Below are 127,024 nucleotides of genomic sequence, written 5' to 3'. Positions count from 1 at the left end.
ATGTGTATGTAATGCATAGATTGATAGTATTTTCGTTTTCTTGTGCAGTTTCACAATATAAACAGGCAACTTCGCTGCACACCTGAAGTCTGTGGAGTTTGTTTGTGAATGTTTAGCTGTTTGGATAAACTGGCTCCCTCGACTAGCAAGGCCTAACAGTCAAATTGTCTTTTTATTAGTGTTGTTCCGATACCGATTCCGCTTCCTGGCTGTGCAGTATCGGCCAATGGCGAAACTGGCCGATGCCGATACTGCTTTGCCATTTGAAAAATCAAAATATAAGCACTATTTTTTCTTGTAATTCTAAAGTATTGCATACTCACTTTAATGTAAAATAATTCATATTTAAATCATCACTTGTGAAAGTATCTGTTGTAATAGGGCTGCTCGATTATGGAAAAAATATTAATCACGATTATTTTGGTAATAATTGAAATCACGATTATTCAAACGATTATTTTTTGCTACAAAACAAGAACAGGTTTAAACATGTAAAACATATTAAGACAAAATTCTTTGAAACACTACAATAATTTAAGTTCGTTTTGGACCTAACAATATTTATTAAATCATTTTTAAAAATTGAAGTGCAAATGTATAAATTAAAGTATGGTTTCTTTGAATAAACAAACAGAGCATTGGAGTTAACTTGCTATGCACTTATAAACTGCCAAAGTAGTGAACTGCTTGGAGTAAAATTCTAATTATGACAGAATAACAGATATGCTATTCATCCATACATTTAGACCTTTGTCTGGACCCTTTTTTGTTTTGTTTTTAAAGTAATATTTAAGTAATTTTCTTCTGATAAATTATACATTTAATATGCTGATTGGGTCAAACTAATCTAAATGTTGACTGTTACATACTAGTAATCTATGCAATACTTCTAAGTTAAAGTAGGCCATTTATAAACTGTATTACAATATAATGACCAATAATATGTTTGCAAATTGCATTTGAAGCAATTTGAAACAAAAATAAACACAAAAATGTTGACTTCATATTATAGACTACACAAGAAATGTAACTTAAGTCACAATAATAATGTTTAGCATGGTTTCTATTTTTGTGCTAGTAAAGGTAGTGTATATTTGCATATTTGCATAGGTCTGTTACTCTGTTAAAATGTTGAGTAGGAGCGTGTGCAGTGTGACTTGCCGGGTGCGGGGTACGGGCTGGATGGCTGGCTAGCTCGCTAGCTAGCTATCTTGGAGAAGGAGGTGCGGCGGAGTAACTCGTGAGCGCGTGCTTCAAAACAACTCAAAATTAGTATTAATAATTGTTTTTTACGATTATGCCAATTTTGTAATCGTCAAGTGTAATAATCGAAAATGTAATTGAATTTCGATTAATTGCACAGCCCTATGTTGTAACATATAAACACACAGAATACGTGTGTTGAATAAACAGCCTATTTCCATAGCTCTTCGTGCTGGTGAGATTGCGACATGGGCTAGATATTAACATGCATGTGCATTTGGCTCTTCTGTTTCCCTCCTGTGTGCAGCTCTCAAATTTGCGCGCTGCATTCAAAGAATGATACCAGTATCAATAACCAGCATCGGCGTTTCATTTGTTCGTACTCGACGATGCTGATACCAGCATTTTAATCGGGATACTTGCCAATACAAGTATCAGTATCAGAACAACACTACTTTTTATCATAGCATTTTAATTACTTATTTAACAAAACATTAGACTTTAACCGTTTGAATTATTCATGCATTTTAATAGCTTTTAGGATCTATCCTATGTTTCTTTATGTGGGTTACAATAACGTGAAATAATATGTGCGGCACCTGCGTGTGACGTGTAGATTACGTTCTCGACGCCAATTGGCTGTCGCCGACGAGAGACGGACTAGGACCACGTGGGTCATTTAAATATGCAAACAGGAACTCAGTGACGGTTAAGCAATGCCCAGCTCTGGTAATCACCTTGGAAGCTCAGCTCTGGCTGATTACAGTGTTCCGCAAATTTTCCAGTGAAATGAAACAAACAAATCAATGAGGAAAGGTAACATAGAGTTAATGTTATTAATGTTAAAAGCTTATTATTATGGTTCATATTAAAAATGTATAAAAAAAATAACATCTTAGACAGAAATCTGTCAACCACCAGAGAGTGCAACGTAGTCAGTACACTTCAGTATAACTCAGGGATGGGCAACTGGTGGCCCATGACCACTCTCTCCCTTGAAAAATTGCGAAAGTTGCATTGTGGGGAAAAAAAATATTCGTTGACAAGGTTCAAAGATTCAATTTATTGTGCCTGACAAGAATTTTCATAAAGTTTTCAAAAGACTACAGACTCTAGGTTTTTGTGATCTTAAAAGAGAGAAAGAGAGACCCAGATAAACCATTTAAAAAAACATTTCCACCATTAATGTTAACTGTAAACTAATCTGTACAACTCAATTGAAAAAAGCAAATTAATATTTTCGAAAGTGGAAGTAAAAATAAGAACTGATGCTACCTGATCATCTGATACTAGGGGTGGGAATCCCTGCAGAGTGAGACAAGACATCATAAATACAAGTCAGCACTAACAAGCCATGACATTAATAATGTGTTAATAATTTCACACGTAAGTCGCTCCAGAGTCGCACCCCCGGCCAAACTATGAAAAAAAACACGACTTATAGTCCGAAAATACGGTACCTAAAAAAATATATATTTAAAAGCATGCGCAAGCGATTACGAGCGTTTGTACGTCAGATGTCTGTGCTAGTCTAAGCTAATATGAGACAAGATGGCTGAAGAAGCAAAACCTCATACGGCGCGAAGTCAAAGTGTGTAATATAAACCTTTGCTCTTCCTTGAGTTTTTTGTTTTAAAAAAGGTACCAGTGTTTTACATGGACTATAAAATGTAAGCCAATGGAGTGATGCATCGGAATCGCAATCGAATAGAATCATAAGCCTTTGAATCTGAATTAAATCAAATTTAGATCAAATCGTGGGACTGTCAGGCACAATAAATTGAATCTTTGAACCTTGTCAACGAATATTTTTTTTCCCCACAATGCAACTTTTGCAATTTGTCAAGGGAGAGAGTGGTCATGGGCCACCAGTTGCCCATCCCTGAGTTATACTGATGTGTACTGACTACGTTGCACTCTGGTCGTTGACAGATTTCTGTCTAAGATGTTATTTTTTTTATACATTTTTAATATGAACCATAATAATAAGCTTTTAACATTAATAACATTAACTCTATGTTACCTTTCCTCATTGATTTGTTTGTTTCATTTCACTGGAAAATTTGCAGAACACTGTAATCAGCCAGAGCTGAGCTTCCAAGGTGATTACCAGAGCTGGGCATTGCTTAACCCGTCACTGAGTTCCTGTCTGCATATTTAAATGACCCACGTGGTCCTAGTCTGTCTCTTGTCGGCGACAGCCAATTGGCGTCGAGAACGTAATCTACACGTCACACGCAGGTGCCGCACAGGCAGACGCCGCCAAACGAAGAAAAAATCCATCCATCCATCCATCCTTGTCCTCACAAGGGTCGCGGGGCGTGGTGGAGCCTATCCCAGCTGTCTTCGAGCAGTAGGCGGGGGACACCCAGAATTGGTTGCCAGCCAATCGCAGGGCACAGAGACAAACATCCGCACTCACTAGGGGCAATGTAGAGAGTCCAATCAACTTACCATGCATGTTTTTGGAATGTGGGAGGAAACCGGAGTACCTGGAGAAAACCCACACAGGCACGGGGAGAACATGCAAACTCCACACAGGGAGGCTGGAGTCGGATCGAACCCACGACCTCTGAACTGTGAGGCGGACGTGCTAACCAGTCAACCACCGTGCCGCCCCAAAGAAAAAATATTAAACAAAAACAAATGACACACACGCACAGCGTGGTGATCGGTGAAATAAAAACAATATGGGGCACATGTCATTGCATCTGTGAAATTGTGAGGTACACAACACTGTTTTATTTTTCCCTTACTCGGCCATGTGTCAGGAGTGCGGCACTTGCGTGTGACGTGGTACAGGTTAAGTCCTTTATTGACGTTTGGCTGACTTGGACCGACTGGGACCACGTGGGACGTTTAAATATGCAGATAGGAACTCAGTGACGGTTAAGCAATGCCCAGCTCTGGTAATCACCTTGGAAATGATTGAGTGGCTTTGTTTGGTCTGACAGTATGTGAAAAGGTCCGTCAGAGATGTCCTTCTAGCACATGGCACCAAAAAAAGTCAAGAATAAAGTACTGTGGGAAAGGTAAGCTTATAATTGTCAAACAACAGTCAAGTTGCAAGATTCAAACTGAAACCACTGTTAATGTTCAAGAACAAGAAAGACCACTTTTGCTAGAAGCAATAAAAAAACAAAACAAAAAAAACAAACAAAAAAAACTGTTTTGAATCAGATTCCTTGGACAAATGAAACAAAGGCCCGTGGCGTGGCATGTGTGTATGGCTGTTTATGGTATGGGCTTATGGCTGTGTACCCGTCTCTCAGCCAGCTAGAATTGGCGCCGGATATTCCATTAAATGTGTCAGTTCATGGCGACTGAAAATGACATCAGAGTTGCTCAGGATTCAGGTAATGACCAATCACGGATCATCTGTTTTCTGAAGCTGAGCCATGATTGGTCATTATCTGAGCCATGAGCAACTGTGATGTCATTTTCAGTGGTAAGTGGTAAAATGGTTGGCCCTGAGATGGACAAAAACAGGGGGATTTTATTGCTTAACTCATATTCATAACATAAATGCGATATTAATCACAATGCTGTGTTTCAACTAGTAGCCCTGTATAGAACATATTCTTGGCGGGTTGATTTACCCGTTAAAGCTGTACTCACTCCCAAAACATTTTTTATTTATTTTTTACTGTATAAACGGGTGTCTACTAACGCTGACATTTTAGTGCATGATTATTGAAATCTTGAATTTGGGGCAAAAACCATTTGTGTGCAGCTATTTTCAGGTTAAACACTGTACTGCTTGTGAATTTAGCTTTTTATTGTCTGATTGGACTAGTAGGGAATCCTGACGTCACTTCCAGAATCTTGACAGAGTCATTCTGTCATTGTGGGGTATGCAAGAGGCTCAGTCTCGGACCTGCCTATGTAGAGAGTTGGATGTGAACATCTTTATATCAATTTTCAGGTTAGTGATTTATTAGCATAGCATTTGGTTCGTTTATCCAGCATCATTTGTCATTGTATAGAAATTATTCAGCAGAGCTGGGCAGTCCAACCCGGGGCCGGATGCCCATTTATGGGGCGGGGGGTGGGGAATGACAAATTTTTAAAAAGCGCTGGACTAAGCATGGCCGAAGTGGATTTTAATCCGGCCCACTAATCGGTCCTCATGCATGTGCCAAATTTAATCTCAGCCTACTCGGTGAAAGGCTTCTTTTTAGGCTTCTTTCTACTCCCGCATCGGCGCGAGCGACAACTGCCGCGTTGATTCACATGACCTACGCATTGTGCTGTTGGGGACAGGTCTTCAACACATGCCACACACACATCAGGAATTGTTGCTGCTCTGATCGGTCCATTATGTCACATGTTGCGATGACATACAGTTTGCCACAGAGGAGAGGATGCACCACGCAGCTCGTTGCTGCTGCAAAGCAAACTAGTTTGGCAGCGGCGTGGGTGCTATGTAACGTATGTGTGTGTAAAGAAGGTAGAAGCTGCCACCTTCCAGATCATTTTCGCAATAAAATTAAATGCATTTAGTCTACTCATCTTGGTCCCTTTATGGTTGTAGCAGGCATGATATCCATTATTGTCGCTGTCTTTTTGAAGTGACGCCCCCCGATTTTGAATGTAACTGTTTCAAAACAACTAGTATGTCACGTTCCAGTGACAACTGGAATAGGATGGATACCACAAACGTAGACAGAGGGAACACAAAAACTTGATTTAACGAGTGGCAATTAATTTACAATTATGATATCTACCGATAAAGTTCAACTGAAGTCACTGGCGAAACACTGCCAGGGAAAAAACATGAACAACAAAAGACGCTCGCTAAAATGCGAGGAAAATGAGAAAATGCGAAATCACTTGTTAACCACGGAACAAGGAAAAAGCCAATTAAAAATAAACCAAAACCCGTCAGCATAAATGAAACAAAACAGCTATACACGAACAAATACACGAGAATCAAACTCACCAAATATACAAACTATGATGTCTAGAAAATCGTATCACTTGAGGCATGAACTGCGAGCAAGGGGGAATAATCCGACGAAGATCTGTCTCGGTGGCAGTCTTTTTAAAGTTACTGATTGCAAATGCACACCAGGTGTGGCAACTAGAACACGCCCCCAAGTTCCCAGCCGAGGGAGACAGGCAAAAACATGACAGTCACCCGTTCAGTCTGACCATTTGTCTGAGGGTGGTATCCAGAGGATTAGCTGGCCGTGGCTCCAAGTGCCTTGCAAAACCTCTTCCAGACCTTCAAGATGAACTGGGGTCCCGGGTCGGAGACGAGGTCCGCTGGGATGGCATGGAGTCTGAAGACGTGCTGGATTAGCAGTTGCGCTGTCTCTAGAGATGTGGGAAGCTTGGATAGTGCCACAAAGTGGGCCATCTTCGAGAATTGGTCAACAATGGTAAGAATGACGAAGTTACCTCTGGACACGGGGAGCCCCGTGATGAAATCCAACGAGACATGAGACCATGGACGAGGCGGAACTGACAATGGGCGAAGTAAGCCAGCCGGGGGGTGATGAGTGGGTTTGCCATAGGTACAGGACGAACAGGCCCCCACAAAGTCGGTGATGTCTTTACTGGGCCTTCTCCAGCTTCTCAATTTCCCACTGCCAGGCCCCCACTATACAATGGTCAGGAAGAATGGGTTCTGTTTTAGTGGCATCTTCTGCTGGCTCATGGAGGCGTGAAAGAGCGTCGGGTTTAAGTTTTCTCGAACCTTTACGGTAAGTCAGTATGAAATTGTATCTGGTGAACAACAAGGCCCAACGTGCTTGTCGAGAATTTAATCTTTTGGCTGATTGGATTGTAGTCTAAATTCCGGTGGTCCGTCCATCCATCCATTATCGATACCGCTTATCCTCACAAGGGTCGCGGGGCATGCTGGAGCCTATCCCAGCTGTCTTTGGGCAGTAGGCGGGGGACACGCTGAATTGGTTGCCAGCCAATCGCAGGGCACACAGAGACAAACATCCGCACTCACAATCCGGTGATCCGTGTTCACAGTAAATTGTTCTTTGGCTCCTTCCAGTCAATGTCTCCATTCAAGTAGGGCAAGCACGATGGCTAGCAGTTCACGGTTCCCTACATCATAATTTGCCTCGGCGGTGCTGAGTTGACGGGAAAAGAAGCCGCAGGGGCGGTGCCTCTGGTCAACTGGGGAACGCTGGGATAAGACGGCCCCCACTCCTGAATCTGATTTATCAACCTCGACCACAAAAGGAAAATCAGGGTTAGGATGGGTCAGTACAGGTGGATTCATAAATAAGGCTTTCAGGCTGCTAAATGCTGCGGCCGCACTCTCAGTCCTCTGTGAATATTGTGGCGGTCTGTAATGGGGTGAATGCAGTGTGCAAAAGAGGAAGCGGGTACTTATTATTTACTGTGATTTCATTGCTGCACACGGGGGGTGATCATTTTTATGAATAAGGGCGGGGGCTCGAGGCCGGAAGGGTACCCGGGTCAAGGGTGGAGGGTCGCGGCTGGACCGGCAAAATAGGGTCACGTGCCCAGCTCTGTTATTCAGGTTGTAGCTTGTCACTGCTGCTGTTAATCACAGCCAAACCACGCCCAATGGTCTTCCAGGCAACACCCCTTTAGGCGCCGTTTTCAAATATTTGTGAGGGGTGGAGCAAGACAGAGGTAGGGGAGTGAATACCCCTTTAATCCTCTACTAAAGAAAAATACATATTTTTGCTGACTTGACATCAAAAGCCCCAGATGCTTATCCTATGAAGATCCAAGAATAGAGGTTATAACAACATGTACAATTATCCAAACTATAGCAGTACTCCTGATACTCACTTCAACGATGTTGTATTCCTTGATGTCTCAAGCACAGACCAATGTATTTACATTGCAACAAATACCATACATACATACATACAAATACAATAGTAATAGTGAAAAGCACCTTAATCTGCACTGTATGCTTCTGAAGAGGATTCCTGCTCAACTGACACTTTACTGATAGATAGACCACCTGTCAAATCATGATACATGACACCCACATTTTAATTTACACCAGATACTGTGACAAACATAAGTGTTGGTTTGGATGAAGCAATAGCCGGATATGTTCCTAGCCTGTAAATAACTAGACAACAAATATCAAGCATTAACAAGGACAGTATCACTGCAAGGCCTAGACACATCATCATTGATCAGTGAAAGATTTCAGACTAATTTTATGAAAAGTGTTGACCGATGACTGTTAGTATGGCATGCATTTTTGACTAGAGATGACATCTTTACATAGAGTCAAAGTCACAGAATTGTGTATCACAGGATTCACAGTAACACTAAAAATCAATTTAAAAATTGTTAATTGATGTAATGGCTAAACAATAAATCACTTATGATGAAACTGCAATTTTATCTGCAATGCCAATAACCCACAAAAGCTTATTTTAACATTTGTGTATGAACTCAAGCATAAACAAGAAATTTACATAAATAAAATAAATATGTAAAATGTACATGAAATTTACATTTTAGATCACAAAAGTAGTATTATTAGGATTTCTTACAGTGCATATAGCATAACAATTGTCTTATTTTACATTTAGCTTGATTCAGGTTGGAGAAAATGCACTTTTTTATTTCTGTCTCAATTTTTTGCTATTGTTTTGTATTGTATTTGCTTTTGCTATACTTAACACTACAGAACAATTACTGTAGTACCGTAATGTTAGTTAAATCGTAAAGTACATATTCTTACATATAGTAATTGTACAGGATTCAAGCCAATGTGTGGCATATGCTAAATAGTCAAAATGATACAATGTTGATGACTTTTGTGAAGGTATCAAGTACAGTTTAGTACAGTACATTACAGTCCTTTAGCTACAGACCATGTCTTTATGTGTTAATCTGTTAATTGTATCTAGCATTCTAGCTAAAAGGTAAATTACACTTGATATCTCAAGGGGGGGTCTTAAAACCATTTGTTGCCTGCAACTGCTTTCAAGACTTAGGTCTAATGATGATGCATGCACAGTGAAACCTCAACTTGCACCGTAACTGCAATAACATTTTGTGTCTGACCAAAATTATTTGGAAAAATATGTCTTAGGCACAAACATTTGGACATTAAATTGTCAGAATGTATGACGTTAACAGAAAACAGTTGTCGGCAAAATACAGAAAAAAAAATCTAGGGTAATTTAGTACATCTTGAATTGGCCTGCAATAAATCTTGTTTCTTTTTTCTTTTCTTCGCAAGAGACCAAGGTGGTTTACTTTCTTACTTGATAGTCAAAGACACAGCTGGTATTAACCAGATTTTGTGAAAAAAGTACTTTAATTTGGATGTCTGTGACTATTGTTGGGTATTTTAGTCCAAGAGTCCAATCTCTTTGTGATGTTTGACAAGAAGGAGCACCGAGTAAAGCTCACAACTGCTAACATTAGCTGCTTATGCTACTTCTGAGCTATTGCCTCTGACTGGAGAGATTCCATATGCTTGTTATCAAAGGGGAGGTTATGTACTAAGTACATTTTACATTTGTGTGAGTTGAAATATATTAAATTACTTCTAGTAAGTAAAAAGTTCCAAAATTATATGTTAGGTCCATCTGCAACTTTCGTTTCCTTTTGCATGTGTATTGTTTTAACAAATTAAGAGTAGAGTTCACCCTGGACAATTTGCTGACACAGGCTGTGCAGGAAGCCATCGCCGTGCTTCTCCCAGGTTCACATGATATGCTTCAAATATTTGCCTTTATTATCCAAGCTTGTAGACACTTGATTTCATCAAACAAAGTAATAATGAGAAAACAACCCAAACACATTTTTTTCAAGAATATGTTCCCAGCAGGCCCACGAGTTGAAACACGGCATTGTGATTAATATTGCGTTTGTGGAATATGAATTAAGGAGCAAAGTCCACCCCTTTTTAGTCATCTCAGGGGGCTTCCATTTTGTCACGTCGACTGAAAATGCTCAGGGCTCAGGTAACGACCAATCACGACTCAGCTTCAGAAAACAGGTCAGCCGTGATTGGTCGTTACCTGACCAATGTAACACCTGACAGAAGTGACAAAATGTGTGTCCCCTGAGATGGCTAAAGACAGGTGGATTAAATCTTATTCCACAAACACAATATTTATCCGAATGCTTTGTTTCAACTTAGTGGGCTTGCATAGAACATATTCTTGAAAAAAAATGTTTGGGTTGACTTCCGCTTTAAGTCTGCTTGTACATTGATGACAGCTGATGAAGTAACATGTTGCTTAAATCATTGCCTGCACAGTTTACATACAGCACACAGGTTTTATGATGGAAGCAGTTTCATGCTGGAATGGACTATTTTAATATACATTGATTATTATTAATTCATAAAAAAAATAAAAATAAAACAAATTGGAACTCGGCCAGCATGGAACTGATTGTGTTCTCTGAATATTATTTTACCATTATGGACATCGAGTTGGGTCAAAAACTGAAAACACATGCAAACAAAATAATAGATCAGTCAAAGATTACTTTTTTTTTTTTAATATCTTGATCATTTCTCACTAACTAACTAACTAACTAACTAACTAACTAACTAACTAACTAACTAACTAACTAACTAACTATGACAATAGTTGCAAGGGATAAAATCCACACTACTGTACTGTATATACATTTGCTCTTGAAACAAGTCCACTTATACAGGCTCTAACATCAATCTTAACTAGAATATTGGATATTTTTTTTAATGATGTACCAATTAGCCTTGTCCAGGACTCAAAACACGAAAGTGTGCTGGCAGCAGACTATGTACGAAAACAGATATTAACTTAACAGTTGGGTGATAATGGTTACCCAAAAAAAAGTGACTCCCAAAAATGACTAACAGTAATGTACTAATGAAGTGAGCCATACTGTACGTTTTCAGACCTCTTTGCAAGCAGGTGCTGTTGAAACAGGCCCCTCCTCTTTCTTATTTCAGTCTTCCTTTTAACTGCAGTACATAAAAATGGACACAATGAGTCTATAGTTCTTGCTACAAATAACTACAGACTGTAAATGAAACCGTGTCATCGCCCTTGTCAGTTCCCTTTTTCAAATCATTCATCTTCTTATTTCACTCCTCTTCGATTTATTCTGTCATTGTTAGGATAAGAATACTAGTGTTGATTATTGATTAATCATTTCAGGTCGATTGCATGAGTTGGGGACTCCGCTTTCTCCTTTGCCTAAAAACACACATACCATGCATTGGTCAACATCGTGATTCATGAATAACATTTGTATGCAGAATTTGATAAATATGCAGGAACTTACCCTGAGTGAAGGCCGGGGAGGTCTTACTGGTCTGACTGGCCGCACTGGCTCTGCTACAATGTTAATCTGTCTCTGGTAAATAGGTTCTAGATCATCAGCTACATCAGGACAGCCAATGTAGCCACCAGTCCTGAACACAGAACCAAGATCACCCTCTAGCATGTTGTGACTGGAAGGATCATTACACATGCTGCAAGTCTGGTTGGTGGACATGATGCTGCAGCCCACGAGGGTATCTCCAACAGTGATATTACCGGGTTCTAATCCGAGCAGTTCTTCTGATGCCACATCACTGTCTGAGCTGTTATTGGTGGGACTGGTGTTAAACTCCGGTTTGAGGGTGCAATGATTGTTGTTGCTTTCAGCATAAACCTCATCTTTTACCGAGTCCAGCACTTCCTGGTTATTATGACCATCCAAATCTAGCAATTTCTCATATTTATTGTTACTGGGATTCAGTATTCCCTGGTTTTCGTGGCTACCTAAAACTAGCACTTCCGGATTTTCACTTACTTCTTGATGGCTGTCTAAATCCAACACTTCCTTATTCTCTGTACAGGAGAAATCAAATTGTTCCAGATTACCATGGCTACAAAATCCGAGCACTTCTTGGTTACCATATTCACACTGTTCAACTTCTTTGTCACTTAAAAAGTAATAGTGTTCAACCACTTCTTGGTTGTTGGGACTACAAATATTCAAGACTTCTTCATTTTCTTTGCTTTTGAACCATACATTTCCACTGTAGACCAGAGATGATGGTTCCAGTCCTTCTTGGTTTCTGCTTTTAAACACACCCAGCAGTTCTTGGTTATTGTTGCTACAAGGGTCAAACACTTCTTGATTTTCATGCGGAAGAGGTTGTAGCACTTTTTGATTGCTACAGTTAACTTTGTCCTTATCCTCAAATGTACTGCGGGCCATGTTTTCCATGTTATCATTACAACAAGGTTCTGGGACCTCCTGATTCTCTTTTTCAACACTGAGCTTAAAGCCATAGGGATCAGAGTCCTGTACCATCTGGGAAGTGGGGATTTCATAATCATAGGAATAAAAGCTCAAGGGTTCTGGTTGAGACGAGGAGTGTTCTGGGTCAAAAGCCAGATCTTGAACACTGGGTACTGGGCTCAGCTCAGCTTCATCGGGGTCTAAAAGGGTGAGACTAGAATGTTCTGGACTGAGCTTGAAGCCATATGGATCAAAGGAAGACTGACTTGTTAGTTCACAGTCAAAGTTCAGATAGGTTCCTTGTGACTCCGGTTCAGTGTAGAGTTTATGAGAGTCTACAGAGTTATGAAGAGTTGAAGGGTTTCCTGGTCCCGCTTTGATGTTACTTGTCCAATCTGTTACTTCTCCAGGTTCACTATCAAGAGACTGAGTGTTGTCTTTCCTGCCTGTTTTGTCCGGCACCATCACCACTTCATCATCAAGCTCAGTGACAGTGTTAGCTGAAAAGAAATAAAAAGACAGGGTTACTGTTGTGAAAACCATCAGTGGTAAAACATGCACACACTTTTTAGGATTCAACTAAATTTACTGTCATGCCGGCACATAATTACGCATGCGATGGCACAAAATGTAGTAACCAAGGTCCCAGATAATCAATATAATGGTGGGCGAATCAATAGTATCGATACCAATTCAGTATCAGTATCGGATTGATACTAGCGTGATGAGCAGTTTCGATGTTCGTCTTGTATGCACTGCTGCAGTTTCGTCAAGCAGGCGGCAGCCAGATTGCCGGACTCGCTTCTTCTGCCTCAGCACAGAGCAGGCACACTCTGCTCCTCCTACCCGCTTTTGTTTTATGCTAATGTGCCGTCACATGACTTAGCAGCACAAATAAACAAGCAAGCCACCGACTGGGTCTGCCAGAGATACGGAGGAGCTCGCTGGACTTGCGCACAACAAACTGTAACAAAACCTTTGTTCTGCACGGATTGATTTAAATTGGACCTCACTATTATAAAATGTCAAGTGGTGTGCCATGTCAGGAGAAGCGATGGTACGATTAAATTGATGATATAAGCCCCAGGGAGTAAAAAAAATCCTTTAAGTGCACTTCCAAATTCGTACACTAATGTCGACATCGCTAATTGGATACTACAAACTTGCCAGCTCAAGTAATCCCTGAAAGTTTAACATACACATACCAAAGTCAATGCTCACACTTGATCTTGCGTTTACAATACCTTTCCAAATGCCTTACAAAGATTATGCTGATCACAATAAAACATATTATTCTCAGAATAAAACCCACAGTTAGGGTTTGATCACACAGTATTGTAAAAGTAATTACTGTATTAACAGTACAACTGTTACTTTTTATTTTAAACGATTATTGCTTTCATTTCCTTTTGAATGTTGTAATGTAACAACAACGTGGTGAATGAAAGAATAATCATTTTGCCTTTTATGCTACAGTAGACAATGCTTTGAAACTGCTTTGTGTATTACCTGTGACCCGTGTACATTTGTTGCTCTCATGAATGTCGTATGCGATGTGAAGACAAAACAAGACTAAGACCTGTTGCTTAAAGAGAGTAAATGTAGCAATTTGATTGTGTATACATGTTATCCATTATATTACGCTGCTTAGATATATAATATTAAGCCTTACAATGTTTTAATAACATGATTACTTTTACTTAGTATTGTGTTAATTTAAAACATGCAATGTTTGCTTTGAGCCCAGTATCATGTTTGTTTTAATATTATGTTTGTTTCAAACAATCATAATATTGCTTGCAATCCAAAAACTTGGTGAGCCGAAGGGACTTGTTTACATAAGATCAGCTAACGCCCAAACTGAAAAAGATGAGGTAATGGAATTTTACAAAGCGCCTGACCCAGTGGAATTGTACTGAGACATGCGCAGTTGTTGTAGAAGCTTCTGGAAAAATAGAGGCTGTATAAGGCCCTGGTCATAGAAGCCCCGTGCCCTTTTTCCAGCGGATTTCATGGACACTTTTACGGAGGATTAATTTAGCATATTTTCCTACTTTGGATTTTTCAATCTTGGAGAGATGGATTAATCATCATCCTTTTGGACATAGCCAAATTATCACTTTGTTAAGGTAATTAAAATAAATAACCTGTTATCGCGTGTATAAAGATAAAGGCCAGTCGAGTGTCTATATTTCTTTTCTTCGCAAAAATACCTCATCACTAATTAGATTTTGGGGCATTTTAAGAATTGATCACCCTTAAAAAGCTTAGCCAAATTAGACTGTTATTTACTCTCATTTAACCCTTTCTCATCATTTTACTATTATTTATTTTTGTTATTATTTTACATGTTATTACTATGGTTTTAACATTTTATTCTTATTTCTCTTTTCTCCTGTGTATTATTAATTTTATTTCGTTTCCGGCGCTGCGCGAATGGCAGCCCGCTAAAGTAGCTCCGGCTCATCGGTGAGCCTTTTCATGTGTTTTTGTTCTTTAATATTACTCTACCTCATACCTTTTTCATATAGTTGATAGTCGTAACTTGCGTAGCAATGGACACCCAAACTGCGGTATTCTTGCTGCTGCTGATGGCTATTTTTTGCGCGATCGTGTCCGGCGACTTGGCTCGGAGCCGAGCCCCCATTGTTTACAGCCGGAATCAGCTGTTAGCACTCCGTGCTAACCATGCGCCGGCTCCCGGGGCGAGACCCGATATCCCACGTGAGCTGAGGAGGAAGAGACGGGGATCTCGTGCGGGGGTTAAACGCCGGGAAAGGAGGAGACGATACCATCCTGTCCTCCCGTCTGTTATCATGGGGAATGTTAGATCGCTCCCCAACAAGATGGACGAGCTAGCGGGAGAGGGACTTCCGGGAGGCTAGCCTGATGCTATTCACGGAGTCGTGGCTAACAGCGCTAACGCCGAACGCGGTCGTAGAATTGGACGGCTTCCAAATCATACGCGCGGACATGACGCTGGAGAGTGGAAAGAGGAAAGGAGGAGGGCTGGCTGTGTTTGTGAACGATAGATGGTGTAATCCTGGGCACATCACGATTAAGGAGCAGCTTTGCAGCAGGGATATTGAGCTGCTAGCTGTTGGCATGAGGCCATTCTACATCCCGCGAGAGTTTAGTCATGTGATCGCGGTGACCGTCTACGTCCCACCAGCTGCCAGCAGCGACAGAGCCTGTGATGTCTTGACTGCAGCAGTGAGCAGGCTACAAACACAGCACCCAAATGCCCTGGTACTCATCTCTGGTGACTTCAATCATGACTCCCCTGCCTTTATTCACACAGTATGTCACCTGCCACACCAGAGACAATAAAACACTGGGCCTTTTCTATGCCAACACCAAGGAGGCACACACATCACTGCCCCTCCCCCCGCTGGGCAAAGCTGATCACAACCTGGTGGCTCTCCAGTCTGTGTACAAACCTCTGGTCCGCAGGCAGCCAGCTGTGACCCGCACGGTTCAGAGATGGTCTGGAGAGGCCTTAAAGGACTGCTTCAGCACAACTGTGTGGGAAGTATTCAGCGATGCTCACGGGGAAGACATTAATAGTCTAACGGACACTGTTACAGACTATATAAATTTCTGCATGGAGAACACCATACCCACCAGGACAGTAAGGTGTTTCTCCAACAACAAACCCTGGATAACACCAGACATAAAAGCTCTCCTGAAGGAGAAGAGGAGGGCTTTTGCGTCAGACAACATAGAGGAGCGGAGGACTGTGCAGCGCCAGCTGAGGAGGAGGATCAGAGAGGGGAAAAGGTCCTACAGGAAGAGGATGGAGGAGCAGCTGCTGCAGAATAACGCCAGGGGAGTCTGGAGGGGCCTGAAGACCATCTCAGGCCACGGACAACCCAAGACCCGGACTGGGGGGGACCTGCAGTGGGCAAATGAGCTGAATCTCTTTTTCAATAGGTTCGATCAGATGCCTGCCTCCACTCAGTCTCTCCTGCTGCAGCCTCCACCTACTCCTCCTGCTGGGCGTGTCACCCCCTCCCCTCTTTTCTCCACAGTCTCCAGCTCCCAGCTACACCAGATAGCCACCACTCCCTCCTGTCCAGCCTTGGCCTTCACAACATCTCAGGTGAGGAACCAGCTGAAGAAGATGAAGGCGAGGAAGGCAGCGGGTCCAGATGGCATCAGCCCCCAGCTCCTCAAATCCTGCGCAGACCAGCTGTGTGGAATTGTCCAGCACATGTTCAACCTGAGCCTGAAGCTGGGCAGGGTCCCCCAGCTATGGAAAACATCCTGCCTGGTCCCGGTGCCAAAGACCCCCCACCCGAAGGAGCTCAACAGCTTCAGACCAGTGGCGCTGACGTCTCACCTGATGAAGACCCTGGAGAGACTAGTCCTTGTCCACCTGCGCCCCCTGGTGAGCTCCTCAATGGACCCACTCCAGTTCGCATATCAGCCTGGCATCAGTGTGGATGATGCCATCATCTACCTCCTCCACACTTCACTCTCCCACCTGGAGAAGGCGGGGAGCACTGTGAGGATCATGTTCTTTGATTTCTCCAGTGCTTTCAACACCATCCAGCCCACCCTACTGGGAGACAAGCTGGAGCGGGCGGGGGTGGCGCACCACCTCACCACATGGATCCAGGACTACCTCACAAACCGGCCACAGTATGTGAGGACACAGGACTGTGTGTCTGACGTGCTCCTCTGCAGCACGGGGGCCCCACAGGGAACTGTCTTGGCTCCCTTCCTGTTCACCCTCTACACCTCGGACTTCAACTACAACACCCCTACCTGTCACCTGCAGAGGTTCTCTGACGACTCTGCGATTGTCGGCCTCATCACAGGCGGAGGTGATTGGGAGTACAGAGAACTTACTCAGGGTTTTGTGGACTGGTGCCAGCAGAACCGCCTCCTGATCAATGCGGGGAAATCCAAAGAAATGGTGGTGGATTTCGGTAGGTGCCAGCACTCTTCACCTGCACCAGTGAATATCCGGGGAACAGATGTTGAGAGAGTCTCAACTTACAAGTACCTGGGTGTTCATCTGAACAACAAACTGGACTGGTGCGACAACACAGACGCCCTCTATAGGAAGAGTCAGAGCAGACTCTTCCTACTCAGGAGACTGAGGTCTTTTGGGGTTCAGGGGACACTCCTCAGGAACTTTTATGACTCGGTGGTTGTATCGGTCATCTTCCAGGGAGTGGTCACCTGGGCAGGCGGCGTCTCGGCCCGGGACAAGAAGCGGCTGGACAGGGCCGCTCCCTGGACTCTGTGGACTCGGTGGGGGACAGGAGGATGTTGGCCAAGCTGTTATCAATGCTGGGCAACCCGGACCACCCCCTCCAGGGCACCCTAACAGCACTCCACAGCACCTTCAGTGACAGACCTCGCTGTGCAAAGGAGAGATTCCGCCGTTCCTTCTTGCCTGCTGCTGTCAGACTCTTTAACAAGAACGTTGTGTAGTCTCTACAAACTGGCGGACATTAGTGCAATTGTGCAGTCCTGCACCTGAGCTCATATCGTGCAATACCCAATATTCCCCACTACTGTAATTCCGTGCAATACTCAACATTCCCCACTACTGTTAGTCTAGTTTTATTTTTATCCAATGCTGTTCCTTACATTTCACTACAGCACTGCGGCACTGTCACTTACTTAGAGTATTTTTTCCTCTGTACTATGTACAGGCCGAAATGAGTGTTCCTCATATTGTTTATGTAGATGTAGGTTGGTGTGTATATACATGTGTATATACACATGTTACTGCGTATATTTACATAGGTTTGATCCTAAATGTTTGCCTTCAATGTTATACATTAATGGCCACATTATGCCGCCGCCCCTGTGTGACCTATATCTTTGCTGCTGTAACAAAATTTCCCCACTGTGGGATCAATAAAGGCATTCTTATCTTAATAAAGGATTTATTATTATTACTTTTATTATTAATACAAATCTGGTTTTATGCCATACAAAAAGCACTGGCTCTGTTATTTTCATGATTACTGTTTGAACTTCGCGTCTGGCGGATTCGACTGTTGATCAATGTTTATTATTTGAATCCTTGTTGTCAAAATAAATCCTTTAAATTTATTTAAATCTATCTTTGTCATTGTTACAATTTAATTCATTTTTACCTCTCAACCTCTATATTGAATGTACGGCTACGACCTTACAGATAAAAGGTCGTGTTATCTTTTGTAAAATTAATTAAATAATTTACTCCGGCTAAATATAAACAAATCCTTACAGTCTTAATAAAGACTGTTAAATTTCAAATGCAAACGATTCATAGAGACAAAGCTGCTGTAAAAATGTAGTAGTCGTATTATTCATTCTTGATTATGGATGGTTACTCATTAAGGACAAATAAACAGCGGCGGATCGGGTTGGCTACGTAAATGTAAAGGCAGTTAATAAACCTAGGCGAATTCATTTCGACACCAGCTTAAAGGGCTCCCGTCCCCTTGCGTGACCCTTTAAGAACTGGCAAGGGTTAAGGGGAGACTTAACCCATTGAACGGAGTAGTCGGTCAGGATTTTCCGTACAGTCCTGCGGGTAAGCAGAATTTGACAATAAGTTAATCAGCAACGGTCCATGGGGCGGCTGTCACGTGGTTCGACCGGCCTGGAAATAGACAGGCCATTTCGGGAAAATCAATCCTCAGCATGTCCCTGCTATCAATAGATGGCCATCCACCAAAACTGACTAAGGAGGGCATCGTTCAGAGAAGCATCCAAAAGGCCCATGGTAACTGCAGAGGAGCAGCAGAAATCCAAATCTTAGGTAGAAAAGTCTGTCTACAAGAAAACTATTAATTGTTCAGTCCACCAATCAGGCCTTCATGGAAATGTGGAAAGAAAGGCATAGCTGAAAAAAAAGTCAAAACTGTTGTTGGGGGCACAACAAAAGTGGAAGAATGTGCACTGCTGAGACTTAAGTTCACCTTCAAACAAAACAGTGACCCTAAACCAGGTAATTCCAGTCCTCGAGGGCCTGCCGGTTTTATATGTCACCCTGCTGCGACCAACCTGATTCAAATGATCATATAATCAGCAAGGTCTGCAGAAGCTGGATAACGATCCCCAGGTGTGTTGCAGAAGGAAGACGTTGAAAACATGCAGGATACCGTCCCTCGAGGGCCGGAATTGACCACCCCTGCCCTAAATCTTCAGCAAGAGCTACAATGGAATGGCTTGGATCAAAACATGTAGAATAGTGTGTAGAAAGCTTAGTCAAAGCCAGCACTAAATCACATTGACAATTGGTAGCAAGACTTCAAAATTGCTGTTCACAGACACTCTCCATCATAATCTGATTTAGCTTCAGCTATTTTGCAAAGACAAACGGGCAAAAATTACAGTCTGGAGATATCCAAAGCTATTAGGGTCATACCGCATCAAATGCTTTTTTGACAATGTATTAACTTAGGGTGTTGAATATATATTTTTTTTTTTTACAAAAAACATTTGTAAAACCATGTATCATTTTCCTTCCAATTTGCAATGATGTGCCACTTTTCATTTCTTTATCACATGAAATCCATCCATCCATCCATTCATTATCTATACAGCTTGTCCTCACAAGGGTCGCGGGCGTGCTGGAGCATATCCCAGCTGTCTTCGGGCAGTAGGCGGGGGACACCCTGAATTTGTTGCCAGCCAATCGCAGGGCACATAGAAACAAATATCCTCACTCACAATCACACCTAGGGGCAATTTAGAGTGTCCAATCCACTTACCAAGCATGTTTTTGGAATGTGGGAGGAAACCGGAGTACCCGGGGAAAACCCACGCAGGCACGGGGAGAACATGCAAACTCCACACAGGGAGGCCGGAGCCGGGATCGAACCCACGACCTCTGAACTGTGAGGCAGACGAGCTAACCAGTCGACCACCGTGCCGCCCACATGAAATTCCAATAAAATTATTTATGTTTGTGATTGTAATACTAATTAATTCAATTGTGTTCAGGGTGTTGTTGCGTGCTCCGGAAATAACAAAGTGACGTCACACGCCAAGTTTGACATATCTGTCTGCCTGGGCACCGTGCATGAGAGGGATCGTCAGGTAGCGAGGAAGTTATGGGCAGGTAAAGGAAAGGCACAATGTAAGTGCACACAATTAGTCCATTGCCGTGTTTTATTTTTTGTACCTGATTTTCGGGGTATGTGTTGATTGGTAACCGCAGTTGTTTCGGCGTCGGCTGGTTGAGAGCAGGACGAAGGGAGGTTCGCACCCTTGGTTAGGCGAAGCGAGGTATGTGACGGCTGCTGGCGTATTGTTTGTAAAATCGATTAACAATCGAATGTACGTAAATGTGTGTTTTATATGGTAAATGTAATATGAATTGTATTTTGTATGTTTTAGTTGTGAAAAAGTTCAAGGGTTCTAAATACTTTAGTAAAACACTGATACCTACAAAAATTACCTTCCTCCACTTGCGCAGTTGCCTCATTGGTAAATTGTCCAGCTAGAGATCCAAGACTGTGCTCTTCTATGTCAGAGGGTGGGGAGACAGTACTGAGGTCCAGTTCATACCCATTGGGATCCGATTGTACAGAATACTGGCCCTGAGAATGCCAACTTCGCGTGGGCTCTGGGCCTAGCTCCTCAGATGAACTCTGGATTGGTTTAAAGCCGTGGTTATCTGCCCCAGGGATAGTGTCAGGATCCTCTTGACTATAGCTCATCTCAATGTCACTGTCTCCATCCGGAAACTCAGACTCAAAACACTGCGTCCCCGTTGAAGCTTTATTTTCAGCACAAGATAGACTAGTGTCGGTCTCATCACAGATAATTACTGCTCCTTCATCACAACCTTTTTTTGCCTCTGGAAAAAAACTGTCCGCTGCAAAGGGGTCACTGCCTTTGAAAGGATCTGATGCAAAGCCATCTGAAAAAAAAGATAATTTGAGAATCAGAACATCATAAAATCAATCATCAGAATATCTTATTAGAGAGCATACAGTATAGTGTCAGTGTGCCACAGTACAACGTACATTGGTTGATTTTGTTTAAAGATAATCATGGAAATCAGTGGTCCCCGACATTTTAACGGACCAGTTTAGACAAGGCAAGGGGAACGGGGGGGGGGGGGCGGGGCGGGCGATGTGTGTGTGTGTGTGTGGGGGGGGGGGGGGGGGGGCTTGATGGGCATGGTTTGGGGGCGGGTGGTGGATGCGATATAAAAATAGAATTTTCATTGCTTTGAAATTGATCATTATGGCGTAATTCAACATTTTATCAACATGCAACATGTCATGTCATGTCATCTTCCAAACCGCTTATCCTTTATAGGGTCGCGGGGAGTTGCTGGAGCCTATCCCAGCCGTCAATGGGCGAAGGCAGACTGCACCCCGAACTGGTCGCCAGCCAGTCGCAGGGCACACATAGACACTGTCACTGAGCGGGAATCGATCCCACGCTGCCCGCACACAACTCAGGCGACATGCAACATTATTTTCATTTATTTCAAACATTTTTATTCAACAGTACAACAAATGTATAACAATATGAAAAAACACAGTGAACTACTAAAAATGGTCATTGTTGCTGTTACTTTCTGTTTACTGCTACTTCTTTCATTTATTGGCGGATTCAATTTACTTCAGCTTGCAAACCAAAGTTTGAAGGAAATACTGGAGTCTGATTGGCTGCAGTTGTGTACATTTCTTGAGCACCTGATGGAGTAAATATGCTCAAAGCTTGCACTGGTCACGTAATATCATAATTCTCAATGATGTAATCATCCAGCCCTACTCACAGTGTACATTGGTCCCTCGTTTATTGCGGTGGTTACGTTCCAAAAAAAAAACGCAATAGGTGAAATCCGCGAAGAAAGAAACGTTTTTGTTTTACAATTATTAACATTAACATTTTCTCACATTTCTCTCATGTTTAATTCACACATTAAGAAAAACTCGCTGTTTCTCGCTTAATTTAGATGGCTGAAATATATAAACATGGTGAACCGTTGCTGTGTTAGTGGGTGCAGCGCAAAGGAAGAACATTTAACAACGGACTGAGTTTTTATAGGTTTCCGGCTGGGCGAAAGATCGAAGTTCGTTAAAGTTAGCAACAGATTGGCACATTTGGAGTTGTCCGTAACTCCAAAATGAAGTTATTGCAACGCAAACGATAGCTTTGTCCACTCTCTCTAAGGTAGCCAAAGAGCTACCACTTGAATTTCAGCAACACAATTTGTGGTCTGACCACTAATGTTTGTGCTTTTTCAACAGGCTCCGCTGAGATAGAGATGCGTGCCCAGGGACCGTCAACAAATAGCAAGCACCCACATGAAAACGAACTATTAAAAAAACAAAACACGTTTTTTATTATTCATCGTCGTGTTTCTTCAATTTTTACACAAAGATCTCCAGCTAGTTACAATACAACCCTCATTTTGGGGAAAAAATAAGAAATTAGATTTTAGAAGGGATTTTGTATCAATGAGTGTTCACCATTAGGTCTCAAAAGTCACATCACATATTGATAGGGACTACCTGGTTATACTACAATTCATCCAAAAACGGGGGTAGTACTGTAACCACCTGATGATATTTATGTGTGTAATTAAAGAAGAAACACGAAAATGAATAACGATTAAGTTTTTTATTTTTAATTGTTAGTTTTTTTGTTGGTGGTTATTATTTGTTGACGGTGCCTCAGCACTGCCTCCGCGTCGCTCTTAATAAGAAACAATGGCATATTGCTCACTTCGATGACAAGCAGATGTGTTAAAAATCAACTCATGAGCTTGTATCTCGTTGGCTACGTCACTGTGGTTGTAAAGCCCAGCCATTTTCCTGCATTTTAACATGTTTTTGAATCGACAAATACACAGCCTTTAACATGCACTCATTCACCGCCCCAAACATGGCGGATGATGACGTCGTGATGACGCAGTGCACGGGCCCTATATGAGCCTGCCGAGGGTTGGTCATGGCTCCGCCTCCAGTGAAGTTGACCGTAACAAAGGCACTTTGGGCAACATAAACTTTATTGCACGCTTCCAAGCCTGCTGAGTATAAGTGGTTCAGAAAATGGATGGATGGATAGCAAACGTGTCGTTACTATCATAATTTATACTTGTTGGAATACAAACGGCCATGGCTTGTTGAAGTACAGCTATGGTAAGTGATATTTTTAATCATCAGTTTTATTTGGTCACATGAAACTGACCATTACCACAAATGTAAATACTGTACACTTGTACGCAGTGTGGTCGGATGTATGGCCCGCTGCAGCTACACACAGACGAAAATGAAATATCTATTATAATGCTGGTCGGCTTCTCTTCCACCACACTAAGCAAATGGGGGAAACATTGCAGTATAGCTGATCTTTCCACAGTAGTTTCCTATATATTTTACTCAAACTGTGTATTTGCAGTTTGCAGTCATCACATTTTTTCTTTATACAGTACACTTGAGTTTGTTGCGTGGCTGGTCGTGTCAGTGTGGAATAGCGAATTATCAAGCTGATGGCTATTTATTGCGAGCATGCAAATTTACAATAGCTAACATTAGCATTAGCATTTTGATTTGAGCACGGAAAGCTACTTATTCGTACAGCAGGAACAGAGCCAATGCAGCGTAAGATGTCCCTCCTAGTTTTTGAGGTCACGCCAGTGAGTGAAAGCTGGGCCAAGTTGATCCTTGAATGTTCTTTTATGCGGGTGGACTCCCTTTTTTAAAAAAAAATTTTGGTCTCTTCAGACAAAACTTTTTGTTTCTTTGGTTGTTTTGCAGCTTCTGCCATGACACCAGTAATATTCCGTAGATGTGAGAATCGACTACATTCTTTGTAACCAATGGAGAAAGAGGGTAAGTGGCGTATGCCGTAAAGCAAGTCAGCACATTTGTAGTTTTCTTGTTGGCCAGGGTTCTGGTTTCCTCCTCAAGGTTGCCTGGTGACAGTGAAATCGATACAGACCCCCGCAAGCCGTGACAAATGTACCATTCAACCAATTGTAAATCGATATTATTTTACAAGAATTATGAACAACCTGCATAGTGTTGTTTTAATTTTTAATATTGTTATTACTATTATCAGATTAATTATTCATATTTTTAATATTATTTTATACCGAAACAAAGGTCAAAACCTTTTTGAACCCTCCTGTTATGTTGTGAATTGAAATTGACCCGTTTAGAAAATCAAGTGAGGAAAAAAAGGATTTAACTTTGTCTGATGGCTGTTTTTTTTTTTTTTTTCATTTCTTAGTATTGAAAACATTGCGTTATGTGATTATTTTTTATGATTAAACATTAGAGCAGGTCACATTCACCACATTAACTTTGTTAATAAATGATCATAACAGGAAAATAGTCCAAACATCTGTTTAATAAATAAAAATGTAAACATTTTTATTAGGGCTGTCAATTTAGCGCGTTATTTCTCGGCGTTAATGCAACCCCTGATTAATAAATAAAAATGTAAACATTTTTATTAGGGCTGTCAATTTAGCGTGTTATTTTCGGCGTAAATCCATCCCCTTTTTGACACCGTCAATTGTTTTGATCGCGTGTTTAAGCTTTCCATAGCAACCAACGGCTGCATTGATAAAGGCTGGTGGTCACCATGATCTATACATGTATATTTTAAACAAAGCTTTAGAGAAGAGGAGGCATTACATCTGCTTCAAAATATTGACGATGAGGATGAATTGCTCGGCTGAGTCCCCCTGCCCTGTGGTGATAGCGACGCACGTGTTGGTAATGTCCCCCTTAAACGTTGTTCTTCCTTATCTTCGGAGGCCGTGGTATGGTGGGTTACATTATAGGTTTGACTTTATGTATTTATTCTGGCATCTTCCTTGGTAAAGACAACCGACACGGCAGGACAGTGTTTTGTTGCGTCTTCGTATTAAGACATGAACAGCCCTGCTTTAATTCACCTCTCTCTCTCCTTTCTTCTCCGCCCAGGAAATGTGTGATACCAAACCAAATAAAAATGTTTTAAGAAGGAATAAATACTTAAGCACAGTATAAATAAATATATACTCACAAAACAATATTGCAGCATTTTAGAAAAATAATAAATAGAAAATAATATGCCGTTTGCTTGCCCTGCGACTGGCTGGCGACCAGTTCGGGGTGTAGTCTGCCTTCGCCCATTGACGGCTGGGATAGGCTCCAGCAACTCCCCGCGACCCTATATAGGATAAGCGGTTTGGAAGATGACATGACATGACATGCCGTTTGCTCCAAAGCAGCTGTAACAGCACGACACACGTGGCGCGACCGAGAGCCGCACGGGACGATCTCAGCGGTCCACCAACTGTTTATCATTGATTTATCTGACACAATTTACATTAGAATATCCCCACTACAGAATTTTGATGAACAAAATACCTTTATTAGACACTCGAGCAGCGAGTAATCATCTTTTTTGTCGATGAAGTCATAGCCATGAGCGCAATAAAAGTGACGTGCGTAAAAATGAATGCTCTCGTAATCCAAGCGGCGCTTGAGCAACAACTCGCCCTCAAGAAGAAATAACTATATCTGTCAGGTCAACACCAATGTAAATGATTGGGTGTTTGGCTGCGGACACGCGTGCGTGCGTGTGCGTGTGTGGGTGTGTGTGTGTGTTTGAAAGGGCTGAGAGGCTGTTTGTGTGAATTGAATCCAATGCTTGTTTTTTTCAATTGAAGTGGAAGTCAACCCAAACATTTTTTTTCAAGAATATGTTCTATGCAGGCCCCCTAAATGAAACAAGGCATTCTGATTAATATTGTGTTTGTGGAATATGAGTCAAGCAGCAAAATCTAGCCATCTCTGGGGACGACCATTTTATCACTTCTGTCAACTGAAAATGACATCACAGATGCCCTGAGGGCTCAAATAACGACCAATCATGGTTCAGGTTCAGAAAACAGGTGAGCTGTGATTGGTCGGTACCTGAGCCCTGAGCATCTGTGATGTGATTTTCAGTCGACATTGATGGCTTAAAACAGGTAGATTGACTCTTATTCCACAAACGCAATATTTATCAGAATGCCTTGTTTCAACTAGTGGGCTTGCATAGAGCATGTTCTTGAAAAATAATATGTTTAGGTTCACTTCTCTTTAATAAAGTATTTGCATAAGAAAATCAATCCTCTTATTCATGTTAAGGGTATTAAAATTCAAGAAAATAATGGGACAGAAAAATCAAGGGATTTTTTTTGCAATAAATAAAATGTGCAATTAAATATTTTAATTGTTTGACAGCACAATTTTTTATACAAATAATGATGACGCGTTTTTGAACTAACGAAATTAATTTTAATGAACAACATATAAGGTCGGAAACAAGAAATTATCAATTGTGACCCGGACGTATCTGAATGACCACAACATGATCTTAAAGTCACAAAAAAATATATATATTAATAAAATGTATACATTTTCATACAAATAACGATGACAAACTTTTGAGCTAAAGAATTTAATTTTAATGAACAATATATGAGGTCGGAAACATAAAGAAATCATCAACTGTGACTCGCCCGTAACACTTCCTCTGACTGTCCTCCCTCTGTCCTGACGCAACACCGCTGTAGTGTTTTTTTCTACTCTCCTTTCTCTTATAGCCGCTAGCTTTGTTGCCTTGTTACTCTCTCGGGCGAGATGATGAGAAGAAACCCACATGTCACCTTCAATTAAGTTTGAACATGAAAGGGTCCCATTGTTACTTGCACAGCTCGCTGAAGTTGTGGGCATTCTCAGAGTTGCCAAGCGACAAAGTAAATTCATCCCAGGGTCAGAGCCATGGGTGGGCCTGGGTGTGCACAGGGTGTGCACAGGCCCACCCAGATTGACAGACTGCCCACCCAGTGAAATTCATGAAAAAATATATACTTTTACATTTTTAGTAAATTGTGAATTTATTTATGTTTTTTTTAATTGAATATTAAGAATGGCATAATTGTGGTTGTCTAAGGAAGATCTGAACTTCATTTTATTCGGTTTGTCATTTTATTTGAATATACAATGTGTATAGGAGGATCGTGCGAAGTGAGAGAATTATTCAGGCCAGCCCTGATTTTTCCAGGCCCACCCATTAGCCACGTTCTGGCTCCGCCCCTGGTTCATCCTCCTAACTTTATTAATAAAGTGCGAAGTTGCCCTATATGTTGAAAAGCCTGACTTTCAACACTTTTCCAGAGTCGAGGGTTACCCGACAAATGTGACCAGGGGAGATGCATGCGAGTGGATCGCCCGGCCGAGCAGTTAGCATACCTTGCTTGAGCTCCAACCTTTGCAAAATTTTCTAAGTTCACCTCTATTGTGTTGGTGCAAGATGAAACACTAGTATTTAGTCCGTCTCGTTCTTTACTCTCTCATTTTCCCTCTACAACAAAACAACCTTCTTTCCTTCCTTTTTTTTAATTCTCTCCCGCATAGTTCCAGCCCCTAGCGAATGGAGGTCACGTGCATTTTTATACATTTATAGGCACATCTTCCCCCCTTTCAATAAAGCCATCAACTTCCATAACCATTCGCATAACCAAATTAATCAACAGCATGCATAGTATAAACAGTAACAACATTTTTTTAATATAAACCTGCCAGTCCTCAGGATCTCAGGATGGATCCATGGATCCAGGATCCTGCCCGTCAATGTTAAATTCTATATGCCATGTCGGCGATGCAGTCAGTTGTGATGCATTCCAGGTCCTACCATCATCCAGCAGGTAAGTGTGGGAACCTTTTTGCCTCACCACCATCCGTGGTTGAGTGAAGTTTGGTTTCCCTTTCCTTACTTTCCATGGCTTCCTGACTCTAACATGCTCTCCAGGGTGCAAGTGCTGGTGTTTTGCACCTCTCTTCACATCTGTGTACTGCATGACCTTCTCCTGTTTATGTTCCATTCTTTCTCTCAAAACACTGCTATCCACTGTGACAGGAATGCCATCCAAGATCTAAAGTTTCGTTCGCATGTGTCTTCCATGAAGTAGATGGATGGGCTGACCCAAGTAGCTGCATGAGGGGTCGCTCAGTAGTCCATGAGGAAGGATCGTAAAAATGATTCTCAAGGCATACCTTGTATTGAAGCGGTCTGCAGACAGTCTTTTACCAACCTGTTGAACCGTTCAACTTCCCCATTAGCACGGGGATAGTACACCAATGTTCTCAGCCGTACAATTTTTCTCTGTTTGAGGAAGATCTTGAACTCAGCAGTGGTCAATTGTGGGCCATTGTCACTCACAATTTCGCTCACATTCCGCTCTCATGAAAAAAATGCAGTCAGGAACTGGATAATTGCTGCAGCATCAATGCATGTAGCATTGTCCAGCACATGTTCAACCTGAGCCTGAAGCTGGGCAGGGTCCCCCAGCTATGGAAAACATCCTGCCTGGTCCCGGTGCCAAAGACCTCCCACCCAAAGGAGCTTAACAGCTTCAGACCAGTGGCGCTGACGTCTCACCTGATGAAGACCCTGGAGAGACTGGTCCTTGTCCACCTGCGCCCCCTGGTGAGCTCCTCAATGGACCCACTCCAGTTCGCATATCAACCTGGCATCAGTGTGGATGATGCCATCATCTACCTCCTCCACACTTCACTCTCCCACCTGGAGAAGGCGGGGAGCACTGTGAGGATCATGTTCTTTGATTTCTCCAGTGCTTTCAACACCATCCAGCCCATCCTACTGGGAGACAAGCTGGAGCGGGCGGGGGTGGCCCACCACCTCACCACATGGATCCAGGAATACCTCACAAACCGGCCACAGTATGTGAGGACACAGGACTGTGTGTCTGATGTGCTCCTCTGTAGCACGGGGGCCCCACAGGGAACTGTCTTGGCTCCCTTCCTGTTCACCCTCTACACCTCGGACTTCAACTACAACACCCCTACCTGTCACCTGCAGAAGTTCTCTGACGACTCTGCGATTGTCGTTCTCATCACAGGCGGAGATGATCGGGAGTACAGAGAACTTACTCAGGGTTTTGTGGACTGGTGCCAGCAGAACAGCCTCCTGATCAATGCGGGGAAATCCAAAGAAATGGTGGTGGATTTCGGTAGGTGCCAGCACTTTTCACCTGCACCAGTGAATATCCGGGGAACAGATGTTGAGAGAGTCTCAACTTACAAGTACCTGGGTGTTCATCTGAACAATAAACTGGACTGGTGCGACAACACAGATGCCCTCTATAGGAAGAGTCAGAGCAGACTCTTCCTACTCAGGAGACTGAGGTCTTTTGGGGTTCAGGGGACACTCCTCAGGAACTTTTATGACTCGGTGGTTGCATCGGTCATCTTCCAGGGAGTGGTCACCTGGGCAGGCGGCGTCTCGGCCCGGGACAAGAAGCGGCTGGACAAACTGGTCAGGAGGGCCGGCTCTGTCCTGGGCTGCTCCCTGGACTCTGTGGACTCGGTGGGGGACAGGAGGATGTTGGCCAAGCTGTCATCAATGCTGGGCAACCCGGACCACCCCCTCCAGGGCACCCTAACAGCACTCCACAGCACCTTCAGTGACAGACTGTTACACCCTCGCTGTGCAAAGGAGAGATTCCGCCGTTCCTTCTTGCCTGCTGCTGTCAGACTCTTTAACAAGAACATTGTGTAGTCTCTACAATCTGGCGGACATTAGTGCAATCGTGCAGTCCTGCACCTGAGCTCATATCGTGCAATACCCAATATTCACCACTACTGTAATACCGTGCAATACTCAACATTCCCCACTACTGTTAGTCTAGTTTTATTTTTATCCAATGCTGTTCCTTACATTTCACTACAGCACTGCAGCACTGTCACTTACTTAGAGTATTTTTCCTCTGTACTATGTACAGGCCAAAATGAGTGTTCCTCAAACTTTTTATGTAGATGTATGTTGGTGTGTATATACATGTGTATATACATATGTTACTGCTTATATTTACATAGGTTTGATCCCGAATGTTTGCCGTCAATGTTATACATTAATGGCTACATTATGCCGCCGTCCCTGTGTGACCTATATCTTTGCTGCTGTAACAATGAAAATTTCCCCACTGTGGGATCAATAAAGGCATTCTTATCTTATCTTATCTTAAAAGCGACCTCTGGCCATTTACTGTAGTAATCCACCAGTGTAATCGCAAATCTGCAGTCTCTTATTACCTTTTCAAAGGGACCAACGATGTCAATGGCAACCTTTTCCCAGGCAGCCGACGGCAATTGAACAGGGCTCAGGGGGGCATCGCGGGTCACAGCCGACTTATCATTCTGACGACATGTGGCACACTCCTTGATGAAAGCTTCCACTTGTCCGTCCATTTTAGCCCACCAGTACAGCTCCCTCAATCATTGTTTCGTGTGGAAAATGTCCTGGTGAGTCCCGTGAGCTATGAGAATCAGTTGCTTCTGCAGAGCTTATGACACAAGGAGGCAGTAAGAACCCCTGAAGACGCAGTCATTCACTACTGACAATTCATTGCGTATCAAGTAATAGGGCCGCAAATCGGGGTCAACAGCACTCATTCGTCCCAGCCATGGCCTTTGAATTTGCGGCCCTAGCTTGGCGAGTCCAGGGCAACAGCGGCATGCAGCTTTGAAGTCCTCCATAGAAATTGCCTCAGCCGCTGCCATTATTGCTACAATTGTCTCTACTTTCTCTGTGTGGTCCATGCCAGTTCCAGGGAGTGGCAGCCTAGATCAGCAACCAGCAAAATCATTCTGTGAGCCAGGCCTATACTGGACATCATAATCAAATTCCATGAGATGAGCAGAACACCTGGCTATGTGCAGGCCAGCCCGGTTCTTCCCTTTTGTTGTCAGGAGCGTAGTCAGTGCTTGATGATCTGTGCGCAGCAGGAACCTCCTCCCCCAGTGCCACTTTCCACTTCTCAGCAGCCCACACACACGCTAGGGCCTCCTTTTCCGACTATTTCTTTTCAGCATCATTCAGGCTGTGAGAGGCAAAAGCAACAGTTCCTTCCTCACCATCATCATTTATTTGCATCAGGACAGCTCCAAGGCCATAGTCAGAGACTGCGCGTTTGTTTGTTAGGGTCGAATAGTGTCGGCGCTGGTCCGTTAGCAATCAAGCTCTTTACGTGTTCAAAACTCTCATGAGCTGTCCAGTTAAATTCTGTGTTTTTTCACAGTAAGGCCCTCATTGGCTCAACCACACTAGCATAATTAGGCACAAACTTGCTATACCCCGCACTTAGGCCCAGGAATGAACACAAAGAAGCAGCCTCAGTAGGTGCGGGGGCATTCAGTAATGCTGTGACATGGGAGTCATTAGGCTCCAAACCATCAGGCGACAGTCTGAACCCCAGAAAGTCCAGTTGGTCAGCCGGAACAGGCATTTTTCCATATAGAGTTTCAAACCTGTCTCCTGAATGCGGAGTAGAATGGCTTGCAGGTTGGCGTCATGGACGGCCTGTGACAATCCACAGACAATGACGTCATCCAAGTGTAGCATTGCACGCCTTATAGGCCACAAATACTTTTTTTCATTATTTTCTGAAATGCAGAAGGAGCAGAACTCAGCCCATGTGGCACCGTGCAGTATTGGTACAGGCCCTTGTGTATAATGAAAGAAGTCAGCCCACTACTGTCTGTGTGCAGTTCAAGCTGATGGTAGGCACTTTTCAGATCCAGGGTGGAATACATCTTAGAACCATGCAGCTCTGACAGCAGGTCTTCAATCAGTGGTAAGGAGTGGCTATCAGGCATCACCGCCCTGTTAGGTTCTCTCATGTCCACACACATGCGGATTCTCCCATTTCTCCTACTAGTAAAACCAATGGGGGACACCCAATCAGATGAGTCAATTTTCTCAATGATCCCTTGCTCCTCCTGTTCGTTCAGTTCTTTGGTGGCAGCCTCACGTACTGAAAGAGGCAGACGGCAAAGCTTTTGTTATACTGGCTTCACCTCAGAGCGTATTCGCACTTTATGTCACATCCACGTCATGCTAGTGACTGTTCAAGTGACAGCGGTCACGTCAGAGCTTGAACATAACGGTAACGATTGCACATATGTGCTTTGTCCTTTGAGTCTACCTCACCTGCGCATTGCATTTTTACTTTTTTGGAGACTATTTTTATCTTACTTTTAATTTTTTAATTTTCTTGAAACAGTGAATCGCTTGATTTCACGGACTAGCATACAGCTAGCTTATGCCGGAAACAGGCTAGCTTGTGCTAGCGTATTAAAAAGCCTTCAAATGACAGCGACGAACACAATAGCCTGCTGGAGAAGGCAAATAAAACAATTTCTGACCTCAGAAGGGATATTTGTCATCTGTTAGAGGAGCTCCAGGAGAAAGAATCAGTCATCTCTTGCTTCGCGACCTGTTTCCCCGAACTCTCCGCCATGGTTATGAGCAGGCACGTTCGTGAGATCCTGTCGGCAACAATGACGGCTGGGCCTCTCGGACACGGCGAGAAGGGATCCGATTGCCTGCCCGGGGCCATCCTGCTCGACACCACTGCAGAGGGACACCTGGGTCGAGGTAGTGTCCTGCGGCCGGAGGGTTGGGGAGCCACCCCACTGCCCCCAACTGGTCCTGGGGAATCGGTTCGCTGCCCAATGAGTCCCCTGCTCCCATCGCTGCACTCCAGCAGTCGGATACACCGGCTGCTGCGTCCGACGCTGGGGCTGTGCTCCCAGGGGCTCCCTCGGATTCCCCGCCGCCCATGGCGACGACCTCGACTGGGAACCCCATGATGGGCGGGTCCGCTGGTGGCCCGGCCGTCCACTCACGCGGTGTCCCGGTACACGAGTGGCCGACATCACCGGCATCATCGGTGACACTCCGTCATCCTCCGTCATTACTCGGCGGAGCCATGCTGGACAGCGGGGCTGCTGGCGGTGAGTCCCTTGGTGTTTCCTCCTGACGTCACCCACCAACCACCGTTATAAGTGGCGACAGCACCATGAGACGCACTCACTATCCGTCACCCGCTGCTTTCCCGGAGCAAAAGTAATGGACATAGTTAACATCCTGCCAGGTGTTCTTGACTCTGCCATCATCCATAACCCAGCTCATCGTTCACGTGGGGACGAACGAGACAAGTCGACAGTCTGAGCAGACGAAGAGAGACTTTCACACCCTCCTTGCCTTGCTAGGAACTGCGGTCTGTCGCGGTCTGTGAGTGGCATTTTGCCAGAGTCGAGCGCTTCAGACGTCTTTTAAGCTTGAACACGTGGCGCCTACGCACTTGTGGCCACCTTGACTTTGCTTTTATTGACAATTTTAACCTATTCTGGAATCGCACGTCTTTTTACCAGCCGGATGGTGTTCATCCGAATTCTCTTGTCGTTACCAATTCCACTCCCATCTGACTCTTGTTTACCAATCACATTTCTTCTTCTACTCATAAACACTACAATGACAATGTCACTACATTCACCTACAGGCCAATACCAGCTGCTCACAGTACCACCACCCTCACTAGCGCCCCCTGCAAGCCCCCATTATCATTACCACCATCGGACAGCTTTCCCATTGAAACCATCACCGGCAGACGCTTCCCTCGCACACACAAACAACGTGGTTTTAAAAGTGGTAATCTGGTATATACTGCTCATCCATACCGCCATGAGCGCACGTCCAGCACAATAATTAATCTGGCCGTGCTGATTGTGCACTCCCTTTTAAACAAAACTTTTATCAAAAACGACCTGATTTTAGACAATAATTTACATGGTATTCTTTTATCTGAGACATGGCTTGGTACAGATGCTCCAGTTGCTCTCATCGAGGCTTCCCCACCAAATTTTACTTTTTATTTTCTACCAGGGATGGGAAAGAGGAGACGGGACTGCATCAATTTTTATTAATACTCTTTTCTCAAAGGAGATCATTTTTAGCAGCTATTTATCGTTTGAACATCATGCCTATGTTTTTAGCAGTCCCCCTATTCTCTGTATTACCGTTTATAGACCTCCCCATCATTCCACTTCTTTTATTACAGAATTTGCAGAATTCTTATCCATTTTATATTCCAGTTATAACAGGATTTTAATAACTGACGATTTTAATATACACGTGGACAACATCTCGGACCCACTATCCAGAGAATTTTTAAACTTTTTAAACTGCTTGGATTTTAATCAGTACGTGTACTGAAGGGTTTGCAATTTATGTGGGAGTTTATTATAATTTCCCATATTTCATATTGTGTTCGTATAAATAGGTTCTAGTTTGTTACGCCTGTTAGTATACTAGGTTCTAGTTTGTTCTGCGGATGGTTAAGTGAAGTGTTACGTCATGCGACTGTCCTGTACAGCACTAGTACGCCCGCGGCGAGCGCGATAAAAGTTAGACATTTTTTCCCCACCGTACGGAGCATGTTCGAGAAGCCGAGTGAGACCAAAGAGAAGTAACGGTCAGCGAGGTTACGAGCTGCAGAGTGCCTCCACCTTTAGCTAAAGAACTTGAGGAGTTGTTCACCACAGTGGAGAGTAAGCATTCGCCGTTCGAAGCGCTTTCTCAGCCCGGCGGCCACCAGACATGATCGCGAGCTAGCTAGAAGCAGCTAGCTCACCACACGGACACCAAAAAGACACCCGCAGCCGTTCGTGGCGCGCACGTTCTGCAAGGGCAGGCTGTGAGCCTCGGCTGTACTGGGCAGCGTCTTCGGAGTCCCTCGTCGTCACAACGGTCGGCCACCCTCAACAGTGGAGCTCCTTCCCTACGTTCGGCAGCAGGTGCACTCGCTCACTTGCCGGCGGAGAAAAGTTCCCCACCTCTCTCCTCCATTAACCGCGGCAACGTTGGCCAGAACATTTATTAGTATTAATTTGGGCGCCCCACTAAATTTTTTTGTCATTAATCACTTGTTAATAAATTCTGATTGTTGATCTGGTTCCCTCTCGCTCTCTCTACACCTCATTTTAATTTGGTACAAGTAATTAAGTAGTTAAGGCATCCGCCAAACCCTAAAGCGAAATTCCTCTAAGCTACAGCACAGCACGTCTTGCAGCCAACTCACAACGGAGGACACACCCTGGATTTGGTCATAACCTATGTCTGGTCTGCTGGTGTGTCCTCTGTTGTTGACTTGGCAGTGTCAGACCACTACTGTGTCTGTTTTAACATCGCCAATTTTAACCATCTAGCAGCCCTGGTGAGAACAGTGAAGAAACGCTACCTATCTTCTGAGGTGGCTGTAAATTTTATTGAAAAGCACTCCTGCTGACATTTTACCTGCACCCTGTGATCTCATTGTTGACACTTTTAACCTAAATCTTAAATCATCATTAGATTCAGTAGCTCCACTTTTAATTAAAACAATAAAAACAAAGACTGTACCCCCGTGGAGAAACAATGCAATCAAAACATCAAAGAGACAATGCAGGAGTGCAGAGAGGAGGTGGAGAAAAAGTAAACTTACAGTACACTGAAATATTATGTGAACAACTGAAATCCTACAGTAAAACAGTCAAACTGGCAAGATCTTGCTATTTCTCAAACCTCATTACAGTCAATAAAAACAACCCCAGAGTTCTTTTCTCCACCTTTGAACTTTTAACTAGTTCTGATTTTAATAAGTCCCCACAGAGACCAAAAGATGCTCTCTGTGAGGACTTTGCAGACCACTTCAGAAGTAAAATCAATGACATAAGATCCAGTTTTAATAAACCTCAACAATCATACAAACATGAGGAAACACTGGCAAGTTTTGCCCTGGTTAATACAAGGACACTTGGTCGAGTTTTCTCCCAGGTAAACCCACAACCTGCCTTTTGGATCCAATTCCCACATTTCTTTTTAAGACATTTTATAGATTTTTTGAGGAACAAATATTAAATATAGTCAATTGCTCTCTTCAGACGGGTGTCTTCCCCGCTGCCTTTAAAACGGCGGTGGTGAAGCCCCTTCTGAAGAAGAGCAATTCTGACAATTACAGACCTGTATCCAACTTACCGTTTTTAAGTAAGATTTTAGAAAAACTGGTTTTCGTCCAGTTAAATCATTTTTTAAATACAAATAATATTTTGGAGAAATATCAATCTGGTTTTAGGATGAACCACAGTACGGAGACTGATACAGTATATCACCAAATTTTATTAAATAACTTAAAAATCTAGTGGGCATCTCCAGTACTATTTTTAACTGGTTTTATTCCTATCTCACAGACCAATGTCTCTTTGTAAGTATGGATACGTGTTCCTCCAAAACCCATGAAATTAAATGTGGGGTTCCCCAAGGTTCGATTTAGGCCCCCTACTTTTTAATCTTTATATGCTTCCCCTTGGGGATGTAATCAGGAGGCACGGCATCAGCTTTCACAGCTATGCTGATGACACACAGCAGTATATTGCCGTGTCTCCTGATGACACAGGACCCATTGATACCCTTTTGCATTGCATTTTAGATATCAAGTCATGGATGGCAGATAATTTCCTACAGCTCAATCAGGACAAAATTGAGGTTTCAGTTATCGGTCCTGAAGGTCAGAGAGAGAAACTTTTACCAAAACTACGTTTTTTATCCCTCACATTGTGTGAAGAACCTTGGCGTCATTTTTGACTCAGTTTTATTCCTCATATTAAAAATGTAACCAAGATTGGATTTTATCACCTTAAGAATATCGCCAGAGTCCGCCCGTTTCTCTCTCAGGCTAACACAGAAGTGCTGATGCATGCTTTTATTTCCTGTCGTTTAGATTACTGTAATGGCCTGCACTCTGGCCTCCCGAAAAAGAGCATTTCACCTACTGCAAAATTCAGCCGCTCGGGTGCTGACGAGAACCAGACGGCGGGAGCACATTACACCAGTTTTGAAATTGCTGCATTGGCTCCCCGTGTGTTTCAGGATCGATTTTAAGCTACTTTTATTAGTTTGTAAATGTGTTAATGGTCTAGGGCCATCTTATTTATCTGATTTGCTTTCATCATACCAACCCTCGTGGATCCTGAGGTCCACTGGCGCCGGCCTTTTAATTATTCCAAGGGTGAGGACCAAAATGCATGGCGAGGCTGCATTCAGCCATTTTGGTCCTCACCTTTGGAATAGCCTGCCAGAGAACGTCAGGTCTACAGAGACTGTTGATATTTTTAAGAGGAAGCTCAAGACACACCTTTTTAGCTTGGCTTTAAACGACTTTTAAATAATTTATCTTTTCTTTTTATTGAAGATTATTTTAATCTTATTTTATTGATTTTAGTTCTTAGACTATACTACTGTTCTGTCTTTTAGTTTTGTTGCTCTCTGCTGTAATCGCAGGGACTCCTTGGGTCCGGGTGGCCGGTGGCCTGTACACTTTGTGTGGGGTCCGCCTGTCTAATCCGGGCAGGGGGTGTCTGTGGTGGTGGCGCCCCTGTGGCCGTGGGCTGTCATTGCCCTCAGCGCGGATGAGCTCCCCTAGGGTACGCTTTCCTCATATGGTTTCTCTGTGCCTTGTCATGTCTTTGTAACACATTTTATCAGGTTGTGTACTTTGTGTGGATGTGTGTGAGTGAGTGTTGATGTACTAGTGGATATCTGTCTTGGGTTTGTTGGGAGGGAGGGCGTGAACGGATCTTTTTATGTTTTGCTTCGGATATTTTACAGCACTTTGAGTTGCATTTTTATGTATGAAAAGTGCTATATAAATAAAATGTGATTGATTGATTATGTACAAAATTCTTAGCATGTCCAAGTCTTTTGTCCACTTTATGACCCAAGGAAAACAGAGGGTCTGATTGAGAGATCTCTCTTTAGGCAGTGAGTCGACCAATCCCTCCCCTTTTATTACAATGTCAAGTGCTTTACACAAGTCCAGTCCAATCAGAGGTGAATCCTGTGGCACTCCTATTTCGGTAAGAAACTGTATAGCCTCAAAACGGCCAAGCAGTGGTATCCTATGTTTTGAGCACGTCAGTAACCACACCGTAGGCTAGAGCCTGCTCTTCTTGAAGTTCTCCATGTACACTGAGTAGCTCCACTATGCCTCTCCTCCCTCTGTCTCCTGGAGACTTGAGTGCTGGGCGCTCTAGTTCCTTGTTTGTACAATGCATTAACATGGCTCATTTCAGGTTCCATAAAAGATTTTGCATCAGCCATAGCTGTCTCCAAAGTCCTGACCACGGACACAGTCTTATCAAGGGTTAACTAAAGTTCGGACAGCAGTTTTTCACAGATACGGGCCATGCATGTCTTCTCGACTATTTGATCACGTAACGTTTCGTTTTCAAAAGCACCAAAATCACAAGTTTTTGCAAGCTCTTGTAGCGCTGCCAAATAGGGGTCAGTTGACTCACCCACAGCCTGAGCACGCTGCCAAAAACAGTACCTCCCTGCGACAACATTTACTTTAGGCGTGAAGAAGGTCCGTAAAGCCAGGACGGACCCGACCCATCGTAGGTGTCAGCAGAAAGGTATTGTATATCCTCTGGCCTTCTCAACCAGAACAATGAATTAGGAGGGCTCTATTCCTGTCCGCTGAAAAATCCGATCCTCCTTTCGCAGGCAAGTAGTTATGTAACAACTTTTTCCATGGGTCGGATGTAACTACCGGTACACCCGGGCACTCCGGGAAGGCGGGAGGCGGTTGTAATCCAAGCAGAGCCATGTCCAGCGTTTGTTTTATGTCTTTTATCCTCGTCGCCACTTATTGTGTTCGTGCAAGATGAAAAACTAGAAAGCTAGTATTTAGTCTGTCTCATTCTTTACTCTCTCGTCTTCCCTCTACAACAACATATCCTTCTTCCCCTTCCTTTATTTTAATTCTCTCCTGCACAATACAACCCCCTAGCGAATGCAGGTCGCACGCACAGACTAGAACTGACCCTGGAGTATATGCTAAATCTGACCCCAATCAACGACTTAAGGACTGTGGGTTGGCTGATGTCAATGTTGAAGACTGTGAGGTGTCAGAAATATGGAAACAGTGGCTGGCTGAACTTATGCTCACTTACCAAGATGTCTTCTCCAGAGGCAAGCTAGACTGTTGGGAAGCAAAGGAGTTGGTCCACCAAATTCACCTCACTGATGAACATCCCTTCAGGATGGCCTATCGACGTATCCTTCCAGCACACTACCATAAGCTAAGAGAAGTATTGTCTGAGATGGAGTTCAAAGGCATCATCAGTAAGTCAGTCAGTGAATATGCCTCGCCGTTGGTCCTCGTTTGGAAGAAATCAGGCGAATTGAGGTTTTGCACGGATTTCTGATAGCTTAATGCCAAGACTGTGAAGGATGCTCACCCACTTTCTCAACAGGCTTACTATCTTGCTGCCCTTGTTAGAAATGCCTTTTTCAGCACCATGGATCTCACATCTGGGTTTTACAACATTCCCCTTCATAAGCCTGATAGGGGGTACACAGCTTTTACGACGCCATTGGGTCTTTATGACTACAACAGACTCCCACAGGGCCTGTGCAACAGCACCGCATTCTTATGCGAATGATGATGAGTATCTTCGGTGATTTGAACTCCAGCCTTCTCTGTTATTTGGATGGCTTTCTCGTCTTCGCGCCATCTGAAGAAGAAGCCCTGAAGCAGTTAGAGACTGTCTTTTCACGTCTCAGAGCCAACAATTTAAAGCTAGCACAGAAAAAGTGCTACTTGTTGCGCAGGTCTGTGAGGTTTCTTTGGCCATAAAGTGGACAGCAGTGGTGTTTCAGTTGATCAGGAAAAAGTGAAGGACATCTTAGCTTTCAGAGAGGAGGACCTCATGTAAGATAATGGCAGCACCCCATCACCTTTCTTGGAATGGCATTGTACTATCAGCATTTCATTCCTGGCTGTTCATCCATTGCAAATCCACGCTACAGCTTAACTGCCAGGCAGAAGAGGAAAGACAAGGGCTCCTTTAGGCAAGAGAAGAGGAGGTCTTTCAGGGAACGGAACGGACTCTGGATTGGCACTCATGCATCCCATGATAGGGTGCAGTCCTATTACAAATACCTGCTGGTGAGGAGAAAGCAACACCCATTGCTTTTGCATGCAAAACAATCAGTCGCTGTCAAGCCAGCTATCCTGCCCACAGACTGGAGTTCTTGGCCCTGAAATGGTCAGTTTGCGAAATATTTAGCCACTGGCTTAAGGGTCATGATTTCACTGTCTCTAACTTATATCTTAACTAAGCCAAAACTAGATGCCTGTGAGCAGCGTTGGGTCTCCAAACTGTCCCCTTATTCTTTTTATATCAAGCACATTCGTGTGACCAGTACAACAAACAGATTAAAGGTCAGTCCCTTACGGTCAGTGACCAGGTGTTGCTGGCAAACAAAGGCGCGAAGGGGAAACGTAAGCTTTTGGATAAGTGGTTGCCTGTTATAGACACTGTGGTGGCTTCAAAACCTGCCGTGCACATCTATCAGATCAGGGATCCAGAATGAAATGCATGCATGTCCATCGCAACCTGTTGCTCCAGGTCGATTTCCTACCACTTGAAGGGGGTTTGGATGATGAGGCTGATCCTGTGGTCATGCCTGCTTCTGAAATGACTGCTATTCCTCCTGAATCTGAATGGGGTGGTTCAGTGATGTCTCACTTGAATACTGCAGCTGCAACAATTGGGCCAAACCCTGCTGGTTCCGTTTTGGATGTCAATGCCTGGGATTCAGGTCACCTACCACCCTCCTTGGCAATAGTAGATCTTCCTGCGGCTAACCCAGACCCCATACCTCAACCAGTAGCTGCCAATCTGCCCCAGGCATAATTGCTGATGACAAATCCACTTTGCGATTAGCCAGACTCATTAGACCAGTACACCGCTTGATTGAATCCATGGCTTAACTGGAGTGCGTCGTTGGGCCAGGTCCAGGCCCCCGCCCTGCACTATACGTTTTTTTTTTTTTTTTTCGTCAAGATGGTGTACAGTGCACCGGTGTGTTCAGCGATCCTCTTGACAATTCGCCTCATTTTACTGTTTTGGCTGATTGGTGCTTCATTCAAAAGTGCTCTGCTGGTGTATGATCGCCAAACTTTGCTGGACTTGCGGTGCGGTGTTGGAAGTTCGGGTGCATTTGAGCACAGCTGGAAGAAGACGTTGCCCGCTGAAATGTGGTGGCCAGCTAGCGAGGCTGAAAAAGGAACTGGCGCACACTTCTTCTCCTGCTCGCTCCCGGACGCACGGATATACTCCGCTGTGGCTCGCTCGGGACCCCGTTGCTTGCTCCTGCGCCGAGGAGTTTTGGCTGTGCCGCCGCCTACCATGCGCCCTTGGATGCGGTGTGAATGGCCAAATTCTCAAGGAGCTTCCCAGTGCCCACCAATTGGAGGTGACAAGCGCACCTGCTGCTGCTCCCACAAGGATAGCGTTGTAGCACACCCGGTCGTTGAGGAACAAATCGTTTATCCTGAGGGAGCTATTTCTTTCCAATGACTTGCATTTCCTCTGCCTGACGGAGACTTGGACTGGTGCCGATGAGTGCAGTGCGATGCTTGAACTATTACCACCTTGCATGTTCTTACTTGGATGCTCCGAGAACTTCAGGCCTTAGTGGAGGAACGGCAACTGTTTTTAAAAACAAATTTAAATGTAAACAGTGTATATTCGCCACATTGTTCAGCAGCTTTGAGGGCACTTTCTTTGAAGTTGTCAGTGCCGTCCCTGTGCTCTGCGCTGTCACCTACTGTCCCCCCAAATACAACCAGGAGTTTCTAAATGACTTTTCAAATCTTCTTGCTGAGATGCTATATGATCGCATCCTGTTCATGGGGGACTTTAATATTCATGTGTGCTGTCCTGAAAAAACACTGGCAAAGGATTTCTTAAGACTCATTGACTCTTTTCAATTTGGTGCAATTTGTCTACACACAAGCAAGGACATACGTTAGACCTTGTCCTTACTTTTGGTCTATCGGTCTCAAATTTGAATGTTTTGGACAATGTGCTTTCTGGTCATATGACTGTGCTCTTTGATGTAATGTTTTCCATTGCTGTCAGAGCCACGGCTATTGAGTTTTTACCCCCCTGGTTTATGAGAGCACTCACGCAGTTAAACAGGAATGCCACAGAGCTGAACGCATGTGGAAAAGTGACAGGATGCAGGTCCCTAATCAAATCCTAAAGGACTGCTGGTATCTGAAGCCCCGTCAACTGACTTGCACGGAATCGTCCCCTGAAATGTGCGATAAATTCTTGCAGTTTTTCATTGACAAGGTTGCTACAGCTAGGGCTCTTGTTTCGGAAGCATCATTTGACCCCTCTGTCCAAGCTCCTTGTTCAGCACTATTCGACTCCTTTGAGCCGGTTTCTTTGACATTTTTGGAGGAAGTGGTTTGCCATATGAAACCATCGGGCTCCCCTGCTGACTCCATTCCTCCACACTTCTTTAAGGAGATTGTCCCAACAATTGGTAAATCAGTTTTGGCCATTATTAGACTTTTTTAGACCCATTTCCAAGCTGCCTTTTATTCATAAAATTATGGAAAAAGTGGTGCACTCATAGTTAAGATCTTTCTTGGATGAACATAATGTTATGGAGGTTTTCCACTCAGGCTTCAAGTCAAAGCCAAGTCAAATTTATTTATATAGCCCTTTATCACAGGAAAGTCTCAAAGGGCTTCACATATGCACCAGATCATATACACGACATCCCCTGATCTTAACCACCAGGAGAGCAAGGAAAAACTAAAAAAAACCTTGAGAAGAGACCACAGGATGATCAGGCCGCAATGGATGCCGAGTGGGCAACATTGAACACACATTATAGTACTATACAGTGTTTGTTAAACCGATGTGAAGGTTAATCAAATGAATTGCTGCAGGAAGATGACATCGGTGAGGTGAGCAGGGGCTCATTGGTCAATGTAGAAATCTCCATAGCAGCGCCTCCGAGGATGTGGTCAGCCTCCAATCTTGTAGCAGTCAGTTGCTGTTGGATCAAAACAGCAACCACCAATTCGGTCGTCATCACCAAGCCTGGGAAAAGGGGGCAGAAAAAGAATAGAAGCGGCAGTAAAGAGGCCAAAACAGACAGTTCAACTAAATGCAGAATCGTACAAATAAGTCTTAAGTCGTGTTTTAAACATATCTACTGAGGTAGTGCCTCTAATATCTGCGGGTAGGGCATTCTAAAGCATCGATGCCCGAAAACGCTCTAGAGCCTGCGAACTTCTTCTTGGCTGTCGGGATCACTAAAAGGCCGGCATTTTGTGACCTATGGTTATGGATCGGAACATATGGTATGACTAAGTCGACGAGATAGAAAGGCGCTAAGCCATGCAGTATTTTGTAGGTAAGTAGCAAAACCTTGAAATCGCATCTCAAGTGGACTGGGAGCCAAAGCAAATTGGCTAATATCGGAGTAATAATGTCAAACTTTCTCGTCCTTGTTAAGAGTCTTGCTGCGGCATTTTGGACTAACTGCAGACTTTTAATACTAGTCATGGGAAGACCAGAGAGCAAAACGTTACAATAATTGAGGCGAGACGTAACAAACGCGTGGATTAAAATTTCTGCATCATTATTCGACAGAATTGGACGAATTTTAGCAATATTACGGAGATGGAATATGCGGTTCTAGTAATATTCTTAATGTGCATTTGAGAAGACAAGAGTTGGGCCGAATATAACACCAAGGTTTTTTGTTGAGTCACTTTGGGTAATAGTACATTTATCGAGCCTCATAGTGGTGTTCTTCTCAACAAGGTCTGGGAACTCATTGTCCGTGGGTGAAGCTAGTGAAAGACGAGTCAGATAAAGCTTTCTGTGAACTTTGTGGCTGCTGTTGCTGTTATGGGGAAAACGGAAAGACTTGAGTTGTGATGGCCATAACCTAAAGTGTTTCATCAGTGGTTTCCTTGCTTCTGGAAGTGCATAGTGGTGCTATGGTGGACACGTTTGTTTACAAGTGAATTGATTGTAGTTACAGTATTGTTATCTCATGACTATTTTTGATATACTTCTTTTTTTTTATTTTTCATTTATGCTGTGGCTGCTTAATTTGAAAAGAATTTGAATTGTAGTAGTTGTAGTAGCCTGTCTTCGTTTGGATTGTCTTTGTTACTGTAGTAAATTGTTACTGCACTTCATGCTCTATATGTTGACTTGAGATTTGACAAGGTTTTATTGTGTGTGCCTATTGTTAAAGTGCATCTACCTCTAGATATGATGAGACTGACTAATTTCAGTGTTTATTGTGAGCTCCTATTGCAAGGGCAGAGCTATGGGTGGGCCTGGGTGTGCACAGGCCCACCCAAATTGACAGACTGCCCACCCAGTGATAGTTATGAAAAAAATTATACTTTTCAATTTTTTGTAAATCATTATGAAATTATTTTTGAATTTGTGTTTCATTGGGTTTTTTGTTTTATTGTATTGAATATTAAGAATGGCATAATTTTGATTGTCTAAGGAAAATCTGAACTTCATATTATTCAGTTCGTCATTTTGTTTGAATATACGATGTGTCGGGATAGGAGGTTTGTGCTCAGTGAGAGGGGTGGCACGGTGGTCGACTGGATAGCACGTCCGCCTCACAGTTCAGAGGACGTGGGTTCGATCCCGGCCCCGGCCTCCCTGTGTGGAGTTTGCATGTTCTCCCCGTGCCTGCGTGGGTTTTCTCCGGGTACTCCGGTTTCCTCCCACATTCCAAAAACATGCATGGTAAGTTGATTGGACACTCTAAATTGCCCCTAGGTGTGATTGTGAGTGCGGATGTTTGTCTCTGTGTGCCCTGCAATTGGCTGGCAATCAATTCAGTGTGTCCCCCGCCTACTGCCCAAAGACAGCTGGGGTAGGCTCCAGCACGCCCCGCGACCCTTGTGAGGATAAGCGGTATAGATAATGGATGGATGGATGGATGCTCAGTGAGAGAAATATTCAGGCCCACCCTGATTTTTCCAAGCCCACCCATTAGCCACGTTCTGGCTCCACCCCTCACCTATTTATATTAATGTATCAGAGATTGAGCTTTTTACTAGCAGTTTGTGTTGTATTTTTGTAACTGCAGATAATTTCAACAGCAATTCAGTGTTCTGTGTTTTGTATTTGTAGACCTATTAATTTGTTACAGTTTATTACTAAACTGTTTGTTACTAAACAGTTGACAAACTGTACCATATGCATTTTTGGTGTCCGTCGCAAGCGTCAGCTGCGTCCCACATTGTCCCCCACAAGCATACTCCCTGTCCCACATCTGGTGAGTTTGGATCTGGTCACTCTAATGTAGATGCTATCATGTGCAGGACTCCACATGTAACTTTACAAAACTCAGAAGTTGCATTGCCATGAATTACACGGTGCATCCTTTCTGAGAGGTAAGAATTAAACCAAGAAAGTGCTGAACCTGAGATACCAACACATCCTTCAAGGCGTTCTAATAGTATGTTATGATCGACGGTGTCAAAAGCAGCACTAAGGTCAAGTAAGAGTAGTATTGTTGAGGTGTCGGAGTCCAGAGCTAAGAAAAGATAATTAGTCACTTTAGCAAAACCCGTCTCAGTAGAGTGATGGGCTTTAAATCCTGGCTGAAGAATTTCAAATCGATTATTAGCGGCCATATAGTCACTACGATGTTGCGCTACAATTTCTTCAAGAATTTTCGCAATAAACTGGCCTATAATTACTGAGATTCTCTGGATCAAGGATTGGCCGCTTCAAGAAGATGCGTAGCACAGAATCAGCATGTGTTTTTAATTATATCCTTCTGGCTAAGATTCAGACAACAGGTCAGCTGTGATTGGTCGTTGTGAGCAGTTGCGATGTCATTTTCAGTCGACAGAAGACAAAATGGCCGCCCCCAGAGATGTCTAAAATCTAGTGCATTTTGCTGCTTAACTTATATTCCACGGACGCAAAATCAATCAGAATGCAGTGTTTCAACTAGTGAGCCTGCTCGGAACGTATTCTTGAAAAAAATGTTTGGGTTGACCTCAGCTTAAGTAATTAAAGAATTACTCAAAATAATTTTAAGGTAAATTCAAGTACTTTAATAAACAATAAGATAATAATAGTATAAATAGTATAAATAAATTAAGCACAAGTAGCACAAAATTTCAGCCAATGTACTTTTTTTTTAACAGGCTCCGCAGGCAGAACAACAAAGTAGCCCATGAACTCGTATCAACTGTGTGTGTGTGTGTGTGTGTCTGTGTGTGTGTGTTTCAGTCTGTGTGTATGTGACAAAACATGCAAAAACAAACATTTTTCCCGAAGAACTTCCTCTTCTGTGTCTGCATAGTCGGCATTGCTGCGTGACATTTTCGATCCGTTTCATCCGAAAACAACTTTCCCGCAGCTGAAATTGAATATGATCACGTGACGAGACCGCAGGGCTATATGCCATATGGCTACGTTTGAGTAGTCACATAGTAGAGCCTGGCGCAGGTCTCTGACAAAGTAAATGCGCCTTTCTACGTGGAGGGGATTTTACGTAACGGGTTCAATGTAGCCTAATGTAGCGAAGTAAGAGTACAGTTTCTTGTTCACAAATCTACTCAAGTAAAAGTAAAAAGAATAGTGATTTGCAACTACTAGAAGTACAAAATTTCCCAAAACTTACTCAAGTTAATGTAACAGAGTAAATGTAACTTGTTACTACCTACCTCTGATAGTAGGTATCTTTTTGACGGGCAGAAGGGTTGCACTTGAAACACTCTGCAGTCGTGTGGGAGACCTCCCACGTTGCTGTTCGACTTGCATTGGCAGCAGGGTGCATTCCGACCCTGGATGTACTGGTGAACTGCAGCTGCCCCATCTGGACTCTGAGTTGACCGAGTTCATTTGCCATTTGTGCTTTCTTATCCTTATCCTAATTTCACTTCACATCGCCAGGACTTCCTGTTGCAATGGTTGGACCGCTGGTGAGGTTTCCATGACTTCCGAATGGTCACTCTTTTTCTTCGGATCTTCCCTCTTCCTTCTGTATCCCAACCCAGAGTCGCCCTATAGTTGTATTCATGGGCTGCCACGAGCTTTTGAACGAACTTCATAGGCATGATTTACGAGTCCCTTCAGAAATGCATCAGCTGCCAACTGATCCTGCATCATTAGATCAACCCGGGGTAGGCCAGAGTGACAAGTCTGCGGACCTCTGCGGCAAATTCAACTGCGGATTCCTTTTGCAGTTCACTGAGACGGCGGCGGATAGCGGAGGCGGGTCAGATCGCCCATAGCATTGTTTTAGTTGTTCTGTGAGGAGCACATAGCCTTCTCTTTGATGTTCCGGGAGTGAACAAATGAAGCTGATGACAGGGCCCCTAAGTCGCTCATTGAGCTTATCCAACCTCTCCATATGGTTCCACCCGTGTCTCTGAGCCATTCTTTCAAAGGGCATAAAGAATGGGCTCCAGTCCTCAGTACCATCAAAGGTACCATCATCTGCTGCATTTCCTGCTGCATCTGTTGCAAGACGTCAAGCCAAGCTGGGGCCTGTTCTTGGCCGGCACCTGCCCCATCATCACCTTTTGATGACATCTCCTCTTCTTTGTTTTTCACTTCAAGACTTTTATTTTTCTTCATCGACCTATCCTTGCAGAGATTACTGATTTTGGGAGAACCTGGCAACCAGAATTCCCCCCCCCCCTTTTTGGGGGGGAGAACTAGCAACCAGAATACTAAATGCTGACTTTGGGAGAACCTGGCAACCAGTGCAACACGATCCCGTCAGCTCAAGCAATGAATTTAATTAGGCTACTTGCCGGCGGGAATTATAACGTCTATGAGTAGCGATAGAAGACACGGCAGCTAGTTGCCACAATTAGCATGCAGAGTACAGTCTGGTCTGCAACCCACTTCTTCCTTCTTTGTTTCTTCTTCACATTATCCCACTACTGGCACCATTTGTCGTGGGCTTATTTGTACTTGTGCGGTGTTGGAGGCGAGTGGGAGGGCAATAATGCCATGAAGCATTTACTGGCAGAACAGCAAACAGTTCCAAACAGAACAGTTCCAAAGACGGCTCGGTAGTTCTGACAGAACTTGACAACAGCATACGCGTAGTCCCGTTTATAGCTCACTCAGTAACGAAACTGCAGTCGGTAGTTGTCGATCTCTGGTCCCTGGTATAGGCAGATATTCACTCGACGTTCATACACTGTGGGATCTGGAAGACAACTAACTTGTCGTGGGAGGGGCTGAACAAAGTCACAACAGAACCCGCATAGCCCGAGAACCAATAAGAGCATGCTCACCGAGTAGTCACACACAACATAGACTGACAGTTATTTTGGTGGGACTAGGCGGATGTTTACGCCATGTTACAATATATATATATATATATATATATATATATATATATATATATATATATATATATATATATATATATATATATATATATATATATATATATATATATATATATCCCACCAAACGTACCACCAAATGGGCTGTGGCACAGTACCGGTGGTTGGGGACAACTGATATAAATAAAAGTAAAGGGATATTTTTTTACTTATACATTTTTTAAAAAGCATTTTTATAGATAAAAGGTTTCTTTATTACCTGTTTTCGGGAATAGGTCTGCATTAAATAGGTCATCTGCAAATAGAGCAGATGAACAAAAATTAAGAAACAAAGAAATGTGATCTAATTGATGATATTGGAGACAATGAACATGCAGTGCACCCCTAACTTTGGCACATATAGTACAGTGAAGTAATTCTGCAGTTGTGATTCAAAATCACCAAAGAAAAGTGATATGCACATGCAAACGTGATGCAGTCTATTTATTTAATAACATATAACATGTTTACAATGTAATGTTTCTGCAGAAAAAGGAAACTACGAAATGAGACTGAATGTTTAAAATCACACAACATGTTTAACATACGGCCTGTCTGGCAATGTGCAAAAGGGTCAGCTTGATAGAAGTCCAGTTTATTTAGAATGGAGTCTTCCTTCTCTCCCCCTTGTTCCACACTGATGTCACCCTCCTCTGGATCATCCTCGAGGTTAGATCTGTCCATCTAGAGAAAAATGACAGCTTTCTTCTTTAGCAACATAATATTTAAACTTTTAATTATTGGCATTATCATGCAGATTAGTATTCCCTCAACAGCATTTCTTGTTGAAGAATAGTGTAATGTGTGTTAACTAAACTAACCTTTGGTGAGCTGCTGCTACTGTCATCTACCTCTTCTCTGGTATCTGCTAAATTATTGCAGAAGGGTGCGCTGTTGGCGACCTGGTCACACAAACAAACACATACCTGTAGGTAATTTACATACAGTGCTGTCAGAAAGTATTTGCTGTCGCCTTTCGCTCGTTCTCTTTCTCTTTCTCTCTGTCTCTCTCTCTCTTCTCTCTCTCTCTCCTTCTCTTCCTCCATGTTTCCACATGCTTAAGATCATCAAACAAATGTAAAGGCCAGACAAGGATTTTTTAAAATGGTGATTTTTATTGATTTGGTGACATTCTAAAGCTTTGGGACTCCACCACACGACGGTGAATTCACAAACTGAAGCAACATGGAACAGCGGTGATTGGTGAACCTTTCCAGGAGTTAATTGATGATGAAATGATACCAAGAGAAAAGCAACCACTTATCCAGGAGGTCACGAAAGAATCCAGGACAACATCTAAAGAACTGCAGGCCTCCCTCGCCTCAGTTAAAGTCAGTCATAATGACAAAAATAATGAACAAAAATGAAGCGAAAATGGAAAATTACGTTCATAGTCAAAACCACTGCTGACCAAAAAAACATAAAGGCTCGTCTTACTTTTGCAAAAAAACAAAACAAAAAAACAACAACAAAAAATTAGATGAAACTTGACATTTTTGGAAGGTGTGTGACATCAGGCGTAAATGTAACAGCGTTTCCGAAAAAGAACATCAAAGCAACGGTCAAACATGGTGATGACAGTGTGATGGTCTGGTGCTGCTTTTCTGCTTCAGGATCGAAACGAATTGCTGTGATTGATTGAACCATGAATTTTACTCTTTTCAGAACATCCTGAGGAAGAATGTCCGGCAATCGGTTTGTGACCTTAAAGGGACACTTGGATGAGCTTAACATTGGCACTTATACAATAAGTTTGCATGTAAAAATGACATCAGTAATAAAATGCCTCCCTCAAAAGACTCTAGTGATTTAAGAGCTTTTTTTGTGATTAGATTTGTGACAAATTGCCCCGCCCCTTTTTGGGGCTGGGCTTGTTATTTTTTCAGTCTCAGTGGTCTACGTCACGGGAGGGAGCCAAGCGTGGTAATATTGCTCGCTTTGTCAGTTGTTGTCTAAGACGGCAACCGATCGCCACCAAAATTCAAATGCACACTACTATTTTTGTACACTCCAACATGTGAAAGTATAAAAGTGTTTTGCACAATAGTTTGGATTTATTGACATAAAACGTGATCTCATCATGATTACCTCCACAAAATCAAAAATACCGTGGCGATCGCTTCTCCACTTACACAGGCTGAAGCGGACAAGAGCATGAATGCGCACACGAAGTAATGTCCCCTCTAAATAATACAATACAGTACATCTTTATTTGTGTAGTGCTTAGGTGCAACCATCAAGCACTGATTTTTCTCCTTTAACGAATGTCACAGCCAAAATGATGAAAACAATCCACATGTAGGATAACAAACACCATAAGACAAAATAAATGACCAAAACAACAATAACAACAAAATAGCAGAGCCCCTCAAGATGACTGCAAACTCTCTAATCTTGAATCCACACCATTAATTATACAATAACATAAAATACAATACAAGTATACAATTAGATACTGTTAGTGATATATAATATAATCAGATTACATAGGTAATAAAATTAGGTGGGCGACTGGTTAGCAAGTCCACCTCACAGCGCAGAGGTCATGGGTTCTAATCCAGTCCCGGCCTTCCGTGTGGAGTTTGCATGTTCTCCCCGTGCCTGCGTGGGTTTTCTCTGGGTACTCCAGTTTCCTCCCACATTCCAAAAACATGCATGTTAGGTTAATTGGACACTCTAAATTGCCCCTAGGTGTGATTGTGAATGTGAATGTTTGTTTGTTTGTTTGTTTGTTTGTTTGTTTGTTTGTTTGTCTCTGTGTGCCCTGCGATTGGCTGGCAACCAGTTCAGGGTGTACCCTGCCTACTGCCCGAAGACAGCTGGGATAGGCTCCAGCATGCCTGCGACCCTTGTGAAGATAAGCGGATTGGATAATGTATGGATGGGTGATACAATTAGAGTACATAATTTGGAATTGCATGGTGACTTTTCCAAATTGATAATGTAAAATAATATAGGATTGCTTTATTATGCACATCCTGAAAACAACATGGCACTCAACAACTTTACAATGATGTTTCCATAAAGAACTTGATAAACTCTGTAATATTAAAGAAATTTACCATTATTAGGTCAGCGTATGCAGGCAGTGATTGGCTCCTTCCCCATGGTCTCATTGGAAGTGGTTCATCCTCAGTGGTGTCTGCAGGAGATGTTGAGCCTTCTAGCTGGCTCTCCGGGGTAACAGCACCACCTGACACAGAACAAAGTGTGTGCTCTTCCTGTATGGATGACACCAGTGACTGTTTTTGGTGTTGAACATTATTAAGTAATCAAAACAACAACAAAAACTGGTGTCAAACACAATGTCACAAACTACATGCCTGTCTCTCCTTTTCCACAATTTTAAAAATTCTGGGAATATAGTCAATAACAGATTCATTCATTCATAGATATAGTACTTGAAAAAACATACATTACTCACTGATAGTCATGGATTAAAAACAAAAACGGTCAATTGCACTAGCTTTTACAGAATGGAGAAATGACTGACTCATCTCATAAAAAGAAACTTGCAGTTGGGCTGATCACTGATCTCCAAAAAGCATTCAATAACAAAAATGCATGCATGTTCTCATATTATTGACTTATAGTGCCTTGATAAAGTATTCACACCCCTTGAATTGTTTTACGTTTACGTTGACAGCAGTAATAAAATGCCTCCCTCAAAAGACTCAGTGGTCTACGTCACTCCTTTTCCACATACAATCATGAAACTTGAATGTTTTTGTTGAGGATTTCTATGACAGACCAATGGAAAATAGCACACAATTGTGATGTGGAACCAAAATGATATAGACCTACGATTTTTCAAATCAGTATCAGTACTATATCGACTTATCACGTGATCAATAAAATGGAACATAACAGTTTTTTTTCCAGATTTGATCAATCATAATTTACATGCGTGTTTGTTTACATATGCCATCAGCAGTCAGTTACATTGATTCATGTTCTAATCTGTCGGTCACCTTGCTCGCGTTGTGCGAGTTGGCACACACATATGCACTAACCCATTAAGGCCTAAAGCGTCTGGTGAAACATCCCTCTAAAACCTAAGGGCAACTTCAGAATCACCCTCTAAAACCTGAAGTTTTCCCAGAAATTGAACACTTACAAAATAATTGAAATCTCAGCCCATGTAGCAGATTGAAACATAACTCCAAAAGAATTTGAAAGTTTAGATTTGTGGCTTTCACACTGGCCTGAGTTTATTATTATTTACTGTTTCAATCAAAAATGTAAAAATAAAGTGTCAGTGCAATAGAAGCACTATTTTCAATTTTAAAAAAAAATCAAGTGGTAATTGCCATCCTCTATTCTGTTTCAAAGCCGTTGTAGCAGCAACTTACTGTCTTTTTGTCACTACGTCAGCAGGGCATGAAAATCCCGAGTTGTGCATTCCATCTACTAGCCTTTCAGTCCACCAACAACAACACCAAAAAAATGACACTGTTGTAGTTGGAAAAAAAAAGGCTTTGCTTTAATTACACTTGTGTCCTCTTTAACACAAATTATGAAGGCGTTCAAACGACAAACATAAATGCTAGTGTAAGCACCAGAACTGGGTACTTTTGACCCTTTTTTGCTGGTCCGGCCGCGACCCTCCACCCTTGACCTGGGTACCCTAACGGCCTCGACCCCCCGCCCCCGATTCAAAAAAATTATAACCCTCCTAACTACCTCGGTTACTTCAACCCCAGAGATGGGAGAGCCCACCTCAGAGTCTCCAGGCTCTGCTTCCTCAGTGGGAGGCGTGTCGGTGGAATTGAGGAGGTCTTCGAAGTACTCTCCCCACCGACCCACAACGTCCCGAGTTGAGGTCAGCAGCACCCCATCTCCACTGTAAAAAGTGTTAATGGTGCACTGCTTCCCTCTCCTGAGACGTCGGATGATGTACCAGAATTTCCTCGAAGCCGTCCGGAAGTCATTTTCCATGGCCTCCCCAAACTCCTCCCACACCTGAGTTTTTGCCTCAGCAACCGCCAGAGCTGCATTCCGCTTGGCCAGCCGGTACCTGTCAGCTGCCTCCGGGGTGAGCAGGCCAAAAAGACCCGATAGGATTCCTTCTTCAGCTGGACAGCATCCCTTACCGCTGGTGTCCACCAGCGGGTTCGGGGATTGCCGCCACGACAGGCACCGACCACCTTGCGGCCACAGCTCCGATCGGCCGCCTCAACAAAGGAGGCACGAAACATGGTCCACTCGGACTCGATGTCCCCCGCCTCCCCCGGGACGTGGGAAAAGTTCTGCCGGAGGTGGGAGTTGAAACTCTTTCTGACACGGGATTCTGCCAGACGTTCCCAGCAAACCCTCACAATACGTTTTGGTCTGCCAGGTCGGACCGGCATCTTCCCCCACCATCGGAACCAACTCACCACCAGACGGTGATCAGTTGACAGCTCCGCCCCTCTCTTTACCCGAGTGTCCAAAACATGCGGCCGCAAGTCCGATGATACGACTACAAAGTCGATCATCGAACTGCGGCCTAGGGTATCCTGGTGCCAAGTGCACATATGGACACCCTTATGCTGAACATGGCGTTCGTTATGGACAATCCGTGATAGGCACAGAAGTCCAGTAACCGAACACCGCCTGGGTTCAGATCGGGGGGGCCGTTCCTCCCAATCACACCTCTCCAGGTCTCACTGTCATTGCCCACGTGAGCATTGAAGTCCCCCAGCAGAACGATGGAGTCCCAAGGTGGAGCGCCCTCCAGCACACCCTCCAAGGACTCCAAAAAGGGTGGGTACTCTGCACTGCTGTTTGGTGTATAAGCACAAACAACAGTCAGGACCCGTCCCCCCACCCTCAGGCGGAGGGAAGCTTACCCTCTCGTCCACCGGGGTAAACCCCAATGTAAATGTAATATCATTTAAGTAAATTATAAACAATTTAGGTCCAAATACCGATCCCTGTGGAATACCACATGTTACTCTTCTCAGGTGTGATTCAGTATTATTGATTTTTACATATTGAAACCTATTACTTAAATAACTGCATAACCATTTAAATGCTACACCTCTTATGCCATATTGTGCACATTTCTGCAGAAGTAATGAGTGATCAATAGTATTAAATGCTTTGCGTAAATCAATAAATACACCGACAGCATATTGTTTTTTATCAATTGCAGTAGCTATATTTTCTGCAAATTCCATCACTGCTAGAGATTTTGATCGATTGTTTCTGAAGCCATACTGGTGGTCATTTAGTAACTCATATTTTTCAACAAAGGCATCTAGTCTTTCTACAAAAAGTTTTTCAAGTATTTTAGAAAACTGAGGTAACAAAGAAACAGGTCTATAATTTGACACAATATGCTTATCACCATTTTTATAAATTGGAATCACTTTTGCTATTTTTATTTTATCAGGAAAAATACCTGTTGAAAAAGGTTTGTTACAAATGAAGGTAAATGGTTCAAGCAATTAGTCACTTCTTTTATAAGTGTCATATCAACATTATTAGTATAAGTTGATTTTTTGTTCTTAAACTTTCTAACAACTTTGAGCACATCACTAAAACAGACTCCTCCAACAAACATAGAATTACAATTATTAAAAACACAATCAAACTTTGTAACTTCATCCTTCGGCAAGTCAATCGAACTTGCCAAACTTGGACCTATATTGACAAAAAAAATCATTAAATTCATGAACAATCTCCACTTTATCATCAATGATAGAATTGTCTTTTTTAACAATGTTAGTTGGACAATTTATATTATGGCGATTTTTAATTATCTCATTAAGAACACTCCAAGGAGCCTTGAGGTTTTTTTTTATACCTTTGCAGTAACTGGTCATAATAATCTTTCTTTTGTTGTCTCAAAATATATATTAATCTATTTTTATATTTCTTATACTTGTCTTCCTTTTCCTTTCTTCGATATTTCATAAATTCCTTTTATAGCCTATTTTGGTTTTTACAAGCTTTTTTCAAACCTTTTGTTAACCATGGTTTCCCCTTTTTCATATACCTTTTTCTACATTCTTTGAAAGGACAGTGTCTGTCATAAATTGTAACAAATGTTTCCAAAAATGCATTGTATGAATCATTAGTGTCTTCTACATAAACCTCTTGCCAATCATGATTCATAAGTTCCACTTTTAAAGCCATAATTGCTTCTGGTGATTTTACTCTGATTAACTTATAAGTCTGTTTTTCCATTTTTTACATTAATTTATCATCCATAACAAAGCAAAACTGGTAAATGGTCGCTTACATCAGTCACTAATAATCCACTTTGTATCTTCCCATCAGTTACATTTACAAAAATATGATCAATCAAAGTTGCACTCTCCTTAGTTATTATAGGTTTTAAAACTAATGGATAAAAACTTAAACTGAACATAGTATTAATAAATTCTGCAGTCTTCGTATGACTATTAGATTTCAACAAATCAATTTTGAAATCGCCACAAACAAAAATCACCTTGTCGTTGTGTTTTTCATATAATTCAGAAATCTTCTAATTAAATTGGTCAATGCAGGACCCAGGTGTTCTATGAACACAACTAATTATCATATTTCATGCTCTTTTTGTCATAATTTCAATCGTAACATATTCCATTAAATTGTCAAAAACAGTTGCCATACCACCAATAATCCTGCATTTAAACTCAGACACAAAGCAACACCCCCACCCCTTTTGTTAATCCTGTTTTGCACAAATATTTCATAGCCATCTAATCCATCCTGCAACTGCTGCTGTCAAACTCTTTAACAAGAACATTGTGTAGTCTCTACAAACTGGCGGACATTAGTGCAAATTGTGCAGTCCTGCACCTGAGCTCATATCGTGCAATACCCAATATTCCCCACTACTGTAATACCGTGCAATACTCAACATTCCCCACTACTGTTAGTCTAGTTTTATTTTTATCCAATGCTGTCCCTTACATTTCACTACAGCACTGCATCACTGTCACTTACTTAGAGTATTTTTTCCTCTGTACTATGTACAGGCCGAAATGAGTGTTCCTCATACTTTTTATGTAGATGTAGGTTGGTGTGTATATACATGTGTATATACACATGTTACTGCGTATATTTACATAGGTTTGATCCTAAATGTTTGCCATCAATGTTATACATTAATGGCCACATTATGCCGCCGTCCCTGTGTGACCCATATCTTTGCTGCTGTAACAATGAAAATTTCCCCACTGTGGGATCAATAAAGGCATTCTTGTCTTATCTTATCTTAACTCTTTATCATCACTCAGCCAAGTCTCTGAAACTGCAATTACATTAAATGTTTGCTGAAATTGCTGAAAATAATCTTTTATTCTTGAAAAGTTATCATAAAGACTCCTACTGTTAATATAAATAATTGAAAACCCCTTTGTTTCAAAACTGACATTTTCCTCAGAATAATACCCACAATTCATATTAATATTCTGGTAGAAGTGGGTCTCTGGATCAATGTCATTTTCTACTTCGTATAACCTATGTTCTTGAATACCAAAAGATGTGAAATCTGTATGTTCAAACATTTTCTTTCTAGCTAATTCAAAAATAAATTTTCCACCAAGAAATTATTTTATCTAATCATCTAAACAGGAAAAGAAACTCAACATTTCCATACAACTCTTTTTCAACATAATCTTTCATTTCAGTTATATCGATCCAGATCCGTAATGTCTCTAATAGCCTGTTCTGGTGTTCCATTCAGTCTTATCATTACTTAGCAGTTTCTTGTCCAAGTGTCTTGAATGTGTTTCTCCTTCTTCAGAATTCTTGCTTGTCGTGCAACTTAAGCATTTCTCCTTGTGAGATTTTCATTGACATAAACTCCTGTGCGGATGTTTGTCTCTGTGTGCCCTGCGATTGGCTGGCAACCAGTTCAGGGTGTCCCCCGCCTACTGCCCAAAGACAGCTGGGATAGGCTCCAGCACGCCCCGCGACCCTTGTGAGGAGAAGCGGTACAGATAATGGATGGATGTATATATATATATATATATATATATATATATATATATATATATATATATATATATATATATATATATATATATATATATATATATATATATATATATATATATATATGGATATTCTGTAGTATGCATTTAGGGCATATATATATATATATATTAAATATGTCTGTCAACTGGTGTTTGCAGACCATTGTAGAAGGTGGCCATGCCCCAGTAGAGCTTTAATGCCTATAGAAAGCCCCTGCCTGAAACACAGCATTTTTCAATCGAATAACAACCTGTGTACCGAGATATGTAATCAAATCGGCCTCATGCCAGAATTCCCATCCTTACTGTTCATACATGTGACAAACACTTTCTACGAACCTGCAAGATTTCTTCATAGGACTGTCTAATAGAGTCTTGGAGAGGACAGTTCCTCTCTCCAGCCTCCTCCATCTTTCTCTTGGCCTGTTTCACCTCCTCTTTGAGCTTCCTCAGTCTCCATCTGGCTCTGGTAAGCTCTCGCTCATACTCCTCAACCTGGCTCTCCCTCTTAACCTCTTCAGCTTGCAAAGACAGGATCTGGAAGGTACGGAAATGGACAGTCAGGTGTTTACTCATTAAGCGGTACAGAGAATAGATGGATGGGTGGATGGAGTTATGCCAATCGGACTCAATAATGCTTCCGCACTGTTTCAATGTCTCATCAATGTTCTCCGTGACATGATAAACCTTTTTTGTTTTATCTTGACAATATATTGATTTTTTTTCCAGTAATATACAAGAACATTGAGCCTCATTCACTAATAAATGCATATAAATATTTGTACTCTGTGCACAAGTTGAGTGTTTGCGCAAAATCACCATCAGATTTTTCTTCTGCCAATTTTCTTGGCACACTGTGTGTATGTTGATGAATCAGATACATCATTCTAATTCACAGCGCATGCCTATGGCTCCCTAATTTGCATAACCCACGCCCATTTTCCCTCCGAAAAAGAGCATTTGTTCAACGCATTTTATCCAATGTGCAGAGGTTAAGATTTGAGAGGAATTAGTTATGATAGATGGCCTTCAAACATCCATAACTGTGTCATTCCTTATCCTGCTTTCAAAACATTTGTATTTTCAGAGGGCGTCACAGTGCTCGACTGGTTAGCCTCACAGTGCAGAGGTTGTGGGTTCGAATCTGGCACTGGCCTTCCTGTGTGGAGTTTGCATGTTCTCCCCGTGCCTCCCACATTCCAAAAACATGTGTGGTAGGTTAATTGGACACTCTAAATTGTCCTTAGGTGTGACTGTAAGTGTGAATGGTTGTTTGTAGGGGTGGGTGATATGACAATGTTAGATCCTCCACATCCACAGTGTCGATTTGGTTTGGCTTTTCCTCGGAAGAGAAAGCGCAAACCAGTTATTTGCAAAGTTTGCAGGGACTCGGTTTGGACGTCAGATGGCAACACGACAAACCTGTTTAATCAGCAAAAAAAAAACGCAGACAGCCAAAGCAAAGGAAAATCACACACATGGTAGCCAGAGGCAGCCACTAGCTCCAAGCTAACACAACCCACGGTAACACAGTCATTTAACAAGGGCACACCATATGAAAAAAACAAGCAAGCGGTGTAAAGAAGTAACTGAGGCAGTGACATATTACCTTGCTGAAGACATGATTCGCATTAAAACAGTGGAAAACGAGGGGTTTAAAAGACTCTTCAAAGTACTAGACCCGCGTTACGAGCTGTGTTTTTCTGTTTTACATTATGTTAACTTTTATGTTTACATTCACTGCAAATTTTGATAAAAAATGGCCCTATTAAAATTAAAACCTGTTCAGAAATTTAGCTGGCTTAAAATGTCATTTTTGTCTTTTAGGGTTTTGTCTACATTTTAAATATGTTTTATGTGTTAAACATGAAGGCAATTGTAAAAAATGTGCAAATTAGTCTTAAAAAATGATGTAAAAAAAGAATCATGATAAAATTATGATTTTATTTTTTAAAAATTGTGATATATTTTTGCCATATCGCCCACCATTTTATTACATTGTGCATCTTGGGTAAAAGATTACATTTTTGGGGGAGGCTGATCCACCCTTATTTGTGTGCACGCACGGTCTAAAGATGTTGTTCATAGAATACACACAAATTCAAGTATGAACTTATGAGGAATCACATTTGTGAGTCAAATGAGCAAACCTATGGTTAGTGAATAGAGGCCCTTTTTACAGAAAATGATGGCATATTTTGGAGTTCGAATTGGGATTAATTACGATCAATTATTTTTTTGATGTGATTAACTCGATTAAAATTATATATATATATATATATATATATATATATATATATATATATATATATATATATATATATATATATATATATATATATATATATATATATATATATATATACACACACAGAGCTGGGTGCGTGTGACATGCTCGCGAGTCAGCCAAAAGTTCATCTCAACCTACTTGGCAAAATAGGCAAATGACAAAAATTGCCTCCGAACACGTCAAATGCGCCACTACCAACTTTGTGTACCACTTGCATTGGGCACGTTCGGTCTGCAAAAAAGTTTTTAAAAAAAACACGTTCTCGGTCTGCACAAAGAGGAGAAGAAAAGGAAGATGAGAAGAAGTAGAGGAATGAGACAAATAAGGAAACAAAGAAGAAGGAGGGGCGAAGAAGAAAGGGGAGTGAGGAGAAGGACACAAACAAAGAGAACGGATTGGAAGCTCACAACAAATGTAATCATTTTTCAATGAAATGGAGATACAGCGCAAGTTCTACAAGTGGTGGTGATAATGACGAGAGACCCATTGTGCTCAAACACACCGGCGAGTGACGTCAGCAACATGTCGAGGTGGAGGAGATTGACGCTGGGATTGGGGACCAGGGAGAAGTCATTAGGGTGCTAAAGGCCTACCTGGAGAACTGCCAAAAGTAAGATAATACATTTTTAATAATATGCAAGTAAGCTACAGTTTTTTTCGCCGTAACTCATGACGCCGTTTTAGAAAAACAAACAAACGCTGTAGCAGGTAAAAACCTTTTTCACTTTTCCCCATCCATTTTTAGATATGTTACAGGACTGTATACTGGAATCCCCTTGTTGCCTCGTTTTAGATATGATGATTTTTATGCAGTATTTCGATTGTTTATCGCAGGCAAAATCCATTAATATCCCTCCTGCGGCATCATGCACGCTTTTTTTGAAGGGGGGGGTGAAATGCCGAAACCTAAGGAAAGTGATAGGTTTCGCAGACTACAACGTGACAACGTGAAGGAAACGATCCTGCAGCAAGCATGGAAACAGCGTACAGTGAAGATGGACGAGAGGCAGATCTATTTTGATAATGACTACTCCCCGGAGCTGCAAAGGAAACGCGCCCAGGTCAGGCCAACCCGAACAGGTGTAGCTCCTTAAGCCACTTGATTAAAGCTGGTGTGGCTGGATGTCAGGGGGGAGATATAAAAACCAAGGAGCAGAGACAATGGGGGAGGAAGAACAGAGAAAGAACTGGACAGAAGCACGAGGGAGCAACTTGAGAACAGACTTTAGTTGGAACTATTTGTAATTTTTGAAAACCTAAGTTGATACCTTTCCAAACTTCACTTTTTCCACATACTGGCATGTGACAAAGTTAACAAACATTGATTTTGTTGAAAATCTGGCGTAATAAGACTCCTCTTGCCCTGGTGGACCCTTCGTGCTGTCACATATGGTGAAGGATGCGGGCACTGGGGTATAGAGGTGGATGGTGAAGACTGAAGACCATGATGAACTGATCCAGCAGCTTTCTAAGCTCCACATAAGTCATTCCAGCCATCAAATGGAACGCTTAATGCATGTGCTGTTGGTGACCCAGAAGGCACAGCAGGAAACCAATGCGGCCCTGCCCTAGCAACAAATAAAGGCCTACCAACCCGAAGAAGAGGAGCTGCACCACTTGGCAAGGGCTGCACCCAAGGCAAGTGATTTCATCCCGGAAAGGGGGGCGACTGATTATGTGGATGCGTATCTCCATGCCTTCGAAGCAACAGCAACACAACAAGGGTGGGCAAAAGCACAGTGGGTTGGTCTCTTGGCGCCATTTCTCTCAGCAGAGGCCCTCAAGGCCTATCAGGACTTAGAAACTGACATAGCGCAAGATTATGAGCAAATAAAGGCAGAGATCTTGAGCCGACATGGCCTTACAAAATTCAGCATGGCACAGCGCTTTCATGGTTGTATAAAAATGATGCTCCTCCTCGCTCCCAGATGCATGAACTCATTAGAATAACCAGACAGTGGTTAGAATCAGAGAAGAAGAACCCTGTAGAAATAATAGAGATGTTAGTAATGGATATTTACGAACTCTCCCCTATGAGGCCAAAAGCATAATAAGGCAGCAGAAATTAACAACGGCCAGGGAACTAATAGATGCAGTTGAACAGTTCCAAGCCACATGTTAAGGCTGCCTCAAAAAGGGTCTGGAGCAACAGTGTGTCCCTGCCCCAGAGTGCATCCTCCAAGTGGCCCCAAAACAAATCAGATCCCTACTTTCAACCAAGAAGAGGGTGGCAGCCATCTGTGCAGCAACAAGGAAGAGTCATAGAGTCACGGCAATGCTATCGTTGTGGGGAAGTAGGACATATCTCCTGGCAGTATGGAAAGTCAGACGCATCTATCCCCACAGCAGCGACGGCTAGTAGCACACACACCCACTTCGCCACCCTACTGGGGGAAAGTGGGAGCCCCCGACCCACATGTCCTGTCAAGGTAAATCATCGCGTTGTTCAAGCCCTGCTCAATTCCGGAAGCGCCAGAACCCTGGTCTTCCTTTTCTGAAGGAGAACAAGTACCTGTTGTCTGTGTTCATGGAGATATCCGCGAATACCCTACAACCATGGTGAAACTCACCACCACTTAAGAATAAGAATAAGAATAAGAATGCCTTTATTGATCCCACAGTGGGGAAATTTTGATGTACATGTGGGAGTGATAAAGACCCTTCCTGTTCCGGTACTGATTGGCAGAGATTGCCCGGCTTTTCAGATGCTGTGGCTTGAAGCACAGAAGCGTAGAAAACCCTGAAAACAGTGCACCAAAGTATTAGCGGCTGAAGTAATTGGAACAGGGGGACTCGGCAGGCTACGGACCCCAATCTGCATCCAGCGAAGACAACGCGGTCTACCCAACAGCCGAAGTGCCCCTTAAAGGTCAATATGGAACAGCACAATTACAGGACCCCACACTTTGCAATGCTTTGAAAAACCTTCAGATAATAAAGGGTACTTTGGTACGATCCCGGACCACTCTGACCTACCCCCACTTTTCAGTGAAAAACGGTCTATTGTATCAAGTAGTTAAAAGTAATGAAAAAATAAATGAAGTTACTCGTGCCTCAAATACACCGGCCCACAGTTTTACAGTTGGCCCACACACACTTAATGGGGGCTCATCTGGCTTCACCAGAAAACTAAGAAGAGTACTACAGAGGGGTACACAAAGAAATAGAAAACTACTGTCGCAGTTGCCCAGATTGTCAATCGAATGCTCCAAAACTGTCATACAGGAACCCACTCATCCCCCTACCTATCATAGAAACCCCCTTTGAGAGGTTGGGAATGGATATTGTGGGGCCACTGCCTAAGAGTGCTCGAAGACACCAATACATACTGGTGATCATACACGATGCCACCCGGTACCCAGAGGTCATCCCACTGAGAAAAGGGTTGGCCCCCATACCTCCGCACCCCTCACACTTAGCACTGGCTCCACTCAAGGCTGCGTGCTGAGTCCTCTGATGTTCACCCTCTACACTTCAGACTGCTCCCCACTCCACACCAGCAACACCTTCATTAAGTATGCAGACGACACCACAGTGGTAGGCTGCATCACAGGGGGTGATGAGTCCGCTTATGAGGTGCAGCAGCTGACCGTGTGGTGTAGATAAAATAACCTGCTCCTGAACACATCCAAAACAAAGGAGCTCATCATTGACTTCAGGAAAAACAAATCGGATGTTCAGCCCATTCTCATTGGTGGGAACTGTGTGGCAAGGGTCAGTGACTTCTGCTCCCTGGGAGTCCACATTGAGGAGAAGCTGACCTGGAATAAGAACACTGCACAGGTGGCTAAGCACAAAGGCACAAAAAAGACTCCACTTCCTGAGAATCCTGAGGAAGAACAACATCAGCCAGAGACTGCTTGTGTCTTTTTACCGCTCCACCATGGAGAGCATCCTCGCCTACTGTCTGTGCACATGGTTTTCCAGCTGCACAGCGGCAAACAGGAAGGAACTCCAGAGGGTCACCAAAACGGCTGAGGTCATTGGGTGCCCGCTGCCGACATTAGAAGACCTTCACAGGTCTTACTGCCTCAGGAGAGCCAGGGCCATCTTGAATGACTCCTACCAACCGGGCCATTCCCTGTTTGTGTTACTTCCATCTGTGAGACAGTACAGGTCCATAAAAATAAGGACAAATAGACTGAAAAACAGCTTTTTTTCCAACTGCGTTAAAAGCCCTAAACAATCACTCTGTGTAACACGTGAACTATGCTAATGCAACAAGTTCCAGTTCTCAATATGCATATATCTCGCAGTAACCTCACAACATGCAATATTCAACTCAGTTGAACTTAATATCCACTCAATCTGTGTTCTGTAATGTGCCTTTTTTATTTTTAACAGTGAAAACTTGATTCTTTTATTTATTTATTTATTTATGTGTGGGTGTACATGTATACATGGTACATGTATGTATGTGTATATGTACATGCATATATGTGTGTATATGTATGTGAATGTATGCAGATGTGTATATGTTTTTAGTCTTTGCATTGAAAGGGCCTGCACTTTACTTTTTCGTTGCACTTGTTGTAATGATAATACATTTGAATCTGAATCTGAAAAGCGAATGTTAGCCAAATAGCCAAAGAACCTTTTCTCTTCAGCAGCAGAGTGGGATTCCCAAAAGAGATTCTCACACACCAGGGTACCCACTTTATGTCACGAGTTACCAGGGGGTTGTGTACTCTGTTGCAAGTAAAACAGTTGAGAACCTCTGTCTACCACCCTCAAACGGATGGTTTGGTAGAGGGATTTATCAAAACTCTCAAAGCGATGCTGAGAAAAGCTATCGACGGGGATGGAAGAAATTGGGATCAGATGCTCCCCTATCTTCTATTTGCGATAAAAGAAGTTCCTCAGGCTTCCACTGGCTTTTCAACATTTGATTTGCTCTATTCCCACAAACCTGGGGGACTGCTGGACATTGCCAAAGAGACATGGGAAGAGCAACCCTGCCCTCACCGTACCATGATCGAACGTCTAGGTGCGATGAGAGACAGAATGGCTGCTGTAATGCCCATTGTGAAAGAACATATGATAAAAGCCCAAAGAGAACAGTGTGGTACGTATAATAGAACAGCCCAACCCAGAGAGTTTAAACCTGGCGATAGAGTTCTAGTGTGTGTGTTTGGATCTCCAGCCACACACGCTTAATGGATCAGGTCCTGCAACTTCATCGAACCTATGCAGCAGCATACCTAGATGATGTAGTAATTCAGAGCACAGACTGAGAAAGTCATTTAGCACGGGTATAGAAGCTTCTGGAGTCCCTCAGACAAATAGGCCTTACAGCTAACCCCAAGAAATGTAAATTGGCATTCAGTGAGACAAACTATCTGGGGCATACCATCGGGCGAGGGCTTGTGAAGCCTCAGGAAGCGAAACTCTCCATCATTCAAAGCTGGCCAAGACCAGTTACCAAGAAACAAGTGAAGTCATTCTTGGGTTTAGCTAACTACTATAGGCGATTCATCTCTAACTTTGCTGCGATAGCCGCCCTCTTAGAGATTTGACAAGTAAGAGACACAACCGGATGATCAAGTGGAACCCCATGGCAGAAATTGCGTTTGGCGACCTGAAGAGGGCCCTGTGTTCGACGCCTTTGTTGACTGCCCCAGACTTTAACAGGGAGTTCGTGGTCCAGGCAGATGCCTCGGAGGTGGATCTGGGTGCTGTTCTGGCCCAGGTCAATGGAAGTGAGGAACACCTGATACTTTACTTAAGTTGAAAGTTGCTACCGAGAGAGAACTACACCATAGTGGAAAAGGAATGCCTTGCCATTAAGTGGGCTCTGGAATCCCTCAAATACTACCTATTAGGAAGGAAGTTCACGTTGGTGACTGATCATTCCCCTTTGCAATGTATGGCAAGGAACAAGGAAACTAACAGCAGAGTGACTAGGTGGTTCTTAAGCCTGCAACCTTTCCACTTTTCTGTTGTGCATAGGCCAGGACCCCCGCCCCGCCATACCTCACCAAACAAATCCATGATTTTGCAATCAAAACACTTCATTTATTCCAAAAGGGCACTTTAGAAAGCACGAGCAGCGTCTTTATAAAAGGACAGACAAAACATAAAGAATAAAGTTGCACATAAAGTGCAAAATCTCTATATATAATCCGCACAATGTACGTTTGATCCTAACGCGTGTCAGAGGCATGATCAATTCACCACCTTACCGACTGCATCGCTGAATGTTCTTGTCCCCAAAATGTACGTACGGATAGGCTAAAGCGTACGTACATGTGCGCACTTTTTCCCCTCAATTTTTGGGGGAGAGGGTCACGTACTTAACGCAGCACATGCGTACGCATCTTTCACACCTGTTTTGTGCGCACACAGCTTTGATTAGTCCTGTCGCTGTACACTTGCGTAATCTTTCCGTTCCGTTTTTTTTTTTTGATAGGTCACATACTTTGCGCAGGAAATTGCATACGCATCTTTCAAGGCCCCCTGTTTTGCGCGTACGCAGCGTTGATAAGTGAGACCCCTGGGGAGACCGGTTAAAAGAAAGAAAATACTAAATCAACATAAAGCATTGAAATGCTCAATTGCAATGCTACAAGGAAGCCATTTGAATGAAGCAGAACATTTGAAATTAAGGAGGGATTGGGTGGAACAAACATATGGTGCATTGAACGAAGGAGGAAGAAAACGTGGCGTCAGGAGGAATGTTTTTTTTTAACTGTGAGAAGGTACTTAAAGACAGGGAAGGCAGTTACATTGTGGTTATAGGTACATGGGCAGAATAGGGTCCCTTTCTTGAACATATACGCACCAAATGAGGACTGTCCATTTTCTTTAATAATATGGCAGCCAAACTGATGGATGAAGTAGGAAGGAATAATAGTGGTTTTGTGTATTGAATTCAAAGGTTGACCAATTACCTGCTGGGAAGCGATGTCAAACTGATTGATAGAAAATCTGTTGCAGTTCTGGGAATGATGGATGGAATTGGCTTGATTGATGTGTGGCGATATCACCACCCCAGAGACAGAGACTTCACATATAGGTCACAGGTATATGGGAGTTGATATGTTCCTTATTTCAAAGGCTGATGTACATAAAATGATGGAGTGTGAAATAGAACCGATGACTGTCAGATCGTGTTGAAAATAAAGTTAGATCAAGAAAAACAATTCCGATACTGGAGACTTAATGTCTCAATATTAAACAATCCTCAAATCCAACAAGAACTACGTGCAAGGCTGAGCGAATACATGGATTTAAATGATAATGGAGAGGATTTCGCCATCTATTTTATGGGATGGCGCCAAAGCTGTTACGAGGACACATCATTCAAATCACATCAAGATTAAAAAAACAAAGAGAGACAAAACAACTTGCATTAGTGGCTGGAATTCAACTGTTGGAAAAAGAACACAAAACGTTGGGATGCCGGGATACATTAGAATTGTTAAATCGGGAAAGGGAAAAGATGGACGAATTACTTACATACAAGGCAGAGGGAATGTTCCGATTCATGAAAAGAAATTATGAAAACGGGAATAAAGAAAATAGATTATTGGCTTTTCAGTTAAGCAAAGCCCAATCGAACCAGGTGGTACCCAAAATTAAACATCCTGTTACACAGAGAACGACCTCTCAACCGAAAGAAATTGCAGAAGCATTTGTTGACTATTACAAAACACTGTATGAATGTCAAGTAGTAATGGGGAAGAAGGACAAAATAACAAAAATTCTAGATTTGATTCAACCGAATAGACGGGATGAGGCCGAGATGATGTGCTCCCCCATAATGGAACAGGAAATAATAGATCAAATTAGTAAATTAATGGCTAATGCTTCTCTGGGGGTCGATGGGTACACGGGGGAGTATTATAATGTTTTCGCAAAGGAGCTGGCCCCAATTTTGTGTCGGGTGTATAATGCTTTAGATGCTAAGGATCCCCCAAAAACCTGGTCTGAGGCAATTATACACAAAGAAGGAAAGGACCCTTCTCAGTGCATAGGTTATCGGCCTATAAATTTGCTGTCAGGATTTAAAAATCTTAACTTCTATCTTGTTAGATAGAATACAAAGATACACAGAGAAATTAATCAAATTTAATTTAACGAAACTTTGAGTTGGATCCAGGTGTTTTATATGAATCTGCGGTCGAGAGTTAGGGTTAATGGGCATTGTTCCAATTTCTTTGAGCTGAGTAGGGGGATGAGACAGGGGGATGCACTTTCGTCTATTGTATTTACGCATAGCATTGAACCCCTCGCAGAATTGTTCAGAAGAAATCCCCTTATACAAGGAATAAATGATGAGGGTGGATAAAATAGCGCTGATGACATACTGTTATTTGTTGAAAACCCAGCCCACTCAATCTTTTGCAAAATCTTAAGGATTATGGTCAAGTGTCTGGCTTTAAAATTAATCTTAATGAATCAGAAATGACGATGGTGTCTGGGGTATGGCCTAGTCAGCTTTTCTGACTGTGAAGTTGCTTAAGAATGTTCTATATATATTTTGTGCATTTCTCAGAAACATTCTTCATTATTCACTGTCTATACATCTTTTGCTGTATCAGTCTAAGGCCCTCCCACCTATGACGCGTACAGGTACAAGATAAAAGCCAGCCGCGACTGGGAGGGGGGGGGAAGAGCAACAGTGGAGCCGAGAACACACGCACTCTGTGTTCCTCCCTTCTCTCTCCCCCCGCTGCAGTGGTATAAAATTGTACATTGTCTCTGCCTGAATTTCTTTTTACATCTGATGACCGGCCACACGAGGTCTACCCACATTTGGACCTCACATTAATTGGTGCCGAAACCCGGGACCCACATCTGGACGGTCCGCCGACGCTGGATTGAGGACACCGAGAATCTGTCGACAGCGCTTCCCTTTGTTCGAGGCGGGTCTCCTCCTCCGGCTTCACGGCGGTTCGCCCGGACACTGGGTCCCACGAACCAGGCCGGCATCAGATAATCAGGTAGGGCAATCTACTACACGTTTTTGAATTGAAGAAAAAAAAAAAAGAAAAAAACAGCACAGTATCAGGTTGAATTACAAAGCAAGGAGGTGGGGGTTGGCGGCGCGCAACAGGGGGTTGGCCCTCGGAAAAGAAAAAGCCCAGCTGGCAATTTATCATCCAGATAACCCAAGAAACCATAAAAAAGGAATTAGAGTTGGTTTATATTTAAGTGTAAAATAACGACTAACATTAGTTGGTGGTAATAACACTTAACGGGATCGGGTATCTGGGTAGTGGAAATTAAACGTTGGTGTCTACGTAACAGTGGCACAAAGAGAAAGACCAAACCCACCTACAACCCACCTACAAATCACCTACAAATCACCTACAAATCACCTACAAATTACCTACAAATCACCTACAAATTTCTAAAAGAGTATAAAATAATGACTGAGTGCTGTAAGGAAGCGTGTTTAATCATAATTTTGTGAGTGATTATAAGTAAAATCAGAGCTCTGTTATATATAGATAAAATAAAGTGCACTCTGTCTGTGTCTGTGTGTGTGTGTGTCTGTGTGTGTGCGTGTGTGTGTGTGTGTGTATGTATGTGTGTGTGTGTGTGTGTGTGTGTTAGATCAAAGCTTTGTTCGACTGTTTAGGGCATTGCCCAATTGTTTGGTTTGCCGAATTAAAGATGGGGCAAACCCAGAGAAAAGCTTTGTTGGAAAATAGAGACGTGAAGTATATGGGAATGGTGAGCGAGGAGTATGTGAAGTATGTTGTAGGTTGGGTGAGAAAATTAGAATTTTCTCCCGTTTTGGCTGATGTTCCTAACAAAGAGGAAGTGAAAAGAAAGTTAGTGAAGGAAAGAAAGGAAAAAGCAAGTAAAGGGAAAGAGACAGCGGGAGTTGAAGCCCAACTCCGTGCCATTGATGCATGGATTGCTCAGGGAAAGAAAAGACAAGGAGAAGTAGAGCAGAAGAAGCTTAGAAAGGAAGTTTTGCGTATGAAGATAGTTGAAACAGAGGAAACAGGAGTCAGAGTCAGACAGAGGGCTTCAGGAAATCAGCAGGGGGCAGCTCCACACGTGACTGAGGACAAAGAGGATGCATATGAAGTCCCACCAGGAGAGACGGGCCAACAGAGCACAGGCCCCCCCATTGAGAGAGTCACAACTAGAGGGAAAAGTAAAGAGCCCCCTGGCAATAAATCAAAGAAGAACAAACAAGCCCCCCAGTCTGATGTAGTTGTATATCAAAGAGCTCTATATCCTCCATTGCCTGAGCTGGAGCCTATACCAACGTATCCCATGGTAGCCGTAGCTAACCCAGCATTTGGAACCATTGATGATACCACAGGCCAACCACATCAACCTACTATCTTAGTGTATAGGCCATGGACCGAAGAAGAGAAAAAAGCAGTGTGTGCTGGTATCCCCCTCATTGAAGAGAATGCTCAAAAGTGGGCTGATGCTATTATGGATGGCATAATGGAGGGGACAGCAAACTTCACCAAAAAACATTTCCCAAATTGGAAAACTGCTTCAGTCACCGATCTGATGGGTTGGATCATCCATGCTGAAACTCTGAAAAAGAAAAAGCAAGCACAGACATTCACCGTGTATACTCAACCTCAACTATCAGCTCCAGTGTACTATCAAGACAGACCAGTTAGGGGGAGAGGCCGAGGAAGAGGCAGAGGAAGATTTGCCTCCTACGACGACGCCTGCTACAATTGTGGAAAGAAAGGACATTTGGCCAGGGACTGCAGATCCAAACCAAAACAAAAGAGACCAAAACCTATTGAAGAAGAACTGTATGAAGACTGGCTAGGAGAACACTTGTTTGAGGAGGAACCTGAAAGTCAAAAAGAAGACATCTACAGGTTGCCCCTAAGCTGGACAACCACCTTCACTCCGAGCAAACACTTAATAGAATGAGAGAAGAAGATTCTGATCAGTAAAGAAGAACTGTCAGAAATCATCGGCCTCACAGAAGCTTGTAAATTGTTCAAAGACAAAGAAATAACAATTTACACTGACAGCCAATATGCCCACTCGACTACACATTTTTGCAACAATGTGGGCCAGAAGAGGCATGAAAACATCATCAGGAAAACAAGTGCAGCACGCTGACCTTCTCACAGAACTGTTAGCAGCTGTACCACTGCCAAGACGACTTGCTGTGTGCAAATGTAAAGCACACACCAAAGCCAAAGACATTGTTTCACAAGGAAATGCAAAAGCAGATGAAGCAGCAAAGAAAGCAGCATGTGGAACACAAAAGAAACTGCTCCATGTGAAGGACATTGATAATCAACAAGCTAACACAATACCAACTGAAGTATTAAAAGACATGCAAGAACATGCCCCAGACAAAGAAAAACACTCCTGGACAAAGCTCCATGTCACCAAAAGCCAAGATGGACTCTACCATAGAGACAACAAACCAATTATCCCTAGAAATTTGTTTCAAGCAGTAGCTGTATTGACACATGGGAAAGCCCACGTGTCAACAGGGGGGATGATGGCTATGGCAGAGAGGGCATTCACAGTACCACTAGGACTACATACCTATTTTAACATTTTTTGTAGGTCATGTATAGTGTGTTGTCGTCATAATGTCCAGGGAAATGTCAGACCAAAAAGAGGGAAGTGCCCTGTAGGAGGTTATCCGTTTGAAGTAGTTCACATGGACTTCATTGAGCTAAGTAAGAGTGGTCAGTATCAGTACTGTTTAGTATTAGTCGATTCTCTTACCAAATGGGTTGAAGTTGTTCCAGCCAAACATGCAAATGCACTCACAGTGGCAAAGGCCATCTGCAAACACATCATTCCAGACCATGGGATCCCTAAGGTCCTGTGGAGTGATAATGGGACGCATTTTGTTAATGATGTTGTAGATCACATGGCCAGTCACCTCGGTATTCTATTAAAACATCACTGTGCATATCACCCACAAAGTGCAGGTTTGGTAGAAAGAACTAATGCGACAGTAAAGCTGAGATTAAGAAAGACTATGGAAGAAACAGGCAAACCATGGCCAGATTGTTTAGCCTTAGTAAAAACATACATGAGAATCACACCCACTTCCACTGGCATCACACCATTTGAAGCAGTACACGGTAGACCATTCCACCTCCCACTCTGGGAGGGCCAGCCATGCTCAGACACAGTAGGAGAAGCAGACCCACTCACCAAGTGGCTCTGCAACCTGTTCAGAGAAAAAGAAATTGTGAGAACAAATGATCTGCCTGTTGTGTCTGATTCTTCTGTGCAGGAGATGCTGACACCTGGTGACCTAGTTCTGGTGAAAGTGGTGAAAAGGAAAACCTGGTCGAGCCCACGCTGGGACGGCCCCTTCACAGTCCTACTCACCACCCCTACTGCAATAAAGATCGCTGAGAGAGACACTTGGATTCACCAGAGCCATTGCAAAAAGGTCACCGAACTGAAATAGGGTTAATTGGACTCTTAGGGTCAGTTGAACTCTTGCGCCACACCTACAAACATGGCCTGGCTGTGGCTCTATGGAGCTGTCATCGTCCTTGGACTAGGAACGGTCCACCTCACAAACGCTGACACTACACCCAGCATTAAAAAACAGATCTGGGGCCCAGAGACGTCACGACGCCAATGCCCAACATGGCCCAACACAGTAATGGAAGACCAGCCATACACAGCATGCATCCCACGAGCCAAAGGGGAAGCAACGCTGGATATCCCTTTGAATGGTTTGAGATCACTGTGCACAGAATGTGAAAATATGGGAGGCAACAGATATGTACTAGGGACACGTCTTCTTTGCATTATCTGTTCAACTTGCATTATCCCATTGTCCAAGAGAGCAGTCAGTAGGCTCCTTGTCGCCCAAATGTATCATTATAATTTGATAAACCTCAATGATGATGATGATATTAAGGATGATGATGATGCTGATGATGTTCTCATGTGATCACTGAGATTTTTCTTTAACTTCATGTTTTGTCTATCACCAGACCAAGAAGGTTCTCGCCCTCATGGGAGGGGGGAGGTGGGGAATTTCCTCTACAATATATACGCTACAAATAGGGGTAGGGGTTTTCGCCCCATCCTGGTGATGGACCGATTGTTGTGTTTTCATTATGATGTGTTTACCAGAAACCTTTGGATGGTATTCATTGATGTTCTTCGAAATTCACAACAGGGGGGAAATGTGAAGTTGCTTAAGAATGTTCTATATATATTTTGTGCATTTCTCAGAAACATTCTTCATTATTCACTGTCTATACATCTTTTGCTGTATCAGTCTAAGGCCCTCCCACCTATGACGCGTACAGGTACTAGATAAAAGCCAGCCGCGACTGGGAGGGGGGGGAAAGAGCAACAGTGGAGCCGAGAACACACGCACTCTGTGTTCCTCCCTTCTCTCTCCCCCCGCTGCAGTGGTATAAAATTGTACATTGTCTCTGCCTGAATTTCTTTTTACATCTGATGACCGGCCACACGAGGTCTACCCACATTTGGACCTCACACTGACCTTCTGCAGAAATAATCAGGGCTTTAAGTATTTGGGGTGCACGCTCACCCCTCAACTTTCACAATTATATAAAGCAAATTATAATAAATTATTTGAGACTTTTAGGAACGAACTGGAAAGATGGGATGTACTGCTGTTATCCCTTTTGGGTAGAATAGAGGCCGTTAAAATGAATGTGCTTCCCAGACTCTTGTTCTTGTTCCAATCCATCCCGGTTGGTGTCCCGTCATCAGCCTTCCATATACTTGACAAGCTTTTATATAAATGTATATGGCAAATATGAGAGCAAGGGTGAGACTTAAAACAGCCACTCTCTGGAAGAACAGAGGTGGTCTGGGTCTCCCCAACCTATGATAGTATTTTTGGGCTTTGCAATTGACAGCAGTTGTTGCATGGATCACCAATGCCAAGGAGAGCTGGGCTGGATAAACAGAGCAAAACTCAATGCCAACTGTTCCTTTATCAGTGCTAGTGTTTTTGAATACCCAGTCCCAAAGGAAACTGGAAATTAAAAATGTATGTGTGAGGCACACATTAAAAATATGGTCAACAGTGCAAAAAAGATTTAGACAGTGTGTGGCTCTTTCACGGGCTGTACAGATTTCTAGAAATCCGGACTTCCCTCCCTCAATGGGAGATATCACCTTTACAAGGTGGGTGAACAATAACCTGAGAGTTATCGACCAGTTATTTTATGACAATGTGTTTCTGCCATTCTCCTATTTAATAGAGAAATTTTTGCTTCCCCAAAGTGATATGTTCAGAAATTTTCAGCTTAGACATTATGTAACAAACCAAGAAGATTGGAATATTATTAAAAGAACTCCATCCAACTTTGAAATTTACTTTATCAATGTAATCAAAAGTCGGCTGCCTACCAAAAAGCATCTTTCCCATATATACAGATATTTGTTGTTGGATTCAACAGACAATACTTTATATACGTTATTATTGAGGATGGAGAGTGGAAACAAATATGAATGGGGTGTCATAAGGGTATTGGCAGTAATGTATGGAAGGAATTTGACTGGAAGATGAAGACAAGATTTTTAGGACCCTTGGTGGTGTCCAAATTTATAAATAACATCTGTAAAATATTGCTGGAGGGGATGTGGATTGGTTATTGGAAAGAGGTTAAGAGTGAAATTGATAGAGCACTGGGAATCAATTTATCATTCAACCCAAAACAGTTCCTTTTTGATCTTCCGTCTGTAGCTGATACTTACAACAGAGACCAAAAACACCTGCTGCATATACTCTTGATGACTGCTAGGACAAGTGTGACAATAACCTGGATGAAACCTCAGCCACCCAGGATGACACTGTGAAAGCAGAAGCTCTAGGGAGCTTTATGAAATTTAGGCGTAAACTGCAAAGTTACAATCAAAGACATATCTTTGATTGATCAGAATACTGCATATCTGTAATGTCAACATTCATAGAGATACATATCTATGTTTCTTTTTAGTATTTTTCTGTCATTCTTGATGTCCAAATTTATTTGCACGTTTTTCGTGTTTTTGATTTCGACTTTTTTTTTTTTTTTACTTTATTTGGTTGTTTTGTCAAGGAATGTTCGACACTATTGATTTATAAAAATAAAGTTAAAATAAAAAGTAAAAGTGATTCACAGGTTTTCCAATTTATATTTGCTTCATTCCAATATTCCACCCCAACAATAGAAACCAATATTATAAAATTATAAATAATAATTAAACAATATTGAGACTTACGGATTTCAAAGAGCTTTTGTATGGAGTGAGGAAGATTGTGTTTTTGCTCTAAACATTAGTTGCATGATTTTATAATAATATAAGTCTTTTAACTTCATAACATTTGATTGAAAAAGATTGGGTCTGTATGTGCATAGTAGTAAGTCTTATTAATAATTCGTATTGCTCTCTTTTGCAAAACCACATTTGCATTTATTGTACTTTTGTGGGTAGATGCCCACAATTCTACGCCATAAGACGAATAGGAAAAGAATAATAAATTATATGTAAGGCTTTATGAAAAAAATAGTAATATTCCGCTTCCGTCAAACCTTTGACAGGAGACGTCACACAGGAAGTCCAACCTTAACCACGCCCCTTTCGTGACGTCACGTCCGCTTGTAGCCCCGCCCCATTGATGGTGTCATTTTGTATTCCGGGAGTAGAGCCCCCCCCTAGCCACACCCCTTTGTAGTACATACGTCCCGCCCCTAACCACGCCCCCATGTAGTCCATAAGTCCCGCCCCTAAACGCGCGCTTTGATGGCGTCATGTTGTAGTCCACCCCTAAATACGCCCAATACCTCATCTAACCACACCCCTTTGTAGTTCGGAAACGCAATTTTACCCCTAACCCCGTCCCGATACAACACATCCAGTCGGTCATTTTACATTGCCATGCATCGTTTCCAGTCGGCCATTTTGGCGTGACCTCACTTCCTAGTCCCCGCCCTTTAACACGTCATTTATGATTAATGCCCCCTTCCGGGATGACCAAATATGGGTATGGATGACATCATGCTTCCGCCTCAGCGGAGTTCACGAAGAACATGCCCGGGCATGTTTTGAACGGTGATGTCACCCCGAACATGTACAGACATGTTTTTAGGCTGCTGCCATCTTTTCCGGTCTTTACGGCATAACCAAATATGGGCATTATGCTTCCGCCTCGTTCAAGACATGTTCAGACATGTTTTGAACGGTCATGTCACCCTGGGCAAGTACAGACATGTTTAGGCAGCCGCCATCTTTTCCGGCATGCCCAAATAAGGACTTCCTCTGACATCATGTTTCCACCTCATTCAAGGCATGTACAGACATGTTTTTAGGCTGCCGCTATCTTTTCCGGCATGCCCAAATATGGATGGATGAGATCATAATCCCGCCTCATCCAATGTAACAAAGGCACATGTACAGACATGTCCTGGCAGTCGCCATCTTTTCTGGCATGCCCAAATAAGGACATTATGCGTCCGCCTCATTCAAGACATGTACAGACATGTCCTGGCTGCCGCCATCTTTTCCGGTATGACCAAATATGGATGGATGAGATCATACTTCCGCCTGAAACATGAAACTCATTGTATCGCCTGGGGTAGATGTCCAGGCTTGTTCAGACATGTTTTTAGACCCTCCCCTCATCTACGGGGTGCAACCATACACTTGGGTCCAAACAGAAAGTAATACAGATCTTCATGAAGGCATCATGATTGAGGGGATGTGTATTTCTATTCATAAAGGCTGTGGATCAAACGCTCATCAAAAATCAAGGATTTATTTGGAAAGAAGACAACACCCGCCCACTGAATCATTGACTCAAACCTGGTCTTTTTCCGCCCCTGCCGCTGGAATATGGGGTTACACATTTGCCTATAAAACAGCAGAACTACACCTGTCAAGTCAAGTCAAATTTATTTATACACCTGTACATCATTTTGCATGCTTGGTTATGTTTTTTTTAAATTGACTGAGAATCGCAACCCTTATTGTTCTAGTACACTTTGTTAAGACGTTTTCCATACAATTATGAAGTGACCACTTGATTGAATTCATCTTAGCGCAATACCACGTCATCTACACATGTGCCTATGAAACACCTGAACTACCTGTGTACACCATTTAGTATGCTTGGTTATGTTTTTTTTTTTAATGAGAACAGCAACCCATATTGTTCTAATACAACATGTTAGGACGTTTGCCATACAATCGTGAAGTGCCCACCTGATTGAATTCATCTTAGCGAAATACCACATCATCGACACATGTACCAATGAAACACCTGAACTACACTTGTACACCATTGTGCATGCTTGGTTATGTTTTTTAATGACTGAGAATAGCAACCCTTATTGTTCTAATACAGCTTGTTGGTTCATCTTTCATACAATCATCAGGTTAGTAGTGTACAATTAAAGCAACATAATTGTGAAAAGTGTGTGCGTATGATAAGTCTTACAATGAGGAGCTTTGTTCATCAGTGGTTATACTTTCGCTTTCACGTTGATAATTAGGAAGTTAGCCTTGGAAAAATGTGGGGGGGTGTAGGCTTATACAGATTTTATCTCGTCAGGATGGGTGAGAAAACCCAATATTCCAAATAACCCACGACCTTTCAAATCGTAATTTAAGAGTCAAATGCAGAGAGGTATGAACGGAGCGGCACGAGAAGAAGAAGAATCTCAGTGGAGCACCATCTCAAAGAAACTCAGAGACAGACAGACCATAAAAATATGGACAGTAAGTACATACTTTAAAATACTTCTCCTAGTTTCATGACTAACACGAGTTGATTTAATCTAAATATGATCTTGTTTTACATTTAACTGAACGCGCATGAATAACACTTGTACATGTTGTCATTAGCTATTGTTTTAGGATTTTAGCTATCCATGCATTCATGAATAACACTAGTTTACGTACTTCCGGCACCGCGCGAGTGGCAGCCCGCTACAGTAGCTCCGGCTCATCGGTGAGCCTTTTCGTGTGTTTTTGTTCTTTAATATTACTCTACCTCATACCTTTTTCGTATAATTGATAGTCGTAACTTGCGTAGCAATGGACACCCAAACTGCGGTATTCTTGCTGCTGCTGATGGCTATTTTTTGCGCGATCGTGTCCGGCGACTTGGCTCGGAGCCGAGCCCCCATTGTTTACAGCCGGAATCAGCTGTTAGCACTCCGTGCTAACCATGCGCCGGCTCCCGGGGCGAGACCCGATATCCCCCGTGAGCTGAGGAGGAAGAGACGGGGATCTCGTGCGGGGGTTAAACGCAGGGAAAGGAGGAGACGATACCATCCCGTCCTCCCGTCTCTTATCATGGGGAATGTTAGATCGCTCCCCAACAAGATGGACGAGCTAGCGGCGCTTACCCGGCACGAGAGGGACTTCCGGGAGGCTAGCCTGATGCTATTCACGGAGTCGTGGCTATCAACGCTAACACCGAACGCGGTCGTAGAATTGGACGGCTTCCAAATCATACGCGCGGACAGGACGCTGGAGAGTGGAAAGAGGAAAGGAGGAGGGCTTGCTGTGTTTGTGAACGATAGATGGTGTAATCCTGGGCACATCACGATTAAGGAGCAGCTTTGCAGCAGGGATATTGAGCTGCTAGCTGTTGGCATGAGGCCATTCTACATCCCGCGAGAGTTTAGTCACGTGATCGCGGTGACTGTCTACGTCCCACCAGCTGCCAGCAGCGACACAGCCTGTGATGTCTTGACTGCAGCAGTGAGCAGGCTACAAACACAGCACCCAAATGCCCTGGTACTCATCTCTGGTGACTTCAATCATGCCTCCCCTTCCTCCTCTCTGCCTTCATTCACACAGTATGTCACCTGCCACACCAGAGACAATAAAACACTGGACCTTTTCTATGCCAACACCAAGGAGGCATACACATCACTGCCCCTCCCCCCGCTGGGCAAAGCTGATCACAACCTGGTGGCTCTCCAGTCTGTGTACAAACCTCTGGTCCGCAGGCAGCCAGCTGTGACCCGCACGGTTCAGAGATGGTCTGGAGAGGCCGAGGAGGCCTTAAAGGACTGCTTCAGCACAACTGTGTGGGAAGTATTCAGCGATGCTCACGGGGAAGACATTAGTAGTCTAACGGACACTGTTACAGACTATATAAATTTCTGCATGGAGAACACCATACCCACCAGGACAGTAAGGTGTTTCTCCAACAACAAACCCTGGATCACACCAGACATAAAAGCTCTCCTGAAGGAGAAGAGGAGGGCTTTTGCGTCAGGCAACATAGAGGAGCGGAGGACTGTGCAGCGCCAGCTGAGGAGGAGGATCAGAGAGGGGAAAAGGTCCTACAGGAAGAGGATGGAGGAGCAGCTGCTGCAGAATAACGCCAGGGGAGTCTGGAGGGGCCTGAAGACCATCTCAGGCCACGGACAACCCAAGACCCGGACTGGGGGGGACCTGCAGTGGGCAAATGAGCTAAATCTCTTTTTCAATAGGTTCGATCAGATGCCTGCCTCCACTCCGTCTCTCCTGCTGCAGTCTCCACCTACTCCTCCTGCTGGGCGTGTCACCCCCTCCCCTCTTTTCTCCACAGTCTCCAGCTCCCAGCTACACCAGATAGCCACCACTCCTTCCTGTCCAGCCTTGGCCTTCACAACATCTCAGGTGAGGAACCAGCTGAAGAAGATGAAGGCGAGGAAGGCAGCGGGTCCAGATGGCATCAGCCCCCAGCTCCTCAAATCCTGCGCAGACCAGCTGTGTGGAATTGTCCAGCACATGTTCAACCTGAGCCTGAAGCTGGGCAGGGTCCCCCAGCTATGGAAAACATCCTGCCTGGTCCCGGTGCCAAAGACCCCCCACCCAAAGGAGCTCAACAGCTTCAGACCGGTGGCGCTGACGTCTCACCTGATGAAGACCCTGGAGAGACTGGTCCTTGTCCACCTGCGCCCCCTGGTGAGCTCCTCAATGGACCCACTCCAGTTCGCATACCAGCCTGGCATCAGTGTGGATGATGCCATCATCTACCTCCTCCACACTTCACTCTCCCACCTGGAGAAGGCGGGGAGCACTGTGAGGATCATGTTCTTTGATTTCTCCAGTGCTTTCAACACCATCCAGCCCACCCTACTGGGAGACAAGCTGGAGCGGGCGGGGGTGGCGCACCACCTCACCACATGGATCCAGGACTACCTCACAAACCGGCCACAGTATGTGAGGACACAGGACTGTGTGTCTGACGTGCTCCTCTGCAGCACGGGGGCCCCACAGGGAACTGTCTTGGCTCCCTTCCTGTTCACCCTCTACACCTCGGACTTCAACTACAACACCCCTACCTGTCACCTGCAGAAGTTCTCTGACGACTCTGCGATTGTCGGCCTCATCACAGGCGGAGATGATCGGGAGTACAGAGAACTTACTCAGGGTTTTGTGGACTGGTGCCAGCAGAACCGCCTCCTGATCAATGCGGGGAAATCCAAAGAAATGGTGGTGGATTTCGGTAGGCGCCAGCACTCTTCACCTGCACCAGTGAACATCCGGGGAACAGATGTTGAGAGAGTCTCAACTTACAAGTACCTGGGTGTTCATCTGAACAATAAACTGGACTGGTGCGACAACACAGACGCCCTCTATAGGAAGAGTCAGAGCAGACTCTTCCTACTCAGGAGACTGAGGTCTTTTGGGGTTCAGGGGACACTCCTCAGGAACTTTTATGACTCGGTGGTTGCATCGGTCATCTTCCAGGGAGTGGTCACCTGGGCAGGCGGCGTCTCGGCCCGGGACAAGAAGCGGCTGGACAAACTGGTCAAGAGGGCCGGCTCTGTCCTGGGCTGCTCCCTGGACTCTGTGGACTCGGTGGGGGACAGGAGGATGTTGGCCAAGCTGTCATCAATGCTGGGCAACCCGGACCACCCCCTCCAGGGCACCCTAACAGCACTCCACAGCACCTTCAGTGACAGACTGTTACACCCTCGCTGTGCAAAGGAGAGATTCCGCCGTTCCTTCTTGCCTGCTGCTGTCAGACTCTTTAACAAGAACATTGTGTAGTCTCTACAAACTGGCGGTCATTAGTGCAACTGTGCAGTCCTGCACCTGAGCTCGTATCGTGCAATACCCAATATTCCCCACTACTGTAATACCGTGCAATACTCAACATTCCCCACTACTGTTAGTCTAGTTTTATTTTTATCCAATGCTGTTCCTTACATTTCACTACAGCACTGCAGCACTGTCACTTAGAGTATTTTTTCCTCTGTACTATGTACAGGCCGAAATGAGTGTTCCTCATATTTTTTATGTAGATGTAGGTTGGTGTGTATACACATGTGTATATACACATGTTACTGCGTATATCTACATAGGTTTGATTCTAAATGTTTGCCGTCAATGTTATACATTAATGGCCACATTATGCCGCCGCCCCTGTGTGACCTATATCTTTGCTACTGTAACAATGAAAATTTCCCCACTGTGGGATCAATAAAGGCATTCTTATTCTTATTCTTATTTATGTTATTATCTATTTGTTTTAGGATTTTAGCCGCCCATGCATTCCTGAATAATAATCTGTGAAATCATTATACCTGTTTCAGATGTAACTATGTCTTCGTGCATATTCATGAAAATGCCAAAGAGAACATTAAGTTATGCCATCTATATATCTCTATATTTTTTATATACAATACTTTGGTATGATGTATTTGTAAACATCCAAGTTCTCCAAGTTAGATCATATGCACATAGCACGTATTGTAACTAGATGACGTTTAAATGTTTGACCTGTGTTCTTCAATGGGAGTGATTTCAATCCATGTAGAGTTAGTAAATACAGTGTAGCTCAAACTCTGATAAACAGCACAGCTAGCAACAAGCTTTTGAGGGCATGTGTGTGTGTGTGTGTATGCAGTCCTCCCTTGAGGGGATGCCTTGAGGGGATGTAGTGTGTGTGTGCGTGTGTGTGTGCGCGTGCGGTTGTGTGTGTGTGTGCACTTGTGAGCATGGCAGTCGGGGAGAAAACCGGAGGAATGTAGATAAACGGTTGCTTACCGGTGATTTCTTGAGAAGCTTTGTGTCTCAAAATGCGTGTCCATTTAGGATGGGTGAGGGCCAACTAGTCTATAGTAATAATAAACTCACTTTTTAAAAATTCTGAATGATTAATATGTATTCTTTTTCTTTTCAGAACAGTACTGAGGTGTAACAAGTTCCCTATATATTAGGTAAGTGACAAACGGACTCTAATCATTAGTTTGTCTGTAAACAAAGCGTACAATGTAACTTGGTGTGTTTTTTTTTCTTAGCTGTAAAAAAAGTCCCCCTCCTCTGTTGCGCGCCTAAGAAGAAAGTACCCAAATGATCTGCTTATGAACCTCCAACCGTCAGTAGCCATAAATCTAGACGTGTCAGGGATAGTTTAAACCATTATTGTGGAAATAATATTTAATTTAAAATGTATTCATTTATTTAAAATCATATTTAAACACCTACATAAGTTATTTTGCAAATTGTTCGGCTTCAATGTTTAAAAACTTTAACATTGACTAACGTTGACCTTCTTCATTATTAACACAATTATTGTGTAGACTCATATTTAAACACATACATAAGGTTTATTACAAAATGGTCAGCCTCATCCCTTCAATTCACATTTACCTGATGAATCCCTATCATTCTTATTAATGCAATTATTTTGTAGTCTTATATTTAATCACCTACATAATGTTTTTTTACAAATTGGTCAGTCTCATCCCTTAAATTCACATTTACCTGATGAATCCCTATCATTCTTATGAATGCAATGAATGTGTGGACTCATATTTAATTACCTACATACGTTTTTTCCAAATTGGTCAGTCTCAACATTTAAAAACTTTAACATTTACTAATGTTGACCTTTCCTTTATTGATATTGCAAGTATTGTGTAGACTCATATTTAATCATGTTTATTTCAAATGAGTCAGTCTCAACATTTAAAAACTTTCTCATTAACATTTACTTGATGAACCTCTATCTTTATTAATAATGCAATTAATGTATAGGCTAATTATATTGTGTATTTGATCATCTGTTCTTGTTGACCATGTTTTCTTACATACCCAGTGTTTAAACATCAACCTGTTACTTTAGTGGTTACTTTTATTAGCATAAATGTTTGTTTAGAATCCTTGTATTTTAAAGTCATTGCAAGAGATTGATGTAAACTCATTAATCAAAGCAGGAGGTAAAACCTATACAATATACTGTTTCTTGTTTCAGCCTAAAGCTCTGTCGTATTTGTACATTCATGCACAGACATCATGAAATACAAGTTCCTCACCAGTGAATCAGTACGTGCATGAGTCAACCCCACATACTGGAGTGTTCAAGCTGCCTTATCTTTTTTTATGACCTCCTCACATCCACCTTAGCAGGAAGGATGAGAAAACAAACTACAAGGAGTAAAGTTACATGCAAAATCAGAGACACCCTGAGCTATCCATCCTCTCACCAATCTGCCTCCAACCAGCTGCTTGAGTGATGAATATCAAGTCCAACAGGGGCTGACTTTGTCAATTTGTTGAGATATTTAAAATTGGGGTGCCATGGTAAGTTATACATTGTTGTGAGGCAGTAAAAGATGATCTGACATCTAAGGAACAGTATCTTTCAGTTCATTTGAACCTAGCATGTGTTTAACATGCGAGTAATTGTCAAATGTATACAGTTCTCACACGCACTTAGATTTGAAAGTTTTTGTTTATTTGTTTGTTTTTAAATGATGCCCTGTCTCACTCAATTATTGGGTAAGAGCTGGGCCCTTAAAAAGGAAACCACATGTTGAGAAAAATGAAGGTATCAAGCTACGTTTATGTAGTTATGTCAATTTGAATGTTGTTTTTAAGCTAACCAACAATACAACGTGAGTATGCAGACTAAATGAAGTGAATGTCATGATCAACATTATTTGGAGTCAATCCATAAAAGTTAAACGTTTTGAATGAGGTGAATGTCATTATGAACGTTGTTATTTGAACTCAAATCATAAAAGTTGAAAGCTGATCTCATTGATTCACATGTTTAACATGCATTGATGGATTAAAGCTAGTATTTTTAGAGTTACGTTTGAGAGTGTAGAACTGTGACTCTCAGGTTTTACATGCTTTTTATGACAATCACAATTTTAAGCAGACAAACACATACTTTTACCAGCACAAATGTTTGTAAATAACATGTAAATAAAATGTAAATAACAACATTGATAATGACATTCCCTTCATTCAAAACATTTAACTTTTATGGATTGAATCCAAATAATGTTGATCATGACATTCACTTCATTTAGTCTGCATACTCACGTTGTATTGTTGGTTATTTTAAAAACAACATTCAAGTTGACATGACTTCATACACTTAGCTTGATACCTTCATTTTTCTCAACATGTGGTTTCCTTTTTAAGGGCCCAGCTCTTACCCAATAATTGAGTGAGACAGGGCATTCAGTTAAATGTAAAACAAGATCACATTTAGATGACATAAACTCGTGTTAGTCATGAAACTAGGAGAAGTATTTTAAAGTATGTATTTACTGTCCATTTTTTATGGTCTGTTTGTCTCTGACTTTCTTTGAGATGGTGCTCCACTGAGATTCTTCTTCTTCTCGTGCCACTCCGTTCATACCTCTCTGCATTTGACTCTTAATTTACGATTTGAAAGGTCATGGATTATTTGGAATATTGGGTTTTCTCACCCATCCTGACGAGATAAAATCTGTATAGGCCTACACTCCCCACATTTTTCAAAGGCTAATTTCCTAATTAACAACGTGAAAGCGAAAGTATAACAACTGATGAACAAAGCACCTTATTGTAAGACTTATCATACGCACACACATTTCTGGGGAGCCCATAGACACCTGAGTGAGGCCTATCTGTCTGTATTTTAAGAAGGCATGCAGGCTCCGAGCACAGGTGGTGGGGCAACAGTGTGTGCTGACACCAGAAAATGAGAAGAGGCCTGCGCTTAGACTTTTCACAATTATGTTGCCTTAATTGTACACTAACCTGATGATTGTATGAAAGATGCCCTAACAAGCTGTATTAGAACAATAAGGGTTGCTATTCTCAGTCATTAAAAACATAACTAAGCATGCACAATGGTGTACAGGTGTAGTTCAGGTGTTTCATAGGTACATGTGTAGATGACGTGGTATTGCGCTAAGATGAATTCAATCAAGTGGTCACTTCATAATTGTATGGAAAACGTCCTAACAAAGTGTACTAGAACAATAAGGGTTACGATTCTCAGTCAATTAAAAAAAAAAAATAACCAAGCATGCTAAATGGTGTACAGATGTAGTTCAAGTGTTTCATAGGCACATGTGTAGATGACATGGTATTGCGCTAAGATGAATTCAATCAAGTGGTCACTTCATAATTGTATGGAAAACGTCCTAACAAAGTGTACTAGAACAATAAGGGTTGCGATTCTCAGTCAATTTAAAAAAAACATAACCAAGCATGCAAAATGATGTACAGGTGTATAAATAAATTTGACTTGACTTGACAGGTGTAGTTCTGCTGTTTCATAGGCAAATGTGTAACCCCATATTCCAGCGGCAGGGGCAGACAAAGACCAGGTTTGAGTCAATGATTCAGTGGGCGGTTGTTGTCTCCTTTGCAAATAAATCCTTGATTTTTGATGAGCGTTTGGTCCACAGCCTTTATGAATAGAAATACACGTCCCCTCAATCATGATGCCTTCATGAAGATCTGTATTACTTTCTGTTTGGACCCAAGTGTATGGTAGCGCCTCATAGATGAGGTGAGGGTCTAAAAACATGTCTGACCTAGCCTGGACATCTACCCCAGGCTATACAATGAGTTTCATTTTACAGGCGGAAGTATGATCTCATCCATCCATATTTGGTCATAAATGGCGGCAGCCAGGACATGTCTGTACATGTCTTGAATGAGGCGGAAGCATAATGTCCTTATTTGGGCATGCCGGAAAAGATGGCAACTGCCAGGACATGTCTGTACATGTGCCTCTGTTACATTGGACAAGGCGGGATTATGATCTCATCCATCCATATTTGGGCATGCCGGAAAAGATGGCGGCAGCCTAAGCATGTCTGTACTTGCCCAGGGTGACATGACCGTTCAAAACATGTCTGAACATGTCTTGAACGAGGCGGAAGCATAATGCCCATATTTGGTCATGCCGTAAAGGCCGTAAAAGATGGTGGCAGCCTAAAAACATGTCTGTACATGCCCAGGGTGACATCACCGTTCAAAACATGCCCGTTCATGTTCTTCGTGAACTCCGCTGAGGCGGAAGCATGATATCATCCTTACCCATATTTGGTCATACCAGAAGGGTGCATGAATCATAAATGACGTGTTAAAGGGGCGGGGACTAGGAAGTGAGGTCAGCTTGAAATATACCTACAATACATAAGAACAGCACACAAACATATTATTTATATTTAACCCTCTTCTAGCTACCATAAATAATTTACAAAAATATTCAAACCAAAATACCAATAACTTCGATTACACACATCAGCAGTCGCAATGTACGAGCATGCACGTATCACGTAAACCTCTTACTAACGGCTCGTGTCCCCCTGTAATGGCCCCGTTAAGATGGCGAATCTAATGGATCATACAGACAAAAATACAGCTTCCAAAGCATTCAAAACACATACAGAGTTCAAAATGAACGTTCTACTCACACGTCTATTAATGCATATACATTAAAATGCTTTTTTTCATACCTAGATAAGGGAGATATCAATGACCACTCGGACACAAATGCTTCTTCAGCTACTCAAGCAAGAATGAAGCATAGCGCCGAGGGCTCCCTCTTCCTTCCCTAGTCGATCACCGATGGCATCTTGTATAGGTATATCAAAATGTTCTCAAATAATAATAACCATGTTAAACATTTGTAACTCGTTTTTCACCTTTTTTTAAATACAAACATTTTAACATTTTCTTAGGTAGGTCTTTTTAATCAAATTTGTGAATTTACACTATCACTGAATTAATTACTATTTTGTTCATTCATGACCAATCATGTGACAACAATCTTCCACATCAACAGGAATAGTGAATCGTGAGTTAGCGGGTGCGGACTGCGCATACAGTGTTCGGTTGCATGTTGAAGTTCATTGTTCGCGAACCCTGGTATATGGCCTTTTTAAGCGTTATTTTTTTTACAGTACTGTAATGCATCACCATTCACCGATTTGCTTTCAGCCCATTATTGAACCCCAGGAGAACAGTAAAGCTATGGAGCGCACTAATCCAGACACTCCAGATTTGCTGACATCCCACTCCATTTTATCACGCCGTCTGTGTAGACGCCTCTTAAATTAAAGGCATATGCAGGTACACAGACACTTCAATACGTCAAGTATTTTCTGTACATTTTATACTTGTAGTTAAGTTTTATTTGTTTGTTTGAATACATTTGCATTGTGTTTAAATGTGTTAATAAACTTGTAATAGTTTTAAAGTTTTAATAAGTACAACTTGTGAAAAAAGTTGTTTTTGTAGGGTATCTAGATCACTGATTTTCACCCTTTTGAGGTCTGGACCATATTCGCAGAGATAAACATGGGTTCACTGCACCTCTGATAGGGTTTGTGTTGTAGGTGATGCTTAATTCATGAATTACCGTATTGGCCCGAATATAAAACCGTGTTTTCTGCATTGAAATAAGACTGAAAAAGTGTGGGTCGTCTTATATTCGGGGTCTAGACATTATACCCATTCACAACGCTTGATGGAGCCAGATATCATTGAAGCGAATGCTGAACTTGACTCCGCAGGCCAAAGCATCCCCTGTCACGTGAGGATGACGTGCTATGGGAGGAGCCAGAGGATGGGATTAAGGACTACACTGAGCACAGCGAGGCAGATAATTGTTTGTTGTGAGGAGTAATGTTCTGTCATGATAGATTTCAGATACTCTCAAGTTAAACCAGTTTGCATTATTTTATTGCAATGTTTTTCCTTATTCAGATTTGTTTCAAGACTACAGCGACAGTTGGACTTCACTTTGATGGTTAATGCAGTTATTGCAATTTTGTTGTTTGATCACAATAGATTGGTTTATTTACATTTCAAAAACCAGAAGCCATTCATTTACGGATGTGATTGCACTTTAGTTTACATATTTAAATGTTGAAATATTAAGATTTGAATGCGGTAAAATAACATGCCTTTGCTCTCAAATATATTGTTATAATCATTTGTTTCAGATGTACTGTAATTATTTTCTCTATAAAAATTAATTTGGTGTTCAAAAAACCTTTTTTCAAATTTGAGTCTTGAAAAAGAGGGGGTCGTCTTATAATCAGGGCCGTCTTATATTCGGGCCAATACAGTAAGTAGTACTGTACTAGGGCTGTCCCGATCCGATCACGTGATCAGAAATCGGGGCCGATCACGTGATTTTCAGCTGATCGGGTGAGAAAGATCATTTTTTATTATTTTCTGAACGTTTAAAAGGTCACAAAGCTAAAAAAATAACCCAAATGTGCAAATATATTGCCAAAGTAGTGTCTTAGTTTTACATAACACATTGGTGTGACTTTTTTTACCCAGCGTGATGTAGTTTGTGTGTCCCACCAACAGACATGTCACTCTCCTCCGCTGCGGACAGCAGCGAGCAAGGCAGAGACAGAGCAATGAGTTTATCGTCTATCAAGAGGCAAACCAAAAGCATACTCCTTAAATAAGCCCGCCTTGCCTGATATAAAGAAGCCAGCCTCTTCGCAAAACGGCATTGTCAAAGAGTTGAAACAGCCGAGAAGCGTGACGGGCAGATTAGCAATTGAGACACGTCCAAACGACGTAACATCAAATAGAAGTTTAACGACTGTAAATTATTTTGTGACAAACAAGCTTGTTCCCCACTGGTTGCATTTAACGAGGTCATAAATTAGTAGCGTCGTTTGTAGATGAGAGAGGTCATGCACGTACCCAACATACTGAGCTGCCTGGGCTATTCATTTTAGCCTGCACAAGCCTTTAAATCACGATGTAAATGTTTTGTTTACCATTAAATCAAATGTGTCAAACTGAGAAATCCCTCATTCTATGATAATGCTTACATGGGCCATTCAACCAAATTGGTGCCATGCTCAGGCAATAACATGAAAATACATTTTTATAACGCGTCCAGCACACTGATATGTATTGTGTTTAAAGTTACCATTCAATTAGTGTAAATGTCATGGCTAAAACCCACTAAGAGTTTCAGTACAAAAAAAAGTTCTGAGATGAACATTGAGTTGTTCAATATGTGTATCATCAAATTTTGTGCTAAAAAAAAAGAGGCAAAACATATCAAACATTGAGTTTACTTTGCGTATTATAAAAAGAAAGTGGCATTGATTTGGTGGAACGGTCCATAAAATATAAATATATATAACAACATACAACATAGGGCTGCTCGATTAAGCGATTTTGAACTGAAACCGAATTTTCTGGAAAAAACGATTTTAAAAACGTTCAAATCGGCATGTTCATTTTTTTTTTATTTTTGGTGTATCTAAGCCACCGTAGTTTCCTCTGCATTTCGGTTTCCTCCCATGAGCGTGCAGTCCGATAACAACAACAACATCCATCCAGCTACCGGCGATTCTGCTATTTGCTCAGGCAAGTGAACGTTTAGTTAATAAATCGGGCAAATATAGATCGGTAGTGTAGTGTGTGCCCCGCATGTACAATTCAACCCATGTGCAAGTTACTCAACGTCTGAAAGGCGTCCCTTTTCTTCTTCTCTACAACGGACCTCTGGTCCAACCGGACTATGCATCCGTATTTAAGATTGACAGTGCATTGTATTATTGAGTGACACTTTTGCACTTATCATTGATTTATGTTTAAGTAAGACCAGGGAGAAAGGTGAAAGGCTAGTCACTAGCTGGTTGGCAAAATGACTTGCTGACAGAGTGTTTGGTATACAGACTTGACTGACTACCTTCTCTCATGTTGATAATTTTGTTTCAGATGGTATATGCACTTTCCTCTTTCATTATTGGTTTAATTAAGAACAGATTTGAAATCTATTGTGTAAGTAAAATGCTGTTAATCCCAATGGATTGTTTTGTGTGTGTTAAATTACATTGACTGGCATTTTGAGTTCAAAGAAAGAAAAATTAAGTTTAAATAAAAGACATTCAAAATCCTGCATTTTTCATTATTTTTCAATTTACAAAGAAACCGTAATCGTAAAATCGGGTTTGAGAGAAAATAATGTGGATTTTCTTGTTAGGCAAAATCGAATAGCCCTAACATAACATATACATGTTGATGTATGTATATTTCTATATTCAGAAAATTCAGATTCACACTCTTTTTTTCTTAATGCATTGCCGACGTATCGGATTGGGACTCGAATCGGTATCAGATCGGGGTATCGGCAGATCACAGATCTCAAAATCAAAAGACTCTGACCTGAATAAAATGATAGGGTGATCAGGACAACCCTATACCGTACATTAATTAGTGTTACCTGTTGACTCTCTTCATAGCAGAGCTGTCTGATAGCTTTTATTTGATGAATAAGCTTTTCTTTGTGTTTCTCTAATTTGACCAGTGTCTCCTCCAGCTCCTCGCGGTCTGACTGCTGCTCCTGCAGCTCCAGATTCTCCACTGTTACCGCATTCTCAAGTTCCTTCAAATGCAAAAACACGCTCATATTTACAAATTCTGAGCATTAAGGCATGACATCATATGAAATTATAAAATGGCAAAGTAAAAGTAAATCCAAACGAAAATAAAATCCCAACATTCATATTTTGGGTTTAGGAGTGAGTGAGCATTTTGACTGGCTACAATGAAATGAGGGAGTTGATGCAACATGTAGTCCAACATGTGACACACATCAAAGAAATATTTTTTTGGGTGATAAAATGATAGTTGTTGGCCATCATTGGCACCACCATATACTAAATTGTGTAGATGCTTTGTTGTCTGACAAAATTGACGGATTCAAGTTAAAGCGGGTATTTTCTAACATTTGAAGCAAACAAGGATATTTCATAAACACTATATAAAAGTTTGTATTTTCAATAGTTGCAGAAAACAATCAATCAATGCAACATTTATCAGCTATTAAAAATATACAAATGCAACCTATTAAAGGGAAAGTCAACCCAAACATTTTTTTCAAGAATATGTTCTATGCAGGGTGGCACGGTGGTCGACTGGTTAGCACGTCCGCCTCACAGTTCAGAGGTTGTGGGTACGATCCCGGCTCCGGCCTCCCTGTGTGGAGTTTGCATGTTCTCCCTGTGCTTGCGTGGGTTTTCTCCGGGAACTCTGGTTTCCTCCCACATTCCAAAACCATGCTTGGTAGGTTAATTGGACACTCAAAATTGCCCCTAGGTGTGATTGTGAGTGCGGATGTTTGTTTGTCTCTGTGTGCCCTGCGATTGGCTGGCAACCAATTCAGGGTGTCCCCCGCCTACTGCCCGAAGACTGCTGGGATAGGCTCCAGCACTCCCCGCGAACCCTTGTGAGGACAAGCGGTATAGATAATGGATGAATGGATTTTCTATGCAGGCCTACTAGTTGAAACAAGACACTCTGATAAACATTGCATTTGTTTAATAAGAGTTAATCCACCCGTGTTTAACCATCTCTGAGGTGGCCATTTTGTCACTTCTGTCGACTGAAAATGACATCACAGTTGCTCAGGGCTCAGGTAACAACCAATCACAGCTCACCTCTGTTCTGAAGCTGTGTCTTGATTTGGCTGTTTTCAGAGCCCTGAGCAACTTCCATGTCATTTTCAGTGGACAGAAGTGACAAAATGTCCGCCCCCTGAGATGGACAAAAAATGGGTGGATTTTGCTTCTTAACTCATGTTCTGCAAACACAATATTAATCACAATGCCGTGTTTCATCTAGTAGGCATGCATAGAACATATTCTTGAAAATAATATGTTTTGGTTGACTTCCGCTTTAAGAAGCCATGTGTGCCAAAGTCAAATATCAATACTCTTCATCTCCATTACAAACATACTGTATATACAGTAATAATATAATAATATATAGTTTGAGGCTTCTTTAGCCGGACGCCCATTTTTGGGGCCGAGGGCGGGGGGTGACACCTTTGAAAAAAAGGGCTTGACTAAGCAATGGCGGGAGTGCATTTTAGTCTGGCCCACTAATCGGCCCTCATGCATGTGACGTGGTCAAGAGGCGGCCAAATTTGATCTCCGCCTACTCGAAAGGCTTCTTTAGGCCTCTTTATACTTCCGCGTCGGCGTGAGCGACAACTGCCGCATTGCATCACGTCACGACACATTGTTGTCAACAGGTCTGCAACACATGCCGCGCACCCATCAGGAATTGTTGCTGGTATATACGACTCCGAGCGCATTCTCTCTCGTGATCGGTCCGTTATGTCACATGTTTCAATGACATACAGTTCCTCCCGGCTCTGCCTGACAATTTTTTGCCAAGGAGGAGAGGATCCACCACGCAGCTTGTTGCTGCTTTGAAACAAACTAGTTTGGCAGCGGCGTGGGTTATATGTCACATATGTGTGTGTAAAGAAGCTTCTCACGCACGTACCACCTTCGCGGACATCTTCCAGATCGTTTTCGCAATACAATTAAATGTACCGTCTAGTCATCTAGGTCCCTTTGTTGGAGAAGGCACAATATCTATTGTTGTCGCTGTCTTTTTGAAGCGATGCCCCCCGACTTGGAATGCAACTGTAACAAATTTTCAAAACAACGTTGTGTCCGTGAGTATAAGGTCAATCAAACTGTGCACAGTACTCGTGGATGACGCGAGCACATCAAGGTCGAGTTCATGCACTTCTTCTGGCATCCTCCCTACTTTAACAAGGAACACAGCAGGATTTTTCATTGAAATTGAAGAACCTCGCTCTAATTTACCTCCCTCCCTAACCCTTTCTTTGCTCCGGAAATAGGCCGTAGCAAACCTAATGTGTAATGGTTTGCTGGTATGGTTTTATTTTGAAGGCCGGCAATAGGGATAGAAGGGAAGTGTGGAAAATAAATAACTTGCTGAATGCTAGCGGACTGTTTGCCGCTCAGAGGTGAGAAGAAGAATGAGACCAAGAAGGTGCGCTGGCGTTTGACAGCGGGAAATTTGAAACCGGAATGTCGCAGCGCTTTATTCGCGCACATCGGAGAGGGGGAGCAAACAAAAAAGGTTTCTACATTGCAAAAAGTATCCGCCCATGCGTGCGACTGTGTGTCGTGCACACTAGTGTACGTGCTCGCAATGGAAGTAAGTACACGCAGTTGGGTAACTCCTAGTGGTGCGTTTGAAGCGTCTTTGAAGCATGTTTGAAGCATATCTACAGCGGGTTTGAATAGTAAATTAGCCAGCTAATGATCTTTTAATACACCTGTGCCATTAGTATCTTTCCCTCGACGGCGTCATGCACGGACGCTTTTTCAATTTTTTGGGGGACGGGGCCGAAGGGCTATAAGTTTTATGAATAAGGGCGGAAGGTCGAGGTCGGAAGGGTACCCAGGTCAAGGGCAGAGAGTCGCAGCCAGACCGGCAAAAAACGTCAAGTGCCCAGCTCTGTCCCTGTCCAGCCATTCTGGACAAAAGCACTGAAAACTAAACATACAATAGGCACACATTAATATGAAATTGAAAAAAAAGATTGATTTGAGCTTTGATAAATACTGTAAGTTATTGTAAACTTAATACAAACCTTATGTAGTAAAAATCAAACAACATACATTGTTATTAGTTTTAAACCCAGCAAATACAGTAATCCCCGTCACTTCGCGGTTCGAGTTTCGCGGCCTCAGTGCATTCTGGTTTTCAAAAGTGTTCATTAAACAATAAAAATAAAAAATACAGCCACATTGCAGAAAGACTAATTGTTTCAAAGATATGAATTGACTTGGAGGCTTTGTACATACCTGCAAGCACTCATAAAAGGCGCGTGATTGGTTGCCCACGCAAGATTGCTCAACAAGAGCACAAGTGGATTTATGGAGCTGATTGGCTGCGCATCATCGCAGCCTCTCACTAGTCTCGTCCACGCTAACAAACTAACGGCACTTTTGAACAATGTTCTGTTCGGAAACTCATGATGTTATTCAAATGTGCCGATCAGTTAGTCAGAGTCAAGCCGGATAAGAAGATAGTAAACAGCGGTGTTCATAAATTGTGAGCGGAGCGTGCTCAGCCACACAGCAAGCACGACAAGGACAGCGAAACATCGACAAATAAAAGTGTTTGTTAGTTTTGTCTTAAGTTTGTCATAAAAAACAGCGTACCTTAACTAGAATCCCGCATAGCATTTTATCCAAAGGACCTTAATGATGTCATTGTGGAAAGAAAGTTAAGCCATGCTTACTTCCGGTGACCGTACTTCTTTTTTGTTTTAAGAGAAGAAGAAGGAGGCAATGAAGAAGAAGCGGAAACAACAGCAGCACAAGTAGTGACACTATCGTTTTGCACAATAATGATGGCAAGAATTTACCAGTGCATTACACCAGGACCTTTGGATAAAATGCACCACGACATTCTAGTTAAGGTAAGTCAATTTTATGATAAAATTTAAACATTTTACGCAGTTATTAGCGAACGTTCCGTCGTAATCGTCCGATTCGTGGTTGAAGCTCACGTTCCTCTCAAAGCCTGCAGCTTGGTATTTATTCTTCATGTTGCATTTTTAAAATATTTAGAATGGTGGGAATGTCGGGGGTTGTAATTCCCCCAAAATAAAACTTTCCAATAAATACAGTGTGTTCCAAAAGTCTTGGGCACATTTTGACATTGAATATCTCGGAAACTATTAAGAATATAAAAACGCATCTGGTATATTCAGAAAGCTTGTGATCTAAATTTTTACATGGAATGTTCAAAGATGTTCAATGTGAGCACCATTGGTCACATGACACATATCAAGCCGATAGTCAAATCCTTGCCAAAAGCGTCCCAGCATTACATTGTCAATGGTTGCAACAGCTTCTGTTATTCATGCCTTCAGCTCATCCACGTCGCTTGGAATAGGGGGCACATAGACCAATCCTTTCACAAATACCCACAAAAAGAAATCGCATGGTGTGAGTTCTGGAGATCTGGGTGGCCAGAACATGAGGTCATGATCATTCTGCCCAGACCGTCCAATCCACCTGTCTGGCAGTGTTGTGTTCAGAAACTGTCTAACCCTGAGGCGCCAGGGCATAAGCACCCATTGGTTATGAATTTACCATGCCATCTCACTATGGACTTCCTCTCTGGTGGCTCCTTTCCGAATTTTCTACGAAATGCACGTTGAACAACAGTCCATGATTCGGTTTTTGAAAATTCAAGCACCTAAAACGCCTTTTCTGGTTGAGTGAATGCCATTAATGGGTCTGAAAAGAAATTAAAAAATCAATAGCTTTACAAAAGACTTAACGTAATTAGCAGAGCTTGGCAGTCCGTCCCTAGGCCAGACCGGTCGGAGCCTCCGGCCCGGCCGGATGCCCATTTTTGGGGCGGAGGGGTGGGGGGGTGACAAATTTAAAAAAAATGGCTGGACTAAGCATGGCCGGAAGTTGATTTTAGTCCGGCCCACTAATCGGCCCTCATGCGTGTGACGCACTCGCGAGGCGGCCAAAAATCATCTCAGCCTACTCGGTGAAAGGCTTCTTTTTAGGCTTCTTTCTACTCCCGCGTCTGCGCGAGCGACAACTGCTGTTATAGGGATTGTGGTATTGCCCCCCCGCCCCCTCTTGTAATGGTATGCCCCAGTTGCAGGTGGGAGGCGCAGGTTACGTGATGTGACGATAAGGAAATACAAACACGCTTGAGCGCACGTTGCTGTCTCACATGTGATGACATACAGTTTCCCACACGGAGACGGATGCACCACGCAGCTCGTTGCTGCTGCTGCTGCTGCAAAGTAAACGTTACTAAACAAGCTACTCACCCACGTTCCCCCTTAGCCGCCACCTTCAAGATCATTTTCGCAATAAAATTAAATGCATCGTCCAATCATCTCGGTCCCTTTATGGTTGTAGCAGACACGATATCCATTGTTGTCGCTGTCTTTTTGAAGCGACGCCACCCGACTTGTTTCAAAACAATTTGTGTCCACGAGTATATTCAGACGCTAGCACATCAAGGTGGCGTTTTCTTCTTTTTCTGGCGTTTCCTACTTCCGGAAATACGCCATAGCAAATCTGCATTGTATAGTGTTTTGCTGGTATGCTTTTATTTTTATTTTATTATTTTATTTATTTATTTTAAGGCCGGGAAGGAGAGGAAGTGTGCAAAGTAAATAAATAACTTGACTGCGACTTCTGGCCAACAAATTGCCGCCCAAATAATTATACAATACGACAAATCCAAACCCGGGGCTCACAATGCAAGTAAGTACGCAGTTGGGTAAGTACTACTGGCGCCTTTGAAGCGTGTCCACAGCGGGTTCAAATACTAAATTAGGGGGGTGGAATGGGGCGGGGGCTGACAATGTTTATGAATATGGCCGGAGGGTCGCGGACGGAAAGGTACCCAGGTCAAGGGTGGAGGGTCAAGTAAAAATGGTCAAGTGCCCAGCTCTGGTAATTAGCTTTAAAATAGCACAACTTTTATCTTACTACCATTCATAGTTAAGGAGATATGGGGATTTTAAATGTGCCCTAGACTTTTGGAACACCCTGTATAATATAAAAGTAGAGCTGCAATCAGCTATAAAGCACCCTCGCAGCTCTGGTAACATTGGGTTACCAGCACGTTGGGATGCTCACACATCGAAACTGAATCATCAAAATTATCACGTGGATCAAGTTACAGCAGCTTTTGTAGTCAAGGTGAGTCCAAACTTTAAAGAACAGAAGAGGCTTTTTTGTTGTTCTCTTTCTGTTTTATATACTATCAAATTTTCGTAGATGTAGGTGAAGCGTGCAACCGGGGCTACTTTCTATAAATTTTCTAGGGGGTGGTAGCGAGCCATCTTTGAAAGATTGCACATTTGAATAATTAATCATTGAGTAATTTACCAGTCCTTCTATGTGTGCAAAGTTTCATGAGTTTTCGTGCATGTTTACATTCTCAAAATCAGCATTGTGTTATTGGCAAAGTGTGCGTTACCATGGCAACACATTTTTGCCAAAAATCTCAAACTTTGTGTTTTAACATCATGAAGGCCTAAAGACTCTTCTGAGCAAATATGAGGGAGATCTGGCTAACCTGCCAGGAGAGGAACATGAAAGAATAAAACATGAATTTCATTTAGCCAGTAGGTGGCGCTCCCACTACGACAAAAAGTTAGTTCGTAGATGTCTTCAGGTGTAGACTCTCATCAAATGTGTGACATTTGGACACGATATTATCATGTGTATCACATTAGAAATGCTTTTAAAGTCAAAAGTCAATGTGATGCCAAATTGTAAAGTATATTCAAAATGGCGGACTTCCTGTTAAGTTGAGCACATAGCTAGCTCCAAGAGACTTTTTTGTAGGTGTTGTGACCTGTTAGATATACCAGCAAATTTTCTAAGGTATAGGTGTAAGGTACAACCGGGGCTGATTTTAAAAAAAATATAGGGGGCGCTAGCGAGCCATTTTTTAAACAATTGCGATTTAAACAACAACATAAAAGATGATTTCAGCAGGCCTGATGTGTGTGCAAAGTTTAGACCATCAAAATCAGCGGAGTTTTATTTGCGAACTGCCCGTTGCCATGGCGACAGCTTTTTACGAAAAATCACACATATCGTATTTTAACATCAGGAAGGTCTACAGAGTCTTCCAAACAATTCTGAAGTCGACCTGGTTAACCTGCGAGGAGGAAAGGATCAACGAATAAAACATGTATTTCCTTGACCCAGTAGGTGGCGCTACCACTACGATGAAAAATAAGTTTGGAGATGTCTTCAGGCTTTGACTTTTATCAAATTTTAGTAGGGACATCGAGTCTGAGTGGACCATGTTTCGTGCCTCCATTGTTGAGGCGGCCGATCGGAGCTGCGGCCGCAAGGTGGTCGGTGCCTGTCGTGGCGGCAATCCCCGAACCTGCTGGTGGACACCAGCGGTAAGGGATGCTGTCCAGCTGAAGAAGGAGTCCTATCGGGCCTTTTTGGCCTGCGGGACCCCGGAGGCAGCTGACGGGTACCGGCAGGCCAAGCGGAATGCGGCTCTGGCGGTTGCTGAGGCAAAAACCCGGGTGTGGGAGGAGTTCGGGGAGGCCATGGAAAATGACTTCCGGACGGCTTCGAGGAAATTCTGGTCCACCATCCGGCGTCTCAGGAGGGGGAAGCAGTGCACCATTAACACTGTTTATAGTGGAGATGGGGTGCTGCTGACCTCAACTCGGGACGTTGTGGGTCGGTGGGGAGAGTACTTCGAAGACCTCCTCAATTCCACCGACACGCCTTCCACTGAGGAAGCAGAGCCTGGAGACTCTGAGGTGGGCTCTCCTATCTCTGGGGTTGAAGTCACCGAGGTAGTCAAAAAGCTCCTCGGTGGCAAAGCCCCGGGGGTGGATGAGATCCGCCCGGAGTTCATAAAGGCTCTGGATGTTGAGGGGCTGTCATGGTTGACAGGTCTCTTCAACATCGCGTGGACATCGGGGACAGTGCCTCTGGATTGGCAGACCGGGGTGGTGGTCCCCCTTTTTAAGAAGGGGGACCGGAGGGTGTGCTCCAATTACAGAGGGATCACACTCCTCAGCCTCCCCGGCAAGGTCTATTCAGGGGTGCTGGAGAGGAGGGTCCGTCGGGAGGTCGAATCCCGGATTCAGGAGGAGCAATGTGGTTTTCGTCCTGGCCGTGGAACAGTGGACCAGCTCTACACCCTCAGCAGGGTCCTCGAGGGTGCATGGGAGTTTGCCCAACCGGTCTACATGTGTTTTGTGGACTTGGAGAAGGCGTTCGACCGTGTCCCTCGGGGAGTTCTGTGGGGGGTGCTTCGGGAGTACGGGGTACCGAGCCCCCTGATAAGGGCTGTCCGGTCCCTGTACCACCGATGCCAGAGTTTGGTCCGAATTGCCGGCAGTAAGTCGGATTCGTTTCCTGTGGGCGTTGGACTCCGCCAAGGCTGCCCTTTGTCACCGATTCTGTTCATAACCTTTATGGACAGAATTTCTAGGCGCAGCCGAGGTGTCGAGGGGGTCCGGTTTGGTGGCCTCAGTATTGCATCTCTGCTTTTTGCAGATGATGTAGTACTGTTGGCTTCTTCAAGCCGCGATCTCCAGCTCTCGCTGGAGCGGTTCGCAGCCGAGTGTGAAACGGTCGGAATGAAGATCAGCACCTCCAAATCTGAGACCATGGTCCTCAGTCGGAAAAGGGTGGCGTGCCCTCTCCAGGTCGGGGATGAGATTCTGCCCCAAGTGGAGGAGTTCAAGTATCTTGGGGTCTTGTTCACGAGTGAGGGTAAGATGGAACGGGAGATCGACAGGCGGATCGGTGCAGCGTCTGCTGTGATGCGGACCCTGTATCGGTCTGTCGTGGTGAAGAAGGAGCTTAGCCGAAAGGCGAAGCTCTCAATTTACCGGTCGATCTACGTTCCTACTCTCACCTATGGTCATGAGCTGTGGGTCATGACCGAAAGAACAAGATCTCGGATACAAGCGGCCGAAATGGGTTTCCTTCGCAGGGTGTCTGGGCTCTCCCTTAGAGATAGGGTGAGAAGTTCGGCCATCCGGGAGGGACTCAGAGTCGAGCCGCTGCTCCTCCGCGTCGAGAGGAGCCAGTTGAGGTGGCTCGGGCATCTGATTAGGATGCCTCCTGGACGCCTCCCTGGTGAGGTGTTCCGGGCATGTCCCACCGGCAGGAGACCCCGAGGACGACCCAGAACACGCTGGAGAGACTATGTCTCCCGGCTTGCCTGGGAACGCCTTGGGATCCTTCCGGAAGAGCTGGAGGATGTTGCTGGGGAGAGGGAAGTCTGGGCTTCCCTGCTGAAGCTGCTGCCTCCGCGACCCGACTTCGGATAAGCGGGAGATAATGGATGGATGGAGTAGGGTTATAGAAGAAATTATCATGTGGGTCAAGTTCCAGCAGCTACTGTAATCAGAGCAAATTCATACTTTAAACTTAATTCAAAATGGCCGACTTCCTGTTTGGTTTAGCATATGGCTCCAAGAGACTTTTTTGTAGGCCTTGAACTGTTACATATACCACCAATTTTTTGTAGATCTCGAAGAAACGTACAACCGGGCTGAATTTTAAAAAATTGTTGGGGGCGCTAGAGAGCCATTTTTTACAAATTACACAAAAAAACAAAAAAAATATTTGTGATTTCGCCAGGCCTTATGTATGTGCAAAGTTTCGTGAGATTTCAAGCATGTTCAGACCCTCAAAATGAGCATTGTTTATTTGGCGAACTTCTTGTTGCCGTGGCAACAGCTTTTCACGAAAAATCACAAATTTTGTATTTTAATATTAAGAAGTCCTAAACACTGTTCCGAGCAAAGATGAGGAGGACCCAGTTAACCTGCTAGGATAAAAACATTTTTAAAAAATAATTTTTAAATATGTATTTTCCTTCAGGCACTAGGTGGTGCTACCACTACAATGAAACATATGTTCCTAGATGTCTTCAGCCTTTGGCTATCATCAAATTTGTTTGGATGATCTGAGTCAAGTTTGGATGATCTGAGTCAAGTAAAAACTGTATTTTTTGTCACGTTGAATAATCAGACTTTGCGGCACCGTCAAGGCCATGCCCTTTGCTGAAAAGCCACAATTCGGTGTAGAGCAAGATCAACCTATTGAGGCTTTTCTGACAAAGTTTCAGTCGGATTCATTCAACGTGCTTTGTGCAGTAAATAGAAATATAAAAAATGACAATTTTTGTCGCCACTAGGTGGCGCTATATGTATAATGGAATATTATCATATAGGGTTCTTCAGGTTGCGACTCTGTACGTACAGGTGAAGTTTGGGATTTTTTGGAGCATATGCAGGGGAGTTATTAAGTTTTTTTTCCTGTACGGTGAAGAAAAAAAAATACGCCAAATTTGATGCCCCGCCACTGTCATATAGTTTATCGAAAACTCAAAAAAAAATTCCCAGATGTTGCCCCAGGTCCTAAGATGATATATCTCAAGTCAATTGAAATAATCCTCTGGGACACCCTGTAAACGTGCAAAAATGGTCCAAAATTGGACATTAAAAAATTCATAGCTCACTTCCTGTACACTTTAGAGTATGGCTGCAATGACCTTTTTTGTACGTATCAGGGTGCTGCACGTACCTGCCAACTTTCGTAGGGTTAGGTCAAACGGGCTGGAATTCTATTTTGTTTTCCTACTCTAGGTAGCGCTAAAGAGCCATTTCGCTTGCGTCGTTTACGTTGACTTTAAAATATCAACATTTTCGCCAGGCCCGATCAGACTGCAAAGTTTGGTCAGTTTTCGTGCATGTTTAGGGGGTCAAAAATGCGATCATTTGGTCAGAAAAAAACTAATAATAATAATAATAATAATAACTAGAGCTGCAAGCAGCTATAAAGGATCCTCCCAGCCCTGGCAACGTTGGGGTGCTGGCACGTTGGGATGCTCGCACATCGGAAATGAATTATCAAAATGATCATGTGGATAAAGTTACAGCAGCTTTTGTCGTCAAGGTGAGTCCAGACTTTCAAGTAAATTCAAAATGGCAGACTTCCTCTTAGGTTTATTATATGGCACCAAGAGGCTTTTTGTAGGTCCCTTTCTGTTTTATATACTCACAAATTTTCGTACATGTTGGTGAAGCGTGCAACCGGGGCCATTTTTTTAACATTTTCTTAGGTTATTGGATTTATTAAGATTTTCCCCTCTATGGAGAAGGAAAAATTTCACGCAAATTTTCTCCCTATTTTTTGTAGAAATGAGTGGTCGCTGCTCGGGCCCTAATAATAATTTCTACGAAAACAATAACGGACCTCGCAGCGGTCGCTGCTTGGGCCCTAATAATAATAATAATAATTTCTACAAAAACAATAGGGACCTCGCAGCGGTCGCTGCTCGGGCCCTAATAATCCTTTCGAAAACAAACGGAACCTCTCAGCGGTCGCTGCTCAACCTCTAAATCAACCTCTACTTCGCGGTTTATCACCTATCACGAGGGGTTCTGGTCCCCATTAACTGTGATAAAGGATTGATTACTTTACCTTCCATTCAACCTCTCCTTTGCAGTTTACTATTACCATGTTACAACAATTTGATTTACTGTACTGATTTTCTGAACGCCTACAACCACGTCACATTACAGCATGCATAACATAGGAGCATCATAGGAAATTAAATGATTAATGAGTTGAAAATGGTACGTATATGCAAAGGGTATGTCTACTTTATTTATCTTGGCAGATGCAACAAAAATGGAATGGCATGCATCATTAAACAAAGGACTAACAAATTAACATAGAAAAACCAACACGCAAAACAGATGAACACACACACACCAGCGCAAGATGCTGCGGTCTTCTTACTCTGATCTCGGATGACTTGCTGAGGACTCTCTCATCCGTTTCCACAACGTCAGTTTTCCTGGGAGACGACCAGCAGAGAAGACAAGAGTGTTTTAGGAGTGAGGACAGCGAGCTTTCATTCTTCCAATTAGCCTTCCCTCCATTGTGCCTTCCTTCCCATGAGCCGTCTAATTTATCCTGCTGCACTGCTGGCTCCTCCATTGCTCGCAGTCGCTCCACTGCAGAGGAGGCGGAGCTCCATCCGTGAATCTGGCAGTACGTGTGTGTACGTCGTCATCCAAGCAAGGAGCCACACTGCACCAATGTGAGGCGGGGGGAAATGTGAGGGGTGTGAGTCAGACGGAGCATCGGTGGAGTGGGCGTACCCATTTCAAAGGAAACATATTGATTGAAATTCATTCTCTCTGCCTCCATCACAATTCTTCTCTCTTCATACATCAATTGGCGCCCCCCAACTAAGCCAATTCCACCCCCATTATTCACTATTGCAGTGTTCAGCATTAGGAACAGGGCCATTCATAAAAATCCCACAGAACACACTACCATGGGGTGAATATTATCTGCCCGCAGACCAATAATAATTAATCAATGTTTTCATTTATATGTGAAGAGGTAATCTGTTTCATAAAAACTATTAATGTAAAATGTGATGTTTTGTATCACTTTTAGCGGAAAAATATCAAAAGTTACAGCTTTTCAGTCAGAATTATATAAACAACTAAACACCAGAAATGGGCAAAATAATAATTTCATGATTGTGACTTTCCAGAAAGCAAAAATCCATTGAATCAATGTTGAGATATGGTCATGGCTTAACATTTAATCAACGTTGATGTCAGACATAGAAAATAATGTTGAAAATGCTTGTTTATGATCAACCTTGAAACAATGTTGAATTTTCAATCAGTCTTCAACATTGATTCAATATTTATTCAACTACATAATTTTCATCATTGAAAGAATGTCGAATTCTCAGTCAGTCTTCAACATTGATTCAATATTTATTCAACTACATAATTTTCAACACTGAAACAATGTAGAATTGTCAACATAAAATCATTGGTGATTTACTTATAAAGGCATTGAAATTACATTGATTCTACATTGCAACAACATTATTATTAAATGACCATTACTTCTTCATACAAGGCCAAAATAATCACCTTGTTCAAAACATGTGTACCACTGACATGAATGCCATTCAAACAGATATGACAGTTGCAACCCCAATTCCACTGAAGTTGGGACATTGTGTAAAATGTAAATAAAAACAGAATATAATAATTTGCAAATCATGTTCAACCTATATTTAATTGAATACACTACAAAGACAATATATTTAAAGTTCAAACTGATTAACTTTTATTGTATTTGGCAAATATTTATGAACTTAGAATTCTATGACTACAACACTGTTAGGTTCCCTGATTCTGCTCCTTGAGCCCAGCTCCTTCCTTTCCCTGTCTGTGTGTGTATATGATTGTCTTGGTGCATGTGTGGAGAGACAATTGGGGCTGGGACCAGGTGAAAGCAATCACCATCAGCAGCATACTTAAGCTGGGCCCAAACAAGACCTTGTCACCAGATCTACACTCTCGATTCAAAGTTTGTGCAACCAACCACCATCTTGAACTCTCGCAAATACTTCCAGAAATTTGAACTTTTTTGTATATTACTTCTCAGGTTACACTGCACGCAGCCTGCCAACCCTGTGCCGCAAACTCTGTCTGTTACCAAGACAACTCCTGGACTCTTTCTCCGATCTACACCTTCATCCTTGATTCAATAAACACATCGTTGTATTTCTCGTCTCAGGTCTCGGAAATTGGGCCCTCCACACACCGAGAACCCTGACAAACACGTTCCAAAAAAGCTGGGACAGGTGGCAAAAGAGACTCTTTGGAACACCCCATAGGTGGACAGGAGCTGGTGGGTGCCATGATACGTAATAGGTGCTTCCGTGAATTGCTCAGTCATTAACAAGCAAAGATTTCACCTCTTTGTGTGACAGCTGTGTGAGAAAATAGTCGAAAAGTTTAAAAGGGAAGTCAACACAAGCTTTTTTTTTTCAAGAATATGTTCTATGCAGGTCCACTAGTTGAAACTAAGCATTGTGATTAACATTGCGTTTGTAGAATATTAGTTAAGTAGCAAAATCCCCCCGTTTTTAGCCATCCCAGGGGGCGGCCATTATGTCACTTCTGTCGACTAAAAATGACATCACAGTTGCTCAGGGCTCAGGTAACGACAATTTACAGATCACCTGTTTTCTGAAGCTGAACCATGAAAATGTGTGGGACATTATCAAGTGTAAAATACGATAAAAGGCACCTCGGACTGTTGAACAACTGAACCTGTACATCAAGCAAGAAGTGTAAATATTGCCAGCTAAAAGGCTTCAACAGTAAGTGTCCTCAGTTCCCAAATGTTTCTTGAATGTTGTTAAAAGGAAAGGTCATGTAACGCAGTGGTAAACATGAGCCTGTCCGAGCATGTTTGGAACATGTCATGTCATGTCATCTTCTAAATCGCTTATCCTATATAGGGTCGCGGGGAGTTGCTGGAGCCTATCCCAGCCGTCAATGGGCGAAGGCAGATTACACCCCGAACTGGTCGCCAGCCAGTCGCAGGGCACACATAGACACTGTCACTGAGCGGGAATCGATCCCACGCTGCCCGCACACAACTCAGGCGTGTGTACCACTACACTATCAGCGGACTGCTGTTTGGAACATGTTGCATGTTATTTCCTAAAAACAAGTTTATCCGTTTGAATACAGTATTACATATCTTGTCTTAGTAGTAGTCAATTAAAAAAAAATTAAACATAATTTGCAAATCATTGTATTCATTTTTTTTTTTTTTTGTTCAACACAACATACCAACTTCATTGAAAATGGGGTTGTATTACAATCAGTGAGCTTGATTTCACTGGTAGACAAGTTTAGAGCAACCCCTTCAGAACTAACAACAACCCAAAAAGTAAGTGTTTTGGCATGAATGAGGTATATTAAAAACATACATATGAAGGTTGAAATGTGCTGACATGGAGTTGGCATTGGCGTTGTTTGTTTGGGTCACCAGGGCGCAAGCCCAATCAAACATACGCATAAGAATCATAAGAAGGCCTTTATTGATCCCAGAGTGGGGAAACTTTCAGTGTTACAGCAGCAAAGAAATAGGTCACACAGAGGCGGCGGCATAATGTAGCCATTAGGTTATAACATTAACTGCAAACATTTAGAATCAAACCTATGTAAATATACGCAGTAACTATGTGTATATACACATGTATATACACACCAACATAAATCTACATATAAAGTATGAAGAAACACTCTTAATTAAGTGACAGTGCTGCAGTGCTGCAGTGAAATATAAGGAACAGCATTTGATAAAAATAAAACTAGACTAACAGGAGTAGGGAATGTTGGGCATTGCACGATATAAGCCGGGTTGTCCAGCATTGATGACAGCTTGGCCATCATCTTCCTGTCCCCACTGAGTCCACAGAGTCCAGGGAGCAGCCCAGGACAGAGCCGGCCCTCCTGACCAGTTTGTCCAGCCGCTTCTTGTTCCGGGCCGAGACGCCACCTGCCCAGGTGGAAAATGACCAATGCAACCACCGAGTCATAAAAGTTCCTGAGGAGTATCCCCTGAACCCCAAAAGACCTCAGTCTTCTGAGTAGGAAGAGTCTGCTCTGACCCTTCCTATAGAGAGCGTCTGTGTTGTCACTCCAGTCCAGTTTATTGTTCAGATGAACACCCAGGTACTTGTAAGTTGAGACCCTCTCAACATCTGTCCCCCGGATATTCGCTGGTGCAGGTACAGAGTGATGGCGCCTACAGAAATCCACCACCATCTCTTTGGATTTCCCCGCATTCATCAGGAGGCGGTTCTGCTGGCACCAGTCCACAAAACCCTGAGTAAGTTCTCTGTACTCCCGATCATCTCCGTCTGTGATGAGGCTGACAATCACAGAGTCGTCAGAGAACTTCGGCAGATGACAAGTAGGGGTGCTGTAGTTGTAGTCCGAGGTGTAGCGGGTGAACAGGAAGGGAGCCAAGACAGTTCCCTGCGGAGCCCCCGTGCTGCAGAGGAGCACGTCAGACACACAGTCCTGTGTCCTCACATACTGTGGCCGGTTTGTGAGGTAGTCTTGGATCCATGTGGTGTGGTGGTGGGCCACCCCCGCCCGCTCCAGCTTGTCTCCCAATAGGGTGGGCTGGATGGTGTTGAAAGCACTGGAGAAATCAAAGAACATGATCCTCACAGTACTCCTCGCCTTCTCCAGGTGGGACAGTGAAGTGTGGAGCAGGTAGAGGATGGCATCATCTACACTGATGCCAGGCTTGTATGCGAGATGGAGTGGGTCCATTGAGGACCTCACCAGGGGGCGCAGGTGGATGAGGACCAGTCTCTCCAGGGTCTTCATCAGGTGAGACGTCAGCGCCACTGGTCTGAAGCTGTTGAGCTCCTTCGGATGGGGGGTCTTTGGCACCGGGACCAGGCAGAATGTTTTCCACAGCTAGGGGACTCTGCCCAGCTTCAGGCTCAGGTTGAACATGTGCTGGACAATTCTACACAGCTGGTCTGCGCAGGATTTGAGGAGACCAGCGACCCGCTGCCTTCCTTGCCTTCATCTTTTCACCTAAGATGTTGTGAAGGCCAAGGCTGGGCAGGAGGGAGTGGTGGCTGTCAGGCATAGCTGGGAGCTGGAGATTGTGGAGAAAAGAGGGGAGGGGGTGACACACACAGCAGGAGGAGTAGGTGGAGGCTGCAGCAGGAGAGACTGTGTGGGGGCAGGCATCTGATCAAACCTATTGAAAAAGAGGTTCAGTTCATTTGCCCACTGCAGGTCCTCCCCAGTCTTGGGTTGTCCATGGCCTGAGATGCCCTCCTCGGCCTCACCAGACCATCTCTGAACCGTGCGGGTCGTAGCTGGCTGCCTGCGGACCAGAGGTTTGTACACAGGCTGGAGAGCCACCAGGTTGTGATCAGCTTTGCCCAGCGGGGGGAGGGGCAGTGATGTGTATGCCCCCTTGGTGTTGGCATAGAAAAGGTCCAGTGTTTTATTGTCTCTGCTGTGGCAGGTGACACACTGTGTGAATGAAGGCAGAGAGGAGGAAGGATTGAGGAAGGCATGATTGAAGTCACCAAAATGGGTAGCAGGGCATTTGGGTGCTGTATTTGTAGCCTGCTCACGGCTGCAGTCAAGACGGTCACCGTGATTCCATGACTAAACTCTCGCAGGATAGAGAATGGCCTCATGCCAACAGCTAACAGCTCAATATCCCTGCTGCAAAGCTGCTCCTTAATCGTGATGTCCGCAGGATTACACCATCTATCGTTCAAAAACACAGCCAGCCCTCGTCCTTTCCTCTTACCACTCTCTAGCATCCTGTCCGCGCGTATGATTTGGAAGCCTTCCAATTAAACGACCGCGTCCGGCGTTAGCGCTGTTAGCTACGACTCTGTGAATAGCATCAGGCTAGCCTCCCGGAAGTCCCTCTCATGCCGGGTAAGCGCCGCTAGCTCGTCCATCTTGTTGGGGAGGGATCTAACATTCCCCATGATAACAGACGGGAGGACGAGATGGTATCGTCTCCTCCTTTCCCGGCGTTTAACCCCTGCACGAGATCCCCATCTCTTCCTCCTCAGCTCACGGGGGATATCGGATGTCGCCCCGGGAGCCGACGCGGGGTACAGCTGATTCCATCTGTAAACAATGGGGGCGCAGCTCTGAGCCAGCTCCGCTACCCTCACTCATATGCCCTACCATCCAGACGCACAATTTATTCAATAACCTCGGAAACAAAACAACTTGGCCAGACAAAAATTCGACCACAACACAGATAACCCAACTCTTTCCAATATTTCTGTAAAATATTTCTTTGCTTCTATGTTTGCCTCCCCCTGGCTGTTGTTACAATGAACATTATCGCTACTTTTGAGAGGATTGTCCTTCGGCTGTCTACGTGCCGACTGAAGACTTCATGTCACTTTTTGTGGCTTTCAGAATCGGATTGTGGTGAAAGGTTATTTGGAGTAAAACACACTTTATTAAGAAATACTTCATGTTAGAAATCTCACGTTGTTTTATGATTAGTAATTGTTGGCATTTGATAATTTCATTGAGTTTCGATGTAGTTCTGATATGTCCCACACTGTGAGCAGGCATTGAACGCTCCTCGAGCCTAAGTGTTGATAGCGAGGGACGTGGATTCTTTTCTTTTTTCTTTTTTGACACATAGCTAGTAATTTGTTCGTGCCAGCAAACTCAGTAGTTGCAGATTTCCCATGTTTCATGACGTTTGTTGTTGAGTTTAATAATTTAGGTTCGTGTCAGGTAACTGCTGTACATAATAGCCTAGATATGTCCTTGTGAGTGATGTCCCGTTGATGAACACTAGTTATTTTGGCTCATATGCTCCCTATTCTAGTGATGAAACGTGTGAATATGTATTGTATGTATTGTTTGGCTGATTAATTTCTTAATACAGTGAATTGTAATGTTTAGGCATATTGTTAGTAAACTGATATGCATTGGATGATGTTGCTAGGTTATTCTTTGTGTTGTTGCAGACCACAATAAATAAACGTGTCAAGTGTAATACGGGCCTGTGTTTTCTGACAGGAGTACCGACATTCATACCTTGCACTCTAAAATAATCAGCTGGAGACATCATACCAATCATATGACCCACAGCTAATGACCATAGGTGAGAGTAGGAACGTAGATCGACCGGTAAATTGAGAGCTTTTGCCTTTTGGCTGAGCTCCTTCTTCACCACGACAGACCTATACAGGGTCCGCATCAAAGCAGACGCTGCACCGATCCGCCTGTCGATCTCCCGTTCCGTCTTACGCTCACTCATGAACAAGACCCCAAGATACTTGAACTCCTTAATTTGGGGCAGAATCCCATCCCCGACCCGGAGAGGGCACGCCACCCTTTTACGACTGAGGACCATGGTCTCAGATTTGGAGGTGCTGATTTTCATTCCGACCTTTTCACACTCGGCTGCGAACCGCTCCAGCGAGAGTTGGAGATCGCGGCTTAAAGAAGCTAACAGTACCACATCATCTGCAAAAAGCAGAGATGCAATACTGAGGCCACCAAACCGGACCCCCTCGACACCCCGGCTGCGCCTAGAAATTCTGTCCATAAAAGTTATGAACAGAATCGGTGACAAAGGGCAGCCTTGGCGGAGTCCAACCGTCACTGGAAATGAATCCGACTTACTGCCGGTGGTACAGGGACCGGACAGCCCTTATCAGGGGGCTCGGTACCCCGTACTCCCGAAGCACCCCCCACAGAACTCCCCGAGGGACACGGTCGAATGCCTTCTCCAAGTCCACAAAACACATGTAGACTGGTTGGGCGAACTCCCATGCACCCTCGAGGACCCTGCTGAGGGTGTAGAGCTGGTCCACTGTTACACGGTCGGGACGAAAACCACGGTTGCTCCTCCTGAATCCGAGATTCGACTTTCAGACGAACCCTCCTCTTCAGCACCCCTGAATAGACCTTGTCGGGGAGGCTGAGGAGTGTGATCCCTCTGTAATTGGAGGACACCCTCCGGTCCCCCTTTTTAAAAAGAGGGACCACCACCCCTGTCCCTGATGTCCACGCGATGTTGAAGAGACCTGTCAACCATGACAGCCCCTCAACATCCAGAGCCTTTATGAACTCCGGGCGGATCTCATCCACCCCCGGGGCTTTGCCACCGAGGAGCTTTTTGACTACCTCGGTTACTTCAACCCCAGAGATAGGAGAGCCCACCTCAGAGTCTCCAGGCTCTGCTTCCTCAGTGGAAGGCATGTTGGTGGAATTGAAGAGGTCTTCGAAGTATCCTCCCCACTGACCCACAGCGTCCCGAGTTGAGGTCAGCAGCACCCCATCTCCACTATAAGCAGTGTTAATGGTGCACTGCTTCCCTCTCCTGAGACGTCGGATGGTGGACTAGAGTTCCCTCGAAGCCGTCCGGAAATCATTTTCCATGGCCTCCCCGAACTCCTCCCACACCTGAGTTTTTGCCTCAGCAACCGCCAGAGCTGCATTCCGCTTGCCCAGCCGGTACCTGTCAGCTGTCTCCGGGGTCCCGCAAGCCAAAAAGGCCCGATAGGACTCCTTCTTCAGCTGGACAGCATCCCTTACCGCTGGTGTCCACCAGCGGGTTCGGGGATTGCCGCCACGACAGGCACCGACCACCTAGCGGCCACAACTCCGATCGGCCGCCTCAACAATGGAGGCACGAAATACGGTCCACTCGGACTCGATGTCCCCCGCCTCCCCCGGGACGTGGGAAAAGTTCTCCCGGAGGTGGGAGTTGAAACTCCTTCTGACAGGGGATTCTGCCAAACGTTCCCAGCAAACCCTCACAATACATTTGGGTCTGCCAGGTCGGACCGGCATCTTCCCCCACCATCGGAGCCAACTCACCACCAGATGGTGATCAGTTGACAGCTTTGCCCCTCTCTTCACCCGAGTGTCCAAAACATGCGGCCACAAGTCCGATGATACGACTACAAAGTCGATCATGGAACTGCGGGCTAGGGTATCCTGGTGCCAAGTGCACATATGGACACCCTTATGTTTGAACATGGTGTTCATTATGGACAATCCGTGATGGGCACAGAAGTCCAGTAACCGAACACCGCTCGGGTTCAGATCAGAGGGGCCGTTCCTCCCAATCACACCTCTCCAGGTCTCACTGTTATTGCCCACGTGAGCATTGAAGTCCCCCAGCAGAACGATGGAGTCCCCAGGTGGAGCGCCCTCCAGCACACCCTCCAAGGACTCCAAAAAGGGTGGGTACTCTGCACTGCTGTTTAGTGCATAAGCACAAACAACAGTCAGGACCCGTCTCCCCACCCTCAGGCAGAGGGAGGCTACCCTATCGTCCACCGGGGTAAACCCCAATGTACAGGCGCCAAGCCGGGGGGCAATAATTATGCCCACACCTCTCGAGAGGACTGGTACCAGAACCCAAGCTGTGTGTGGAGGTGAGCCCGACTATATCTAGTCAGAATCTCTCAGCCTCACACACCAGCTCGGGCTCCTTCCCTGCCAGAGAGGTGACATGTCCCAAGAGCTAGTTTTTGTTGCTGGGGATTGGACCATCAAGGTCCCTGTCTTCTGCCGCCGCCCAGCTCACACGGCACCCGACCCCTTTGGCCCCTCCCACCAGTGCTGAGCCCATGGGAAGGGGGATCCACGTGTCCTTTTCGGGCTGAGCCCGGCTGGGCCCCATGGGTGCAGGCCCGGCCACCAGGCGCTCGCCATTGAGCCCCACCTCCAGGCCTGGCTCCAGAAGGGGGCCCCGGTGACCCGCGTCCGGGCGAGGGAAAACGTGATCAATTCATTTTTGTCTTCATAAGGGGTAATTTTGAGCCGTGCTTAGTCTGGTCCCTCACCTAGGACCTGTTTGCCATGGGTGACCCTACCAGGGGCATAAAGCCCCAGACAACTTAGCTCCTAGGATCATTGGGGCACGCAAACCCCTCCACCACGATAAGGTGACGGCTCATGGGGGGGTTAAGGAGAGCCCAAATGGAAATACAACAAGATCCACACAAGGTTGAGGTAACTGTGAACACACCGAGAGAAACTAACACAGAGAACACAAGGTTCTGATAATTACCAAATATTTTCACCCACCACTCAGACCACAATGTTGTGGTCACTCCAAAATGCTCCTTCATCTTCCTGTTGAGGGTGCAAATCCCCTTGTCAGCGACCCCTCCGACGCTGTGTTATTCAGGATAAAACACAGCACTCAGACCCAACATTGCACATACACCATTTGTCTTTGCCATGAGCATATCCACTGCAATGCGGTTCAGAAACGCCATAAGTAAGGTGGCTGCCAATTGCTCTTTTACGGCCAAAAAGCCCTCTTCAATATAGTTACCCAGCTTCTGAATGTTGTAGTGGAGGTAGTTGATTCCATCAACAATTTTTTCATTTTTTGACACGAAAATGGATTCTATCAGTTTGGTTTATCAATTTGGATCTGGAACTCCCCCGGGCACTCCAATCGCATCAATGTAGGTCATTTTTTCCAGGAGACACTCCACTTTGTCCAAATTCGATTTTCCATAGTTGCCCCATAAGATAGTGTAGTCGCCTCTATCTGGTTCACTGTAGAAGAAAATATAATAACAGGTAAGAGCAGTGACACCAATGCACAAACACCAGTCATATTTTTAAGGCTATCAAACATTTGTTCTTTCCACATAAGCAGAGTAGATATATATTAAGAAAGATTAGGGCAGCTGTCAGCATGGTTGCACAACAGGAACTTGGAATACAGCCAATGAAATATCATCATGTCGGACAGAAACACACTAATTGGGACCAGTGTCTTATAATATCTTCACTGACCGTCAGGTATTTTCAGATACTACAAATCTGCACCCACCTTGTTGTCAGACTTTTGCTCACCTTTCGCATCCATTGTTTCTACCAAGAGGACCCTCTTACAATGTATTGCCTTGAAATTATAAAAATGTCAACAAATTAAGTCCACAAGCAGCACAATGTCTCCTCACCAATCCAAACACAAACCAAAATCCATTAGTACAACAGCGCTGCACCAATTTTACCATCAATATCGCTGTACTAATTTCATTATTTCCCCCTTTTTGAGACATGGGTCTGTCCATGGCCCCCCGTGAGCCGTCACCTTATCGTGGTGGAGGGGTTTGCGCGCCCCAATGATCCTAGGAGCTACGTTGTCTGGGGCTTTATGCCCCTGGTAGGGTCACCCATGGCAAACAGGTCCTAGGTGAGGGACCAGACTAAGCACGGCTCAAAATGACCCCTTATGATGAGTAAAATTAACGGACCACGTTTTCCCTCGCCCGGACGCGGGTCACCGGGGCCCCCTTCTGGAGCCAGGCCTGGAGGTGGGGCTCGATGGCGAGCGCCTGGAGGCCGGGCCTGCACCCATGGGGCCCGGCCGGGCTCAGCCCGAAAAGGACACATGGGTCCCCCTTCCCATGGGCTCACCACTGGTGGGAGGGGCCAAAGGGGTCGGGTGCCGTGTGAGCTGGGCGGCGGCGGAAGACGGGGACCTTGGCGGTCCAATCCCCGGCAGCAAAAACTAGCTCTTGGGACATGGAATGTCACCTCTGTGGCAGGGAAGGAGCCTGAGCTGGTGTGTGAGGCTGAGAGGTTCCGATTAGATATAGTCGGGCTCACCTCCACGCACAGCTTGGGTTCTGGTCCCAGTCCTCTCGAGAGGGGTTGGACACTCTTCCACTCTGGAGTTGCCCAGGGTGAGAGGCGCCGAGCAGGTGTGGGCATACTTATTGCCCCCCGGCTTGGCGCCTGTACATTGGGGTTTACCCCGGTGGACGAGAGGGTAGCCTCCCTCCGCCTGAGGGTGGGGGGACGGGTCCTGACTGTTGTTTGTGCTTATGCACCAAACGGCAGCGCAGAGTACCCACCCTTTTTGGAGTCCTTGGAGGGTGTGCTGGAGGGCGCTCCACCTGGGGACTCCATCGTTCTGCTGGGGGACTTCAATGCTCACGTGGGCAATGACAGTGAGACCTGGAGAGGTGTGATTGGGAGGAACGGCACCCCCGATCTGAAGCCGAGCGGTGTTCGGTTACTGGACTTCTGTGCTCATCACGGATTGTCCATAACGAACACCATGTTCAAGCATAAGGGTGTCCATATGTGCACTAGGCCGCAGTTCGATGATCGACTTTGTAGACGTATCATCGGACTTGCGGCCGCATGTTTTGGACACTCGGGTGAAGAGAGGGGCGGAGCTGTCAACTGATCACCATCTGGTGGTGAGTTGGCTCCGATGGTGGGGAAGATGAAGGTCCGACCTGGCAGACCCAAACGTATTGTGAGGGTTTGCTGGGAACGTCTGGCAGAATCCCCTGTCAGAAGGAGTTTCAACTCCCACCTCCGGGAGAACTTTTCCCACGTCCCGGGGGAGGCGGGGGACATCGAGTCCGAGTGGACCATGTTTCGTGCCTCCATTGTTGAGGCGGCCGATCGGAGCTGTGGCCGCAAGGTGGTCGGTGCCTGTCGTGGCGGCAATCCCCGAACCCGCTGGTGGACACCAGCGGTAAGGGATGCTGTCCAGCTGAAGAAGGAGTCCTATCGGGCCTTTTTGGCCTGCGGGACCCCGGAGGCAGCTGACGGGTACCGGCTGGCCAAGCGGAATGCAGCTCTGGCGGTTGCTGAGGCAAAAACCCGGGTGTGGGAGGAGTTCGGGGAGGCCATGGAAAATGACTTCCGGACGGCTTCGAGGAAATTCTGGTCCACCATCCGGCGTCTCAGGAGGGGGAAGCAGTGCACCATTAACACTGTTTATAGTGGAGATGGGGTGCTGCTGACCTCAACTCGGGACGTTGTGGGTCGGTGGGGAGAGTACTTCGAAGACCTCCTCAATTCCACCGACACGCCTTCCACTGAGGAAGCAGAGCCTGGAGACTCTGAGGTGGGCTCTCCTATCTCTGGGGTTGAAGTCACCGAGGTAGTCAAAAAGCTCCTCGGTGGCAAAGCCCCGGGGGTGGATGAGATCCGCCCGGAGTTCATAAAGGCTCTGGATGTTGAGGGGCTGTCATGGTTGACAGGTCTCTTCAACATCGCGTGGACATCGGGGACAGTGCCTCTGGATTGGCAGACCGGGGTGGTGGTCCCCCTTTTTAAGAAGGGGGACCGGAGGGTGTGCTCCAATTACAGAGGGATCACACTCCTCAGCCTCCCCGGCAAGGTCTATTCAGGGGTGCTGGAGAGGAGGGTCCGTCGGGAGGTCGAATCCCGGATTCAGGAGGAGCAATGTGGTTTTCGTCCTGGCCGTGGAACAGTGGACCAGCTCTAAACCCTCAGCAGGGTCCTCGAGGGTGCATGGGAGTTTGCCCAACCGGTCTACACGTGTTTTGTGGACTTGGAGAAGGTGTTCGACCGTGTCCCTCGGGGAGTTCTGTGGGGGGTGCTTCGGGGGTACGGGGTACCGAGCCCCCTGATAAGGGCTGTCCGGTCCCTGTACCACCGATGCCAGAGTTTGGTCCGAATTGCCGGCAGTAAGTCGGATTCGTTTCCTGTGGGGGTTGGACTCCGCCAAGGCTGCCCTTTGTCACCGATTCTGTTCATAACCTTTATGGACAGAATTTCTAGGCACAGCCGAGGTGTCGAGGGGGTCCGGTTTGGTGGCCTCAGTATTGCATCTCTGCTTTTTGCAGATGATGTGGTACTGTTGGCTTCTTCAAGCCGTGATCTCCAACTCTCGCTGGAGCGGTTCGCAGCCGAGTGTGAAACGGTCGGAATGAAGATCAGCACCTCCAAATCTGAGACCATGGTCCTCAGTCGGAAAAGGGTGGCGTGCGCTCTCCGGGTCGGGGATGAGATTCTGCCCCAAGTGGAGGAGTTCAAGTATCTTGGGGTCTTGTTCACGAGTGAGGGTAAGATGGAACGGGAGATCGACAGGCGGATCGGTGCAGCGTCTGCTGTGATGCGGACCCTGTATCGGTCTGTCGTGGTGAAGAAGGAGCTTAGCCGAAAGGCGAGGCTCTCAATTTACCGGTCGATCTACGTTCCTACTCTCACCTATGGTCATGAGCTGTGGGTCATGACCGAAAGAACAAGATCTCGGATACAAGCAGCCGAAATGGGTTTCCTTCGCAGGGTGTCCGGGCTCTCCCTTAGAGATAGGGTGAGAAGTTCGGCCATCCGGGAGGGACTCAGAGTCGAGCCGCTGCTCCTCCGCATCGAGAGAAGCCAGTTGAGGTGGCTCGGGCATCTGATTAGGATGCCTCCTGGACGCCTCCCTGGTGAGGTGTTCCGGGCATGTCCCACCGGCAAGAGACCCCGAGGACGACCCAGAACACGCTGGAGAGACTATGTCTCCCGGCTTGCCTGGGAACGCCTTGGGATCCTTCCGGAAGAGCTGGAGGATGTTGCTGGGGGGAGGGAAGTCTGGGCTTCCCTGCTGAAGCTGCTGCCTCCGCGACCCGACTTCGGATAAGCGGGAGATAATGGATGGATGGATGGATGGATGGGTCTGTCCATGGTTCAAAATAGCCAACGGAAAATATTTTTCTGTAAAATTAACTTGTCTTCCGCACTAACATAAACATCATCCCATAAAATAGCCCCTTATCTCGTTACCACAGCATATCCTGTGTTTTCCCCAAATCATGACCCATGCACATACAAAATCTCCCCAGTTTGTAGCGGTTGATCCTGTGAATGAGATCAACATTTTGTAGTTGTCATAGCCAGTTCCTGACAATCGTGATTATTTTCTTCAGTATTTTCAGGAAGCGTCAACAGTATGGCAGGGTGTAATACCAACGTTAAATGGAGTTGAGATAACAATATGGCCATGCAAGATCAATGTCTGGCAGGCGACTGCTCTTAACCCCTTAACGTGAGGACGGCACACCTATGGGCTCTCCGTCATCTGTCCAAAACAAATCGCTGATGCACGTCGTCAGCTGAGTACATGTGTGAACATGTTATAGATTTTTTCAAAGCTGAGTTTCTGGAGATTTGAATGGTGCCCAACATTTTACAATGCATCATATCTACAGACTGAGTGAGCGTTTATGTTGGACAATCGTAGATCTAAAAAGAAAATGACGACTCACCATGACAATGTCATAAATGTACACGGAAATGTCCAACTACATCAAAGATGGTCCCAATTCGTCGACAAGGGTCCAGTCAAAGTATTCCGGTAAAATAGTGAGTCCATGACAAGCTATACATCCATAAAGCCACGTTATCTGCAGCTGCAAACGTTACCAATTTCCATCAAATATCACTATTTTTGATGCATTTGTGATCATAGCTTCACTTAGCATGAGCGCATTAGCCGCTTACACATCTCAAACGAAAGGTCTAATCCTTGGCATTTGATTGACACCTCACTTTAGACAATCTGCAAGGGTTTTTCCTTTCCCTAGAGACATAAAGAAGCCAATGAACGGCCATGCGTAAAAAAGTCACTCCCATTATATATCCTTACGTAGCTTTGGCTAATCACAGCGAAACTGACTGGTGACTGACACATTGGATAGCCAATAAAATTCTCCAAACAACAATATGGGGTGTGTCATACAAATCCTCTTTGAATAATAAAAAAAAAAAAACGCTGCGTAATGCCTTCTTTTCGTGCTTCTTACCAGCTCATGTTAATGCATTCTCTATGAAAAAGATGATTCTATTTATATTCATTTTATTTTTTACTATTTATTTAGTACAAATATTAACCTATTTTCTGCCTCAACAAACAACTGCAAAACCTGGGCTATCTGCCATTTATCATAAACGTCTCAATATCAAACAAAACAGTCAAAAGCAAAAGTCCAGGTTAACATGAACAAAACAAACAGGAAAGAAAACTAATTATTAACTTTCCTTGATACACCGCCACTCCTCTCTTGTGCATAACTGTCAGCTTCATCAATTAGACATTTAATAACACAACAACAATGAAGAGGAAGACACTCAGTTCCTTGTTACCAGCTCACGAGGAGAGCGGAGAGATAGCACCATTTCTGCTTCCTGCTGTCCTGCTGTCCTCATGAGAACGCCTCATATGTTCTAACCTTATCCCTCTGTAACCTCTCTTTATTAACTTTCAGGAATCCCTGGTTACATGGGTGTCCAACCTATGGGGCGGGGAACTTATGCAAGCCATTTGAAACACTTGGACTTGTTTCTCCATGTGTGTGTATGTGAGTGAAAAATTACCATGTGTCCATGCGTCATAATTACGCCAAAGCATTACATTGCAAAAACATTCAGACACATCCACAACCTTCTAAACCTTATCAGATGGTGTCAACAAGTCTGCTATTGATAGATATGAAAGCAGAAGCAATTTCTTCATTGCGAGCACATACACGAGCAGAAGCAATATTCTTCTTTGCAGGCAAATATTCTTATATTTAGTTTACAATACACATATATATCCATCCATTATCTGTACCGCTTCTCCTCACAAGGGTCGCGGGGCGTGCTGGAGCCTATCCCAGCTGTCTTTGGGCAGTAGGCGGGGGACACCCTGAACTGGTTGCCAGCCAATCGCAGGGCACACAGAGACAAACATCCGCACTCACAATCACACCTAGGGGCAATTTAGAGTATCCAATCAACTTACCATGCATGTTTTTGGAATGTGGGAGGAAACCGGAGTGCCCGGAGAAAACCCACGCAGGCACGGGGAGAACATGCAAACTCCACACAGGGAGGCCGGAGCCGGGATCGAACCCACGACCTCTGAACTGTGAGGCGGACGTGCTAACCAGTCGACCACCGTGCCGCCTGAAAATAATCAGCAAATGTGTGATATCTATTTTATAATTATTCCTTCAATAACGTAGTCATTTCTTCACAGTCGCGCTGAATTGAAATTCCATCAATTTGCGGTCAAATTGCCGAGCAGCCGCTATAAAAAAAGGAAACTTATAAACGTGTGTCCATCCATCTATCTATCTATCTATCCATCTATCCATCTATCTATCCATCCATCCATCCATCCATCCACCCATCCATCCATCTAACTGAGAGTGAGAGAGAAAGAGCTCAGCCTTAAAGTCCCAAGTGTGAAGTAAACTCATGGGCTGAAATTCATGCCACTAGAAACTGTCATCCTCCAAACCGCATATCCTATACAGGGTCGCGGGGAAGTGCTGGAGCCTATCCCAGCCGTCAACGGGCGAAGGCAGACTACACCCCATACTGGTCGACAGCCAGTCGCAGGGCACACACAGACCCCGTCACTGAGCGGGAAACGATCCCACGCTGCCTGCACACAACTCAGGCGTGTGTACCACTACATTATCAGTGATGCCACTAGAAACTGAATCTGGCTAATGTAATTTGAATTTGAATAGACAACAAATTTAATAATTTAATTTAATAATTTAATTGAAAAACTGAATATGAATTACATACATTGAAATTTGTATTGCTTAATTTGAATATGTACTTTAAAAAATGTAAACAATTGAAATTCCATTCCAGTACATTGGGGTTCACCCCGGTGGACGAGAAGGTAGCCTCCCTTCACCTGAGGGTGGGGGGACGGGTCCTGACTGTTATTTGTGCTCATGCACCAAACAGCAGTGCAGAGTACCCACCCTTTTTGGAGTCCTTGGAGGGTGTGCTGGAGGGCGCTCCACCTGGGGACTCCATCGTTCTGCTGGGGGACTTCAATGCTCACGTGGGCAATGACAGTGAGACCTGGAAAGATGTGATTGGGAGGAACGGCCCCCAGGAGCATGTCAACCGCTATGCGGTTCTGGAACGTCATGAGAGAAGTGGCTGCCAATTGTTCTTTGATAGCAAGAAATCCTGCTTCAGTATAGTTACCCAGTTTCTGCACATTGTAGTGGAGGTAGTTGATCCTGTCGACATTTTTATTCGGCGTGATCCGATAAAAATGGACTCCCAACCAGCTGCAATCTGATCAACCAGTTTATACTCATCTGGTACACCTCGAGGTACGCCAATAGCATCAATATAGGTTGGATCTCCATCCCTCCAGGCAGCACTACGCCGACTCCTAAAGAACTTGTCTCGCGGAGTGTGCGTCAGAGCTGCCCTCTGGATATCCTCTACAGTAGATGGAAAAATAGTAACAGGTAAGAGCAATGACACAAGTGCACAAACGCCTGAAGCATTTCTCAATGTGTCATATATTTGTTTACCACCACACCACCACCACACGTCACTGCGCGGAAAGAGAGGTGTAGCATCCAAGCGCGGGTGGGCGCACCAGGTGTCACACCAGGCTGCATTGATCGACCCCAAATTTGGGCCTGTACCGGTGAGATTCATACAAGAAAAGTTGTTTTTTGCGACTATTGCAGAAAATATAGGTTTATCCCGCACAGCCCTTGCCAGCGGATAAATTGAATCCCAGGAAGTACAAGTGGAATTCGGATTTGTTTTGGTCATAACTTCCATAAGACAATTGTGATCTATGTTCGCAGGTATGATACGTAATAACGGTCTCGGTCCTAGACACGTAACGCAACTAAAATTGACTCGACTTGCAGCGTTTTCTACCAATAACATCCAATTGTTATGTTGAACTATCACACCTGTAACTTGTTGCATTTCCCAGCTAAAATCAGTTTGAGGAACATGTTTCGTCACTATCTTAGTTTGTTTAACATATGAACTTACTCTAGGAATCTCAGAAGGAGATATAGTACTGTCTTCACAAATTACAACAGGAAAATAAGGATCAAAACCTGATGAATAAGCCCACAAAAGAAACCCCCAACAAGATGATTTAAAAATAGCTGCAGTAGGAGGCCTGAAAGGCCCAACCCCCACAGTGACCCTGAGATTGAGTGTCGACCTCGTCTTTGAAAGAAGTATTTTGTTATGAAAATATCAAGCCTCACGGCCCTGTCCTGGAGCCCAATAATCACCCTTTGTGTAGTGATCAAAGAATCCCAACTCGAATCTAACACATGTCCAGTGAGGTACCACCAGTACTGTTCGTACCCCTTCCCCGTTGTTTGAATTATACTACCGCACCTTTTCTTGAACCCCCTCAGGGTTGCTATTGGAAGCTTCAGTTCTGTCGTGCTATTGGGTGCTACAGTAATTCTGATGTAATTAACATAAACCCAGGAAACAATCCAAGGAACAAATGAGTGGGATGAAGCCAAAGAGCCACACCTAGTTCTATGTAAATCCGCAGGAATTGTCATTGGTATTCAAATAGCCCCCCCTCGCAGGCCCCCACAGGTGCCAAATGAATAAAAATACAAAAATAAACATCAGTGCAGCTGCAAAACACCCAATAGCATCTTTGAGCCATTTTGGCATCGCCATTTCTGCTGTAACTCCACTAAAAAGGGGTTGGTGTCTGTCAAATCCTTCACTGACCGTCAAGCATTTTCAGATACTATAAATCTGCACCCACCTTCTTGCCAGACTTTGGCTCACCTTCCGCGGAGGAGAAATTAGCAGAAATTACCTTCTTACAATGTGATAAGTGTATCCACGTGCTCCTCTGCAAGCTTCACAGCAGTCGGAGTTGTCAGCAACACTTCATATGGGCCCTCCCACGTGGGAGAGTGCCAGTGTTTTCTCTTAATGCTCCGGACCAGGACCCAATCTCCTGGCTTCTCTAGCTGTTTTGCCTGCGAAAGCATTCCCCAATGACACACTGTCTGTCCCCGAATTATGTGCGGCACATTTATATATTGCAATGTTGCGTGGTAACTGTATGGCATCTAACAAACGTTGGAGTAATTGAGCATGTGTCACTGCTCTTCCCGTCGATGTAATCATGCCTCTATTGCGCCAGTATTGTGCAAAGATGTGTACTGTTGCAAATGCGTAATGGCTATCAGAGTAAATCGTAACATCCTTATTCTGGCATAATTTACATGCCTCTGTTAGTGCAAGTATTTCAGCAGCTTGAGCAGAATAATGCGACGGCAGTGATTCTGCTTTTAGAATTTCATCTTTCGTAACAACAGAGTAGCCAGTCTGTGTTTTCCCAAAAACATCCTTTTTAGATGACCCATCGACAAATAGCGTGAATCCCGTCCCCAATGGCAAATCCTTTAAGTCAATTCTACATTTCGTTGATTTTTTTCAGCCAGTTCCATGTCACCCTCAATCTGCCCCCTCACTGCCACCGGCCCCGTCTCATCGTCCTCTTTTCTATGAAACAACACCTTGTCCAACTTGGCCCTTTCTCACGCTTTTGCGCCAACACTCTCCAAAAGTCTACGTCCTCATACCCATCCTTTCTCATTTTCGCTTCATTGTTTTTACGTTTAGTCCGTATTTCATACTGCAGGTTCACTAATTTTTGTGTGTTAAGATGGAAACTGACTGACTGAATTACGGTTTATACAAGTCACATGCTCGACATCGATATGCAGCAAAGCGATGTTCCACAATCTATACCATCCTTCCCCCCTGAAGAGACGTGACAAAGAGACGTGACAAGGCCCACGACTCTTAATTGCTACCCACGTAAACAGGCCTTATGGAAGGATGGGGTCACCTTCTTTACTACATATGATTCAACATTTCCCATTACCCCGTTATTTTCCCAAAAGGTTCACTCACTATTTTGCATGTCTGTCAGTATTGCATCGTAGAGTGGCGTGTTATCATCTGTTATTTGGTCTACTTAAAGTACGCCATAAATGCCAACAGATGTTCCTTCCCTGTGTGTGTGTGTGTGTGTGTTTTGTCTCATTACTGTTTAAGAAAACTGTAAGCTTCTCTTGCTACCCCGTTTGCGTACATGTTGTCTAAGCGTTATTCCATCATGAAAAGTACTTGCCATGTCTTTCACGTGTACACATTGTCTAAGCGTTATATTATTATGAAAAGTACTTCCCGTTATATTAATGCATTATCTCTGTCTATTTTCTGCTGTCCCATTAATTATTCCCATCAATCCAGCACTTCGAGGGTGGTAAGCACCAAGATTCTCAGATCAATGTGAACCACCACTCCTATTTTCTCCACAATTTGGTCAACAAAACGGGTACCACCATCATTGTTCCTTTATTTAGAAATGCCATATCTGGGGATGATATCCCTGCAACGTGCTTTTGCCACCGTCAACGCGTCTGAATGTTTGGTATAGGGAATAGTTCTAGCGCTTTTGAAAAAGCACCTATGATGACAAAACAATAGTTTTCCATTCAACTCAGCACCCCATTCGTATGGATATTTGGGTAAAATAAGTCATCTGTTTGGCCATACACAGATGTCACCTGGTAATGTTGCACCAGTGTTTTATTTTATCTTATATATTTATTCTTTTTTTTATTCAAAGTTCTTGTTCTGCTCAGGACTTTGTTGTTGCATGCCATTTAATATGCCCTTGTGTAAATTGGTATGTCTTTCACTGCTAACACATGCGTTTATCCTGTAGCTGGGTCTGTAGCTGTGTTAACCTCAAATGCATTCCCATGGGACACACTGTCTGTGCCTGATGTGTGTGTTGCACACTTGCAGACGGCCAGATTGTGTGTGCCAGCTGTATTGTGTCCAAAAGCTTTGATAAGAGTTCTGCACGCATAACTGGCTTGCCCGTTGATGTTACCATGCCTCTAATTCTTCCAATACCATGCAAAGGTTATCGCCATTGTGGCAAACGCGAGAACTGGAGTTATTTCTGCCAACACATGCACTGTAAAAATCAAGGAGTTCAGTTTATAAAAAAATAAATAAAAAATATGGAAACTCGTTGCCTTAGAAATGATAAGTAAACGTAACTTGAACTCTTTACGTGTAAACAATCTATCAATTCTGAGTGCACAGTATTACCACCAACTTAATTATTTTGAGTTTATAGCGCTAAATGGTTACAAGGGCCAACACTTGTATAGCACGCATCTACCTTTGGTAATCAAAGTGCTTCACACAGTGTACCTCATTTACTTCATGATAATGAATGGGTGGATGGATTTTATATTTAAAAACCGGTATGCCAACAAGGATATATCAGCTATTGCATGCAATAAATGTTGTAACAGGAAAACAATAAAAATGTGAAGTTCCAAAGGGATAGATAGCATTTCACCATAAAAAAAATCCAGAAGTTCTAAATATTTAATTTGTTTAAGACATGTAAACTCAAGACAACTGAGTAAATTAATTCAATCGTCAGAAATTGCTAACAACTTAATTAAAATGAGTGTTTAGAACAAATTATCAAAAAATTAGTTAGTTCAACACAATACTTCTGAGTAATATGAATGTTAGTGTTTACAGTGTGGCAATCATGTCTTCCTCCATCCTCAGGAAGCAGTAACAATGTGGCTGTGTTTAACATCGTGCGTCTCTTTAGTTAGATGTTGTCTCAATACATACAAAGTAAATGTCTCGCTAGTGATAAAAAGATCATGGTCGTTTGTGAAGGTTTTTATTATTAGTTTGTGAAGACATATACATGTATGGCTAGTGAAGGGTTTTATTATTAGTTTGTGAAGATATATAAATGTATTTTAACCATTTACTAAGTTGTATTACAAATGAGTAGAAGTAGAACTGTTTCAAGGTTGCAGTATCAGGGGAGCGGATGTATCAGCGGAACACAATGTGTGGGAGGTTTGATGGTACCAGGTGCCGCCAGTGAAAAAGCAGGGAGACAAAGGCGAGCCACAGTTTCTCTGAAGGCCCCGGCCTCTTGGAATGCAGATAACTTGGTGTTTTCAGGAGCTACAGCCAAGCGAGTCATGCGCACAAGAAAAGGCGTCATCTGAGACGGCCAGGAAAAGAGAACCAATCAGCATCTGAAGAAATATATTGCAGATACCATGTAACTAATGAAATGATAGTGGCTAGTGTTTTTGGTGTGTTTAATTTGCATATTGTTTTCTATAACTGTTCGGGGCAACTCGGGTGTGGTGTCGCTCTCTGATGGCCACAGGAGCGCACAGATCTGTATTGAGAGGGAACCGAGCCCCCAATACTGTATTAGCTTTTGCTGTTAGGAATAAAATCTTGGTGATTCGGCTGATTGGCTTTCTGGTCTTCTCTCTTACGGAACGAACACGCATAATTGTTAGGTCAGGAGAAGCTAAGGTTAATGTCGGTTCAAATAATAAATATATGGTAAATAATTTGGAGTCAGATAATTAGGGTAAATATCGTGATTTAGACCTTAAACCTAACATTTGTTAAAACAATGCAGACTGCAATTTTCTGGTGACCCCGACGTTATCCTAAGGGAGAATTTCGGCGGACTTCAGGACACCAATCGGAGTCTGGGACTCTGTCTCCAAGGTCTGGGACTTTTTGTTGAATTGTGTGACGTGCTGATAGCTGGCCATTGGTGTGACACTTCCTTTCTCGCGAGATCAACGAAAAGGTAAGCAGAATACCTGTTGTCTATTGAAAATTCTGCATATTGGCTGATTTATAAATCTGAGGGAAGTGTTGTGTCAATTGTTGGTTTTTCATATTATACGGTAGTGAAGTCTGGGACTTACGTATAATATTTGTGATAGGATTATACGGTACTGAAGTCTGGGACTTACGTATAACCTTTGTGATAAAAGTGTATGATAGTGAAGTCTGGGACTTGCATACACTGTGTTGAATAGGTCAGGGACCTAATTCTTCGTCGTGGTGGACAACTACAGTGACGACTGTAGTTAAATAACTGGAGTGTAGTGAGATCTCCGGGAGAAGTGAGGCCTCCCAAAAATAAATTGGTGAATACGTAATCCTTCTGTGAGAGAGTCGATTGCTAACATTGATCCAAAATGAGTGACAAAGGGGTAAAGAATGAATGTGATGTTGAAAGTGATAGGGACAGGAATGAATGGGATGAAATAGAAGGAATGTATGCTGAATTGGAAGCGCAAATATTGAGTGGAATTGAATGTAACAAAGTTAAAAGAGAAAGAATAAAATACCGTCATGCATTTGCTAACTTGCAGACAGATCAATTGTTTAGTGTTTTTTCTGCCCCCAGGGATTTGGAACGTTTGGCCAAACAATTACGCAAAAAGGAAACGGAGATCAAAAAGGAAAAGGAAAAATTGGAAGTCTTGAAAGGAGATACAGGGTGGCGTAAAAAATCTAAAATAGAAAAACAAATTGGAGAGAAACAGGAGCTTAGGCGAGTTGTCCATAATTTGGGCATCGCAGCGACAGCACTTTGTATTGTCAAGACAAATAAAGATGTACCAAAGGCTGACATAGACAAAGGAAACACTGATGGCGTTAAAGCCTCAGTGTCGAAGGAGGAGGAAGTAAAAGCGGCAAGCATTTACCCCTCTTTGGAGTCTGAGCCAAGCACCCCACTCATGCAGGTTACTCACACTCAACCCCCACCATATGGCGATGCGGGAATGATGGCTCCTGTGATGACATTGGGTGGCCGTGTGGTGATGGACATTGATGGTGAGAGTGAGCGGGCAGACACTAGTGTGGTTCAATTGATAGAGCAGGCACTGAACAGAGAAAAGAGACGTGTGTTTGCAGGACATGAGGCGGAAAGAAGTAGAGTAATTACGTCTACGCCATCCGCCTCAAAACAGATAACACAGTAATAGGAAGTCGAGAAAGAGGTGACAAGGTACCAGAAAGTGTATTATTGAGAAGTCAAGATAATGATTGGGAGAGTAAGTATGAGGATGTTGGTGGAACATTGAGACAGCAAGAGAACATAATGTTGAAATTGGTGACTGGCCAGGGGTGTCAGGGAAACTCAGCGGCCAGAAGAAAGGACAAGCTGAGACAAGAAGATGAAGATAGTGAGAATGAGGAAGATACACAGATAGCGCAGCAGAGACAGATGTTGAAGGAAGTCAATAGAAGTGAAGAGAGAAGAGAAACAGGGAAAGATGATGACAGGGTGGCTGTGTGTGGCTATGATTTAAGAGGGGAAAAAGCATCAGATGATACAAAAAGAAAAGGGTGAGGTCATGTGTCCTATGGTAACTACGGCAAGGGGTGTTCATTATGAGCCTGTGGTGTTACGTGATTTAACGGCAATGATGGAAAAAATGCCCCCACTCCACAAAGGAGGAAAGGCATGGTTGTCTAAATTTTTGGCACTCATGAGTGGACAACGCTGTGCTCTGGGTGATATTCGTCAAATGTTGGCTGGTGCTTGTTCAGTGGTCCAGATTGGGGCACTGGAGGAGGCGGCTTGTACCTCCCATTTGGGGGGGGGGGGACACACCGCTTCCCCATGTGGCAGCTCAGCTTTTCCAACAAATCAGGCTGACTTTTCCTCAGCCAACTGACTTGGCACCTGCAATGTTTCCATATGACCGCAAGATGTCTCCCGTACAGCATTATTTGACATGTGTGGAGAATTGGATTGAGTCTTCAGGGAAACACCCTGGTTTGTCGGCGGAAGCAGAAACACTCTTCCGCACAGCTATTATAGATGGATTACCTTCAGAGGTCAAAAAGACACTGATGAGTGATCCAGATATTTTGGTGTGTCCAGAACAAAGGTTTAAGCGCCATTTGAT

General features: G+C 43.6%; 1 protein-coding gene and 1 long non-coding RNA gene across 6 annotated transcripts; one reads left to right on the top strand and one right to left on the bottom strand.

Annotated features, from left to right (window-relative positions):
- Positions 1 to 8,181: 8,181 nt before the first annotated feature.
- LOC147140331 (uncharacterized) lies at positions 8,182 to 102,350 on the bottom strand. 4 transcript variants are annotated; one of them, XM_086044083.1, is made up of 10 exons: positions 102,031 to 102,350; positions 90,156 to 90,317; positions 57,793 to 57,990; positions 51,544 to 51,702; positions 49,303 to 49,383; positions 49,030 to 49,165; positions 48,702 to 48,737; positions 20,810 to 21,283; positions 11,458 to 12,905; positions 8,182 to 11,369 (listed from the first exon to the last, which is right to left on the bottom strand). In XM_086044083.1, exons 1-10 carry the CDS (start codon positions 102,256 to 102,258, stop codon positions 11,322 to 11,324), a joined length of 2,970 nt encoding a protein of 989 aa, XP_085900209.1. In that variant the 5' UTR covers positions 102,259 to 102,350; the 3' UTR covers positions 8,182 to 11,321. The 4 variants fall into 4 exon arrangements, with proteins under 4 accessions (XP_085900209.1, XP_085900210.1, XP_085900211.1 ...); XM_086044084.1 differs by having other exon boundaries at positions 20,819 to 21,283; positions 102,031 to 102,349; XM_086044085.1 differs by having other exon boundaries at positions 102,058 to 102,348.
- LOC147140332 (uncharacterized) lies at positions 14,382 to 72,607 on the top strand. Of its 2 annotated transcripts, none has more exons than XR_015088509.1 (3): positions 14,382 to 14,534; positions 24,141 to 24,215; positions 62,449 to 72,607. It is a non-coding gene; the product is annotated as an uncharacterized LOC147140332 (long non-coding RNA). The 2 variants fall into 2 exon arrangements; XR_015088508.1 differs by lacking the exon at positions 14,382 to 14,534 and adding an exon at positions 23,286 to 23,522.
- Positions 102,351 to 127,024: the final 24,674 nt, after the last annotated feature.

This window comes from Filicampus tigris, chromosome 10 (assembly GCF_054856515.1).
Source record: "Filicampus tigris isolate MCC_2025a chromosome 10, RoL_Ftig_1.0, whole genome shotgun sequence".
Lineage (NCBI taxonomy): Eukaryota > Metazoa > Chordata > Actinopteri > Syngnathiformes > Syngnathidae > Filicampus > Filicampus tigris.
Note: the sequence above shows the minus strand (reverse complement) of the source record. Positions and strands in the feature narration are given on the sequence as shown.

Excerpts from the sequence above, each read along its gene's own strand:
- LOC147140331 (XM_086044083.1), bottom strand. The coding sequence starts at position 102,258 with ATGGAGGAGCCAGCAGTGCAGCAGGATAAATTAGACGGCTCATGGGAA. Across the intron at positions 57,991-90,155 it reads GCTATGAAGAGAGTCAACAG|ATCCTGTCTTTGCAAGCTGA; the intron begins GTAACACTAATT and ends CGTACCTTCCAG. Across the intron at positions 49,166-49,302 it reads GTAGCAGCAGCTCACCAAAG|ATGGACAGATCTAACCTCGA; the intron begins GTTAGTTTAGTT and ends ATTTTTCTCTAG.